Raw genomic sequence first — 144,179 nt, 5'->3', positions numbered from 1 at the left:
GAGACCTTTGTTTTCCCACTTCTACATGCACCTCATTCTCAGCAGGCAGGGATGCCAGAGTCCACTTGTAGGCAGGCCTGCAAAACCCTGGAAGAGGACCCTCCAGACTCTCCCAGCCTTGCCCTTCCCTCGCCCCCACCTATGACCACCACAGAACTGCACTGACAGGCTCTGTAGGCAAGAGCTAGAGAATCAGGTGCTGAGAAGGTGAGATAACAGGAAAAATGGCAATTCTAAGAGCCACCATTCACACAAGGGACACTAACCAATAGGCACTATGCAATTTGCTTCACAAATCTCCCTGATGTAGAAACTTCTGCTCTTTCCATTTTGTAACTGGAAAAAAAAATGATAATAATAATAAAAGGTGGAAGCTTAGAGAAACTAAGAAACTTGCTTGAATGCAAATAGCTACCAGGTATCCAAGCAGAGAATTCAACCTAAAATATATTGGTTATTTTTTTACTGTCTTACCTGGCCCTAGAAAGCACTTAAGTGCAATACTCAAGAGAACCATTAGCAGTTAGAGAAAAAGGAACCCATGACTTAGCTGTACCTCAATAAATTACTTTTATTTTATTTTTAGTTAGTTCATTTATTGCAGTGCTAAGGATCAAGTACTGAGCCTAGCATACACTAGTTAAGTTCTCTACCACTGAGCTATGCCCCTGTCAATAAATTACCCTTAAGGCTCTGGAAATTATGTTAACTTAGCAATAATAAGAACTCATCAAACTGTCACAAACTGTCTTTCAGGATAATCCTATAAATAACTCTGCCAGTCTCTCCTTATTATCCCCATTGTATGAATATGGAAACTAAGGCACAGAGATATCAAGCAACTTGCTCAATCAAGATCTCACACAGAACAAAAGTATCATAACTGGATGACACCAAATTCAGAGCCTCTTCAAGGAGAAAGGCTTGGCAGATCTTTCAAAGTGGCAGGAAGTGAGCAAGACCCCAGTGTTGGAGATTCTTCCTGGAACATGGCTCCAGGCTGAGCTTCACAGCCACTGTCACTTAGCAGCTCAGGACTACTTTTTAGTTCATCCTGGTTTTGTGTAAATCATTTATTCTACAAAAAGGCACATCTGTGTTACTTATTGCTTGAGAAGGAGGAACAGCAAGACTGGGAAACTTTGAGGGGTTGACACAATATTTTGATGAAGTGCATCCCTGGGAAACAGATAAACAAAATACAATGGCTCCGATGCAAGAGGCTTCCACTAGGTACCAAAGACAGCTCAAGACCAGAGTTAGAGGGACATCAGAGCAGGGACCATATCATAGAACCACATGATGCCTCCATTCCATTCTCTGGAAAGTGGGAATACCTCCAATCTCCAGAGACTCGGGGGCATTAAATGAGTAAATGGCATCACATGCCAATCCCTGAAGTCATTCGCATCTTTATTCACCTGTGTGCACAAGATGTTCTACTGAAGTTAACACTGAAACCTCACTGCCATGAGATGTGCAATGGATTCTGTTGCTTTCCCTATTGATAGATGAGGTCATGGAAGCCCAGAAAGACTACTCAAAATGCCAAGGCAAGGAAGTGATGTCTCAGGGTCTGAACCTGATGTTCTTCTCAACACCCTATGCTGTTTGACCAGAATCAATCTCAGACACCCGCAGAAAATTAATTTAAATGGCCAAAAAGAGGAACTAAGATTGGATATTAGGAAGAACCCCTGACCTTGAAGACAAATATAGAATGAATAAGCCAGTAATTCCTAGAAGATAAATTAGGAACAGCTAGGAGTCTTTTTTACATTATAATGAAAGAAGCACAGACATCAATGGGGTATATTGTTCAATTAAAAAAAAACTAAAGCCAATACAAAATAAAGTTCAAAACTTTAAGAAAAAAGTCAATCTTTCAAAGAGTGATTATTACTTTACAGGTAAAATCAAGTATATTCTATTACTTAACAGGTTACTACTCTTAATATTTATCTATTTCTTTTTAGCATTGCTTCAACAAATATTTACATTATTTTTTTGTTTTAATCACAAAATTAAATACATTTTATTGTAACATTTTTCCAAGTTGCAAATCATATTTTCAAAAACAATACTTAATCTTTGTATAATACCCCACAGTCTGACTTTTCTGTACCATATTTATCCAATCAAATTGCTTATCTTTCTTCCCCCCTCTAATAATAAATAACACTGCAATGAACACTTTTATTCTTAAAACTTTTCTGCCCATCTCTGATTATTTTCTTTGGCTAGATTCCTGGAATTGGAATACTGGACTAAAGAGAATGAATGTTTCTAAGACTACTAACAGTTACTGCCAAATTGCCTTCCTAAAAGGGTATATTATTACATTTCCACCTGATACAAAGGAGAGCACCTGTCTCCAAGAACCTTCTCCAGGATCCAACATTGTCTTAAAAATAATTTTGGCTAATAAGAGAAGTGACAAATAGTAGCATAAATTTGCAAAGAAGCACAGAGTGTTTAAATAATCTACCTCTAGTCATGCACTGCATTTGTGACACGCCTAGAATACGAGTTTGTCCTTCATCTCCCAAAGCTAGGTCTTTAACCACTGCCCCAAAGTATTTGCCACAACTTGGGTTACTTAGTGGCTGCCCTGTGGCAGCCATTGTTTTAGGAAATTTTACAAGGGCAAGAATGTTATGTTATGCTTTGATTATCCCAAACATCAAGACCAATCTTGCCCCATGAGAACTTTCTGCAACAATAAAAATGTTTTATAACTGCAAAGTCCAATATAGCAGCCACCAAGCACTTGTGTCTCTTGAGCACTTGAAGTCTGGCTAGTGCAACTGAGGAAATGAATTATTAATTTTATTTATTTTTAATCAAATTTTATTTAAAATGTGACCGACTACCATATTGCATAGCACAGCCCTACACTATCTAGTGCATTGCAATAAATATTTATTAAGTGAAGAATATGTATAGTCTTCTAATTCTACCTACCTCTTATACTCATGTCAAGTCAAGAGTTGATCTCTTCCTCCCTCGGTGTGTCTGTTTGTACTCTCAAATGGAGGGTTAATGCTCTTTATCAGTCTTGTGAGGTGATATGAAGATCAGCTAATTAATGTTTGCAAAGAGCTGCATTACTGACTGATTCTCAGAATAATTGCACCTTAATAAAACATTTAAACAACCAGTTCTCATCCAGGGGCCAAAGAAGGGCTGGGTTTATTTAGTAAAATGTTCGTTTCTCTGACTCATTCTGAACTGGATCCTTTCACTGTAGACCTCATCAAAATAAATAAATAAATAAATAAATAAACTTTCATCTGAAAGCTTCGACCAATCAGAAGATACAGAAATCTACCTTCACAATGGTTTTTGATGTCACAGTTTGATGAGTAAATTAATAATACAAACAAGATTGGGGAGGGTGGGCATTTAACCAACTTGAACAAATTGCTTTTAAGCTCTTAAGCACTTTAATTGCTTGCATGATAATGATGCAAATTTTTAAATGTCTTGATCCGCTCCCAAAGTAGGCCCAGGAAAAAGGAGAAACACTTTTCTTCTAAAGAGAAACACTTTGCTAAGCACTCTGTTTTAATTACATGACATTCTACAAAATTACAAAGTTGCCATTCCAGGAAGAAGAAGGGTTTGGTTATCAGAGCCTTATGATCAGAGCCCTAGGCATGTGACTTTGGGCAAATGGCTTTGCCTTGCTGAGCTTGTTTCTCATCTTAGAACACAGGACAATAGTAGCTGCCTGACAGAAGGCATTCACACTCATTTATGACTTCCTTTTGCTCTAGCCCCATTCTTCCACCTCCTCCACAACTACTGGACAAGGGGACTCCCTATATCCTCCCAGCTCTGACAATGGAAATGAAGATGCTAATTCTCAAAATCCAAAAAAGATAAATGGATAGATGCCTTCATAGTGCCATTCTAAAAATATGGACAACTCCTGGATGTCAGAGAGTCATTACTGTTACTTTGCGAGATAACCTCAAGACCACAAGCAACTTGAAACTTTTTTAACCCAAGTGTAACAGACAGTGGACCAGAAGCCTGGCATCACCAGGAGCTAGTTAGAAATGCAGATTCTTTGGTACCCACAGACCCACTAAATCAGAATTTGCCTCTTAACAAGATCCTCCAGCAAGGTATATATATGTTAAAATTTGAGAATTACCAATTTATAAAATGTCAAATCCACCCTCCTCACCCAACCCAATTTTATAGAGAGGAAGGCTGACTCTAGGACTTGGAATGGTTTACCCAAAGTCATAAATATACCAGCAGCAACGCTTTGGCTTGACTTTCAAAGGATTCAAGACTAAAATTTCAGAAGTCAACAGTTATTCCACATCCAGCAAATGGACTTTTTCAGAGAAAAAATTCTTAAAGCCTAATTTATCAAGGACTTTAATGATTAAACCCCATTGGCTGTAGGGACAGTACTCCCATCTCACACAGTCAATGTAGAACACAAAGCAGGGGAGGGGGGTATGGAATGCGGGTGCTGGCCACTGCTCCTGAGATCCTGCTTCATTTATGGCCTGTTTTCACCTGCTTTCCACATGAAAGAAAAGCCTGATTTGATGTTCAGAACTCGACAAAAGACAGAAACATTCCCTTGCCTGCCCTAGTGAAACTGGAGTGGTTTAAGTATCAAAGGAAGCATCTAAACCTCATCTGAAGTCAAAGTCGGCAACCAGCAGAGCAGGCTCCCTCTATGGTGACATGCTATCCAACAACCCTGAGGTGACCTCTTTACCTGATCTAAAGGAACTCCTGATGTCTCTTGCTGAGCATGGGGACACCTTGGAAATGAGAGGACCAGACTTCCCCCATTAGCTCCATGGAATTCTTTGTCAGACGACAAGTCATCTAATCACAGGGCACCAATCTTTTCTGGGTCACAGAAATCCAACATATGAAGGAGGAAGACTGAAAAATGTACCCTCTGATTGAAGTGGATCAATGCAAGGAGGGTACCCAACTACTTAAGCTTTTGAAACACCAAGTAGGCATGTTGACTGATTTATTTACTGTGCCCTGGGACATGAAGAGACTGAGTTGGGTTGACTTTTCCAGGGCAATGCTGTGTTGCGCATGGGGATAAACTTGCTGGGAGACTATCTCCTTTGTAAGATCTCCAGGGCCAGCCTGAGGCCCCTGAGCCAAAAGAAAGGGAAAAGGGTGGGGAAGGGGAATCCACCCCCTCAGCAAAAGCTGGAAGACACACACACACTTCTCTAAGAACTGTTTGTCATTTAACATGGAGCCAGCCCCACCTACAAGGCTGAGGAACATATTTACATATTTCAACTCCACTCCTGGCTGAAGATCTACAGAAAGCAATGATTCCAAGACAACCAAGGAAGAAAAATGTTCTTGGAAAAAGGATTTGCCTCTCTGGTCAGCAGAACAGCTCAAAGTTATGCAAATCCTATGCTGAAGACATACTTGTCACCCCTACTTTCCTCTACTACCTCAGCTCCCAAGCCTATAAAGGGATTGCAAAGTAAACCATCAGATTCTGGTTTAAAAGATGAAGAAGACACAGTTTACCCTAATGCTTTTCATGTGTGACAAAAGCCATGGTAGGGTATAAGCCTTTGACTCTGTGACCCTACTCTCTAGGAATTTGACTTAAAGAAATACTAACATTGCACAGAGCATACAAGGGTAATTGCTACAGTTTTGTTAAAAATTAAAAATAAACAAGCCAAACAATTTGAACTGCTTAAACAAAGTATGTTACATTAAAACATGGAGACTCTAGTTAGCCATTAAAAATGTTGTTATAGCTGGGTGTGGTGGCACATGCCTGTAATCCTAGTGGTTTTGGAGGCTGAGGCAGGAGGATTGCAAGTTCAAAGCCAGCCATAGCAACTTAGCAACTCAGTGAGACCCTGTCTCTAAATAAAACACATAAAAGGGCTGGGGATGTGGCTCAGTAGTTAAGCACCCCTGGGTTCAACCCCAGTACAATAAATAAATAAATAAATAAATGAATAATGCTGCCACAGCCAGGAAAGTTATAACATGGATAGATTTGTATGCTTTATCATTAAATCAAAATTAGCGTTCAAACTATTTTAACTATGACCTCAATTTCTCTACATTCATAAATAAAAGTCCAAAGATACAATCTAAAATGTAATGAAAATTATTTTGTTTTTGCTTTTCTTTATATTTCCTGAATTGCTGTAATGAACACATATTATTTAGGCAATCAGAATAAATATAAAAGTTAAGGGAAAAGCTGAGACAAAGTACCAAACACATAAACCATACAGGACTAACACATATATATTTACATTGTTTCTTTAGACAAGATGCTTATGGAGAATTGTTATTTTGGCTCCCTGGGATCTGGGGCATATTACTTTTCATGTTGGCTCCCACAGCTGTCTGTGAGCACAAAGCAAAGATGGGGTGATTCAGTTTTCAGTTACAGTAAGTAAGGCTGATGGACATGTAAGAAAGCAGGCAAAAATTGACCCTTTAGATCTAAAATCAACATTGATTTACCCTGGTAGACTCTTGGAATCAAATCCACAAGGAGGTGATTTAAATCCCATTGTTCTTTTATTTCACATGTTAGAGTTAGGGATATAAGAGAACTTGGAGGGACTGGAGCAACCAAAAGCTTATTAGGACCCAGGCAGAGAAGCTGTTAGAACAGGATAGATGACTGAGCACTCCAGCGAGGATCTGTACCATTGTGAACTTATCTAATCTCATTTGTTTTCAACCTCCATCACAGTTAAAAAGTGAATTGTCATCCTAAATTGAGTTTCTTGTTTGTGTTGTCCAATAATCTCTATCTTAAATTCCTAATCCCCTCTTTCCCATAATTTTAACTTTTGATTTGGAAATATGGGTTATGTAACATGCCAGTCTGCACAAGGGTATAATTTCATCAGAAAAAGGGACCCAATGAAACATAAATTCTAACAAAACTGGAAATGACTTTTCTAAGAAAAGAGAAGATATTTTTGTTTTAAGCATTTGAAGCTAGTTTTAAATAGACTTTGCATGCAATGTTGCTGGTTCTTCTGGGGCTGTTGATTTCCTGTTGAATCTTACCCAACAAATGCACAATGATGGAAAAGGAATGACCATCTTCAAAGAGCCCAGAGAATGCCAGAGGTTTTATGGATATTAATGCTTGCAGTGTTATAAACTTAGATAATATTGTCCCATTTTATAGGGCAGAGAACTGAGGCTCCAAAAATAACTTGACTATGGCCAAATATATTATACCAAAAATACTAAACAGAATCATATATGAAAGCCAATCAGATTCTGTTGAAGGAGAGTCCTTGGAAACCAAAACTGTTCACTACCACAACATCCACCCTACTACTGGAACATCTGCTGGACAGAGAGCTCACTACCCCACATTCAAGATCATTACAGCCGGGCACGGTGGCGCAAGCCTGTAATTCCAGTGCTCAGGAGGTTGAGGCAGGAGAATCCGAGTTCAAAGCCCACCTCAGCAAAAGCGAGGTGATAAGCAACTCAGTGAGACCCTGTCTCTAAATAAAATACAAAGTTGGACTGGGGATGTAGCTCAGTGGTAGACTGCCCTTGAGTTCAATTCCTGGTACCAAAAAAAAAAATCATTCTATTCACTGTAGAACTGTCCTCCTGCAGTTCCTGTTGCTACTGAGCACTAGTTCTGACCCTAGGGCAAACGCTGACCCTTCCTCTCTTCCCCTGCCCCCACATAGGAGGCTTATAGGCTTACTGCCTTATTCTATTCTACCACCACACCCAAAAAGAAGCTTTGGTAAGAACAGGATATTGGCAGCAGAACCTGAGAACTCTCCCTTTTAAATAGAACCTCTCCATCCATCCCTGACACTTTGCTAACCCAGGAAAATGTGAGACTGGGCCGTGGTTTGGCTGGGAAGGAGAACCGGGCGCGGCAGACAAACCTAGGGCGCGCCGCCTCCTTTCCACCAGCGTCCAAAGTCCCAGGCCCGCGCCCACATCTCTGCTGTTTCCCAACCCTTCCTCTCAGGCTCCAGTCCGCGGCAGGCTCCGAGGGCTGCGGCGGCTGCGGCGGCGGCGGCTCCGGGCTCCAGACTGTCTTGCCCGCAACCCGCGTCCCAGCCTCCCTCCCTCCTCCCACCCTCGGTGAGGGCCAGGATAGCGAGCAAGCGTCTCCAGGAGCCCTCGGCAGCCACGGAGCTACCCGGTCCTGTGAGCGCAGAGGGGCCACAGAGCTGGCGAGGCGCCGCCGCGGTCCCTAAGGCGCTTTTCCGTAGAGCGGATCACGCCGCCTTACCGTGGCTGCAGGCTGCCACCGCCGGGGAAGCGGGGAGGAGGGCGGCAGGGAGGCAAGGCGCCGCACTGGTGGCTCCTCTACCTCTCGGCGGCGCGGCTCCTCAGCTCCGCGAGCCGGAGCGGGGCGCCCAGGAAGGACAGGTTCCGGCTCTGCGCTCAGCTCCAGCGAGACCAACAATAGCTCCCGCGGGGAGCGAAGCCCCAGCGAGCCTCCAGCCGCGCGCACACGCCTGGCTCCCGCTCCCGGCCGCTCCCGGCCGGCGTCCCTGCCAGCACTGCTGCCCCACATGAAACAGCTGCAATCCCGAGGCTTCTGGGGGGTTGGGGCGGGTGTGTGCGTGTGTGTGTGCGTGTGTGTGTGTGTGAGTGAGTGTGTGTGTTTAATAGCTTCCCTCCTCTTCTTCCCCTCCCTGCCTGCTCGCCTGCCTGCCTCCGTTCCCCACCCTCGCTCTCTTACACACAGAGAGGGCGAGCGACACACACACACACACACACACACACGCACACGCACATGCAGGTTACATGAATGGGAGGCGGGAGCCAATCCTAGGAGGCCCGGCGAGCCACCGCGCACAGGCATTTGGAGCAGGGCTGCACCACAGCGCCGGGGGGCGCCACGCAGGCTATGAGCATCTTTCACCAGTCCACTCGTCTGCCTCTCCACTCACCCCAGTCTCTCTGTTGTCTCCAATATATTTCCCTCTCCTTTCCGTGCTCTCCACTTTCTCCATTTCTCTTCACTCCTTTTAATCTCATTTTCTTTCTCGAATTCTCCGAGCTCTCTCAGCTCGGTATCTTTCTTTGTGTCCTCTTTTACCTTCCTTTCTTTCTTCCTAGCCCCCCTTCTAAAACTTTCTCCTCCCTTGTCCAGCCCTTTCTCTGTTTCTTCTCCTCTTGACTTTGGTTCTTTTCCCTCTCTTTTACTTCCTTCTCTTTTTCCTTGTCTCTTGGTAGTGTTGTCTGGTCTCCTCGGTTCCCCAAGTCTGTTTGGGGCCCTTAGCCTCTTCCTTGCCTACCCTCTGGATGTTAATCCACACCCCCAACACTTTTCCAGGGATGGATTCTCAGTTGCTACTGCAGCATTGTCAGTTGTTATTAAGAGCTGAGAACTTGAGTTCCTTCTTCAGGCATGTAAGATGCCCAAGAAAGGCCCTTTTTCCTGGGACAACTTCCCCCCAAGCCACGGTAATAACTACAGAAGTGTGATAACAATCATTGAAAAAAATAGCAGTGAATGTGGTCCAAGTGATTTCTTGGTCCAAATGCATGTCTGTATGATGATCACCAGCACATCACCAAGGGAAGGACATTTTTATATGATGAAATAGGCAACTTGGTGTAGTGGCAACTTAAAAAGGTTTTAGAGGGAGTCCAGAAGAATTCCCAGCCCAAGCTTACTGTATGCTCACTGTAGGACTCAGTGCAAGCCATTTTACATCACCCAGCCTTAATTTTCTGAACTGTAAATCAGATTATACTTATCCCACTAGTATGCTGAGGATTAAAAGATAAAATTATAAAAAGAAAACACTGGACATATAGGAGATGTTCAATTAATAAGCACCTACATCTAGCTGGTCACAGATTACAAACTTGAGGTATTGGATAACCCTTTATTATCTCCTAATTGAAATAGAAAGGCGGAGATGGGGATAGGAATGTGTAAGAGGTTTCCTCAAACCCTGTTAAATCTTTACAATAAGTTAACACCAGTAACAAAGCCTCTGAAACTAAAATGTCAAGTCTCTGCCTTTGGACAGTATTTACCAACTCCGTGTCCTTACTATATACATCAAAGCTGGGGACCATCTCTGATTAGCAGTCAGATTCAGTTCTTCAACAAATATTTGTTGACTACCTACTCCGTGGTAGGTATGTGATGAGTTCTGGACATTTTAGGAGTGAGGAAAACGAATCCTGCCTTCTGCATTCACAGTGTGCTGGACTTGTCTCATGAATATATCAAGAGAAAAAGAGACACAGAGAAGTGCCATTTGTTCAGTGGGCAAAATCTTAAAAAATGTGAGGTCCCTGGCAGGGAATATAATAAAGAAATCCTTAAGAGAAAATTTTGGAAACAACTTTTAGGCTATGCACTTCCTTTGACTTATGAGAAAACTAACACCCACAGGCTAATGTAGTGGGTGAGAGCATGATGAGAAACAAAATATTTACACAGTATTGAACTACCTCCTCACAAGATACTGTCCAATTCAAAGGGGAAAATAGTAGCTTCAGAGCAGAGAAATCTGGCAGATTCCACCCTAATGAAGAGATTAAAATCAGGACCATCAGGAATGTGACAAATAGATATTATGATGCACTGAGAAGGACATAATGTCACTTCTGTGGCATCTAATCATCAAGACATATCAGGCCTGAAGAGGACTATTCCACAAAATAATTAATGAATGCTACTTAAGAATATGCAAATTTTGAAAGACCATTCCAGAGCAGTTCAAGGGTTAACAGTTTAATTGTGTGACAATAAATGAAACTCATGATCCTACATTGGATCATTAATGGGAAAATTGGCAAAATTTAAATAAGGTCTGTAGATGAGACAATAGTATATATCTATGATAACTTCCAGGCTTTGATGGCCATGTAGGGGGACTATCCTTGTTTTTAGGAAATGTGGAACTAAAGTTTTAAGACGTACAGGTGGGAAAAGCTACAACAGCAATCCTTGCCTTCAAAGACAGACATGAGTATGCTGGGTTCCTGCCTAAGGAATAGGTAGAGTGTAAGCACAGCAGTGTGCTTAGCCTAACCTTTGGTGGTAAGGAAAGACTTCCTATAGGAGGCGGCATTCAAACTGAGATTCAAAGGCAAGGAAGTTAGCTAGACCATGAAAGGAGAGAGATTGCTTTCTCAGTAGAGGTAAGAAAGAGTATGCAAATAATATGGACAAAAGCATAAGACTGGCATAGCAGCAGAGTCAGGCATGTAAGGAAGTGTGTGGGTAGAGTTAAAAGTAGTAGGTAGGGTTGACTATTGAAGAGCCTGGAGGAGGCCAAGGATCCAAACACTTTGAAAGCTCAGTTACTGGGGTTGGAGTGGGGTAGAGAGCTGTTGAAGACTTTATGTCAAGAAGAGATGTGATCTTGAGCATATTTGAAAAAGATGAGAAATAGATGATTTGGCAGCAGTGTGGAGAAATGGATTAATGATGGTAGCTTGGGAAGACCAGAGACAGGAACCAGTTAAGTCAGTTAGGTAAACCAAGGTAGTTGCCATGAAAATGGATAAGAGAGGTGATAGTGGGCAGATTTTGGTAGCTGATTAGATAGGAGTAGGCAAGGAAAGTCCAAAGTAACATGCATTTCTCAAGCTTTGGTGTCTTGGTGGAGGGTGGCACTCACTACTTATTACATTATCAAGAGAATTCAGGAGGAAGTCAAAGTTTTAGAAGAGAGACTAAAGTTGATTGTTACTATGTTGTAATTTCACCCTATAGCTGACTTGAGAATCTTCTGTATGGCTACTCTGTCCCACAGGAAATAATTGTAAAATTCAGCCTGAGACCTGCCAAACAGCCAGCTAGATCTATGTATTACCCAAAAAAGTAAGAGATTAGATCTATTAGTATATAATTTATGAGAATGATAACAGAATTGAAATAGCCTAAGATTAAGTAAATTGGGGAACAGCCTTTGTTGGAATGTTATACAGCCACTACAAAGTATGTCTTTGCCTAGTTTTTCATGCCATATAAAATACCAATGTTATCATGTAAAATTTAAAATATAGAATCCAAAATTTTTAATTACATAAAAATCCTCTTGTAGAAAGATCTGAAAAAGCAAAATCCAAAATGGCAAATATTAATAATGGTTGCCTCTAGGCGATGGGATTGTAATATGAATTTTCTTCTCTCTCTCTCTCTCTCTCTCTCTCTCTCTCTCTCTCTCTCCTATTTTTAACTTTTTCATGATTCACATTCATGACTTTTGTAATAAAAATGAAGAACTGTCATTAAAAATAAAGACAGAGCTCTGACCTTCACCTTCCACTTGATCCCCTTTCAGTGTACCATTCCCACTCCCCCTGGAGAGTAACTGCCTTTGAAGGTTTTTTTGAGTTAAATACAAAGGTATTTAACAAATCATGGGAAATGATCATCTGGGCTAGAGAGGGGGAAAGGGCGTTTTGAAGGCAGAAATGTTATTAGAGCTATTGAAACTGTATATATTAAAGATGTTTGTGTTGCCCTTATTGATTCTGTAATATGTTACAAAGAAAAGAAAACATAGAGTGGGGCCAAGAAAATGTGAGCCTTTAAAGGGCAAATTTTAATTAGGAAACATATTTATTTGCAAAAAAAAAAAAAAAAAAACACCACTTCTCTTCGGAGTCCAGCAGTTACAACAAAATTGTTTCAGGAAGGAAGTATTTCAAGCAAGGAGACACAGAGGGGCAAGGGGCAATGCTTCCTGCCTGCTGTCTGATACTACATCAAATACACAAGCTTGTTACAGAGGATTTAGACACCCACTGATAAGCGCCATCAAACTTTCACAATGAGAGGGTGAGAAAAGTACCCCCAGAGGATGTACTTAGTCTTTGGAAAGGTTGCTGTAAATAGCTCCCTGGTAAGGTTTCCTCTGCATCGTGATTTTTCATCTCATCGAATGGTTTGCCATGTGGATAGGCTCCCCAACCCAAGTAATCATAGCAATGTATACAAGCAGAGCCCATTCACCTTCCCACAGGGCTTCTGCATCTCTTGACTCCCTCAGTCCTTCACTCACCCTGACAGGGATCCTGTGAATTCTAGTTTGCAAGGGAGTAGGGGGACCCAGGACGATCCAAGGGGCTGAATAGGGGCTACAACTAAGCAAAGAACAGGAGACAATTCTAGGAGAGACTTTCGTGTGGCCCTGGATCCTCCACAGCATGTCTGTTACTCATGAACTCCAGTGATAAATGGGGAGAGAGGTGAGCAAACTGAGGCCTGTGGCTCTGGCTCAGCAGGATGGGAATTGAAACTCAGCTCTCTAGAACTCCCAGGCCACTAGCCTTTCCCAGAGCAACACCATTTTTAAAAACCAGGAGGAAAAGTGGTGATTTTTTCCTTGGGCAGGCTGATTCAGTCTAACCTGTAAGCTGTCTCTCTGTGAGGTTTGTCTAACCTCTGAGCTATCTTTCTGTCTTCTGGGAACTCCACTGATTAGATTCACCATAAAAATTCTCTGTTAGAGAAATAGTTGCATCTTCTCCTTCACCCTACCCCTCACTCCTAATGTGCAGCAAAGTGTCTGTTTTATAGGTTTTTAGTAAATATTCTTTTACTGAAAGAAGAAACAAATACTAATAACAATAACTATCATATATTGAGCACTGCATGGAAGACCAAACAAAGGGCATTATGTCATTTAAATCACAGCATACAATTAAAGGTGGTAGCTAATTATTGTACCTATTCCATGAGTGAAGAAACTGAGACTTAGAGAAGTTCAGCAAATTATTGAAGGTTACATATTTAGTAGGTGCCAAAGCTAGTTCCATCATGGATTGCTCCTTGTGTTGGATGGACAGATGAATTAATGATGAGCTGAGTGAGGTGAGCTTTTCATGAATGGTCTGTTTAGTCTTGTCTGGAGTAGGCCATTACATTATTGAGCGCTATTTCCTTCATTGCATGTTTCATAGGCTGCAATTACTTGTTTATGCATTTATTTGTTTTTTATCTTCTTCAAAACTGCCATATAAGATGTAAATTCCATGAATGGAGGTACCAAGTATATCTTGGTCACTGTTGTGACCCCCAGAACCCAGAACAGTGCCTGACATAAAGTAGGTGTTCAATAAATATTTGTGAAACGAAAAACGAATGCAGCTCCCATTGTTCCTATGCAGTGGAGAGCCTGTGAACCCACATGCATAGGTACTTGTGAAGCTGGGTGTTTTCTCTGAACTCACTCCATCTCCATGCCAACCATATATTATCTGCCCTGCAGGGATGTGGTCCAGGCAGTAGCGCTGAGATTCCAATGAGCACGTAATGGCTCTGATGTCAGATTTGTCCCTCCACTGACATTTGCTCCCAGATAGCATGGGCAAACACTGATCAGAAAATAGCAGCATCTGTTCTGGTCAAAGGTGATGAGCTGGCAAAATTCTGTGGTGAAGCATCCTCTCTGAGTAGGTTAGCCCCTGCTTTCACAATGCAGAAGTACCACATGATATTGCTTGAATTCTGTTTTCCTTCTGTGGGCTGCTGGTAATGAATGGTCTCCTCAGAAGTTCTCCTAACACTTTTCTCTGGCATGGGCCATGTCGTGTGAAACTCTTCAAAGAGGATGCATCTCAACTGAGGCCTCCATTCCCACCAATTTCCATCCTTGCTCTTATCATTATTTGCCTAACAGGCTTCCTTGCCATACCTGTGGATGCACCTTTTTCAGACATGGCAGATTAGGTAGCAGGTGTTGGTCTTTTGCAAAGCTAAATAAATTCCTTTCCTAGGCTTGGGAGTGTGCAGCATTTATTAGAACCGCATATCGGTACAGAGGACCAGGGCTGAGATGATCAAGAATGAAACAAGAGCAAACTAAAAGCTACAACAAGGGCCTCTGCTAAACTTTCAAACCCTCTGTGGGGTGATTCTAACGAAGTTATATGAAGCATGTGTCAGACAAATGCTTTACAAATATTCATGCATTTAATCCTTACAGTAGTCCTGTTCAATTAATTCTACTACCCCCAAATCAAATTGTAATACAACATTTTCATGTCTTATCAGTTTATAAGACTACAGAAGTACACACTGTTCAGTTAGGCACAGTACTTTTATCATGTACAATGTATGTTGGAAATGGATATATATATATATATATGTATATACATACATATACATATATATATATATATATATATATATATATATATATAAAAAACCATTTTTGTGGATATACATACATATATTCACACTCTTTGTTTATAGTTACATACTATATCATTATTTGGATGTGCTATAAGATAACTGTGAATTTAATCATAGGGTTTACAGTGATTATGATAAGATTTATATTATCAAAAAATCTCAGGTAAACAACTTAAGACAAAACACATAGTAGCTGCTTAAAAATGTTAAGTATGCAAATTAGATTATCACTCTCATGTCTGTTGATTGTTTTTATTTTTGATTTTCTTTTGGGGCTAAGGATTGAATAGAGGGATAGTTTACCACAGGCTACATCTCCAGTTATTTACCACAGGCTATATCTCCAGTCAAATATATATATATGTTTGTTGTTGTTGTTGTTAATTGTTTGTTTTGTTTTGTTTTGAGACAGAGTCTCACTAAGTTGCTGAGGCTGTCCTGAAACTTGTAACCTTCTGGCCTTAGCCTCATGAGTCACTGGGATTATAGGTGTGTACCACTGCACCTGGCAAGTCTGTTGATTCTTAAACAAAACAATGCATGGGAAGTTTCAAATCAGTTGGCAAAAGGTGTACATTTCAATTCTGTACTGAAGCAATTGACAAACCATGCATGTGGCAGGAAGGGAAAATTAGATCCCTGTCCTTTCATAGTATCTCTTTAAAAATTTTTTTTACACTTAATTAAAAAAAACCCAAATATGAAAATTCTATGAGTCATAGGTGACAATTTTTATGATTTTGGAGGTGAAGAAACCCTTTTAGTGTGTGACATAGAAAGGAAGCAATCATAAAGAAAAACATCAATAGATTTGACTATGTCAAAATTTTAAATGTTTGTAAATTTAAAAATCTAAAACAAAAATCAAAAGAACAACAAAATGTCTATGAAGTATTTGATGCGTAAATGAAAAAGTTGCTATCATCCTTAATATATAATGAGGTTACAGTATAAGAAAAACATATCTCAAAAGAAAAGTGGGCGAAGGACAAAAACCTAATTTACCAAAAAAGTACAAATCTCAATGTAAGTATTTCATATGCTAATAACTCCAAGAAATGCAAGATACAATACTGAGTTTTTGTTTCTTTTTTGCTTATCAAATGAGAAAACAAGAGAGAATACAACACACCCAGAAAACAGTTATTTTTCTTATATTCCTCATATGTGTATATATTAATACAACCTTTCTTGAAGAGAATTTAGCAGTTTTTATCAAATACTTCCATTGTGTGTATCTTTCTACATTTAATTGAGTTAACCAAAGAAAATAATCATGGATCTCAAAGAATTATATAAAGGGGTTTCATCTGTGTTTGTAGCAATAGAAGCAAATTGGAAACAATCTAAATATCAACCAATTAGCATATGATCAAATGTATTATGGCACACAATAGAATGATGGATCTTTATACAGTCATCATAGATCAAGGTGCACAAAAATACTTCATGAATCGGGAAAGTAGCCACCTTATCTATATTAGTAGGAACTTATCATAGATATATAGCAAAGGTATGTGAGGTAAGGTTAGCAATAAAAATATCTTAATAATGAAATTAAAGATAATTTTTAGTTTTCATTTCTTTCTTGTTTTTAGTATTTGCCAAATATCCATAATGAGTCAATTTTATTTTAGGTTTAAGAAAAAAATTGCTAAAATAAAAAATAAACCAGATGGTATAAATTACAATATAGTAAACTATCTACCATTCTTATGCGTGGGTAGAATAATGATAACATTATTTACATCTGTTGAGTGCTTTACAATTGACAAAGCATTTACTATCTTCCATGATCATCACAACAGCTCTGTGAGATAGACAGGATAGGACTATTGCTTTACAGATAAGAAAATCGAGGGTTGAAGGATCACAGATGATGGAACCAAGAATAGAAGTCAGGGTTCTTATATTTCTGGTCAGTGTTCCCTCCTGGTCTTAATACCAATCTCTAGGTGATTGTCACTTCCTTATGATTTTACAGGAGGATATGACCTAAGGTAGAGTGCCTGTTTGTTCTCAGGCCCCTTTCTTTAGCACAGGACTTGGAAGCCCATATAAATGCCTCATTTCATTTTCAACTTAATTTTTATTTTTACCAAAGTGGTTCATGAACATAATTTTGAAAGTCAAATATTCTACAAGGATTTTAATGCCAAACAGTCCTCTGCCCTATAATTTCGCCAGTCAACTCCACCTAATATTCCCTCTCCCCAAATTCCAACTAGTTGAGTCATTTCTCCTGATTTTTATTTCCATGTTTCTTAATAATATACTTCTATGGTAGTTTCTCTATTTTTAATTTTTAGGGATTATACTAATATATTTCCTATAATTGTAGATAATAATTTAATTGCATTCCTCTATGTAGCCATTTCCCTTTTCTCTGTCCTTTCAATGTACTTACATCATAATTATGGTTAAATTTTAATATTTCCATTGTCATGATTGCATAAAATGTTTTTTTCAACTGAGCCATGTAGTATACTATGATGTAATTTCTTGTACTAAATTTTGTTTTCTCTCCAGTTAATAACTGGCGATTTTGTGTTGTTTTGTTTTATGGTTGTTTGGCAGTTTACATACTGATTGTTCTTTTATCCCTAAACTCTACCAAGTTATAAATTTCTCAATACATTTCAATCCATCCAATAATCTGTCAGTTTCCTTTCTTTCCTTTCCTTGCTTATTTTCCTTTCCTGTCTCACAGGAATTTCATTTCCCTTTGTCTACACCATTCAAATATGGACAAGTTGCATTCTAAGCCTGTGGCAGAACTCCTGGGGGACTACCTTTCAACATCTTCCTAAGAATTCCATTGTCTCTCTCTCTTGTGTTTATGTCTTTTGTTTGTAGGATTCTACCCACTCCTCTCTTTCTTTGTTTACTCTTCAGAGAACAAGTGTCTTTTTTTTTCTTTTTTTTAAATTAATTTTTATTGTAGGTTGTTCAAAACATTACATAGTTCTTGATATATCATATTTCACACTTCGATTCAAGTGGGATATGAACTCCCATTTTTACCCCGTATACAGATTGCAGAATCACATCAGTTGCACATCCATTGATTTACATATTGCCATACTAGTGTCTGTTGTATTCTGCTGCCTTTCCTATCCTCTACTATCCCCCCTCCCCCCCTCCCCTCCCCTCTTCTCTCTCTACCCCCTCTACTGTAATTCATTTCTCCCCCTTATATTTTTCCCCTTTCCCCTCACTTCCTCTTGTATGTAATTTTGTATACTCCTGAGGGTCTCCTTCCATTTCCATGCAATTTCCCTCTCTCTCCCTTTCCCTCCCACCTCTCATCCCTGTTTAATGTTAATCTTCTTCTCATGCTCTTCGTCCCTACTCTGTTCTTAGTTACTCTCCTTATATGAAAGAAGACATTTGGCATTTGTTTTTAAGGGATTGGCTAGCTTCACTTAGCATAATCTGCTCTAATGCCATCCATTTCCCTCCAAATTATATGATTTTGTCATTTTTTAATGCAGAGTAATACTCCATTGTGTATAAATGCCACATTTGAGTAAGTGTTAGAGAAGAAGCAGGAGCCAGAGTGCATCTAGCCCCTGGGTATAACAGAAATTCACGATCATCTTCAAGGCTAGCACTGTAAGAGTTACTCAGCCACTGCCACGGTACTGAGCTGGTACTGGTCCAGGGACCACACTTGAATAGCAAGGCCTCAGACCATGGTCTCTCTCAGGGGCCATGTTTTTATTGGTCTAGTTTTCCAAGTGTACAAATGAAACCATCTGATATACTTATCTTGCTGTCTTTCTTTCTATGTGCATGACTAGAACATCAGACACTCCCCACCCGCTGCCTTTATTTTCTTTTTTAATTTGGTACCTGGGATTGAACCCAGGGGTACTCAATCACTGAGCTGCATCCTCAGCCATTTTTAATTTTAATTTTAATTTTTTTGAGATAGGGTCTTGTTTATTTAGGGCCTTGCTAAACTGCTAAGGCTGGCTTTGAACTTGTGCCTTCCAGAATCTGGGATTACGGAGGCATATCATCATTTCCGGCTCAGATTCTTCTTCTTTCACCACCTGCTGTTTTCAGGAGCCCTTGCATGTCTCACAGGTTTACAAGCAGTTTCCTCTACTGCTTTGAGGGCAAGACTCTCACCAATTGTAGCCACTTTGAAGTCAGTCAAGGTAAACCCTCGCTAGTACCACTGCTTCTAGTACCTTCTCTGGACCTGTTGCTCCTAGGGTTCTAACTCTACGTGTTCTGTAGCATGCAAGACCCTCCAAGTGTAGAAAGACACTGAATTCTCTCCCTCTAGCCTTTGTGGGAGCTGTGCTGTGTTTCTTGCCAGCATAAGCAGAAGCCTCTTTCCCATTCAGGGTTACCTGGACCCAGGCAGCCCCGCTTGTGCCCTGGCTCTTGGAGGTTTCAATGTGAAAGCAACCCTGTTAGCTGCTGTCTGTAGCCTTACTGACCTGTGAAAATATAACTTCTATCCTCATGTATACATTTCTCCCTCATTGCCCTCTGAACCAGCTCTCTCAGAATTCACCACCTAGAAAGCAAGTTAACTCAAGCCAACTTTCAACTTGAGTGAAGGGGTGACCGTCTATTAACTCACCAGACATGTGGCTATATGTGACTCTCAGCTTAGCTCAGCTAAGCATAGTAAAAGAGCTCTTGAAGATGTACTTGAAATATTCAGAGTTCATCATGAGCAAGGGAAAATATTAGAATAAGACTGGGGTCTGAAGCTGAAGACCAACCTCTCCCCCCTACATAGCTGCGTGACTTTGGACATTATAGCAACATTCTCGGACTGTTTTCAAAGCCATAAAAATAGGGGGAGGTGAAAGTCCCCAGATCATCTTAAAGTGTATCTCCCAGTCTGTCTGACCTTCTGTCATCTTCTAGCAGTACTTAGTGGTCTAGAAAAGTACATACGATATTTTCCCCTATGTATCAACATTCATTTTACCAATTAAACATCAGAGAAGTACTCAGTAGACAGAGTTCAAATATAAGTTTGAAAGACTTGGATTTTCCTCTTACTAAGCTCTGGGATCCTCGACAAGCCGCTCTTCTTTTCTCATCCTCAATTTTCTCACTGTGAAGGTAAGGAGTTGGGCCAAGTGAACTCATAATAATAGGCAGCATTTCCAAACTATGGCTCTTAGGTTACATTCAGCCTGCCAGATTGTTTTGGCTTAATTCAGAGTACTTAAAAAACTTTCAATTCATTGCCAACATTCAAAAATTAGGAGGTCTTACATAAAAATCTGATTTTTTGGCTTTTCTATTGCAGGGCTACCATAGGCCTGAACTGCACGGATGCTGCTCCCATTTCTTCACTGACACAAAACAGTATGTATTTATGGGATATGGTGTGATATTTCAACACAGATACACAATGCATACTGATCGGATCTGGGTCACTGGCTTATCTATCACCTCAACCATTTACAATTTCTTGCACATGCAAAGAAAAGGAAATCAGTATGTCAAAGAGACATCTACACTCCCATGTTGATTGCTGCACTATTTATACAGAAACACAGGTGTCCTTTTCAAGGGACATGTGCCCTCTCCATTGTCACAGTCCCTCCTAAGTCTACATTACTGATTTACATTGCTTAAGTCCTCTAAGTATTTGAGTTGGAGATCCCTGGGGAGTAGTCACACTAATGAGCTGTATAATAACAGGTGAGTGCTTATACCATCCAAATAATAGAATGGGGGTAATAAATGCTCACATTATTACACAGGACAATACTATTAGCTCGAATTAATATTAATGAGTGAGGGCAGGGGTCCACAGACTTCTGTAAAACAAGGGAAAGTAATGGTGTCAGGCTTTTGCAAGTCTCAGAAGATCACATATTCTTCTTGTATTTATTGTCCTTCTTAAAATCTTGTTCTTAATCTTTCAAAAATATGGAGATTGTTGGTTCTCAGGCTGCACAAAAATGGGCCCCAGGTGGATTTGGCCCATGGGCTGGAGTTTGCCAATCCCCTGAAATAGAATATGTGAAGCACTTACGATAATGCCTGGCATGCAGGGAGTATCGACAAATGCTCGTTCTCGTTATTGCAATTTCAGGCCTCTCACTCTTGTACTCTGGGACATGGATAGACTCACAGTGCCCATCAGAGCTCCCCACTGCCAATTCGATTCTCCTCTGACGATGCAGAGGGGGACAGCATTTTGCCTGTTGAGACACGTCCATCTAAATGGAAAGTCCTGCATGGTATGTAAAGAGCTCCAAAACAGCACGACAAATACAGTGCAACTGTGTCATCACCATGAAATCAAAGCCATTGTTTAAGCCGTTTGCTAAACCACATCCCCATTCCAGTTATTCTGTCTGAAACGTCACCAAACAATCACAGCTGGACAAGGAGTTGGAGGTCCTCTGAAATCTGATTATAGGTTCTCTGTTCTCAGAGCTTTCCTCCTTTGTTTTGGGCCCTTTAATTTCCCTTCCCCCTTCTAAACACCTTGGGTTGTATTATTTATTATTTAACTTGAATGCCAGGGATGCAGCTTGAGATGAAAGGCACTTGATGAAATAAAATTGCATTGTTGTATGAGTCTCAAACACTCGGCTTGGCATAATTAAAAAAAGAGAGAGACGATATTGTTTTCTCATTCAAAGAATGTGATGGCTGAATCTAAAGAAATGTCAGTTATTTTCCCTGGCGTCCAAGGAACCTGAAGAGAACATTCATTTAAATAAAAGAACCAAGGAGCACATCAAATGATGGTTGCAATGATACACACACTTTTTTTTTCTTTTTTAACTTGTTATTCGCCAGCAAATAGAACAAAATCATATAGGGGACGTGAACCAAGTTTCTAAAATACTTTGACCTAGTTTTCTTGATCTGGGCTCACAGTATGTATATCATATTTATGATATACATATAATTTTTTAGTTGGGGGAGTTACCAGGGATTGAACTCAGGGGCTCTCTACCACTGAGCCACATCCCCGGCCCTATTTTATATATTATTTAGAGATAGGATCTCACTGAGTTGCTTAGTGCCTCACTTTTGCTGAGGCTGGCTTTGAAGTTGTAATCCTCCTGCCTCAGCCTCCCAAGCTGCTGGGATTATAGGCATGCACCACTGTGAGCAGCCAAGGATTCACCACTCTTGCATGTATTTATCAAACAATGTTTGAGCACCTACTGTATGGCAAGCCGTATGCCAAGTGCTAGAACTGGAGGAATGGATAAATCAAGAGTTTGAAGTCTAGTAATTTATGACCTAGTGAAGAAGACAGATGTATTAAGCATGTAATTCCAGCAAAGAACTATTTAGTGCTACTGTCGCAAGAACCAATCTTTATTAAGAATTTGTTGCATACTAGGAATAACGGTTTTAAATGGGTTTTTATATGATGAATCCATTTAATCAGCTTAATAGTCCTAAGAGTTGTCTGCTATTATAAATCTCCATTTTATAGATGGGGAAACTGAGGCCAGAAGGTAATTTAATTCCTTATGGCCAGTTAGTAAGCAGAAGAGCCCTGATCCAGTCTTAAGGAATCTGACCTCAGGAACAGAGTCCTGGAATGGCACTCAACAGTCTCTTAACAAAGGGCTTGAGCTACATCTTGGGATCACAGTGCAGAAAAGCCCCTCATTTTACTTCTGGGTTCAGGGAATATGTGAGATGATATGTTTGTTTCAAAGATTCCCTGCTCAGAGAAGTTGGGCAGGATATTTCATGCAGAGAAGGAGCACATGCCCAGAAGATGATATTTGTAACAGACCTAAAAAAGAGCATTTTCAACCTGTTAAACTTGCCTCTTTTCTTTTTAAATAACACTCAGCATTACCATTAGTTGCATATTCAATATTTGTCTTTCCTGTGGTTCTGGAAACTTCAGGAGGGCAGGTGTCTGTCTTGCTGACCACTGTATGCCTAATGCCCAGCTCATTCTTAAGATATAAATTTGAGGCAAATGAACAAATCCAGTCAAGGCAGAACAGTAAGATAAGGATTAAGCTAATATTGGCCATCACAGACAGGGGTTAATGTTCAACTTCATTTTATACCCATATTAGCATTTTAAAATTCTCACTTCACACTGCTCTTTTGTAGACAGGCCCATGGTATTCTTAAAAGACTTTAAAAGCACAGTATTGTCAAAACTCCCATTACTACATGTTTCAGTAACATTGTGTACATATATCTGGAGCAATTACTCTGTGCACAGAATTCTAAGCATAATGCTGTACTTTACCCATGATAGCCATTAATTAGATGAAATGAAATGATATTACTATTGCATGCAGCACATTTTAAAGTGCAAATTCATGTGGGACAAGAAATGAATTCTCTTCTTTTCTCTTATTTAAAAAAAAATGCCAAAGGCCAGTGCAGACAGCTCTCAAATAGTCAGGCTTTCTTAGGAAAGCTGGCAGGACAATCTTAAGAGAAGAAATGTTTTGGCTTTGCTCGTCATCTCAGCAGAGATGTCTGAGGCTGAGGGTAAGAGGGAAAAGACAGGGTCCATTTGCCAAACACTTTAGTGTCAAACTAGAGGAGGTGTGGTGATCTGATTATTCCCTTTTAAAATGTCTTTGCAAATATCAAAGGAGAAATGCATCTGCCTGGAAGGGTTCTTCAGTCCTTATCAATATTGAAGATGCAGAGACAGGACTTGGTCATTTTTTTTCACCAATGACATCTTTGATTAGGAAATTATTGTAAGTACAATCCAGATGTTTAAGACAGGCATTTGAATTTTCCTTGAAATCATTTCCCAAAGTTTGGCCCAAAGATGTGTTCTTACCTATAGCCTGGCAGAATAATGCATGATTATAATTCTTCCCCATCTGGAGTAAGTAGGGGAGCTTGGAAACTCAGGAGCAGCATCCCTTCTGCCTCCCAAGGGCACTCCCCTCACAAGAAAAGGCAGTAGGCTCTGAGCCTAGTCTAAAAGTGGCCTTTTTCAAGATAACAGCTGAACTTCAGGTTAAATACATTCATGTAGGGGAAAAAGAAGAGAGCTTTGTGTCAGCCTGACATGAATTCCATTCTTGACCCTCCTACTTAGTGGCCATGTGTATTTAGGCAAATCATGAAGCTGGTGTGGAAAAATATTCCCTCTCATCTTTGATTATATTTCCAAATCAGAGTGGAAGAGGAATGTCAGAAACAGCCAGATGTTCCTTCAGAGATATGACAAAACAAGTAATGACTTGTCTAACTCTAAACTGGACAAAAATTTGAAACAACATATTACCTGGCCCTGTTCTGGCTCTAAGAAAATGTAAAACTTGAGAATTGTTCTTCTTTTCTCATTTTTTTTTCATTACACAAAATTTGTGGCATATTTCCAATGTGCCAACCAGTAAGCTAATACAAAGGATACTTGGGAAAGCAAATATAGAGGTGGTTCCTTTGGAGTGGTTTGCAGGTTACCAGATTCTCCCATGTAAACTGTCTGTGATGTGAAAATAGACGTCATGGATGATCCTTACTACAGATGACAAAACGGAAGCCAAGGGCCAGAAAAATCTGAGTTTGTCACAAGGAAATGGAGTCAGAAGCCAGTCTCAAACAGTTTGCTCCAAAGTCATTGCTCTTTGCATCGTACCTGTGGTATTTCCATTTTTGTACCAATAGCATCGCCGACAGTCTGTTTGGTGTTAAACAGGTGACAACATCCTTTTTGTTTTTTGTACTGGGGATTGAACTCAGGGACACTCAACCACTGAGCCACATCCCCAGCACTATTTTGTATTCTATTTAGAGACAGGGTCTCACTGAGTTGCTTAGCACTTCGATTTTGCTGAGGCTGGCTTTGAACTTGCAATCCTCCTGCCTTAGCAACCCGCTCCCAGATGCTGGGATGACAGGCATATGCCACTGTGCCCAGCAACAATGTAATTTTGCTTACGCTATCCCACGTAATTCTGTGATGTAGATATTTTTATTTTCTCAGTATCTCATTAATAATATTGAGGCCCAGACAGATGTAGTGGCCCATCTAAATTCACCGAACTAGTTAAAAACAGAGCAGAAACTGGATTCTAAGATAACAGATTCTGTCTACCATACATGCACTCCCTCTTTAAGTATTTCCAAATTCAGAATGTTTGGGTCCTATTTTGATGATCTTAGATTATTTCCATAACCTATGTAAATTATAATTAAATTTCTGCTAATAGGCCATGTTGTGGCAAAACCTCAACAAACAGTGAGCTGAGACCCGCAGGCTTGGAAAGTTATTTATGGCAAGCTCTGAGGGCTGCTGTTACTCAATATATGTTGCTGCAGCAAAGCATTTACTTGTCTACGCAAGCTGGCTACTCAACTACATTTTTCTTTATTCCCCCTCAGCAAAAATGGGGAAACCAGTTTCCTGCATATGGAAGCATTTCTATACTGCTAGATTTCCTGATGAGGATTAGGTGGGATGGAGGAAGCAGAATTTGCAACTCTTCATCAGAAGAAATAGATATTTCTGAGTGAGGCTGATTGGACCAGGTCTGCATTGCCAAAGATATCTCAAAAAAATTTTTTTTTTTTTGTTTTTATCCCCTTTCTACTGTTTGTAAAAGTAAGTGCTCTCTCAATCTGCTTATTACCTTCAAGGACAGAAAATCTATACTTCTTCTTTTCCTCTCTTTTTCTTATTGTGCTGATCTCTGTGGTGGGTTCACTTTCTACTCTCAGCTCCTAAATGGGCACATACAAGGAGGTGAATGAAGGCTTCCTTAGGTGCTGTGGCCACACAAAGTCTTTCCAGTTATAATCCCAAATGTGTAAGTGCTGTCTGAATAGATGGCACCTTTAAATTTGGCATGCCCAGCATAATGTCATGAGTAAATCTATATATAACACATTATTCTCTTCTCAAAACAAAGGGCTTCTCAAGCTGTCAAGGGCGTGACAGACAATACGGCACATGATTTTAGTGTTCTAAAAAATACCATATTTCTCCTTCAACATTTTCCCCTTGATGTGGTTGGATCATTATATGACTCTGGTCTGCTTCATCAGGTAGAGACCTGTCCAGGGTACAGGAACTCATCTCCTTTGCTGCTTAGAAACACAGGTGAACAGGAAGAAACCTGAAGCATCTGAGTGACTTGGTGGGAGGTAGGGACACTTCTAAACTAGAGGGTTCAATGCACCCCAGGTACTCTGTTGCCTCAAGGTTGTCTGAGAGGGTGTGAATGTGTGGCTCTCCTCTTGGTTCTCAGGGGCCCTCAGAGGCCTCTCCTTTGTTACTCTTAACACCATGGGCCATCAGGGAAATTATCGCTCCTTTTTACAGATGAGAAAACTGAGGCTCAGAGAGATACTCAGAAGCTTCTCTTAGGTTACACATGAAGTAAGTGATTTGAATTCAGTTTTAACTCTTCATCAGACTTTTCACCTGCTTGAAGGAGGTGTGGGGGCCTTGAAGGTGCTCTTCCCAGGATTTGGAGGGAGGAGAACTGGTCCCTAAGCTCTCCTCCCTCTCTGACACCCTGCAGGATCCTGGACTTTCATAGCTCTAAAGCCCTAGGCAGTGACTCAAAAGGTCTTTCACTTCTGATTTTTAAATTGTATTTACTGCCTTTAGTGTATGTCATATAAATCAAATTCATAAATAGTTAGGATTATAACACTATTCTTTAAAGCACTTAACAGGAGGTCGGGTGGATTGAATTTTTATTTAAATCTGACATCACTATCTTTTTCCCCAGTTCAGCTGAACTCCTAATAGCAAAGCTGATGTGTTTGGCTCCATTCTCCTCCCTCCCTGCTCCATCCCCACACCCTTTGTTTTCTTCCTCCAGGACTGGAACTGGCACAGTGCTAGTGCCTAATAGCTGCTCAATAAAGAACTGCAGTATTGCTTTGCAGTATTGCTTTTTTTAAAAAAATTCATATTTAATTCTCTCTCATACAGAAAGCCACAAAGGTTTTTAAACATTAGTTTAAAAAGCATTAATAATTCATGCCTGCCACAATAAAGTAACTCTTTATAGTGACATATTGAATCAGTATTATCACATGTGCATACTATACTTAGACAATATGCAGATCAATGAAAAACAGGGCCACCTTCTAGGAAGGTTTGAAGAGTTTACAATGTAAAGTCCATTTAATACTGTATCTGAAGCCATGCCTAATTTTCTAGAACACTTCTGGTTCCCATAATTTCAGTTTTTTTTCCTAACAAAGGCAAATGATTACATGTCTAGTGAAATAAAGTTCTACCTTCATACCACAGTTAGTGCTTTTTATAAGTTCATCAATTGAAAGAAAGCAAATCAGGAGCTTTGATTTAGAGAAATTAAGTCTCTGTTGTTTGATGGCACAAGAAATCCTATTGAGTGGACCAGCAAATATACAACCCTCTGCTTTTAGAATCTAGGACCCAAAAGACACTGCAGATCTGTATGGAGGGTATGATAGGTGTGATGCATGATACTATTTACAAGAAGTATGCAAGTTGACTGTTATTAGCCCCATTTTATAGACAAAAAAACCAAGGCTCAGCATCACATGGCTAGGCATTGACAGAACAAAGAGTTAGACTCTGGTCCGTGGAATTCCTCAGCCGATGTTCTTTCTACCACTGCCACGCTGCTGCTTGGGGACCTTGATCTCTTCCTCTGTGCAGAATTCACTGGTGTACAGCACTCCAAGCTAAGAACCATTGCCTCAAAATGACAGAGGAAAATGGAGTTGGTCAGATGTGACCCAAAGCAAAGATCTAATTCAGAATCATTTAGTTTCCTGTCTGCCACCTGAGACCACACTCATATTTCTCCAGTGCAGGGGCCTTGTTGGAGGAAGACCCACAGACCTACTCTCTCAGACTGCCTTTTTATGGCAGCCCTGCTGCCAAACGACTTCCCAGTTACTAACATTTAAAATCACACTTGCTACATGACAGTCGAAACACCCATGCCTATACTCAAAATCTCTCTTGCTGGCTTTTTAGCAGATCTTGGCTTGCTCTTTCCTCCTGTGCTTGCATCTCTGGGACCTTAGGGCACTCTGGAAAGGCAATGCTCCATGTGTCCTAATGATGCAAGAGGTGGAAAGCACCTCCTGATAAAATTCACAGGCCTCATCACTTGATGCAGCTCACCCTGTATTTTTATGTTAATAATAATAAAAAACCCCTCAAAAATGCTAGCTATGAGTATCTGATGTCTGAATGAGGAAGTACTTCTAAGGATCACAATGGGAAGACATGGTGATGAGAGATATCAGCAATCAACTACATAAAATAAATTTCTGCATACCAAAAATTCATTAAAAAATAAAAGGCAAATAGAAGTGACAAAGGTCTGCTATCTTTAATAGAGATGGATCTTTCATGAATTGAAAAAAAAACTTAGAAAAAAATAGATAAAGGTCATGAACAGAAAATTCACACAAACAGCTAATAAACATGAAAAAGAATTTTGTCTCTCTAGTAATCAAAGGAATATAAATTAAAACAATATTAAAGGACTAGTTTTTGTATATCAATATGTCAAAGGTGAAAAAGAAAGATAATTTCCAATGTTTATAAGCATGTGGGAAGTGGTTTTCCTTTTTGCAGTTTGATGGATATTGAATGAGAAGTTTGCTTCTCATTATTGTCCAACTTTGCATTTCTTTGACTATAAAAAGTTTTTTAAATGTTGATATTCTGTGACCCATTAATTCCAATTCTAGCACTTTGTGCTAAGAAAATAATCAAAGATGGGAACATGAATATGATTATTATAGCATTGCTTGCATTTTAAAAATTGGGTTGAGAGGAACCTAAATACTCAGAAAAAAGAAGTAGTTGAATAAGTTACGGTTTGTGCATTACTATACAAGCACAAAAATTTATAAATAATTGTAATGGCATTAAGAATGCTCATGACATACAGACATACATGTGCATGCATACACACATATACTATATAATCTCAGTTGCTTAAAATGTATCCAGTTCACATATATATACAAAAACAGGAAACTCACATGCATTCAACAGGGATTACTTCTAGGTGGAGGAAATATAGTATTATGTTTATCAATTTTCTTCTCTGCAACATTTTCTATAATGAACATGCATTGCCTTTATAATAAAAATTTCCAATGGTGTTATTAAAAAATCAGAAAAGAAAACATGTAGGTGGCCTGTGTTGGAAACACCACCAACAAAGTCTAACACACTGCAGTCGTAAAGTTAGACAATCCAACGGGAGCCTGCCTGATTACTGTCAATACACCATTGAGGCAGAAAACTTAAAATAAAGCTTTTTTTGTTTTGTTTTGTATTGCTTTTTTCTTTTTGGCAGTGCTGTGAATTGATCCCAGGGCCTTGTACATGCTAGGCAAGTGCTCTACCACTAAGGTGGGCATACCCCAAGACCTTATTAAATGTGCATTAATACCTGCTTAAAAATCAGGTACAATGAACGGGAGATATTTGCTACTACAAAGGTAAAGTGCAGTCAGTTACTATTTGACTTGATATAAAAGAACTGGCTGTTCTAAAAAAAGCACCATTACTTAATATAACAATTCTTCTAAAAATATAAAAAACTATTTTTTTTACTTAAAAGTAATATATGTACATCAGTAAATATTGAAAAAGTAGGGGAAATTGATAGAAGAAAGAGAATTATATTTCCACTATGCAAAGACAACTATAATTCAAATTTCATTGCTGTCTACCCTTAAGATTGGTATTTTATTTTTATTGGTTTATATATGCTCTTCTTTTGTCTGCTCATAACTAAGATTATTAAGATCACAGTATATTTTGTTCTCTAATTAGATAATATTTAAATTGACCTGTCACTTCTTCCTTTTTTTTTGGCATTGGAGGAAAAATCATCATCATTTAAAGGAATTGCAATTCAAAGGACCAAACTAACAAGCAAATTCTATTGCTAAGGTTCTAATATAAGGCTGAGGATCCAGGAGTTGGAGGCTCTGAAGGCATTTTATTGTATTCATATCTACACCAATAGAAATGAAAATGAGACCAATCATGTTTTGTATTTTTAAAGGATTTGTGGTTCTCTGTTCAAAGTATCAAATATTTGGCCAGATGACTTTGGGTCTGTAATTACCATTCATCACAATCACAGCCAGCTGAGTCACATCAGCCAAAGAGGGCTCACCCCCAAATGTCAGAGCTCTCTGAAAAGATTGTTACTAGAGCAAGCAGTAAGAGCCGGGGTGTGTTTGCAACACAGTTGAAAGCCTCTAGAAACTTCTAATACTTGAGGAAAATCTAGATGATATTTTTAATTATCTCCACCCATCACTTGAGAAAACAATGAGTAAATGAAAGAAGACAGGCAGAGAAAATCTTTCTTGTGGAAAAAGTGGTACCCAAGTATGGAGCAATGTGAAAATCAAATTGAGGTTTTGCTGTTTCCTTGATCTTTATTTTTTAAAATTATGAATTTCAAATAATAAATGTTAACATCATAACGGATACTGTTTACCCAGTGCGTCAAGTACTGTGTCCCTTGTACATATTACAAACATCAAATTCTTCCCCAGTCCTTGGTCTTTATTCAACCTCACAAGCTGATGAAACTGACTCACAATGGGAAAGACAGAATTCAAATTCAGTGCTTTATTTTGCTTTGTCATGGATATCTATTTAAAGCAGAGACTGAATTATATCTATCATGCCATTACAAAAGGATCATTTTGGTCTGTAAGAAGAAGACGTTGGAATTTATTATTACGTTTCACAACTGTTCCCATAAGTACCAGCAGTAGGACACTTTGTTAAAAGGTGTTTTTTTCTTCACCCCCTTTTGTATGGTAAATAGCTAGCATGGATCCACAGCCCCTGCAGTGAGGGAGAGCTCTGGGTTCCAGTTTGGCACACATGATTGCATTAACGTCACCATAATTCTGTTGAGGGGGGAAAGAACCTACCAATCAAACAAACAAACAGAACCCACTTTCCCACTTTCAAAAGGAAGCACAACAAAGTTATGTGGCCTGCCTAAGCCCCGCAGCCAGCAAGGGAAAAAACTGGTATCCCCTTCAGTCAAGAGCCATCCTCTTCCACTGAACTATTGTCTCCATGAATCAGAGGGATCTCTTCTCACACAACCACAGAATTTAGAGGAGGAGGGCATCTTAAGAAGCTCCTTATAACAACTATCTGGGGCGAAGAACAATGAGCTGAGAGGACAGTGATTTTGCATGGGTCACACAGGGAAGGAATGGCAGAGTAGAATGTCTGCTCCCAATCTGGCATCTTAAAAATATTATCTGGTAAAGAACTGATGGTCACAGGTGGGAGTTTTACTGGTAGCTTCTCAACTATCAGTCTTTGACTTCCTAGGATCAGTCTAGTTTGCGTGTTATCTTCCTCTTCTCTCATTCTTTCACATCAAAGGCCCTCAGCCACAGTGCAATGTCAATCCTCTGGAAGAGGGAGGAGCCCAGCTGTTTCTATGCCTCCTTTCATAACCTTGTCCTAGGCTCAGAGCTAGACAGACCCACAGATAACATTTAGGAACACAGAGCACCCCACTTCTACTGACAGTAAATGGCTCATGAACCCCTGAGCCTCCCATTCTTGCTCACGTTCTAGACAACTCTTGTCTTCTAGCCTGAAAAATGCTTTTATGAACTCTCAATTTCCCCACAGTCTCCCCATCTGCTCAGGGCCTCTGTGCTCAGTCCTTAAGTTGGAACACAAGAAAAGAAAAACCAGGAATTAGTCTAAACTTCAGAACATTCTGTGTAGCATGGTTCTGAGGGTCACTGCTGACGACAGAGGGCTGACAGCCACATGTACAACTTTCTACAGCCACTTGGGCCTTTCCCCAAGTGCAGGAGTGCAGCAATAAACCACAGCTTGACCTTTCTGCTCAGTCCCTTGGCTGTGTTTTGGGATGTCTCGTCTCCCTTAGAGTTTGCTAGAATTGGCTGGAGAACAGTCTTGACTCAAACAACTGAAAAATATACTTAACACTGCATTGATTTTCCATATAATTTTATAAGCACAAACATTCTCTTTCATTTCCTGACAAACAACTATATTCCCCAAAGTGTCCAATAAAAATCAGTAATTTGCACATCACTGTCTTCTCCAGTGGCTATTGTTTGAGGTTAGTCACCAAGGCCAAGGTCTTTCTCCTGCTGCCTCTACCCCTCTTTCCCTACCCCCAAACAAACCAGAAAGTGGAATGGGAAGTTGTTCGGGTGGTGGCTACATAGGCCTTCCTAACACTGTGTTCAATGTCCTTTTTGGAAAAAAGATAATTTTCAAGCAATGCATAATTTCTCAAGCATGGAAAAAAGGAAGCTAGGGGCAAAGAAGAAAACTGCTACAGCAGCCTCGGCACTGCCTCCAACTCTGAGATGCACAGCCTGCACCCGCTACCACCCCTCTGCCTCCCCTCAGGCTCACCCAACCCCTGAGCAACCACAACTCCGCCCCATTCTTTCCTGCAAAGCTAAGATGATTAATTCAATGACTGACAAGTGTCTGAATCCAAGTGGGCACCGGGTCCTCCATGGCAGGTGTTACGGACAGTTGCATCATAAGACAAGCAAAGGCAGGAGTGGAAACTGAAAGTGGGAGGTCCTCCTTGCTAAGATTCTTTTTGCTGTGCCCTCTCCTCCCAGCACTAGGGACATTTCTTGAATCTCCTCCTCACATCCAGGACAGCCTTTCCTCCCAACCAAACTGTCTGAAACATGACCCAGGTAGCAGCACAGAAAGAAAGAGAAAGGTGTAGATTCTCACTCAGAAGCCAGTTCTCCTCCGTCCTGGAGACACACAATCCTCAGGAGATAGGATACTGTGGTTGCCAGGGGGACCCGAAATACCGGTTTGTCACAATCCTGAAGGAATTGGCTCCCAATGCAGAGACGGAAGATGTCAGTCATTCAAAACCTGATGTGGCTCAGCCTGAAGTGGAAAAAGAAGAAGCCAAAAAATAAAAATAAAAAAAAGCATTCCTCAGGAACGGGTAAGCAGAGAAGCATAGTAGTTATGGCCACGCACTCCCCGGCAAGAAACGCTAAAGCCCCATCAGTCCAGACTGAGCCAGGACCTTGTGTGTGGGTCGTGTCAGGAAGTGTGCATTCTTGCTTGGTGTTTAGGTGTTGTTGTGTTTTTTTTTCCTCCCCTTTTCCCTGAGCCCTGGCACTGGGGAGTGTGGAATGGCTCAACCTGTTGTAATCGAACATGTGGGTTGCTGCTTGTTGCAAAGATATTGCAGCAGCCTCTTTATTACAGGAGGCTGTTCTTGGATGCTCAGAATTAATTTCCTTGTCTGTGGCTGCCTGCTTGTGCTCTTGGCTGGGGGTGGGGTGGGGTGCTGGGTAGGAGTACGGACTGTAGGAAAAAGGGGACAGTGGGCAGAAAGGGACTGACAGTGACTTGATGCTCCCCAGAGTTCCCATGTGCTGGGAAGCATGGGCCTGAGGACCACCTTGGGTCTGGCACATGTCAGACAGGAGGACAAACCAAGACATTCTCTATGTATAGTTGGGCTCTAATATCCCTAGCCCTTAATCCTACCCCCAGAACTTTGCCTCCAACATAAATGATGACTCCTGGCATCTTAGGCTTCCCGGTCACAGCATACTCAGAAGGTAGCACAATCCAGCAGAAACAGCAAAGGCACTCACTCACCCACTTTTGGCTCATTCGCTCACTTATGCATTTGCTCCTGCATGCATGCACTTTCAGTCCATTCCCGTACTCATTCATTCGTCCTTATGTTCATTTGTTCATGTATTAATTCTTTCATCCATTCTCATACTCATTTGCCTATTCAATATTCACTCATTTGTATATATACTCATTAACAAATATTAATTTACATTATCACTCATCCACATGTTCATGCATTCTCTTATTAATCCATTCATGCAATCCATGCCCTAGCCTGTATGCATTCATTTTTGCGTATGTGCAACATTTGCTTTGCTTGCAAGTGCTAGTTCTTATATCTGTTCCATTCTTTCATTCAATCATTCATTTACTAACATTTAGATTTTTTCAATCATCTTTATGTGTACTTCTGTATGCACTCATTCACTTAACCTCTCATCTGTTTAAGACACATTCTAGGTTCTACTGTGTGTTTGGTGAAAAGAAGAATGAGGCACTCTTCCTGATGGAATTGAGGACAGAAGACTTGGCCAGACTAACATGAAGAGGAAGGCAATAGGTGCATAACATAGAAGTGGGCAGAGAGTGGCCAGAAGAGGTTGGTTGTAAGGAGGGCTGAGGGACCCAGTGGGGGGTGGGAGCATCTGACTTAGATTCAGATTAATTAATTAATTAATTAATTAATTAATTTGGTTAGTGAACCAGATGAGAGGCCTTGAACTTCACTCTCCATTCATGATAGCTTTGCAGTTGCTTAATTATTCTCTCTGAAGCTCAGTCTCCTCATCTGTAAAATGGTGAGGAATACTGTGGATGGCTCTGGGTGGTTGGGAGGAATAGCTGGAGGTGACATATGTCGAGAGCCTCACAGATTAAAAAGGTGCTCTGTAAATGTTTATTTTCTTTCTGCTTCCCCTCTAAATTCCCTTTCCAAATCTCTATCAGCAAGTTCACCTTTACCTTCTCTGGGGAAAGTGCTGGAGAGCAGCCCTGCATCCAGGCTGCTGGTCAGGCTGGGAGAGCCAGAAGTTAATCTCCCAGAGGGTTTTAGATCTTAGAGGACCCTGGAGAAGGGCTGAGGGAAACTGTCACAGTCTTTCAGATGTAAAACCTGCCAAGTGAATTGGCCAAAGGAATCTATTAGCACAGGATTTGTACAAACCCTCTTCACTGGGTGAAAGGGGATGAAGGATTTTACTAAGCACTGAGTGAGATCAGAGTTTGGGAGCCACTTTAGAGGGGATGATGGGAAAGGGAGGGGAGGGGTCTGGTTGGCTCAGGGGGTGGGGTGGGGGTTCTTCTTCTGCAGATCTGAGGGGGAGGGGAAGCAGAGAAATTTGCCCTCTGTCCACACCATGTGTGGACACTACCGATATATCCTCTCACTTATTTCTCCCAGCAGCCTCATGAGCCAGAAATTATTACAAATGAGGAAACTAAGAGACTCAGCAATTTGTTCAAGGTCACACAACTAATAAGTGGTAGAAGCAGAATTGAAATGTAGGTCTGATGGACTCCAAAGCCTCTGCTTTCATCCACTGTCTCATGTTCTCATGAAGGGTTTCTACCCTCTGTGGGTAATTTTTTAAAGGTTCATTTAATTAGAATATGAAGGGTCATTATCTAAAGATTTCTTACTATTTTTTATAAGTGAAACTTGGAAGTGTGAATGGCAGTAGGCCAAAGTCTGCAAGGGAATATACAGGGATTTTAATATCAGAGTCATGTACAATACATGTGTATGGTATATATCATTTTCATTTTTATTGTGAAATACTCTGAGTAGTGGGAAACATAAACATGATATCAAACACAAATGGCTCCATGGTTTACCATCTTGCTCCAAAGCTAGGGTTCTGGGGCTGGGGCTATCTTGGAAGGACTGGTTTTGTAGCCTAGGCTTTCAGTAAAAAATTGTTTGGTGCTGGTGTTCCAGATATGCAGCCACAGACATGGCAAGAACAGGAGTAATCAGAGGGCTATTGCTTGGAAGGAGGGTCTGTGTTATGAATAAATTGTGCCTAGCAGCTCCTATACCTTAGGATGTGACTGTATTTAGAGACAGGGCCTTCAAGTAGGTAGAAACAGAGACCCTGTCTCAAAATTTAAAAAAAGGGCTGGGGATGTGGCTCAGTAGCTAAGCACCCCTGAGTTCAATATCCCCGGTACAAAAAAAAAAAAAATAAGTTACATTAAAATGTGGGCCTTCGAAGCTGGGCGTGGTGGTGCATGCCTCCTCAGGGGTGGGAGGCTGAGGCAGGTGGATCTCAAGTTCAAAGCTAGCCTCAGCAACTTAGTGAGGCCTTAAGCAACTCAGTGAGATCCTGTCTCTAAATAAAACTCAAAAAAGGGCTGGGGACATGGCTCAGTGGTTAAGGGCTCTTGGGTTCAATCCCTGGGACCAAAAAATAAAATAAATTAAGAATGAAGGCCTTCAGATGGGTCCTAGTCTAATCTGACTTGGGCCCTTCTAAGAACAGAAGACCAGGACATAAAAGTGACACCAGGGGCTCCTTTGCAGTGGGTGACCTGTGAAGAGGCAACAACAGGGCAGCCATCTGCAAGCCAACCAGAGAGAGATCTCAGAGGAAACCTCCCTGCTGGCACCTTGACTTGGACTCCAGCCTCTAGAACAGAGAAGGAAATGTCTGCTGTTGGTGCCACCCAGGCTGTGGCGTTTGTTTTGGCAACCCTAGCCAGCAGGTTCTCCCCTGGTTCAGTCAGGGAAGAATCTGTGGGGGTCCAGGACAGGGAGGGTGACTTGGGGACATGGGGAACAGTGGCCATGCACAATCAGTAGGGAGGAACTTCAGCATCTTAACAACTACAAAAACCCACCTGGGGCACACTGCTGAATCAGCCCTGAGCACATGTGACATAAACAAAGGGGAAGGAAAGGGGAGAACTTTCCTAGTGAGACAGTCTTAAGTAACCAGAGACAGCGTACCGCACAGGGGCAGGAGGGGTAAACACCCACACCCTCCCCCACCCAGGGAGATCTCAGGTGGGGACAGCATGAAGACCTCAGGGGGGCTGAGCACACTGGCTGGTTTTATTTCCTGAACCCTCCACTAAAACTATAGGAGTTTTGATTGTTTCTAAGACATAATCTGATGAAGACAGGGAGACTGGGAGTGAAGAGATCCACAGTAGCTAACAGCAGGTGACAAGGGACTAGAAAGCCCATTCTGAGTCAGTGGAGGGGGAAGCTGACAGTTGTCCTAATTTCCACTGTCAGACCTGCAAATAGCTCAGGAATTGGCAGCTCCAGGTACTTTTGGAACGCAGAGTGGGAAGAAGTTTGATCCCTGGAACCTCTGCCTCACTTTACCTTTCTGGGAGATTTCATTGCCCACCCAAGGGGGAGCATGCAACAGTGGCTCAGCCCTGCAGGGTGCCAGGTAGAGCTGAGGCAGAACACCACAGTGAACAGCAGGAGGCGACGTGCATATCTGCTCACAGAAAGCAAGATCTGCCCCGCTGCCAGTGCCCGGCCACAGGCCAGACCAGGTTATTACTGCTGCCATAATTGCCACCAATTAGTGAATTAAAACAACAATTAGTGAATTAAACAAATTAAAAGGCTGTGTCCCTTCTGGAGGCCTAAGGCGAATCTTGTGCCTTGCTTTTCTCAACTTGTCAAGCTGCCCACATTCCTTGGCTCAAGCCCTCCTCACTCCAACCTCTGCTTTGTGATTGCATCTCCTCCTTGGAGTCTGAGCCTCTTGCTTCTTTCTTATCACAATTTCTAATTACGGTAAACCCACTGGAGGATCCAAGATACTCTCAAGAACTCTCAAGAACCTTAATTTGAAGACATCTTCAAAGTGTCCTTTGACATCTAAGTAACATATTCATAGGTTTTAAGGATCAGTGCATGGACCTTTTTATTTTGTTGACCACATAGGGCATCAAAAGATTTACTCTGGGGGTCTAGTTAATCTGACCCAAGAAGAAGGGACTAAAGGGACTGATGATAGGGTTTCCCAGCACTTGACTATGCCAGCTCTCCTATGGCAACACTTACATAGACAAACTCCACCTGCGTGCTCAAGTAACTTTCCAGCCTTAAACATTAGCAGACATCTGGGAAAACCATTAGCATGGAAGATGGAGACCAAAATGGAGAAAGGAGACCCAGGGAGATGAAGTCCATGTAGGGAATTGATAATGTGTAAAGAAAATGGTACACATTAGAAGGGTTGGAAGAGAAAGCTGAGATCTTTTAGGAAATAATGCAATAACTAAATACAAAACCAAGGAAGTGAAAAATATGGAAGAAAAGTATGCCGGCATACTAACGTAAGAGATTCCACATTTAAATGATAGGAGTTCCAGAAAGGAAAGCATAGAAAATGGGTAAGGAAATCATCAGTAAAATTATTTAAGGATGTTTTCCAGAATCTAAGGGCATGTGCTTTGAGATCTAAGGGTTCATTGATTGCCTAGATAAAACTATACCTACTCAAGGTACATCATTGTAAGATTTCACAACTTTGGGGACAAGAAGAGTTCTCAAAAGCTTCCAGAGAAGAAAGGGCACCAGGTACAGCTGAGGCAGAACACCACTCTGCCCTGAGAGGAGGAATCTGAAAATCTTTGGTCAGTTCAGTATCACTGTTGGAAACTGGAAGGCAAATGAGTGATACCTTCAAGATCCCAAAGGAATCACTTCCAACTCAATTCTGTGTGTGTGTGGGGGGGCGGGGGATGCAATAGGAAGCCAGGAGAAGGAGGTAGAGTTGAAGACAGCGGTATCCCCAACTAGAGGACATCAGTCTGGGAAGAGAAGGCCAGAGGACTCAGGAGAATGACCACATCCTAGTCCCAGCCCCTCCCAGCCAGTAGCTAGAAGGAGACATCTTGTCATCTCTTAATAAGCCTGAAGTTGCCTTTGTTGCCAAAGATTCAAGAGAAAAGTTTTGTATGGTGAGCCAGCACCTACATAGATGGACTCAATCTCTGAGTCTTTCTCTGTTATTTGGTTCCCTTTTTACAGATCTGCCTCAGTTTTCCCTCTGGTATTCTAGGTCCCCAATGACCCACATCCCACCCATTGCTTGGGGCACTGCCTCCCTGACCACCTCTGCCTGTGACAATCTTTCCCCAGGTGGGGCTGGAGACTGCTTGCTGGGCTCCAGCCATGCGTGAGTAGCTCACTCTGTGATGTTGCTGTGGAGGTTTCCACAGGCCCATACACCCACTTGCAGGGACCATCTATCTGATGTTCTGAGGTGTCTCCTTTGGTCAATGCACTCTAGGCTGGGAACTCTCCACGCCTCAGGATTATCCTCTGCACCAGAATCTTTGCCCAATCCCTACTCCAGGTCTCTTCCTTCATTCCCCTGACTGGGGGGGGGGGGCGTATAGCCCAGGACATATCGTGCCAGAGCACCTTGGCATAGAACACCACTGCCTTTTTGTACCAATACCCTCTTGCTTTCAGATCCTAAAATAGAAACCCAAACCTGAAAATGAGGCTAAGTGGGAAAATGAAGACCCACTCAGCCTATATTTGCCTGGCCAAGTCCTCACCCTTTGCTGTCTACCCGGAGATCACATTTGAACATTGAAGAGTGAGAGGGACATTTATTATGGCAGTCATCTTGAATCTACCCTAATTTTAAAAAGAAAATTATTAGCAAACACCAATTAGATAGTGTTATGAGCTATGAGTGGTACAAATTACTTATACATACTTCACTGCCAACCATGACATATCAGTTTCAATATGATTTATTGGGAGGCCAAACACCCTTTCTGTTCTATTTCATGATGTTCCCAGAAAGATGCCTATTGATTGAAGAGAGGGTTAGGTGATAGAGTAAAATCCAAAACTACTAGTGGATACCAGTTTCAAGGAAATTCATAGTATACCTGCTATGTACCAGATGCTGAGTTATAGGATTTTAAATGCCCCGTCTGATTAAATTATGAAGGTGAGAAAAATTGAAATTATTATTATGAATTATAGCCACTGGTAAACTTTGTACCATGTGTCTCTCAGTCACCCCTCCTGTTTTGCACCTCTGAAGTAGGGGCAACATTTTTCAACCCAGCCAAGTCACCAAAGGTAAAGGAATTCATAGTCAACCCTGAATGAATTCTAGTCTCTTATAACTATAGCTGCTGAAATTCTTCTTCTTGGAACGGCACTTTCTAGGTTTTAAAGAATTTCAAATACATTATATAATTTTATCCTCCCAGCATTTCAGGAGGTAGTCAGGAATTAAAACTCTCCTGGCATTTTTGGCAGTGCCATTGGCAAAAGGAAAGTATGATGTCAACTGGAGGTGTTTGGCATTTTGAATCTACTAGGAATGTGTCAATTTTCCTGGTAGGTAGGAAACTGAAATCACTGAGATCTTGGACCAGTATGTTCAAATGTGTCAATGAGTACACATGAATTTTCTCCTTGAAAAGTTCTATATTTGGATACTAAAAGAGGAGTAGGGTTGGTTTGTTCTCTTCCATGGATCATGAGCTCCCTATCAAGGGCTGTGCCTTCCTTAGGTCAGTGTCCCCAGAGACTAATGCAGTTCCTGGAAAAGAGGAGGGGGCTCACGAAGGGTCCAGTGACTGACCGACAGACTGACTAATTGACCCAATGACTGACAGAATGATGGAGTAGATAATTACAGGAAAGATACAGGAGACTGGCCTGGTACATAGGAAATTGAGATCACCAAGATTTGGGGCCAGGATGCTCAAAATGTGATAAATACAAACTGAGAAGTCCCCAGCATAAAAAATTAGAATTTTTAAACTGGGAAAAGAAGAGATTAAAATGCATATGTAATTTGAAAATATGAACATGTATTTATTTATGAGCAAATAAAGCATTTTTTTCAGTTCTAACCACAAAATTTGATTAACATGTTTCCTTATTATGACTCTTGACACAAAAAAGTTTTTTGTTTGCTTGTTTGTCTTTTGCTTTTTTTTTAAAACAGGAAAGAAATCCTGAGAATTACCCTTGCAAGTTAAATACAATTTTTTATTTTACTAAATTTATGTGATATCCTTCTTTCACAGCCAAATAGAGAAATCAGCCATCATTAATTACATTTTTAAACGTGGAACATATAGCCAATAGCAGGAACAACAACAGATTCACCTTCTACAAAGGTAAGTAACACCCTTTCTACTGGTTGATATTAGCAACCATACAGAAAACAACAATAATATATTCCACAGGTGCGGAAACTAAATGTGATTAGGCTCTGAATTGTTGGTAGAGGATATAAATAGAAAAATACAGACACACACATACACATAGTTTTCACATGTAAAGTATTTTATGAACTATAGATGCTTTTTGTCTATTAGATGGCAGCCAATCTAATTCAACTCTATAGACAGCATTAAGTCACTCATTTAACAAAAGGTTAAGGGAGCTGAGAATTACCAGGCAATGTGCTTGATCCTGGAGGCATGTGGGCAAATGCTGAACTCAAGGTGTGCACAATCTAATAGCGAGAACACACCTGGAAATCAAAGTGTCTTAATGGTGAAATGACACTACAGATGATCCATGGCCTCTTCTTGCATAATCCTTCTCTTCATTTCCTCTCTGTCAATTTCATACTTAACCACAATTATGACAGTTCCCACACTGATAATATCCATCCAAGGGAGGGTGGACAGACAAAGCACAGGATTCCCAGTTAAACTGAATTCCATAAAAATGATGAATGACTTGTAGTATAAGTATGTATTGTTTTAATTCTGGCAACTCTTTTCCTAGGCAAAAATCTACCATACAATCTTTTTCTCTTTCCAGATAAATAAAACATTGTTCTAGAAAGTTGTGGAACAATGCTAACTGCTTAAAATATAAATCATTAGACGAATGGCTTCTAGGAGCTAAGGTTATGTTGACTGCAAAGGGGTATGAAGAGATTATGATGATGATGATGATGATGATGAATTTTTTTGGTACCAGGGATTGAACTCAAGGGAACTCAAGCACTGAGCCATATCCCCAGCCCTATTTTGTATTTTATTTAGAGACAAGGTTTCCCTGAGTTGCTTAGAGAATCACTGTTGCTGAGACTGGCTTTGAACTCACAATCCTCCTGCTTTAGCCTCCCAAGCCACTGGGATTACAGGTGTGCACCATCATGCCTGGCTAAAGAGATTTTATCTTAATTGTGGTGGTATTTTATGATTGCATGCATCTGCTGTAACTTATAGGACTCTATAATTAAAAAAGGGTAGATTTAATTATAAGTCATTACCACCTAAATAAATACAACTTCTAAAATTAGTCAATGAATATATATATATTTTTTTGCAAAGTTCTTTAATAGACATTAAAGAACAGTACCAGAAGATGACCAGATTCTGATGTCTGTTTCTGTGTTCAATCTCCCACAACATCACACCTTGCATAGCCCCCAGGGGCAGACTGAACACTGTAGGAGGAGGAAGAGGAAGGCAGGGTGGGGGGGAGGAGAAGAGAGAGGAAGAGGAGGAGAAGGAGCAAGAGTAGCTCCAGACAGAGGAAACAGAGAAGCAGTCCCTCTTTCCCATGGCCACTGACCAGTCCAAAGTAAGTCTGAGTCAGAGACTCATATTATCTATGTCTATGACACAAGTGTTTTTTATGAAGATTCCCATTTGTCAAGGACACAGTATTGCTCAAGCAGCATCCTCTCTATTCAGAAAAAGGATGTCTTCTATTCTATTCAGAAAGATTCCAAGTGAAGTTTAGCAACCTCCACAATTCCCTGGCCCAACCCATGATCTTTCTCTAAGGTATATACTCTGTAGAGTTTCTCTTGCAGAGACATGAAAATAGTAAAGAATGGTGGGGGATAGTTTGCTGTGGCAGGGCTCATTCAATACTCCTTCCTCTGGGTCAAACTAGGGAAGAGGAACCAAGAAAGGTATGGGAGATAACATTAATTTTATGTTTGTATAGCACTGAGTACTGTGAGTTTTGTTTACATTATTTCAGTTAATCCTCATAATATCCTTGTAAAATAGATATACTAGCAATTAAATTTTACAAATAATTTTTTTTCATTATCACATGGATAAGAAGTAACAGATATGGGATTCAAACCAAGATTTGAGTCACTAACACTTGACTACAACTGTTATAGGTGGGGAAAAAGGAATAAATGAAGAAAATATAATACTGAAGCACTTTAAAATCAAAAAATACCTCTCCTTCAAATTCCATCAATTGGACATTTGTACCTAAAACAGAAGCAGACACAGCACAGCTGCTTGATAAATACTTGTGAATGAATATTTTATAAAAGCTCTAAAAGAAAGGGTATGTGTGTGGGTGAAACAGATTCAGAGATCATAATGGCTTGACCTTTCTCAATTTTAGAAGTTGCAAGACAAGAGATCAATGTCACAAAAATGTAGGGGGAAATAATTTTCAGCCTCCCTGAATTCTTTATCCAGCCAAATTTAATCAAGTACAAGGGTAAATTAAAGATACTTTAAGATTTGTAAGATTTCAAAAATAAGCTATAGGATGATATATCGAAATAAAATGAGTAAGGAAAATTTTTTAAAAATAGGGAAGCATAAGTTCCCCAAAACAAAAATAACACAAACAAAATAACCAAGAGAGTCAGCACATGGGGAAGACAAAGAGAAAATGTATAATGATAATTAGGGAAAAATTTAGCCTGTCATCATGCCGAAGTTTTGGAGTACAATTAGTTCAGACAGGGGCGTCTTCTCAAGTCTCCTATCAACATGGCTGAAGCTTGCAGTGGGCATCGGGGGAGGGGACCCCAAGGTTTCCAGGCACTTTCCAAACACAGAGCCATCCCCAGGCTACTTTTGGCTAAGAGCCTGAGATCCTCCTCTCTCTTCCACTTGTACATATGGGTCTAGGGACCATCGGAGTCTATATTGCTGCTATGAAGATCCTCTTGTCTTCTGACTTCCTCCCACTGTGGCCCACCACAACTGACCACTGATTCCTCCTCAGATGCTCCTGTGCTCAACTCCAGTCCTCTTCACCCTTGGACTCTATCTCACTGGTTTCCAGGTCCTCCCACTGGGCCTCAAGAAAGGGGCCTGCATTTTCCCAGTGGGGGACTAAAAGTCCTCTTGTCCTTTTCTGTGTCCTAGACCTTGATCCTATCTAAAGTTCATGTCATTAGATAGATGTACCACCTCCTTATTGTAGATCTCAACCCCTCATTTATTGAAGATTTTAGGCCTGCCTCAATGACTCTCTTTACTGCACTTCCTATCATAATTCTCATGATTTCAGTATTGTAGCAACCCTTCCGGTACCCTGACTTCTCAGTTACTTGATCTTGTATCTTCCATTGATCTTGTCCTTTGTTCCCTCTCAGCCATCCATTACTGTTACATTGCTGACTTTGTCATTACTAACACTTGCACTTGTTCCTTGATAATCTCAATTAAAAGTATTCCACTCTCCAATATATCTTCTTATTTTTTCAGCTGATTTCCTTGGCGACTCCAATTCTCAATCATTCTTTTCATCACAATATTTAATACATTAACCACCATATCTTCATGCGTCTTATCATGTTCTTAATTCCTTAATTATTATACAGCTTAGATTTATGGCCTGTCATTATAATAACTTCTTACATATACCCTAACTCCTTCAATCCTACCTCTCTCCCTCCCTAATCTTAAATAAAATTTATGTTAGCATTTGAACCTGGCTTAATACAGAATACTCAATTATGCTACCCAGTCTTACATTAAATTTGCTACATTTACATAGCTAATTATCTTGTCTTTGTTAACTCAATCCATATCTTATCTTCCCTTACTTCCAATACTATTTACAAGATCCTCACTCTTAGATAATAATTTTTATTCTTAAATGCTTATAAAGTAGATACAACTCTAATAATAAAATTTTGGCATTCTCCCTCTGCCATATCAATCAACAAACTTGCATAGTACTCATATTGTACAAGTTCCTTTCCTATAACAGTGATCACCTCACTCCAATTTATGGTAAATCCTTCCATTGGTTCCCTTTTCCTCTTTCTGCTCTAGGGTATTGTTTCAGTAATTATCCTTTTTCACCTGCAATTGACTCTTAAATGAATCATTACCATTAGCATATAAAAATGACATATCTCCTATCTTAAATAACAAAACAAAAAAACCTCTATTGACTCTATGCCATCTAACTATCCCACAATTTCTGTAGTTTTTTTTTTGCAACAAAACCCCCTCATATTCATGGTCTCCAGCTTCTCTACTCTGTTGAACTCACTTGAAGAAGGTTTTTTTTTTTTTTTTAAATACTGAAGATTGAATTCAGAGGCACTTAACCACTGAGCAACATGCTCAGCCCTTTTTGTTTTTTATTTAGGGACAGGGTCTCCCTGAGTTGCTTAGAGCCTTGCTAAGTTGTTGAGGCTGGTTTTAAACTCACAATCCTCCTGCCTCAGCTGCTGGAGCTGTTGGGATTACAGCCATGTGGCCATCATGCCTGACTTGAAGCAGGTTTGACCTTCACCACTCTACCAACCTGTTCTTGTCAAGGTCAATTGTGCCCAACATTTAGCCAAACCTAATGTTAAACATTGGTTCTTTCTTATTTTCCTCATTTATTTATGTCTCAGGGTCTAAGATCAATAATCAGACATTTTCTCCATCTCCACTCACTACCTTGGTTATCTCATTTAGTGTCATTGCTTAAAATACCACTTATATGCTTCCTATTTGTATCTCCAGCTTGGGTCTTCTTCCCCTTGAACTCCATATTCATTTCTAATCACTTACTAAACAACTCTATTTGAATGAATAATATACATAAATGTAAAGTTTTCTCTAAAACCAAACTTTTGTTTTATTCCCCCAATCCTGTTCTTCCTATTCCAGTGAGTGGTGGCCCTGCTTTAGGAGTTCCTCAGCAGTAATCTTGGAGTTATCCTTGTCTTTTCTCTTTCTTTCATAACACTTATTCAGTCCAATAATAAACTGTGTTCAAATATATCCTGTAATCCAAGCCACTGTCTCTTACCTTGATTTTTACTAAGGTTTTAAATAATAGTCATCCTTTTACCCTGTTGCTCACTTAATAGTATATTCTTTTTTTTTTTTTGAGTTACAGTATAATCCATTTAATTGGAAACTACATACACTTACATCATTTTCTCTCATTTCAATCTTTTCCTCCAACAAAACAGAAGTTAGTATCAAGTTCATTTGATAGCACTTCCGTAATTTCCAAACACTTTAAATTAATGAGTAAGTTAACAGAGGCAAAATACCTGCTGCAGTTTGGATTTTAAATGTTCTCCAAAAGTGCATCTGTTGGAGGCTTGGACTTCAGCTCATGACATTACTGGGTCATGGTGGAACTTTGCATGGGACCTAGTGTGAGGTCTTCAGGTCTTTGGGGGCATGCCCTTGAAGGGCATCTTCCTCTTCCTAGCTTTCTGGCCAGAGATAAGCAGCTTTGTTCTACCACATGTTCTTTTGATATGGCACCATGGGCCCAAAACAACTGGGCCAACTGATCATGGATTGAAACCACCAAAACAAAACTTCTCATCAGTTGAACATCTCAGATGTTTCTATAGTAACACAAAGCTAACACATTGCCCTTCAGTTAAACTTCCCCAAATCTCTTTCTTCATCAGTACCAGTACAATGCAAGTTGAGTACAAAAGTTAACATCAAGTTTATGGACATTCTCTTTATACAAACAGAAAAAGTAGCAGTGAAAAGGGAGTAATATTGACATTTAGAATTTCCCTTCCTCTCATGTATGTAGCAGATGCAGGGTGAGCACATTTCAGAATTAACTCCCTAATACGTTAGAGATACCCTTGAAGAATCTAACATGATGGTTTCACTATCCAGGAGATTATTACAGCCAGATGGATGTGAAGAAAGGCAGTTACTAACCAGGTCTCAGCAAGCAGAACAGCTGTCAGTTTATGACTCTGCTGCCACTAAAAGAACACAAAGATAACATGCACCCAAATACATATAGGAACCCAATACCAGTGGTAGAAATTGTAACAGAAATATATTTCTCATGCAAAATAGGCCAAATGACAAATACCTGCACAATACAAATAAAGATCTGAAAATTAAACTTTCTCTTTTGGGGGGTACTGCCATGATTCTGTGGTTTTAATGGGTGTCATTCCCATGTTAAACTTGCAATTCTATAAAACCATGATTAAGAGTATAGAAAGCATATTTTGGAAGAAACCTGGGTGTGTAAAAGATTGCTATGAAAAAAATGAAAACAGGAATGATAGAAGTATACTTTCTTTTATATACAAAAATGAAGGCCCAAAATATGGTTTGTTGAAGTAGCTATCAACAAGATGTTAAATTATTTTTCCTTTGCTTTGGTTAAAACAGCCTTGGAACAGCAGTCAGTTCCCCTTCTACTAACAGCATATAAACACAGTGACAGGACTACTTTTAGTACAGAATAAACAACTTTCAAGAAAAAAATTAAATTAATTTTAAACTAAATTAAACATTTTTACCAATAAATAATTTCTTTTAAAGTAGCATCTTCATCCTACAATCTCGGGCAGAACATATACACCAATTTAAAAAATAAAGTTTCTCCCACAATAGTCATTACAGGTGTTAATGTAACAAGCTATTAAATGAAATTACTTTAATGTACTTAAAAAAAATTCTAGCAACCAAACATGAATTTTAACAGTTGTCATTTTCTACAATTGTACATATTCTAAAATAATTGACTAATACTTTCTTACAGAACATAATTCAAACTATTGTTGGCATTTCAATATATTCCTAACGAAATGGTTAAAAGAACATTTAGTACACCAACTCTGAAACAGAATTTATAATTCTGATTTACAGCTAATAAAAGGCAATCAATTCCTATTTAAACTGTAACCAGTGATGAAATATACTTCAATAACAAACATTTGGTCTCACAATCTTTAATATTGGTTAAAAACAGTCTGATGTTTGTTGCTCATGGAAGTTACTTTAATCCAATGTGCAAAAAAGGTGCAGCCATCTGCTTTTACTTGAAATACATAAGACCAACACTACTATTTACACTTAGAAGATTTTTAAATTTATTAATTTAAGCAAGCATATTGCATCTCTTTTATGAATAAATCATGTGCCACAGAGAGCCTAAAAGCTGGATGACATTCCATTAAGCCACACAAATGTTTCTTGTCCTAATTTTGAACCTAAATATAAATCCAATTTCAAAATCAATTAAGAATTATTTTCATCTAATTAGTCTTGGAATTGTTGCACATATGAAAACCTTGTCTCTGAGAGCTTTTACTCCTCTCACCACTGGTCTACTCCACAAACTCCTTTTGTTGCAGAAGGACAATGCCCCCAAAAGAGGAACCTGTGAAGCCAGCCCTAAGCACCAGCATCCTGTGCATTCACAGGATGATGTAGTACGTACGACTACAGCTTTGGGGGTAGACATGGGGCAATGGAAATGGATGAAGAAACACTTCAGCAAAGCAATTATTACCTGTGCACAAAAACAAGGTAAAACAGTGACAGAAAAAGTGAACAAACCAAATATAAATCTAATACCATTCTGCATTTCCAGAACTTGGTTTCACACTTGCGCAGTGTTCTTGGTCATCACCCACCAGCATTTTCTGGGTCTGTATGAAGAACGTTTATTAAGTTATTCAAACTGCTGTTTTGACCATAAGTCACATGTGACTATGACAATTAAGAAATCAATTTACTCGATTATTACTCTGTGCAGTGCACTCACAACGCGAGTGTAGAGGATTAAAAATAGAACAGAAGTCTCTCACCTCTAAAATGGACACAGGAGTTCTCAAATTAAAATCATAAAAAAGAAGGGGAGGGGAGCTTATTGGCAACAATAGACACTAGAGAGGACACTGAAATGGTTTGGTCAGAACTTAGGAATGTAATTTCCTTGACAAAGTTTTAAAAATACCTAACCAATACACTGCCTTATGTCTAGCAAGTACACTGCTCCATTCATTTCCATGAAAACATAATAACTGGTGTTCGCTGATCACGATCCATGTAGTCCCAGTCTCGGCTTCCCAGGCGTAGCACTCGGGTCCTGCCACCTCTAGCTACAGGCTATTGTCTCCAACTGCTGCTCGGCTTCTGCAGCCATGGCCGCAGCCTGCAACTGTTCAGTCTCGCTCTGGATGGCACTGGGGGTAACCTGCTTTCTCTCGCTGTGCATATTGTTCTCATGTCTCTTCAGATCCGAAGCTTTGGCAAAGGCCTTGGTGCAGGAGCCACACACAAAGGGCTTTTCACCTCTGTGCCTCCTTTCATGGTCCTTAAGGTGAGACTTGTGTTTGAAGGCTTTGTCACACATGTGACATGCGAATGGTCTTTCATTACTGTGAACTCTCTCATGCTTCTTTAAGTCTGGGGCACAAATGAATGATTTTCCACACACCTCACAACTGTAAGGCTTATACCCTGTGTGGATTTTTAGGTGTTCCTTCAGGTGGGCCTGGGTGGTGAACCCTTTTGTACACATTTCACATACAAATGGCCAGTCTGCGGTGTGAAGTTTCTCATGCTTCCTCAATCTGCCTTCATCAGAAAATGTCTTACCACATGCTTGACAGGCAATCTGCTCCCGATGGTGACCATAAAGTAAGTACTCAAACTTCATGTCACTGGTAGCAGTCCAGCCTGGTGTCTCTTCATCTTTTACCTCACTCATTCCATCATTAAATGTTAAGGCTTGAGGGGTCTGGGACCCCAAATCTTTGGACTCTGGGGTCTCCATGGATTCTACTTCCTGACCATAGCAATTTACTTTTCGAACTTCCTTGCTCCCCAACTCTTTCAAAATTGCTTCCTGAACCCTGAGTGTAGTCATAGGTGACTTGCCGTCCTCTTGACTTGGGGGGGGGTGTCTTCTACTGTGTCGTCTGAAGGACTGTCATCCTGATCCCCTATTTCTTCCACATCATCATCCTGAGCGTCAGCAGTATCTCCAATGGGGCGATTTATTTTGAGGCAATATTTACTCTTTGATTGGCCATTATTTTCATCAGGACTAGATACATCTTGCTTCTGAGAACAGAGTTTATCCAAAAATCTTATACCAAGAATCTGACCGGATGACATCATTAGGTTAACATCTTCCTTTTTCATGGAGATCTTTGCTGTGTACATGTAGTTCAGGACCTCTTCAAATATATCAGAACAAAGAAAATCTATCTCTATTACTGAAGAGCTATCTACCTCAAGCTTCTTGAAAAGCTTTTTAAAGTAGGTGCTGCAGGCGGCAAGAACACATCTGTGTGCTCTGAATTTCACATCTTCAACCACAATAGCAATATCACAAAATTCTCCTTCCAGGCGTTGTTCATTTAGTGTTTTCAGAAACAGAGTTTTATGATCATCGTCATTGTATTTAATGGTTTCAGACATACTGATGAAAACTCCATGAACAACTCAGGCAATTATCTTAATGCCTTAAACGCCAAAATCTTCAGATCAGAATAACTCTGATCAGGGTCACACCAGACCTGTGTGATATCGAGCACACTTGTCTTTAAGATTGAACTTGTGAAATTCTGGTATTTTATCTCTATCCCCACAGTCTCAAAGAAATTTAGCTTTTTAACTCTTAGCCGAAGAACTTTTTCCTGCACTCTAATCTTAAAAACCAAAACACTTTCTCTACTAAACCATGACCAAATAAACTGGTATAGTAGGAGCAAAGGACTTGAGCTGTAATACAGTCCCACAAAAACAAAACAAAACAAAACAAAAAACAAACAAAAAAAAACTGATGCAAACCTCTAACCTAAAGACCAAAATTCCCTCTATAGAAAACACTAAGCCAACTAGAATACTAGGGGGGTTTCTCATCTGCAGTGTGAAGGCTGGGCAAAATTATTTCTAAGGATGCTTCTTACTTGACCATTTTGCTCCCTGTTCTTTAGGGTCCCCAGGGACTACAGTCACCCCCCCAGAGAGAGGGCAGTCCAGGGAGAAGTTTCCTACCCTGTCACTTCCTACTGATGTAACTTCTGGGGCTTAGAAAATAAAAGTGCACCGGTCATACAGTGTCCATGTGTGTCCTGTGTGTGCGCATGTGTTTTCCTTTTGTGGCTAGTGTGTATTTGGCTGTCCCCCTCCTCAAGATCTCTTGAGGACCTGAAAGGAGAGACCATGTGTTCACTGGCTCATTTTTTTCTATAGAGATGTTCCAATTGCTAAGTTCAGATGAGTCAAACCGGAAGACAGCCATTGCCAGTATTTATGTGGGTAAGTGCAAGAAAAGATGTAGCCCCCAACTACACCTCCACAATAAAGCTTCCCCTATGCAACTGCTCCCCAAATCGCGAGCGCACAGAGCCGCTGTGGGGGTGGGGATGGCCCTAGCCTGGCGCCAAGTGCAGCCCGCCCGGTGCCGCCCCTCGGAGCCCCGGGCCCCACCGCGCCGCCCCCAGCCGCCTGCAGAGGAGGGGGCTGAGACCCCCGCTCACGCACTCCCGGGTGCGCCCTCAGAGCTCGGGAAGCTGGCCGCGTGCCTCCCGGGCTTTACACGTCCTAGGAAAAGGGACAGGAGGGAGGGGAGGAAACCCAGACCCTGCAGTACCTCCCTCCGACAGCGCACTCGGCTGCCGCAAACTCGTTCCCCAGGCCTCCTCCCACCCTTTCCCAGCCACCGCCTCCCACCTCTGGCCCTGCGGTCCCCGGCTCTCCTACCTTCGCTTTACCAGCTTCTATCTTTCTCCTTCTTTCTTCGTCCTCCATGGCTTCTGCGGGGTAGGCAGGGAAAGAACACGGAGGGGGTCGGGGGTAGAAAGGAAAAATCGGTTCAGACCGAGGTGGGACGGCTAGCTCCGCGACCCAGGCCACAGGGCCCAGCTGGGAGCTGCCTCCCCACCCGAACAAAACCAGTCAGACACTGCAATCACTGGCGAATCCTCCTCGTCCACACGAGTACAGCGGTCGCCACCGCCATCTTTGTCTCCACGTAAACACAGAGTGAGGCGGGAGTCAAGACACGTCACAGAGCGCAGGCGCCTCGAACTCCGCGTTGCCTGGCAGGTGCCAGGCTGAGAGGGACATGGTAAATAGAGTGAAAACAACATTATCAGAAATAGTTTAGATGTTGCAGTGGTATACACCTGTAATCCCAGCTACTCAGGAGGCTGAGGCAAGATCCTGTCTGAGGGGAAAAAAAAGGGGGGAGCTTACATTATAGCTCAAAGGTAGAGCACTACTGTTCTTTATCTCCACTACTGCAAGAACAAAATTAAACAAAGTATGTACATTATTTCATTTGTATAAACATGTGCTTTTCGAATGGGATTGAAAAACTATTATAAATATAGTTATTCTTGGGCTAGGATATAGCTCAATGGTAGAGCACAAGTTCCTAGGTTTAGTCCCCAACACCAAACAAAATTTATAAAGCAGTTCTACTAAACATAGTTAACTTTGAACAGACACATAATCAGCAAACTTAGATCAAGAGGTGGAAATAGAGAAATGGCAACAGTCTCTGCTTTACAAAGTAGGAGAGACAGATGCTCCTGGGTAATAAGTACAGTGAAAGGTTGGATTTTGGATCTTACCCCCCCACACACAACATTTTGTTAAAATATTTAAAATGCTACTGACTCATTTTCTAGAATATTTTATAAGGAAAACTCTCAATATCAATTAAATGCAACCTAGCATAGTGCTTTTCAAATAGCAGGTATTCAATAAGTGTTTGCTTCTCTCCAGCTGTGCATGCTGGCAAGATGAGCTGGTCAAAAGAGCTGGCTGCAACGTTAAAGTAAGGAAACAGCTAAGAATCATGCAACCCATGGACACCAGTTTCTCAGGTGGAGAATGGGCCTGCTCTGCCACCTCAAGGGTCCTCTTCCACGCTGGAAGGCAAGAGGGCAAGAGAGCGAGTGCACTTGGAACCCATCTGTTTATTAGGGAAAAGACATTTGATAGAATGTTCCACCCCAATAAGGCAGGGGATAGTGTTTCAGCAGGGGTTGCCCAATCCTGTTGGGTACTGCTCAAGCCCAGAGCTGAGTCTTTTCCTTGATGAGTGGGGGTAAAGGCCACTTGCTTGGTATAACACATGGTGTGGCATATGTTGCCAGTCCAATATCCCCTTTACTCAAGGCTTTTGGAGGGGCTTAGCTCATGCACAGGGCAGTCCCTGACATTTGCTTCTTGAATGAATGAGCAGAATGACAGAATAAGTTCTTAATGAGTGTAGTGTTACCAGCTAGGTTGGAATTTAATAAGAGTAATCCAGAATTTTCTTAATTAGAAGTCTCTTATTGCTGGTATCAGAAACCACCTAAAATGATCATTTCCCAAAATTTATTCAGAGACTTGGTTCTCCAAGTATCTCATTTATTCATAAGACTTAAGTGTTAACATTTGATAATAGTTTTACGACATAAAACTTTTTAATCTTTTTCTTGGTAATTGGTCTTCTGTTTCTTTCTCTCTAGATTTCTCTAAATTTCCTTTTTCAAGACCTTTTAATAAATGATCATTTTAAAATTCTCATGTATACAGTATAGTATAATTTAAAATTTTTTTAGTTGTAAATGGACACAGTACCTTTATTTTATTTATTTATTTTTATATGGTGCTGAGGATTGAAACCAGAGCCGGACATCTTGCTAGACAAGTGCTCCACCATTGAGCCACAACCCCAACCCCTACAGTACATTCTGTACATTGTCACTGTCTTGATCTTAAAATGTTCCTTTCATTTTGTTACTCAGGTATTTTCAGTCTTATTAATCTATTTAATGTTTATTTGACCTCCATGCAAGTCGGTGTAGATTCAGAGATAAAAAAACCCACAGGCCTGCGCCTAATATTTTCACATTCTAATAGAGTAGAAAGTCAACCACAATACAGTAAGTGAAGTGCAGATAATCACTTATTTACTCATTTGATAAATACATTTGTGCACTTATTGCTTGTTATATCTTGTGCTAGACTGTAGAATGTGAAAGACATGGAATCTGCTAAATACAAGCTTCATTTAGTTAGTAGTAGGCAGAAACAAAAACAGATATTTATAAATTTAGGAGTGTAATATTATTCTGGCTCTATAAAAAACACAAGGGAGGAATATCTGATTCCATTTGGCAGTTAGAGAAGGCTTCTTGCTTGGATAAACTCTGAATGAAGCCTTGAAGTTTTGAGAAAAACTTGGTGAAAAAGTAGAGAGGTGTGGGTAGAAACTTCAGGAAAATGAGACAGGAAGAGTAAAGCACTGAGGTGTGGAACAGTTTGACTTCCTTGGGGGAAGTTGTACAAGAGCTTGGTATTATTGGAGTATAAAGGTATAAGCAAGATAGGGCAAGAGATGAAGCTGAAGAAGGTAGGTCTGGGCTCTATCCTGAGGGTCTTGAATTTCATGTTAAGGAGATTTTTATCCTGAAGGTTGTGGGATATGTTGATGGGTTTTAGGACAATGAGTAATATGGTTACATATACATTCATTCATTTAAATTTTTGCATTTAAAAATTATTTTTAACTGATACTTAAAAAGATTGAGTTTCAGATTGATCCATTTTGCAGCTGTATCGAGGATAGACTTGACGGTAAAACTATTTAGAGGCTGTTGAACTACAATTGAGACAGTGAAATAGGAGTGAAAGTGTGGGGATAATCAAGAAATATAGAGAGGATAAAATCAGAATGTGATTGGTTGGTAAAGGAGAGAACATGGATAGAAGGTTGGTGTTATCACTAAGAGAAAAAGAAGAACAGTTTCAGTTGTTGACTTCAGGCAAGATTGGGAAATCAGTTTGGGATATTTTGTATTAGAAGTTCCTTATGAGACACATCTGAGTGGAATTTTTCAAAAATTTTGTGGAGAAAAGTATAACCTATAGTGGCTAACCCAGATTGTTTGGGATCAAGTGTGACTTTGTCATTTAGTGGCTATATGTCTTTATAAAGTTATACTTAACCTCTCTGTAACTCAGTAACTCATCTGTAAATGTTGGTACTGGGGTTGATGTGAAGATTTAGCCTTTTAGTATAAAATACTTTAGAATTTTGTCAGGCTGTAAAAAGTCTTAAAGAATTATTAGCCATTCTTAAAATCATTGTCATGTTGGAATTTAGAAGATTAAAGCTATACAGCAGAAAACTAGAGTAGAGAAATATGCTGGGATCAGATAATGAGGGGCTGTATGTATCACTTAAAAGTAGTATGAATTTTAACCTAAATATAGCAGAAAACTTTTTTTTTTTAAGTGTGATATATCTTAACCTCTGAAAGGGTTCTTTCCAAATAATTTATTATTTTTAGGTAGGTATGCTGCCACCAGGTGGTAGGTATGTGTTACTGTTGTACAAATGAAGCAATAAAACTATTATTTCTTTTAAATGAAGTATTGATTTGATTAAGATTGCTGAATATAAACAGTCTAATTCTGGTAGGACTTCTTTGTTTCAAAACAAAAACTAAGATTAGTTAAGATGAGGTAAGAGAGGGTTGTTGTAAAAATGCAGAGATTTCAGAGGAAGGACGGAGAAGTGTAGTAGGGCCTCAGAGAATCTGAAAAGCCATGGGAAATTGATGCCATTCTTGCCACCATTTCTTATCTCATTTCCATATTTTTGTATATTAACTTCCTTTATTTACACATCAGTTTGTGTATGAACAAAAATTATAGGGTGAATTTTCAAACCTATGCTATATAGTGGAATGGTTTCCCATTAAATACATTTTTAAAAATTTTTTTAAAAGGCAAAAAAAAACCCCAATATATAAACAGTGGAAGCAAATCTCATAAAATAAACCACTATCCGGTGGTTCCCAAATTTTGCTGTACACTTGAAGCTCCTGGTAAGCTTTTTAAAAGTTCTTTTTACTGTTTAGAACACACCCCATGCCAAAATCAGAAAGTCTCACTATTTTAAAAAGATTTTCAAAGAGCAGAAAAGTTTTAAACCCATTGATAGAGCCACTTTGCATGATTTTGCAATACTTGAGTGATTATATATTATGATTTCTTATAAGCCAGGTACTTTACTTGGTGTGCTTCTGTAAGGATTATTTAATGCCAGAAGGAAAACTGGCTGTATTGGATATAGAGAAAAGTGTCTTGGGCTGCAATTTATCTTGTAGGATGATCATGTGTACTGTAATTTAGAGGTCATTTTAGTGGTGTGGCTGTAATTACATGAGGATCAAATTATGCACTAATTTTAGAATCTTTCATACAAGATATCTCTTCTCTATAACCTTTCTGGACAGCTCTGCTACTTCCTTGTTCCCTACTTTCAAGAGAAGAATCTAATTGATTCACTCCTCTTATCAAAAGAGGGTGAAAACAGATGTCATGGATGGTAGAACTTGTAAGTACTGGCCAGTTCCCTCAGAAGGAAGTTCTACATACTTTAAAAGTACTTCAGTATTTCACCTACAGAAGAATGCATGGTAAATATATATATATATATATATTATTAAAACTAGTGAAAAAAAGACCTCTACACCTATCACTTAGATTAAAAACATTCATGTATCAATGCATTAAAATCTTTATCTAATTCCACCCCTAGCACCTGAGCTAACTATAGTTCTGAATTTATCATCACCTTGCTTTTTATGCCACATATGTGTACATAAACTATACTTAGTTTTCTGTTTTTGAACTTAGTGGTGTCATTATGTGAAGTCTTCAGTGATTTTCCTTTTGTTCAATATCATTAGAGCATTTTCACTCCTGCGATAGTATTCCCTTATAGAAATTTATCTCAGTGTCCATTCTCATCAGTGAGCATTTAGGTCATTTCCAGTTTTGTTACTGTTACAAATACTTCTACTGTGTTAGGTTTTGTCTGCAAGTGCCAAGGGTTTAGAGTTGGATAGAAATCATGAATCCTGTGTTCCCTTAGTCCTTGAGTACTAGAGAGTGTCTTTGAAAATGAGGTAGAAAGAGGGAGTGAAATCAAAAGCAACCTGGTGAGGCTGGGGTTGTAGCTCATTAGTACAGCAATTGGCTAGCAGGTATGAGGCACTGGGTTTATAAAAATAACTTAATAAAATGGGAATTGTGTTTATCTACAACTAAAAAATAAAAAAAAGAAAAAAAGAAAAACTTGTATTTGTTAATATTATCTACATGGTTTCATTATATAAATCATCAAACAGACATCCCTGGGAACTATTGATGAACACTGGATACCCATTGACCATTAACATGGATCACTGAACTGAACAGAGGTAGCAGTTCCTTTATTTTTTTCTATTTTTTTTAGTTGTAGATGAACATAATATCTTTATTTATTTCCTGTGGTGCTGAGGATTAAACCCAGTGCCTCACACGTGCAAGGCAAGTGCTCTACCACTGAGCCAACCCCAGCCCAGTTCTTGTATTTTTGAGTTGATATTTCCTGCCAAAACTATATGCTTACCAGAAGGAATCACTTATAACCTAGACTTAAAAATTAATAAATAATAAAATAACCTGCATGACAGTGACAGTAGGTGGTATCTGATACCACCTACCTCTGCTTCATTTCACTGTCATGCAGGTTATTTTATTATTCATTTGGATGTGATTTTTAGTAGGTATATAGTTTTATTATTCTTTAAGAAAATACTTATTATTGTTGGTGGAATGGCAGTGGCAGGAGAAGACAGCCTGAGACATAAGCATACAAAGACTGAGTACACTATCCCAAGCAGCAATTGTAAATGATATTCTTGCTAGACATTTTCTATCAAGCATCTGAAATGAAACTCTCACATTGATTTGGATTGCTCTAGAGCCAGGAGTACAGGATTCAGTTGACTTCAGGCTAAAAAGAAAACACTCTTGGTTTTCATCATAAACATAGGAACCAATGTGATAGTAAAATGAAATGAGACTCCAATATGAAACTGTAGCCACTGCTTTAGCATTTATCACTTTGTTCCTCACTCTGTCTTGGTATTCTAGTGCTAATATCATTGTATTGATTCATGGAAGAAACAAAAAAGATTGTTTCATGACCTAAGTTTTTTGTTGTATATGTTTATATGTGCATATTAGATACAGAGATCTCTCTGTGCATGCATATATACTTACATGCATCTATATGTATAAAATAAACAGATGTAAATGGAAAACATAGGCACCATAAAAAATAGTTATAGTAACATATGGAGCCATGATAATATTATCAGTGAATATTCCTTAAAGATATGTAGGGGTAGAAGGCAGTAAAGATCTTTCAAAGAAGAAAAAAATTACCTGTAGTCTCATAATCTACAAGTAATTATTTTTAATAATTTGCTTTAATTTTTAATAGTTTGTTAATATGTACATATATATTTAAAAACTCCACTTGATTCATTTTATGCAGTTTTGTGCTCTTATTTTACCCAGCTTTATACTGAGAACATTTTCCCACATTAGAATTTTTTGAAAATATTTTTTGACATCTGCATAACATTACATTGCATTAAGTAATTATACCCATGTGTAGCCATGGACCTGAATATATCATCTTAGGGTTTTTTTTTTTTTGTTTGTTTGTTTTTGGTTAAAGAAACTATGTAGGAGTTCTGAAGTTCTGAGAAATAATGCCTATAATTAATGCCTAGAGGTGCCTCTTTCACAAAAAATTAGTTTTTAAAAATTTAGCAATTATTCAGAGCTTATATGCAGTCACTGTTCTAGACCTGGAGTGTATAATGATTGATTTTTATTAAAAATCCCCTCCTTTATGGAACTTTCTAGTAATTTGTTCTGAATGATACTTAATAACATGAGAATAAAATAATGTTTTGGTAATTTTATGTACTTAGATGTTATTCGTTCTGAACACTGAATCATTCCACTTTCTCTGTATCCTATACCATTTTTCAGTTGGAATTATTTAGTAATAGCTATATACTTTTTGTTGACTTGTATTTTCAAGCAACAGTTTACAAATTTTCATAAGTAAAATGCTGGTTTCCTTAGAATTGCAGGTAAAGAAAGGAGAAAGGAAAGGAAATAATTGAAAAATTTTCTCAAAAAACCTCAAGACCTGGAGGAAATTTTAAATGATTCTTCTAATGCATCTCTTCATTATACAGTTGAAGAAACTGAATTCTCCTGATGTAAAGTGGCTTGTCCACTGTCACATAGCTAGTACTATATGACAGCTCAGCACTATATTATATGTAGTCCATATTGTTTTGAAATTCAAGAAATATTTGGGTTGTCTGTATACCCAGGCCATGAAGTACACAAAATTAAGATGATTCCTTAAGCTAAAGAATCTGTTTTCTTTTTAAACATGAAGGTGATCGAATTGAATGAGATTATAGGCTATAAATAGGTTTGGTTGCTCAATGATTTAAAGTCTTATGGTCTTTTCCATTCTTGATTTCCTTAGTTTTATTTAGCACTATTTTTTTCTTACAGGTTTTTGTTTTGTTTTGTTTTTTTGAACGGGGGGTGTGTCTTGCTAATTCTGAGGCTGACCACAAACTCTTACATTCAAGAGGTCCTTCTGCCTCATCCTCTCAAATAGCTGGGACTACAGGCATTCTCCTAGGCCTGGTTTGTACCTTTTTGTTATTTTGGAAAATATGATTCAGAGCATCCTAATATGTTGCTTTTATCTTTGCTCTCATTTGCCCTTCTTCAGCTGGTTTTTAGGTTATTCGTTATAATCTTTTTGTTTCCATGGTTAGGCCACCAAAGTTTTTCTGTGATAGTTTATATAGCTTCTTGTTTATCATCCATAAAGAAATATTAAAAAGGCTTAATGACAGCCCTGCAAAGAACAAATAATCACCATAATTAGAATTATTTGGGATTTCTTCCATTTTCTACAGGAAAAACATAAAAATCACTTTTTATAGTTATTTTTAAATACTATAGAGATTACCAGATTACATATTTTTGTAACATTCTCTTTGAGGTATGTGCATTTTCACGTTTGTTTTTCCTCTCATCAAAAAACACTTGTCAGTTTGGCAATTTCATTTGTTCATGCTTTAAAATTAATGTTCTAGGATTGTGAAATACAATGAAAAAGGACGTAAAAATACATAGAAAGCAAATTAGTATAATGAAAGGTTGAATTTGGAGTCAGATACTCTAGTTCTGTTTTGTTTTGCCACTGATTATAATATTGATCAGGTAACAATGATTTTTTAAAATATTTTTTTTATTTCTACACAATACATTTATTTTGTTTATTTACTTTTATCGGTGCTGAGGGCCTCGCATGTGCTAGGCGAGCGCTCTACCGCTGAACCACAACCCCAGCCCCTAACAAATTGATTTTTATATATCAGCTTCTACATTTTTGTCTCAGTAAGATATTTTCTGACCTCTCCCCAAAGTCCCACAAATTGAATTTCCATTGTATGCTGTCTTTAATGCATATACTTTCTCTTCAAAGCACTTTTTATAACTTGAATGTACATATTTCTTTTTTGTTTAATATTATCTTTCTTACTAGATTGCAATTCATGAGAGTTCATATGTGTTATTTATCACTACATGCCCTGTCATAGCTCATGATAGGCAGTCAATAAGTATTTGTTAAATAACTGAACTATATACTTACAACCGGACATAAATCTAATTTTTATGCTTTCCAGGCATAAAACTACAACACATCTCTTTCGGAAGTCCTTTTTAAAGAAAATCAGGACAATACAGTTTCCTATAACACAATACACCTCTTCTCTCTCTTCTTGCTGTCCATATATGTATATATGAATGATTGCCAGGCTTAAGAAATTGCTGTAATCCTTATTTCTCACTCCATTTAATAATAGAGTTTGGCATTATACTGTGAAGTTCTACTTTTGGGGCCATGTGTTTCACTGATGTCTAGCACAGTGCCTGGCATGTAGTAAATAGTCAATGTACACACAAAAACCTAAACAGACTTCAATTAGTCATTTATTTTTGAAGGAACATTATAAAAACTTGGCATGTTTTTATATGTAACATTTTGAAAATGTATTGTTTTATTGAGAATGATCATTTATAAAATTATAAATATTGAATTTAAGGAGCTCAATATATTTATATTCAGTTGTTTATTCATATTCTGGTCAAGATAAGACATTTTACTTGTGATCTGGTCTACTTTTGAAAGATAAATATGTGAACATAATATCTTTCCAGTACATCTTGCAACTATTTCTGTGACTACACATGTTAACACTTTTATAATTGGCTTCCAAATGACAAACACAGATGGCTGTAGTCTGAATTTTCAGCATGTTTTAGAATAAATGTTTTCTCAGTAATTTAAAGTGCATGATTTCAGTATCAGATGGTTATCTAATTGATTCAGATTTTTTTGCTTATCTGCTAGCTTGCCATTTTTCAAATTTAAAATAAAACTAAATAGCTATAAATAATTGAATACATGATACAATCTTATCCCTTTCACATTTTTATAAAACAGTAGTTTTACCAGAAAGCTATTATGGATATTATTTTTTATGAGAAACTTTTTGTTCTGTTTTGGTTTTCTTGGTGGAGGAGGGAGGTTATAGTGAGAAGGATTGTTTTTATGTTCTTATTTATTTATTACCTATTTTTGTAGTTGGTCTATTTAATAGTTACAGTAATTCCAATCATATATTTCCTTTTTTTAAGGAACAAAGAAATTCACTTAGTCTCATTCTTTTATCTTTCACTTCTTAAGAGTGATTCAAGTAATTTGAAAATTATTCATTTTAATTTTGAAACCATGGAACATTTTAATAAAGTAGAATTAGGTATGCCTTTTATATGATCTTGCTTAGTGTGGTGACTTTTCAATAAAAGATAAATTATCCTTTTAAAAAATTCAACATAGGGGCTGGGGATGTGGCTCAAGTGGTAGCACACTCGCCTGGCATGCACGCGGCCCGGGTTCAATCCTCAACACCACATACAAACAAAGATGTTGTGTCTGCTGATAACTAAAAATAAATATTAAAATTCTCTGTCTCTCTCTCTCTCTTTCTCTCTCTCTCTCTTTCTTTTTGCCGCAGTCTGGCTACAGCAAACTAGCTGGGGGATGACAAACAACTTGTGTACGTTGATACAGCAGGAATGGGAGCCGTTTATTGTAGGACAGGAGCGGTATTTATACATTCCACACAGCTTATCTAATTAACATAAACTAGATACGGCAGTCAACCAATCAGGAATCTCCACACTTAATGGCTCACTGGCGTTATTTCACAAACCACTTCCTCTGGCAAAATGCCAGGCACCCATCCAGACTTGTTTACAGACTCTAACATCTTTTTAAAAAATAGATAAAAAATTCAACATATATTTATTTAATATTGCTCTAGGCTTTTAATATATAGAAGTAGGGAGGAAAAAAGTCCTTGCCCTCATGGGGTTTACCTTCTGGTTAATTTTTCTGAAAAAATAATATGACTCACATAATGAGTAGTATAGGCCTAGAACAGTATCTTTAATTATGTTTGTAGAAGTGATTCATTCTAAATACTATAATGGAACTATTTCTACTTTTTATTCCATATCTGTGTGCTTCTTTTTGCATTTAGTAACAGATATTCGTATTTTGGAGTTTTTTTTTTGTTGTTGTTGTTATTTTGTTGTTGTTTAAATCAAACTTTCCATTCTTTATTTATCTATCTTTCATTTTGTGCTGATGGTTGAACCTGGGCCCTGTGTGCTTGCTAGGCAAGCACTCTACCACTGAGCCACATCCCCAGATCTAAGTCATTCTTTCTATAATGCAAAGATAATATTTTTTTCCTTTGTTATATATTTGGCATTTGAATAAATATTAGATATAAATTATTGATATAATCTAACACTTGGAATTTTAAGCAAAATCTTCATCTTTGCCTTGATAAATTTTGCTGACTAAATATATTCTGATGCAGAAACGTGATTTTTCAAGAAGTTTCTGAAATTGAGTATAAATATTATAAATGTCATTATTAGTATTTATTTTTTGGCATTGCATTCTCTCTAAGGGATGCTTTTAAATAATGCTCCTGGATTTCTGATTCTATTTATAGATAAAGTATTTGCCAATATTCTAGTTAGTTTATTTTTAAGAATGATCTGCTATGCTCTAAGTAGTTCAAGTACATTCCAGCAGCTTAATAATGTGAAAATAGAGGCAACTGGTCGTGCACCTGTTCCTCAACACACTGCGTAGTTACTAAATAACTGGGAAAAATGTTAAATGTGATATATTTTTATACTCTGTAAGTATAATCATGAGCTATTTCTGACTTATGAATTAAATATCTTTATTAAGGGAATAAAACTTGTTTATATGCTTTTCTTCATCTACAGCAGATAATTTAAGTATAAAATGTTATTTATAAATAATGTATTTGCCACATATTTGATAGTAACATTAGCAAGATTGCTTTAGTACTTTAGATAATAAAAAATTTATTTGCTGTCTTTGTAAGTGGTCTGGTTAATAGTTTGGGTAATTCTAGGCATATATTTCCTCTTTTTAAGGCAGAAAGGAACTTACATGTGGTCTTCTTTTTTCTCCTCTTAAGAGTGATTCAGGAGCTCAAATTAACTTTAAGTCTTTGTCAGTAGTTGCTTTATATAAAAATCAAAAAATTTACTGTATTTAAAAAAAATACAGTAATAGCTCAGCAATATATCCTTTGCCTAGCATATACAAGGCTGTGGGTTTGATCCTCAGTACTACATAAAAATAAATAAAATAAAGGTATTGTGTCCATCAAAAAAATTCTTAAGAATAAATAAACAAAATGTAAGTGAGCAATAGGAAAAATACCTGTAATCTGAACTCCAAATGTAAACAAAAGTTGTTAAGGTTGTAGTTTTCCAGAATTTACCTATGTCTATGAATATAATGATGTTTAAATTCATACTGGATATAATCATTGAAAGCTATGAGCCTGAGACTTGCCTTATCTTTTAAAAAATGAAGTGTAATTTTCCTTTCATGAAAAGAAATAGATATGCTACAATACTACTTTATACCTGCTATTATATCACAAAGTCTTTAATAGCAATGGCTTGCATTGGCATTTTTAATATAAGTTCACCATAATTAGTTCTAGTGTTACCTGGTATATAATGTGTACTTCTGATTTTAGGTGGTAAGAAAATATTTTAGGGCTTAAAAAACTTTGGATAGTATAGTAAGAAAGTTTTTACCTTTTTCAGTTTTCTTTCTACTTATGATAATGAAAATCTGTTTGATGCTTCTCTCTCTTTAACAGTCTTTTATTTTGTCCATTTTTTTCATAGCCTTCAGCAACCTCTTACTAAAATTTCAGTAATAGATTTATCATTTCTTTTATTTTCAACTTATCTCTTAAAAGAAATAACAAGTGATATTAACTTTCAAATAATGCCAGAGATTACATCTCCTTTTAAAATAAATTTAAAGAAAATACACTGTTTAAAATATGTTAAGTAAATGATAACGTATCATGGACTAGGGTTTGGTACAAATTCTGATGATGACAGACAAATGATAAAAGGTAGAAAACACTGCTGTTTAAAATTTTAAGTTACTTGTAAGTTTTTCCCACTATAAATATGGTTGCAGTGAGCATTTGTATAGCTAATAGGCTAATTATCTTTTTTGTATAAAAGATAATTATAGACAATATCTTTTGTATAAAGTAGTAGAACAGAACAAGTGTGTTTGGAGCTCCTTGTTTTTGTGTGTATTTTCATATAATCTTAAATCTAGAGATTATACTGTGAATCCTCTATTCCCCTATTCTAGTTATAGAAGAGTTATTCCCCTAACTCAGCTAATTTCCTCTTCTTTAGACTTGACATGTTCATTTCTTACCCCTCAATATTTAATAAGTTCATTCACAAGTACCTAGTTTTACAACCTTTACAACCCGAATATTCAATCCAATAGTTATTCTGAAACTGTGAAGTCATCTATATTATTATCATCGTTTTACTTTGGTGATAGTTTAATTTTTTAAAGAAAGTGATCCCAAAGAAAAATTATCATTGATGTTAATGATATTTTTTTCCTGTAGCTTGCCCAGTTTCGACAAAGAAGAGCTCGATTGGATGGACAAAACCCTCATAAGAAGCCAAAAAAGAAGAAAACCTCAAGCAGTAAAAATGATGTTCATGGCTTGAATATTGATCAATCAAAGAGTGAGGAGATGTTCATAAATAGTTCTCAGGGTGTTGGATCAGCCGTGATGCCTGAATCCACAATAATGAGAACTCTAAACAATGAAGAAATGCTTAAGCATGAGCAGGTCTTTTGTGTTGATGTAAGTATTCATCCAGATTTTAAAACATTCTACCTCTAACTAGAAAGTAGTGGCAGTAAAAAGTCATTAACATCCACCTGAGGGAAGCTTGACAAAGTCATTGACTTTTTAGCATCAAGAACTGATGATTCTTTTAAAGAACTTGAACTTTTCTGATGGCATGTTAAGGATTTACTTTTATTTAAAATAGTTACATGAATTAGAGGAATGGTGTCTTTGATGCTTTTGGCTTACAGATGACATCTACTATATATGTAAAAGTTCTTGCTACTTTTGTATTTATAACAATGCCTTGTGATAAATTTTATATGGATTATTATAAGTCATTATAATTCATAATGAAATGAAATTTTTAAAGATTTGGATAATTTTTACTAGTTTTTTAATAGTATTTTTGTGAATTTTCTATCATTGTTACTAACTGCAATGTCTTAGTAAAGCAGAATTTTTTTTTTTTGTAAAGTATGATATTTAGCAGGGGAAAAATGTCATAATTGTAATCATGTTTTACTTTTGTTGTAGCCAGAAAGTGAGATTTCAACCACAGAAGATGATTGCACTTCGGAGGTAAGACTAACATATCCCAATTAAAAATGTCATAAATAGAATTGATATTTTTTTGAAATTATTGATTGTTTGTACTTTATTTCTTATAAATTTATATGCTTCTGTATATATTTAATATAATTTAAGGTAACAAAATATAATATAAATAGATTGAAAAACTGAAAATTATATTTTACTGCTGTATCTTTTTTCAGTGGTTAGCTAAAGTCTTAACTGTTTGAATTGCTTAATCCTTAATTATATAGCAGCCCTAATTTGGTTTTTAGGAAAGTGAGTCTGCATTTCTAGGATCCATGACCATTTTAAGATAGCCATTTAGCACAGTAAAAATTTTATAATTTGTATGATTTTTATAGTAATGCTTTTTACAAATGTTTGAATACTAGTGTGTGTGTGTGTGTGTATATATATATATGTACACACACACATACATTTATATATATAAATGTTTATTGGAATTAATGTTGCTGTAGTGTTGTGCGTGTGTGTGTGTGTGTGCATGTGTGTTACTGGGCATTGAACTCAGGGCCTTGTACATGCTAGGAAAGCACTTTGTCACCAAGCTACATTCCCAGCCATTTTTAAGTTTTATTTTAAGATAGATTCTCACTAAGTTGCCCAGGCTGTCTTTGTACTTGTGATCCTCCTGTCTCAGCTTCCTGAGAAGATGGGATTAACGCTGTGCATCACCATGCCTGACAATGATGATTTTTATTTTAGGTGATAAACCATAAAATAGGCATTGGTCTCTTAAGAAATACCTGCCTTCTTTATATGTTTGCAATAAGTATCACTTTGTTATCTTATTCTTTTTAGATATGATTGTCATTTCTTTGCTCCCAGATTTAGAGTACATGGAAAATTATTCTTTACTCTGAATGTTTAAGCAACTTAGTATATTTCATAAGTCTGAATTTATTGTAGGCTTCTAATAGAAAAACTATGTCCTTTTTTTGAGAGAGAGAGAGAGAATGAATATGAATTTTTTTTGTAGATGGACACAACATGATGCCTTTATTTTATTATTATTTTTTAATGTGGTGCTGAAAATCAAACCCAGGTCCTACCCATGCTAGGCAAGCACTCTACCGCTGAGCCACAATCCCAGCTCGAAAAACTATGTTCTTAAATTAACATATTACAGTTTTTATTTTTGTTGTTTGAGTGTGGGTGTGTGTTTGTTACTGGGGATTGAACCCAGGGGCACTCTACCACTGAGCTACATTTCCAGCTGTTTTTATTTGAAACTGACTTGCTAAGTTGCTCAGGCTAACCTTGTACTTGCAAACCAGAATTTTCTCAACTTTATCCATGCTGTGGTTCTCTGAGGACCTGCCTCTGAACATCTGCCAAGAAAATGCTCCAGCAGAGCAAAATCTTGAAAGTCATTCACAAAGACATTTTTAAAATTTGCCTTGAGTTTTTTTCTGAGCTGGCACAAAATAAAGAAAACTACAGGGGAAAAAAGTCAGAGGCATTCTCTTAAATAAATCTCTAAAACCTGGAAGCTCTGAGGACTCCCAATAACTACTGATGCCTTTCTGAGCTGCTTGACTATCATACCTCCCAGTCTGGAGGTGAGATCACTTTTCTGTCAAAAATGTCTGTTGCCTGAAGGAGACTCAGGTCTCATCACTGATGAGAGCAAAGATCAGATAGCAACTCTGCTTTTGTGGAGTGGAGAAACAGGGCTTTCAGGTTGTATATTGATGAGTATTGTATGCTGTAGCTTGGGGAATTTGGTGGGAAGGCCTGCAACTAACTAAAGATGAGGATGAGAAGAATGAAATGGAGGAGAGTGAGGTGAAGTTTGAGAACTCTTCTGCAAACTTATGAAAAAAATCTTAGATAAGAAGTTGAGAATCTTAGTTATGAAGGTTTTGACAATCCTCCAGTAGGCTGTCTTCAACCTGCTGCATTGTGACTAGCACTCAGGGCTGAACAGCGAACTCAGAGCAGATCATAACAGTCCAGGCACTGCAAGACAACTCTACAATCGGCAACATGATGGCCAGAAAGTACTTAGAGATAGATCCTAACCAACTCATTGTGGGGCATTATAAATATGTTTAAACTGAGTTAGAGGAGAACAAACTGAATATTTGCTATAGAGGTATTAGATATAACTATTATACTGGATAAATAATTTATGTAATACTGATAACATGATATTTGACATGATCTTTGATGATATTTACAAATATTCATTTTATTACACTGTTACTTCAAAATAGAAATTTTAGTGTGTACTACAATCAGAATGTGTCATTTCTGAGTCATGAAAAAGTAATTGAAATTTAGAAGTATTATAATTTGAAAATTATCACAAGTGACTTTATATCTAGAATTAGCATTCCTACATTCTTGTGGTTTTTCACCAATTACAATAATGTGTTAACAAAAGTTGTTTTTTTGCCTTCCATTTAGCTTTATTTCTCAGAGATTATTCTTAGAAATAAAGTAGAGCAATCAAACTGATTTTTTAAAAGTCTCTTAGTTAGGACCCTCTCCCCCGACCCTTTTTTTTTTTAATTTGGCAGTTGTGGGTATTGGGCCTTGCACATGCTAGGCAGATGCTCTACAACTGGGCTACATCTTCAGTCCTAGGATTTTTACTTTTTAATGTGTCATGCCTCATACAGACTTAATCCTAACATTCTGACTAGACATTCTGACTTGTCTGTCCTACATATTTCAATGTTAACAATTTCATTCTCCTGGGTTCTATTAACATAGAATTGTGAAGGCTTAAGATATAGGCAGGAATGTGGGCAGGAATGAAGTTGGGTTTTGTACTCTTAGTGGTAAAAAGGCAATTAAATGATTAATTGATAAGAAATTAATTTCCCACTCCTTAAACCCTATGTACATATTCTATCATCCTCCTTTCTCTTACTACAAAATATCTGTTCTACAGACAAGTGGTGATATGTTAAAGAAAGCCCCCACATCAGTCTGGATTGGCATGACTAGCAGTAGTACTATCCCCAGAGGAAAGTTCTTAGGGGAGTGTTCTTTACCTCTTTATTTCCCTTTGCTTGCTTACTAGCCTTTAATTAAATTTATACCAGTAAATGGTTTTATTTGAAAATAAATAAGGCTTAATTTTAAAAATATTTTTAGCTAATTTTAAGGAAGCATTTTGTAAAAGAAGATCTAGTAACTTGAAGCTTTTAGTTATCTTTCTGAAGACTAAATAGGAACTGCACTTAGAACTTCAGTTAACTTAAATGAAAGTGTCTTTTGCATTGTAAGAACTTAGATGTTTGAGGAATGATTGACATTTGATATGCCTCTTAGATACTTCAGTTAAATATAATTACCATATTTGTTTTGCTATTAAGGCATTTTCCCTAGATGTAAAAGATACACAGTTAGTAGAAATATTATTGTTAGGTAAATAAAATTTGGTCTCTCATAATATATCAGGAAATTATTTTTATACAGGTAAATGATTGCTGTAATGTGGTGAAAACAGGAAAGCCTACCAATTTATTAATGGTACAGTATATAAAACTACTCATGATACTAATATTTTTTATTATTTAAAATCATTTGACTTACTAACCAAGCTTTCTCCTGTATGTAATTCTTTCTGTATGTGATTTCTAAAAGTTACTAGATCTTCTTTACTGCTTAACAAAACAAAGTTACCTCATTTTCATTATAGCATGGAATTGGAACAAAATTTGCAGATATGCTGTTTAGGGGTAATATCACATTAATAGCAAACCAGATTCCCATAGAAGTGAACTTCAAAGTGAAGAGTGATGATTTAAAGTGGATTTTGTTATGGAATTCAATATTCGAATTCCTCTCTCAGGAATGTTGCTAGTACTGAATTATTAAAAATATTGGATTGATTTACGAAGAAGAATTTGGTGTCGTTGATTCTTATTCTGAACAAGGCACACACTATAGTGAGACTCACCTAGAGTTGATAGAAAATGAATTAGTTGGGAAACCTGAACATGAGCCCGAAGAACTGAACAGAGAACTGGAAGAAATGAGGACCACCTGTGGGAATGAAGGATTGCATCAGGTACATTTACCTTCTGTGGCCTTTGTTTGCTACTCACAAAAACAAAAACAGGAAATTTTTTTTAAAATATTTTTTTTAGGTGGACACAATATCTTTATTTTATATTTATGTGGTGCTGAGAATCGAACCCAGTGCCTCACGCATGCTAGGCAAGTGCACTACCACTTGAGCCACATCCCCAGCCCTCCAGGAAATTTTAATGATAGTTTATTTATTTAATGAGAATTACAGGTGTTAACTTAAGATTATCTCATTCACGAGAAAAATGGGGTTCTTGCACATAGTATTAAGAATCCCATTTTACACCTAGAATTCAACTATTTGGGGTAACATGTATGTTACTTTGTTTATTTAACTTAATAAGATAGAGTAAAATAACTTTGGTGATTTCAGGACAGATGTTTTTCTTATGAGCCTGAAAGAAAATTGTGGTATAAATCATATTTTTTTAAAAATGATGACTTAAACCCATTAAGAATGTCAGCATGTCCCTGTAAATATTATCTGCAGTTAGAGTGACATCTCTTGTATTAAGTAATCAGTTATGAATCAAGATGAAAATGGAATATTAATGAGGATGACAGAATAGATTTCAGTTTCATCCTCTCCAAAAACAAGTTTATGCTGTTGCCTGGTAACAGATTGGGGGAGCTCCCCAATATAAAGGCATTCGCTTCTAGAATTAGATATATAGAAAAGCCAGAACAAGTGAAAATTTTTTGCATGTGCACATTAATTTCTTTCAGATTGATTTGGAAGTAAAACAAATTTCTTAAAGCTCATAGCTTTCAAATGTGGGAGATAGCATACAAATTGTAAGAATTCCACTAATGTGTTTTGAATCTCATATTTTTTAAAAAGTTGCTTGTAACAATGATAATCAATTTTATGTAAAATATAAGCCTAGAATGTAATTATTTTCACTGATTTCCTTTAGTTACAAGAATTTGAAGCAGCAGTTAAACAAAGAGATAGTATTATCACACAGCTCACCGCCAATTTACAACAGGCAAGAAGGGAAAGGGACAAAACGGTGAGAGAATTTTTAGAGTTGACAGAGCAAAGTCAAAAATTGCAGATTCAATTCCAACAAGTATTACAAGTAGAACAAGACTTACTCTATTTTTATAACGAATTTTTAAATTTTTTCGCTTTCTAGAACAAATCTGTTATAAAGCCATTTGTTTATTCATACTGGAAAAACTAGTGAATAAGTGTTATGTTAATCAAGAATTTAATTTATACTTCTTGGGTAGTTTCTTGCTATTGTTTTCTTTGTACTTCTTCCCTGTCTCTATTTAAAAATTCTACAAAGTCTTATCATGTGTATTTTTGCAGAAATTTAACCTGCAGTTACACCCTACTTTTTTTAACCCTGGTATGGCTTTATGTTAATTAGGTTCTCAATTATAACTAGACTGACAACTGGATACATTCCATTTATCTTTAGTTGGAACTATAATCTAATTGCGTTAAACAAAAGGGAGGAATTTAAGGTAAGAATACAGGCTTGTTTATAGAACTTAAGGGCAGAAATAGAATCAGAACTCTGAGAGAAATTGGAACTAGAGTTTGAAAAGTCATCAAGAATCCAGGAAGAACTTTCAGTCCACATTTTTCTCTGCCTGTCTGCCTGTCTTATTTCTCCTATTTTCTTAGCTTTATAATGTGAAAGGTAAATTCTTTGGCTCATTACCCAAAGTGCACATGACCTATCAGCATGTTGACAGCATGGAAACATGTTGGCTGAGATCGTAAGCCTATGAAGTGAGCATAGTTTCCAGAGAACCCCTGTGGGCTGAGGGTACAATAAAGTGAAACTTCAAAATTTAATATTTTAAATATTTTCTTTCTATTTTCAAGTTACAGGCTAGTGAAACTCTACGAAACCGCACTCACAGTAACACAGCTGCAGATTTACTGCAAGCCAAACAACAGATTCTCACTCATCAACAACAGGTTGAAGAACAAGACCATCTATTAGAAGATTATCAAAAAAAGAAAGAAGACTTCAAAATGCAAATTAATTTCTTACAGGAGAAAATTAAAGTATATGAAATGGTATGTGTATCTTAAGGAAGTCAACCTACTTGTAGCAGCTTTGTAATTAACTTTAAAGTTTTTAATGAAGGTGTTTATCTTTTTTTTATGCATATGCACCCAAAATTTCATAATTGAGACAAACTCTTTGAGTATATAAAATAATATATTTCAAAAACATTGAGAATTTCATAGTAATAGTTTTAAAGATGATACTACTCATTACTCTGCTCCTTAAAAGTGATCTGCCTATGCTAAACTAAAGTCTCAGGAGAATCTATTTTTATAACTAGGATCTTTATCCTTTTTCCTCCAACTAAATGTATTTCTTCTTATTTTAGCCATGATTATAAAATTCTGAAAAAGAAATTTTGTAAATTTAAATTAGAAAAAAATATGGTTGATTCTTTTTATTCACTTGAGTTATATTCCAGTTTGGGGGAATTATTTAGTCAATAAGTGCTCCTGGTAGGAAATGTATCACATGGATTGTAATCTTTAATCTTAAAAGCAATTCATGCTAGCAGATTCCATTTTTTTTTTTTTGTTGTTGTTTTTTTTTTTTTGAGAAGTTAAAGTTTAGATGTGATTATCCTGAAGCTGCCCCATTAACAGGTGCCAGAGTTGAAATTCTGAGCTCCTTGCACTACACTGCACTCTGATCCTTGCCATCTCTGTCCTCTTTTTTGCTCTGTGAGAGCTGAAACAAGGCAGTGTGATCACCGTGTTTGAATGTAGCTGAACATCATTTTACAGTAACTCAAATTTCTTGCCATCACTCTGTGTGTGTCTACAAATGTCTATGAAAGCACCATTGGTATGGATTTGTGGGTTTCAAATAAATTTGAGCAAGTAGGCAAATACAGAATCTGGGAATAATGAAGATGGAGAATACATATAATACAGCATATTTTATAAACTTAGCAGATTCTACAGGAAGTTGAGAAATTACCAAGACAAGAATATTGTTTGGATAACAAAAGCATTAACTAGCACTTATTAAGTACTTACTCTATAACAGGCAGTATTCAAAGCCTCTTACACATATTAATGCATTGAATCATCACTACAACCCCATGAGATAAGGGTACCTTTATCATTTACAATTGATGGTACCAAGACAGTGCAAGATGAAGGAAATAATCCAGGTGCAGAAGTGATGTATTTATAGAGCCAGATTTCAAAGCTCAGTTATCTGACTCCAGAGACTCCTCTTTGAAAAATAGGAAATGTACAAATTAAAATTTTGAGAAGGGCATGCTTTTCAACTAAGGTAATTTAAAGATTATGCAAGTGTTTACAGAATACCTATTCTGTAGTAACCCTTGCAATAGATATATGACGGACCTTAAGATGTCCCCTTTCTTCACTGAACCCATGGAGAGGTGTGGCATGTACACAAGTTACCACAAAATAAAAAGTAAGTGCAGGTAACAAGTGTTATGAATGTTTTGACGAGGTCTGATTTATGAGGAAAAGATTCAGGGTAGACATCAGCAGGGAGGTAATATTTGAGATAGATCTATAAATTGGAATAATGTGTTATTTATATTTTGTTTACCCATAAATTGGTATAATATATGGAACATAATATATGGAACAGCTATTCAATACCTATTTGGTAATCAAGAGAATTGTTTATGAATTCATGACAAATAGAGATAGGCAGGATATTCTTTGCGGGGTGTGGAGTGGGCATAAAGACCCAGGCTGAAATGTTGAAAATGTATAGGGAGCAAAAAGTAATTTACTTAGAAAGCAATAGGCTTTGGAAGTGTCTTTCTGGAGGGTAAGAGTAGAAAGACAATCGAGGCCTAAGTTGAAAGTGCCCGGATCTAGGATTTTATTATTTCTTATTGTCACTAGGCAGTATAATTTCAGATAATCTAAAATTTATGTAATTCATTTTAGTAATGAAAATAAACTGTTTATTTGAATGTTAGCAATAATACTTTTATTGTTCTTCTTATTATATTTTAATTTCTCAGTTTTCAAAAAATTTAATCCCTTTGAGAAGTAGTTCTGTCAGAGCAGCTGAAGTAACTATATTGATAGTCAAAGGCTCATTATCCTAATCCTCTAAACCTCCTGTGTTATAGTGGTCACAAACAGGAAGTATATTATTCCCCACTCTTTCAGGTGTAGTTCTAAAAATAGAGGTTTCCTTGACTGAAGGGCTCTCAGTTTTGTAACATAGAACAAGTGATTTAAAACCATGTAATTTGAAAAAAGCTAAACAAAGAAAACTGTGAATTTGTGGTGTTTAATAGTTGAATGAAGAATTATGGTTATCATATTAGGTGTTGGACAGTATTGAATTAAGTTATTTTCTTTTATGAGGAGTGTTCCTTTCATCTTATAGAAAATCAGGAAATAAAATTATAACAGATTTTTATATCAATGTTAACATTTTTCAAAACTAGTTATTATTTAACAGTTTAGCTAAAATTGACCATCATGAACTGATTTTACTTTTTTAAAAATTTTTTTAGTTGTAGATGGAAAAGATATCTTTATGTATTCATTTATTTTTATGTGGTGCTGAGAATTGAACCCAGTGCCTCTTGTGTGTGAGGCAAACACTCTACCTCTGAGACCCAGCCTCAGTCCTGATTTTACATTTTATATAGGTTCCAAATGATTTATAAATTTCTTTCTAGTATATGAATATATTTGTATAAAGCTCAGTAAAAATAAAATACCTTAATTATTTTATTTTAACCTCAAACACATTCTGGGAGATAGAGGAAATTTATCTTTATTGTACAGATAGAAATACCAGGATTAATAGATTACACTAATTTACTAATGTTGCATTCTAGTGTAGAAATTAAGAAGGCTCAGCACTTGGTAATAACATATGATGTAATTGTAAAAGGAATATGTGACACTAAGACAACAGCTCATAGTCTCACTCAAGAGGCTGCACAAGATAACCTTGTTTTATGTAGTGCAAAATTTGGCCTTTATTTGTTAGGCTCAGAAGTCATATTATTTTTTTCTTGAGCTATATCAGAGGTGAATTAGTTCAAGAGGTTAATGTTTAAGTCTAAATATAAGACTGTGAATTTAAAATGAGAAATAATTATCACAAACTTCAGATTTTAAGCTCATTGGATTTTATATTCTTTCTATGGACAGATGAATTTTAAAAGCCAGGTAATAATCTAAAAAGTTGTTTATTAAGTATTAGATGAAAGGGTGTTGGAGGAATCAGATGTTCAGTGGCATGAGGTTGAAATAACCTGTTACATCCATCTCAGAATAGTAATGTTCATGTCTGTAGACTAAACTTCTTAAATGCTCCTTGCTGTAACTCCCAACATTGTTTTCTGCATTCAGTATGGTTTTTCGAGAGGGATCAGACTTCTCAAAGGTTGACGGTGCGTTGGTCTTCTTCCAAGAACTATACTCAATTGATCAATGCCTACATTTTCTTAGTACATTCATTCAAGGCGCCTAGAAGTCCTGTTTGGCAAGGACTCATGTCTCCTTAAGATAACTTTACTTCCTTACCTATATTTTCATCAGTTATATGTATTTCACTTATTTCCTTGGCTTTGGGACTACAGCTCTTAACTGTTTAATGAATATGCATTAATATGTCTTGTCTTAGCCTAATCTTCAGTTCCAAAATTGAGTCCCGAGATAGGAACTGGGGAAAATTATCTGATGGTCTTTTATCTTTCTGTTTGAACTGTGGGTCTAAGCCCAAGTTGGTATGCTGTAAATATACAGTAGTGGTCTTAGATGTCACTTGATGTTCAGTCACTTAAGCATTGCATATCCCTAAATTTCTGATTCACTTAAAACCCCAGGAATGAAGTTAAGGAAGACTTAAAGGAATCCACTTTAGTTCTTGTTGTTGTTCTCATTTTATAGCACTTGTCCATGAAATACCTTCAAATCACTAGAATCCAGGGGAGGACCGGTATTTATTTATTTTTTGTTTCTTCTGAGAATCCAGGGGAGGACCGATTTTTATATTTTTGTGTCTTCTGAGAGTGTCTAGATAGTATGTAGTTCTATAACTAGCCATCAGAAATACTTATATTTAGAATATTGACCAGTTAATAAGAAAAATAAAAATGTGATAGTTTATATAGATATTTTAGTCAGACTGGTTTTTGTTTTGTTTTGCTTTTTTTGGTAGTGCTAGAGATCAAACCCAAGGCCTCACACATGCTAGGCAAATTAGATTGCATTTTTAAATTTAAATATTTAATCACAGCACAATGTAAGAGAAATTTCTTCCCAAGAAGGGTAAAACTGTTATATTTTTTGCTCATATGTACTGTCAGGTAGATAAGTCCTAGGTCTCCTTGTACTGGGAAAAACGGGGGTGGGGGGGCAGGCCCAACAGTTGCTTTTTATAGAATTTTATAAAAAGGAGACACCCATAAGAAGTTGCCAGAACCTAAAAATGTCATTCTTATATTTTCATTTTCTTTTCTTTCTAAAGGAACAAGATGAAGTAGAAAAGTCAAATAAAAAAGAATTACAAGAAAAGGAGGCAATCATCCAGGCATTAAATATAAGAATAATAGAAGAAGAAAAAAAGAATCTTGAGCTAAAGGATCAAGTCACAGCCACTGAAAAATTAATGAGAGAATTACAAGAACAAATTGCAAGTATGAAATTAGAGCTGGCTAATTCTAAGCAAAAACAAAGACAATATTCTGAAGAAATAAAACAATTAATGGGTACAGTTGAAGACCTTCAGAAAAGACATCATTACACAGATAGCCAGTTTGAATCTGATGTGGTACAGAGAATGGTGGAACAAGAAATGCAGAAAAGATTAGAACAACTCCGAGCAGAGATGGATGAAATGTATGGGCAACAGATAGTACAGATGAAACAAGAGTTAATAAAGCAACACATGTCACAGATAGAGGAACTTAAAGCACAACATAAGGAAGAAATTGAGAGTGTTTTAAAATCACATTTAAATATTACAATTAATGAAGATCAAATAAAGTTAATGAACGTGGCAATAAATGAACTGAATGTGAAATTACAAGATACTAATGCGCAAAAGGAAAAACTCCAAGAGGAACTAGGAATAGTTTCAGGAGAAAAATCTACTCTGCAGAGACAACTTGATGACCTTTTTGAAGAATTGAACTTTTTTAGGGACCAAATTCAGAGAGCTAGAATGATAATAGCTGAACAAGAAAGTCAACTGAATGAAGCACGTAAGTCCCTTAGTACAGTGGAAGCTTTAAAAGCTGAGATTGTTCTGGCATCTGAATCTAGGAAAGAACTAGAATTAAAACACGAAGCAAAAGTTACAAATTACAAGATAAAACTTGAAATGTTGGAAAAAGAAAAAAATGCTGTATTAGACAGAATGGCTGAATCACAAGAAGCTGAATTAGAGAGGCTGAGAACACAGCTCCTATTTAGTCATGAAGAAGAACTTTCGAAACTTAAAGATGATTTAGAAGTTGAACATCAAATAAATATTGAAAAACTTGAAGATAGCTTAGGCATTCACTATAAACAGCAGATAGATGGCTTACAAAATTTAATGAGTCAAAAGATGGAAACAATGCAATTTGAAAAAGACAATTTGATTACTAAGCAGAATCAGTTGGTTTTGGAAATTTCAAAACTACAAGATTTACAGAAGTCCATCATGGATTCAAAATCAGAAGAAATGACCCTTCAGATGCATGAACTCCAAGAGGAAATCGAAATATTAAGACAAGAAAAAAAAGAAAAAGGTACGCTTGAACTAGAAGTTCAGGAATTACAACTTAAAATTGAATTATTGGAGAAACAAATAAAGGAAAAAGAGGATGACCTTAAAGAAAAGTTTTCACAACTTGAAGCAGAAAATAACATTCTTAAAAATGAGAAAAAAGCTTTTGAGGACATGTTGAAAATTTATGTTCCTGCTGAACAAGAAGAAAAATTGATTTTCATTGACTCCAGCAAGTCCATATCCAAAGATTGCAGCTGGCAAAAAGAAATGGAAATGCTTACAAAAGAGAATGAGGCCCTCAAGCAACAGTGTATTCAGCTAAATGAAGAAATTGAAAAGCAAAGAAGTACATTTTCATTTGCTGAAAAAAATTTTGAAGTTAACTATCAAAAGTTACAGGAGGAGTATACTTGCCTTCTCAAGGTAAAAGATGATTTAGAAGACAGTAAAAACAAACAAGAATTAGAGTATAAAAGTAAACTTAAAGCACTTAATGAAGAGCTTCATTTACAAAGAATAAATCCAATTACAATCAAAGTGAAAAGTGTCATGCTTGATACTGACAAAGCTTTTGTCACAGAGGCATTAGAAATCTTTGAAGTTGTTGAGAAAGATACAACAGAACTTATGGAAAATCTTGAGGTAACCAATCGAGAAAAGCTAGAATTGTCAGAGAAACTGTCTGATCTCTCTGAACAATTAAAACAGAAACATGGTGAGGTTAATTTTCTCAGTGAAGAAGTCAAATCTTTAAAGCAAGAAAAAGAGAAAATTCTATTGAAATGTCAAGAGCCAGAACTCCTAATTAACCATCATAGAGCAGAAAATATAAACATGTGTGATGTTCATTTAAGTTCTTTACAAGATGGAATAGTAACTACTATAAACAAGGATTCTCAAGGATCATTATCTAATGTAGGTGAAGATTTTGGAGAAGAATCAAAAACAGTAGTGGAAGAGAAAATTTCTTTTGAAAATGTGGCTATTAGAAGAGAAAGCAAGCAAGAACAGTTATTTTCACCATCAGTAACAAATGAGTCCCCACCTGGGACAGATCAATCAAGTGAAAATGATAAACTCCATCAGGAACTTTATGTACTTAAATCAGAACAGGTATGTTTACTTATTTACATATGGTATAGCACAGTGAAAATGTACATTTCATGCTAAAAAGAGTTTTCACCTTATTAAAACAAAATTTATAAAAGAAAATGAAAGTGAATCATGTAATTCTCATTTGGATCTATCATTTATCATTTAATTTTCTTATTTTTTTCTTAAACTGTTTTTCTTTTAGCTAATCTATTATGTATTCTGCTCAGAAAATAAAGCAATATTTTCTTTATAAAGACAATAGTTTAAATAATATTGTTTAGAATCTCAACTTTACAAAAGTTATTGATTTTATAACTTAGTATTTTGTTGCAATTTCAAAGACTTTTAGAGTTTTTATTTCATACTGGTCTTTTTCAAGGTTCCACAATTGTAAACAAACTCTTGAATTTTTTAGTACCTTATGCAGTTGTTCAATAGTTATAAATTCTTTTTCCTTTGTGCAAGAAAAACACTTAAGCCCTAGAGTTTTTTGAGTCTTATACCTGAGGAGGAAAAAAATAGTATTAATTCTCTGGACAGCTAAAGAAGTAAAACACATAAAATAATAGGTTATTTCCTTTTATGTCAGCTATTCATATTAGAAATAATAGAAAAGTCTGATGTGTATCTTCAGTATGATAATGCTAAATAAACTTTTTATAATTAAAAACATCTTTTAGCTGTAGATGGACATTTTACCTTTATTTTATTTATTTATAATATGGTGCTGAGGAGTTAACCCAGTGCTTCACACATGCTAGTCAAGCTCTCTACCACTGAGCCACAACTGTAGCCTGCTAAATAAACTTATGTGTTTCTAAAACTTAGGTAACAAATATCTTTTGCAGATATAAGAGTTTAGTGTTGAAAGAGAGAAGAAGTTAAGGAGTATATATTTCAGTGAGGAAGACAGGTAATAAATGAGAAAATAAGACAGAAATATTGTTAACAGTCTATGAAGAAATAAAACATGGTATTGTGATAAAATAAAACAGGGAAGCTCACAAAAGAAATTGAGAATGATGGGTGGAGGTGGGTGGTGGTCTGGAGCTTGGAGGAATTAACACTTGAACTGAGATTCGAATGAGAGGGAAGAGGCTGCATTATGGAAATTAGAGCAGTTGTACCATGAGTAAATTTGAGGAACCGAATTAAAGGCCTATGTAGTTGAGTTTGAGAAGAGTTTGAAGAAGGAAGAAACTCAATCATAGGGAGCCTTATAGACTTTGTAAGTTTAGATTTTTATCCCTAAGTACAATAGGAAGTAATCGGAAAGTTTTCAGTTTTTATTTCTAATGACATGTTCATGTTGATGATCTTTTCAAATGTGGTCATACTTTACGTTTTTAATAACTTGAATAGACCCAAGAAATTCAAATTGCTTAACTACTATTGCTATGTTAAATATTGCAAATTGTTTTTAAAACTATAAATGGTGGTAATTACTCCTAAAAAATGTCAGACATAATTTAAATTTTATTAAAAAGCATTATTCGAAGAAGACCTGAATTTGAAGCACATTTGTCAAATTGGTGAAATTTTCTTAATAGGAATTTTGTTTCTGTATTGAAGATACTTGCAATGGTATTTAGATACTCTCTCCTTTAAATTAACTAAACAAAGTGAAGAAAAGCAAGTCTGTAAATTGCTCCCATTTATCATTACTAAAATAAACCCCATCATTGATACAGAGGGGGGAGTAAGGTATGTATGCAGGTGGAGGGACGCTCACAGAAGAAATTGAGCGGTGACTTACATAGTGATACTGTTTACTTGTCTGAAATACTGCAGAGGCAACAAAATACTCCTACTTTCAGTATTAAACTTAGTAATTAGAGCAGATATATCTCACTGAAACCAAAATAAATGTGGCTGTTAAGAATTTTTAACTGGCCAGCTGCAGTGGAAAATGCCTATAATCCCAGCTGAGGGAGGCTGAGGCAGGATGCTAGTGAGTTCAAAGCCATCCTCAGCAACAGTGTGGGAGTAAGCAACTCAGTGAGACCCTCTCTCTAAATAAAATACAAAATAAGGATGAGATGTGGTTCAGTGGTCGAGTGCCCTGAGTTCAATCCCCAGTACCAAAAAAGAAAAAAGAAAAAGAAAAAAATAATTTTTAAACTGAAAAGAAAGAAATGAATAGTTTTGGAGTATAATTCCAGATTATCAAAGAGTCTTTTCAACATTGGGGTGCAAGGAATAAAGAGTGGCAGGAACATCATAGATATTGGCTAGTTATTGATGCTGAGAGAAGCCATAAATTCAAGTGTGTGTGTTTAAAATTGGAGGTAATTATTGGTATTGGAAGAGATACTGAACTTAGAAACATCTACTGGAGCTTAGAAACCTCAAGAGAAACCATAATATCAGTTCTGTGAGTGAAGAGACACTACTATATAGGCTATATAGACAGCTACTATATCCCTAGTACCTAGAATAATGTTTTGCACATGATCAGCAGTTAATAATGTTTTACGAATGGATGAATGAGGGGTGAATAGGGGAAATAAACAAAGCCGCTTTATCAAGAATCAGCTGTGAATCAGGATAGGCCTTCATGTTAGAATGAAAATCAGAATAGCTTTTGTCACTTGCTATTTAGTATTGTTCTATAAGCCCTAACCATTCCAAAGATAAAAAGATACATGGCATAAATAGAAGTAGATAATTCACAGGTGTAATTAAGAAATTGAGAAAAATAATCTAAGCAAATAAACCAAAAAACCTAATGTAAAATAAATGTCAAAATTAGCCAAAAATATGTAAGACCAATATAAATAAAATTAGAATACTTTAATGAAAAATATTTGAATAAAGGAAAAGTCTCATTTCTGAGTGGGCAATTTTTTATATTATAGAATGTCAGTTATCTCTAGATTTATCCAACTTAAAAAGTTACAGAAATTTGACTTAATTGGTTTATAGTTCATCTGGAAGAGTAAATGCACAAGGAGAGACATGAATATTTTTTTTTTTAAAAAGTAGAACGTATGTAACATGATATGTAAAAAATAATTTTTAGGTTTAAATATTATCAATTTAATAAATGAGATATTGAACTGAGTTAAGTATTCAACAGCATAGAAAAGTGTCAAGAATATCTACATTCAAAGGAAGTAGAAGGAAGGAAATAAAGAGCAAAAATAAGAGAACTTGTAATAAACAAGTGGGAAAATTTTTCAAGAACTTTGGAGGTTTATTATTTGAAAAGATTATTTACAGGTATTAGATCTCCGAAAATATGACCAAGGGGGGAAAAACACATAAGCAAAATCAAGAATGAAATAAGGACATAAGTACAGGTACCACAAGAAATTTTAAAAGTCATAAATAATGCTACAAATAATCTCTGCCAATAGATTTGAAAATATAAGCAAACTCTAGATGGTGTTCTGGAAGAATATAAACTACCAGAACTAATGCAAATAGAAATGAATAAGTTCAAATAACCATTAAATAGAAATGAATAAGTCAGTAATCATTAAAGAGTTGAAGTAGTGGTCAGAAGTTTTCCCTTTTGCCTCATCTCAAACCAAAATGCTAGACTTAAGACCGTTTTACAAGTAATTCTTATTAACTCTCCAAGAACAAAAGTGTAATTGTTCACTAAAGTAGGATTAAAGAGAGAATGGAAAAAGAAAGGAAAGAAGAAAAACTGAAGAAAGAAAAACCACCCAGTTCACCTTAGAAGGCCAATATTAATATGAAGTCCTGATAGGAATTGTAAAGAAAATAAAATTGTAGAGTAATCTAACTTGTAAGTGTAGTTGCAGAAATTCCAAATAAAATATTAGCAAGTTATACCAAGAGTGGACAAATAGTTAAACATTTGAAAAAAAAATCTGTGACTGTAATCTCTACATTTTTATGTAGCAATACAAAATCCATGATTATTTTAGTGCATATCAGAAAAAAATACATAAAAAATTTGACAACCCATTTATAAGTTAAAAAAAAAAGCTTTAGGAAATCAGGATTAGCAGGGAAATTTTCTAGTCATGATGCTGATTTTCATCAAAATGTTGACAGATTATATTTCTGATGGTGAAATTTAGAAGCATTTCCATTAGAATCAAGTATAGGACTAGGATACATACCCATTGTCAACATTACTATTGCAACATGGTTTTGTAGTTCTTAGTGAATGCTTCTCCAGTTCTTGTAATATGACAAGAATAGGAAATGAGAAAAAATATGAACAGATCAGGCAAAACTTTAAACCCAAGATAATAAGATGTTTTGAGTTTTTGTTAAGAAAATTATAAAATATTGAAGGACACAAAGACCTGACTGTGTGCTAATACATATCATATCCATAATGGAAAGATACAAAGAAAAATATCAGTTCTCTCCTAATTAATAATTCTAGTCAAAATTACAATAAGGTTTCTTAATGAATGTGGAATACTGATTCTAAAATTGACATAGAAGAGTAAATAGCCAAGAATACTCAAGACAATCTTAAAAAGTATGTATTTGTTATCAAAACTTATTACAAAATCATTATAAACAATATGGTTTAATGCCAGGATGGTTAAGTAGATCAGTAGAATATAATGAAAAGCCCAGAACAGATCTGTATCTTGTAAAAATTTAGCAAGAAGGCCCTACAAATCAATGAATCACTTAGTGAATCTCTACTACATTCCAGGCACTGTTCAAGTCATTCATAATTTAACAGTGAATAAAAATGGTCAAGGAAGAATAAAGTTTACTTTTTAGGGTTTAAATGAACATTAGAAAATACAGACAAATATTTCTGGTGGTCTTAAGTGCTATAAATAAAATTACAGTATGATAAGAAGAATAAGATCTCCCTAAGTGTAGGGCTTTTTTTGCATAGGGTAGGTCAAGGAAGACTACTTTGGTGAGATGATATTTGAGCAGAGACAGAGGAAATCAAAAAATAAACCAAAATAGCAGAAGAAGCTTAGAGTATTCAAAATTGTTTGGGAGGATAAAAAACAAAATTTTTTTGAGCACAATTGATTTTTGATACTAGAGGTTAGAAGTTAGGGAACTAGATCATTGTCGCTTTAGGGAAAAAAAATCAGGTTGGTTAAAAATGTACACATAAGAAGAAAATAGAATCTTAAGATAGGGAAAACTTTTAATAAAGACAAAGCATGGGAAAAGATTTAAAATTTTTATTCTATCTTTTAAAAACAATAATGTAAAACAGATTTGAGGACTGGGACTAGATATTTGCCATGAATGTAAGTTGCAAACAAAAGCTATCAAGAATATAGAAAGAAAAATTAATGTAACAAGAGGTCCAAAAACAAAATAATAATGGGCAAAAGATGTGAAAGACATGTGCCTGAATAGGAGATCAAAGTATCTAATAAACATGAAAATATTCTTTCAACCTTACTATTCAGTGTAAAAATAAAATAATATTTTATACCCATTTAGGTTGGTGAAGTTAGTCTGATATAAAGAATGGTGAGGATGTGAGTATATAAGTACTCAACCTTCTGGTAGCATTGTAAATTAGTACTGTTATATAAAAATAATTTGATCAAATCTAGCACAGTTAAAAATGCACTATCTGTGACCTAGCAGTTATATTTCTAAGTAGTTCTCAAAGTGGGGTTCCTGACCAGAAGCACAGCATTACTTGGTAACGGGTTAGAATTCAAAGCTCTTTGACCTCTCCTGAATCAGAAACTGTGGGGATGGGGTTAGGTTCCTAAAGTAACCTGTTTTAATAAGCATTCCAAGTGATTCTGATGCATGTTACATTTGAGAACCACTAGTTAGAAAGAAATTAGCACATTTATCCAAAAATTAGGAATAAACCAATTTATCTCCTGAAAGGAAATGGACAAATTTTGGTATAGTCATAATACCACAGTTAAAATGAATTAACCTGTTGCCTACATGCTGTTTATTTTTTGTTTGTTTGTGGTACTGGACATTAAACCCCCGTTACCTACATAAAATAATACCAGAGAATGAGAAAATAAATTTGTAAAATTAATATCATTTGTGTAAGTCCATAAAAAAACAAAATATACAGTGCATTGAGAATGCAAAATGTATTGTAATGAGAAGTGATAATGTAAGAATTGGACTGGATTTGTACCAAACTATGATTATTGTTGCCTGTGAGAAAGGAGTGATGAGAACATAGAAGTTTATGGGGAGTACAGGGAATGAAAAAAATAGAGAAAATGTTATAGTACTTGTTAATTTGGGTTTTGAGTTTATTGCTTGCATTTTTCCATATTTAAAATAGTATTTTAAATCCAGGCATGGTGGTGCATGCCTGTAATTCCAGCTATTTGGGAGGCTAAGGCAGAGGAGGGTTCTAAGACCAACCTTGGCAACTTGTTGAGACCTTGCCTCAAAGAGGGCTGGGGTTGGGATTGTGGGTCAGTGGCAGAGCGTTTGTCTCACATATGTGAAGCACTGGGTTCAATCCTCAGTACCACATAAAAATGAAAATATTGAAAAAAAGGGGCTGGAAATGTAGCTCACAGGTAGAGAGCACCCCTGGGTTCAATTCCCAGTGCCATGAAAATAAAATATTATTCGAAAATAAAAAGAAAGATAAGGAAGAGCCAAAGCAACATGAGAGAAATTGGTATGAAAATTTGTTCTCCTGGTCTCCTTGGCTAACTACTCTTACACAGCTGTAGCCGATCCATTGCTGTTAGTCCTCTTAGGGTTTTTAATTGGACCCTGCATCTTTAACTGTTTATTTAATAAGATATATAAAACAAAAAATACATTCTGTAAAACTGATGGTCCTCCATACTCACTACAGTAGCTGTAAACCAATGATGATTAATTAATGATTTGATTAGTTCTATAAAACCAGTGGGGAAAGTTATAGGCCAGGCTATATAAGCAATGACCAAACAGACTTCATTTTACCCTGAGACTCCATATTACGTAAGAAGAGCTTCTCCCATAGGAAAGTCCCATCACTGTACCACATTACTAATTGCCTAGCATAGCCTACTTCCAATACAGAATAGCAATTCTTACACAATGTAAAATTGTTCTCTTTGGTTCCCACTTTCCTTGGGCAGTGTACCTTTCTGGGGAATAACTGATTAGATGTTAGTGGCCATTCTTTAATTTGTATTCAACTAGGGTCACTTTGATCCATTTCTCTTTTGATTATGATTATGAAAAAATCCCAGGAGAAATGAATGAGATGAAAATTTGATTAAGACATTGCATTGTTTCGCTAATGGCTTTATTCAGCTTCTACTACTTCTTGCTTGCTTGCTTGCTGGTTGCCAAGTGAATCTGGATGTGGTTTTCACCTTTAAATATCCTAAAATGTTGAGGCTCTAGGCTGTTTCCTGCAGAGACAACTTGTTCCTGTAGGGAGCATTCCCGGACAGTCAGAATAAAGACTCTCCAATATGGACAAATCATAAGCTATACCAAATATCAGAATTTGCTCTAAAATTGAGGTAATGATACTACTCTCCTTGAAAAAAGAAGTATCTAAGTATAATTGAATGAAGAATGAAGAAAAAATGTCATTGGTTCTCTTATGAAGTTTTAAACTATAATTTATTTCTCCTCTTGTTTTAGTATATGCAAAAAGCAAATTATTTTATAGTAAATTATTTTAAATTTTTCTAATTTATATTCACTTTCAGTATGATTTAAGGCTACAGATGGAAGCTCAGTGCATATGCCTTTCACTGGTTTATTCAGCTCACGTGGATCAGGTTTGTGAATATATGGAAAATGAAAAAGATAAAGCTCTTTGCAATCTTAAAGAGGAGCTTATTTCTACTCAAGAGGAAAAGATCAAGGAACTTCAGAAAATATACCAGTTAGAACTACAGAATGTAAAAACACAAACAGGTAAATAGTTTCTGACTTATAATTACCATGAAGCATCACTTAGAGTCCACCATTTCATAATTCTGTCCTTAGAACTCACAGGGGAAGGTGACTTGTGTATCTAAGCCCTAGTCTTATTTGTTCATATAATCATTGGATATTCATTCAAGTGCTAGAGAAAACTAAAATTACCGAGGCATTTTTCCATAGGGAATTATAATCCATTGGGAAAGCATATATAAAATACACTGAAATTTTCTGAAATGTAAAGAATGGAGGGAGAAAAAAAGAGTTTTGTCTTTCCTGGGGAGATGAGTAGGATGAGGGTATGGATAGGAGTAACTGGGTTGGAAATTTGGGGAAGGCTATGGAGTCTTAAGCATTGAGCTCTATCTAAGATTGCATCCATTTGGGAGAACTGGGAGTTCAAGTTGTGTTAGCTAGATAAAACTGGAGAGATTGGAAGGAGCTTGATCAGGAAAGGTTTTATGTACTCTGATGAAACATGTTTATGTTTTATGCTATTGGTGATAAGACCTACAGCAGGATTTTAAATAGTGGGAGCAATAATAAGATTTTTATTTTAAGTTGATACCATTAGGATCAGTTGGAAGGGATGAAATTATTGATGGGAAGACCAGCCAGATTGAATTGAGTATGATAGAAAGTTAAATTCAACACTTAGAGTTAGGTTCTAGTTTGTCGTTAATGTTAGCAGAAATTAAGAATGATACCCAAGTTTCTAGCTTAAGAAACTAGAGTATGGTTCTAGTCATAGAAAGGAACCAATTTGTGAAAAAAAATAATAATTCAGTTTTAAATATATTGAGTTAAGAATAGAATACTTATTGACTTTGAAAAAATATATAGGAGTTAGTTGAAAATAGAAGTCTGAAACCTGGGAGAAAAATTTAATTATGAGGTAAAGATTTATAATCAGCATGAATGTCAAGGACAAGAATGAGTTATCAGGGGAAACTAGAGAGTGAGTTAAAAGACCAAGATGGCATAATAGGAAGTAACAATGTTAAGGGATCATACAATGAACCATAAACAATTAGTCACAGTTAATGTTTTTCTTTCATGATTATTTGGCCAGTTAACTAGACTTCTTGTGTTCAAGGTATCTCTAGGCCTTCACTTTTGCTTTTAGGAATGGAGTTTTATTATTGGAATTGCTTTGGTGAACAGAATAGAATTTCAAGCATATCAGATAATACCATGCTTTTTCACTTCAGGGGTTCTTTGAATATAGTAATATTTTAAGATTGTATTTTTTTTTAATTGATATCTTCTTGAGGTAGTCTGTCCACTATTTCCCAAATTGCATGTTAACTAATGGCTCATTTAATTGGCAAAAAAGTTAGTTTAGTGATTAATTATCAGCATTTTTAAGAAATAAAAATAAAAGAGGAAAGTAAAAGGTGTTAACTACTCTCCTGTGGTCCCTTTTCAAAACTTCTTTTGTTTCATGTTTCTGAATTGTTTTAGAGATATAAAATTGTTGAATTTAGAAATACTATACCATAAGGATAGGAGAAATGATCTTGAATCACACTGTTTTCTTGTTTTCATCAGTCAGAATGAGTCAAATTAAAACCTGAGTTTCACTCAAAACATTTTTCAAAGAATAAATATTTTTATACATTGAAATAAAATGATTATTTCACTGAGAAGTTTGTATTGAAATGTGTATTGTCTTCTCTTCCTGTTATCTTCTCTGAAAGATACCAAAAAAATTAAACAACTTGAAGAACAAATTCAAGAATTAGAAAAACTTCATATGCTTTTTGCGCAAACAATTGAAAGAAACTGAAGAAAATCATACGGCAGAAATTTATTCTCTACAGGAGAAGCTTCAAGCCATTAGTGAGACCACGGTGGACCCAAGGTATCTATTTACTTAAAACTTCATTCAGCAGTATTTGTAGCTTAGTAACAATGATAGTATCATCTAGAATGATTATTTTAAGAATAAAATATAACTTTAACAAAGAGATAGGATGTAACATTTTTAAGAAATAAGAGCAGGAGATAATTTTGTATCTTTGAAATGTGTGAAATAAATGTTGGTATAAACCAAAGACATTTTATTATAGGAATTTTACTTATACTTTTATAAAGATGTTATTATTAATCTATTTTCTGAATTAAAATAGGTCAGGTAGTAGACATTTACTTGTTTATTCTATGCCTCGGCTTTGATATGTTGATGTGGTGAATACTTAAATAGTCTAAGTATGATCATTCCACTATGACTTGAATATATTCCATTTGATTGTCTAATGCTCAAATTCATCATGTCCCAAATAGAACCCTGATCTATGAGGAGAGAAGAAATGATCTTCAATTACCACTATGTATGTTTTCTTGGATCAGGATCTTCTAAAATTTGCTCCTTCTGTAGCCATCTTCATCCATCATGACTCCTTTCTGTCATAACTCTCTGCCATTCTATGAAAAAATCTTGGTTTTTTTTTTAACCTTCAAAGTACATCAAAACTGTGCCACTCCTTACCGCTCCACTGGTCCCTGCCATTGTTTTGTGTTTCACCTGGATTACTCAACTTCTGTTTACAGTCTATTCTCTATATAGTCAACAGAAGTGCCAGAACCTTTGCTTTTATAATTTCAGTTACATCATGTTACTCTAATCCTCTTCTGCTCTTTACAGTCTCACTAGTCCTGAGGACCATGACATCTTTGACTTTCATTTCCTACTGACTTTCTTATCACTTACTGTTCTCAAACCATATAATCCCATGGGGTTGGGGTTGGAGCTCAGCGGTAAAGCGCTTGCCTGGCTTGTGTGAGGTCCTGGGTTTGATTCTCAGCACCACATATAAATAAATAAAGTAAAGGTCCATTGACAACTAAAAACAATTTTAAAAGATTAAAAAAAAAACCTCATACATCCCCACTGTGATCCTCAAATATATCACATATCAGTACGCTTCTGCTTTAGGGATTCATTGGCTTTTTCTTCTACCTAGAATGATTATTCTCAAGGTATTTGTATGCCCACACCCTCATCTCCTTTGGATCTTTACATAGATGTCATGTTCTTACATAAATTAAAATCGTCCCCAAAGAGTCTGTGTCTTACTTTTCTACTTCATTTTTTCTTAAAATTATTTGTTTTATATGTACGCATACATTATAATCATTGTGTGTGTGCATGTATATGTGTATATAAATAATGTATGTATGTAATTTATGTATCCAAATATATATAAATTTAGAGGAAGTATTGTTCCATTTTGTTTGGTTTCAATTAAGGAATTTAAGCCTTTTTAAAAAACATTTTTATTAGTTGTTATTTTATTTATTTATTTATTTATTTATTTATTTACATGCAGTGCTAAGAATTGAACCCAGTGCCTCATACACACTAGGCAAGTACTTTACCACTGAGCCACAACCCCAGCCTAGGAATTTAAGCTTATCTTTGTCTATTTAAGTGACTGATGTATTCTAAATCCACGTGATTTCTAAATACTAATCTTACCTTATTGTTATAAGATTAGACATTTTAAGAAAACATTGTTACAAAGTAGTGAATGCTTATATAACGATACAGAATTCAGACATACATACCAAAAGATATGTGGGTAGATAAAATTAAAATTAAACTGATTGTAAGTTAAAATTAAACTAACTGTAAGTTAAGAACCTTCCCTTTCCTGTTGCCACACATCATTTCCAATATAAGCAATCATTGTTACTTTTGATATGTATTCTTTCAGACATTTTCCTATTTATATAGACATATATGTTAAAACAGGCTTTTAATGCAAGTGAGAATTTACAAGCTTTTTTAACTCAGTAATACATCTTAGATATATCTTTATATATATATATATACATACATACATACATGCACACACATGTATTTTTATTTATATATATATATATTTGTTTATATACATTTATGTATATATATATATATAATTTTTTTTGTATCAGGGATTGAATACAGGGGCTCTTTTCCACCAAGCCACATCCTCACCCCTCTTCTTTTTTTTCAGAACTACTGTTTTTATTTAAAATAACTCATGTTCAGATCTACCACATACCAGTTGGGTAATGTTAGACAAATCAAATTTAATGAACTATTATTTCTATATATATATAGTTTCAATAACTAATTATTTTTTTTTAGTTCTAACGATTTTTTTCTTCTAACTAGTTATCTAAGACAGTAGGATGCAGTTTGACATATCATACATAAATGAAGTATAACTTCTCATTCTTTCTTGTGCATGATGTAGAATATGTGATGTAATCATATATGTACCTGGGATAATAATATCTGATTCATTCTACTATCCTTTCTTCCCTCATAACCCTCCCCTCCCCTCATTGTGCTTTGTCTAATCCAAAATATGTTTATTCTTCCCTACCCCCCCAACCCATTGTGAATTAGTATCTGCATATCAGACAAAATATTCAGTCTTTGGTTCTTTGGGATTGGCTTATTTAGCTTAGCATGATATTCTCCAGGTCCATCCATTTGCCACCAAATGCCATAATTTCATTCTTCTTTAAGGCTGAGTAAAACTCCATTGGGAAGATATATATCACACTTTCTTTATCCATTCATCTGTTGAAGGACACCTGGGTTGGTTCCGTATTTTAGCTATTGTGAATTTAGCTGCTATAAACATGATGTGGCTGCATCACTGTATTATGCTGATTTAAAGCCCTTTGAGTATAAACCTAGGAGTGGGATAACTGGGTCAAATGGTGGTTCCATTCCACGTTTTCTTAGGAATCTCCATGCTGCTTTCTATAGTAGTCGCATCAATTTGCAGTCCCACCAGCAATGTATGAGTGTACCTTTACCCCCACATGCTTGCCAACATTTATTGTTGCATATTTTTTCTTTTTCTTTTTTTGTGGTGCTTAGTATTGAACTAGGGCCTTGGTCATGTGAGGCAAGCAGTCTACCAAGTGAGCTATGTCCCTAGGCCTGTTGCTCATATTCTTGATAGTTGCCATTCTAACTGGAGTGAGATAGAATCTCATTGGAGTTTTGATTTGCATTTCTCTAATTGCTAGAGATGTTGAATGTATTTTCACATATTTGTTGATCGATTGTATGTCTTCTGTGAAGTGTCTGTTCAGTTCCTTAGCCCATTTATTGATTGGTTTGTTTTTCTGGTGTTTTTATTGTTTTTTAATTTTTTTTTTAGTTGTTGATGAATCTTTATTTTTTAAATTTATTTATATGTGGTGCTGAGAATCAAACCCTATGTCCCTCACACATGCCATCAAGCACTCTACCACTGAGCCACAACCCCAGCCCCTGGTGTTAAGTTTCTTGAGTTTTTTATATATCCTGGGGATTAATGCTTTGAGGTGTATATGTGGTAAACGTTTTCTCCCATTCGGTAGGCACTCTTCATGTTATTGATTGTTTGATGTGAAGAACCATTTTAGTTTGAATCTTTTTATTGATTCTTGCTTATAGTTCTTGTGCTCTAGAAATCTTGTTAAGGAGGTCAGTTCCTAAGCTGAGATGGTAGATTTTGGACCTACTTTTTCTTCTGTTAAATGCATGGTCTCTGTTCTAGTGCCTAAATCCTTGGTCCACTTTGAATTGAGTTTTGTGCAAGATTAGAGATAGAGGTTTAATTTCATTTTGCTTCATGTGGATTTTCCGTTTTCCCAGCACCATTTGTTGAATAGGCTATCTTTTCTCCAGTGAGTATTTTTGTCACCTTTGTCTAGTATGAGATAACTGTATTTATATGGGTTTGTCTCTATGTCTTCTATTCTGTATCATTGGTCTATGTGTCTGTTTTGGTGCCAGTGTCTTCCCATTGTTTTTTGTTGTTGCTGTTATGGCTCTGTAGTATAATTTAATTTCTGGTATTATGATACCTCTTGCTTCACTTTTCTTCCTAAGGATTGCTTTGCCTATTCTGGGTCTCTTTTTTCCAAATGAATTTCATGATTGCTTTTTCTAGTTTTACAAAGAATGTCATTGGAATTTTAATAGGAATTGCATTAAATCTATATAATGCTTTTGGTAGTATGGCCATTTTGACAATGTTAATTTTGCCTATCCAAGAACATGGGAGATATTTCCATCTTCTAAGGTCTTCAATTTTTTTCTTTAGTTTTCTGTAGTTTTCACTGTAGAGGTCTTTCACCTCTTTTGTTAGATTGATTCCAAATATTCTATTTTATTTTTTGATGCTGTTGTGAATGGGGTAGTTTTCTTAATTTCTTTTTCAGTGGCTTTATCACTGATATATAGGAATGCATTTGATGTATGGTTGTTAATTTTATATCCTGCTACTTTGCTGAATTTCATTCATTAATTCTAGAAGTTTTCTGGTGGATTTTTTAGGTCTTCTAAATATAGAATCATATTGTCGGCAAATAGTAATAATTTGAGTTCTTTTTCTATTCGTATCCCTTTAATTTCTTTCTTCTGTCTACTTGCTCTGGCTAGTTTCCAGGATTATAACGAATAAAAGTGGTAAAAAAAAAGGGTATTCTTGTCTTACTACAGTTCATAGATGGAATGCCTTCAGTTTTTCTCCATTTAGAATGATTTTGGTCTTGGGTTTAGCATGTATAGCTTTTTCAGTGTTGAGATTTGTTTCTACTATCCCTAGTTTTTCTAGTGTTTTAAACATTAAAGGGTGCTTTATTTTGTCAAATGCTTTTTGTGCTCCAATTGAAATGATCATATGATTCTTCTTGAAGTCTATTGATGTGATGAATTACATTTATTTATTTCTGTATGTTGAACCAACCTTGAATCCCACTTGAATATGATGCACTATTGTTTTAGTCAGCTTTTTTATTTCTGTTACTAAAAGATCTGACCAGAACAATTTTAAGAGAGGAAAAGGACTCATGGTGTTATTTGAGGACTCATGGTGTTTAGACGTCTTAGTCCATAGAAGGCCAGCTCCATCCCTTGGGCTTTGAGGTAAGGCAGAACATCTGGAAGAAGAGTGTGACAGAGGAAAGGAGTTCACATAGTGATCAGGAAACAGACAGTGACTTCACTCTCCAGATACAAAATATATACCCCATATAGAGACTCCACTCTCCAGATAAAAAAATGTGTACTCCATAGCCATCCCCCAAATTCCCATCTCCTCCAGCCATACCCTGCCACTTCATTTAATTCCTATCGGGGATTAATTCACTGATTAGGTTAGTCATTTCTCTTCTGAATCTTCTTGCATTGTCTTATGTGAACTTTTGGGGGATACTTCACAACCAAACCATAACAACTATATTTTTAATGTTTTTATATGTGAGTTGCCAGAATTGTATACAGAAGTTTTGCATCTATGTTCATTAGGGATATTGGTCTGAAGTTATCTTTCCTTGATGTGTAATTTGTCTGATTTTGATATCAGGTGATACTAGCTTCATAGAATGAGTTTGGAAGAGTTCCCTCCTTTTCTGTTTCATGAAATAGTTTGAGGCTTATTGGTATTAATTCATCAAAGGTCTTGTAGTACTGGGTAAGAATCTGTTTCATCCTGGGCGTTACTTAAATGGTTGGCTTTTGATGACTTCTTCTATTTTATTGCTTGAAATTGATCTGTTTAAATTGTGTATGTCCTCCTAATTCCATTTGGGTAGCTCATTTGTCTCTAGAAATTTGTTGATGTCTTTAAATTTTTCATTTTTATTGGAGTATAAATTTTCAAAATAGCTTCTGATTCTCTACTGTATTTCAACAGTATCTGTTGTAATATTTTTTGTGATTATGAATTTTAGTGATTTGAGTTTTCTGTCTTCATTAGCACGATTGAGTTTATCAATTTTATTTATTTTTTCAAAGACACAACTTTTTGTTTTGTTAATTTTTTAATTGTTCCGATTATTTCAATTTCATTTATTTCAGCTCTGATTTTAATTATTCTGTCTTCTACTGCTTTTGGTGTTGATTTGTTTTTATTTTTCTAGGGCTTTGAGATCTTATGTTAGGTCATTTACTCATTGACTTTCCATTCTTTTAATGAATTTAGCTTAATAGTGTCCCAGAGATTTTGACAAGTTGTATCAGTTCTCATTTATCTCTGGTAAGTATTTTAAAAATTTCATCCCTGACTTCTTTTCATATCCATTGGTTAGTCAATAGCATATTATTTAGTTTCTAGGTGTTGGAGTTTTTATTTTTTATTGTATCAATGATTTCTAATTTCATTCCATTATGATCTGATAGAATGCAGGGTATAATCTCTTTTGTTATTTCATAATTGTTGCTTTGTGGCATATTTTAGAGAAGAGTCTGTGTGCTGCTGAGAAGAACATGTATTCGTTGATGGATATAATACTCTTTATATGTCTGTTAAGTATAAATTATTGACTATATTATTAAGTTCTATAGTTTTTTTTGTTTAGTTTTTGTTTGATGATCTATCCAGTAGTGCGAAAGGTTTGTTAAAGTCACTCAGTATTATTGTATTATGGTCTATTTAATTCTTGAAATTGAATTATGTTTGATATATGTAGATGCTCCATTGTTTGGGGCATAAATATTTAACGTATTATGTCTTGTTGATGTATAATTCCCTTAAGCAGTATGAAATGTCTTCTTTGTCCCTTCTGATTAACTTTTGGCTTGAAGTACACTTTATGTGACATGGGGATAGAAACCCCTGTTTGTTTACTCAGTCCATGTGAATGATATGTTTTTTCCCGTCCTTTCATTTTCACTCTGTGGATGTCTTTGCTTATGAGGTGAGTCTCTTGGAGACAACAGATTTTTGGGTTTTGTTTTTTTAATCCAATCTGCCAATCTATGTCTTTTGGGTTTATTAGTTTAGACCATTAACATTATTTTTGAGATATGATTTGTGTTCCCAGTCATTTTAGGTTATATCTACTTTTTACTTTGAATTAATTTCTCCTTTGATTGATTATTCCTTTTGTATGGCTCCTCCCTTTGTTGATTTTGACTTTTTTTTCCATCTTCATGGAATATTTTGTTGATAATGTTTTATAGCACAGATTTTCTAGTTATGAATTCTTTTAACTTTTCTTTATTATGGAAGGTTTTTATTTCATCTTTAAATCTGAAGTTTTATTTTGTTAGATATAAAATTCTTGGTTGGCATCCATCTTCTTCAGAACTAGGTATATATTATTCCAGGACCTCCTGGCTTTGAGGGTCTGAGTTGAAAAATCACGTGAGATCCTAATTAGTTTCCCTCTATATATAATCTGATATTTTTTCTCTCATAGCCTTTAAAATTCAATCCTTATTTTCTATATTTGACCTTTTTTTATGATGTGTCTTGATGTGAGTCTGTTGTGATCTTGTACATTTGAGGTCCTCTTGTATTTGATTTTCCATTTCATTCTTCAGATTTTGGAAATTTTTTCATATTATTTCATTGAAAAACTGGGCATTCCTTTGGTTTATATCTCTATGCCTTCACCTATTCTGATAAATCTTAATTTGGTCTTTTCTTGTTATTTCATCATTCTTGGAAGTTCTGTTCATGGTTTCTTACAATCTTCCCTGTGTAGTCAACTTTATTTTCAAAATTATATATTTTGTCTTCATTGCCTGAGGTTCTATCTTCCAAATGGTCTAGTCTATTGATAATAATTTCCATTGAATTTTTAATTGGTTTATTGATTGTTTTATTTTGAGGATTTCTGGGGTTGTTGTTGTTGTTGTTGTCATTTTCTGAGAATCTCTGCCTCTGCAATGATATTTCACCTCCTCAAATTTATCTCTGATTTTATTCCCTATATCATTCTTTATGTACCAGGTCAGTCTAATATGTACTTTCTAAATTCCTTTTCTACATTTCTTTTACTGTGTTGTCTATGGGTTTAATTATTGGATCATCTTGGTTTGTTTGGGCCACTTTGTTCCATTGTTTTCTCATGTTGTTCTTATGTCTGTCCTTCTAGCAGTGTGGATTTCAAGCAGTACAGTGTCTACCCTGTAGATTCATAGTGTCCCTGAAGATTTCTAGTACCTCGCCTTTAAAGAAGACACAAATAATAACTGCACCCAATACAAACAATATACAGCCTTAAACCAAATAGCTCCTATTAAGGCATCCACAGTTTTGTTCCATTAAACTGAAATGATGTGTTCAATTATTGTCTACAATATAAACAGTAAGTTTGCAAAAAAGTTTACAGTTTCCATTGGTGGACAAAGAGAGAACAAAAGTCATGTAGGGTGTGATGTTTATGAGGAAGGATCAGAAAAGATAGAAGTTAAAAAATTATAGGAAGAATGAAGGGAGGACTTAATAGAGGTTGGGTGTTAGCAAGAGAAAAGTGAGAAAGAGAATACAAGGAAACAGATAAATGAGAGGGGAATATATGTATATATATATATATAATTTTTTCAAAGAAAATAGTAAACAACAAAACTGTAATAATGTACTATTCAGATATCCCAGTCCTCAATAAAATGATCCATGAAAAATACTTGGTTTTAAAAATGGTAGACATGTGAGAGAAGAAAAAAAGGAATCTGGATGAAAAATTGAACACTTTTTTCCATTGCAGTTCAAGTTTCTCAGCTTCTCTTCTGAGCAGTTAGGTATGTTGTCTGGAATTTGATGCTAGCTCTACCCTCAGGGTAGTTAGGGTTGCTAGGGTGAGAGTGTTAGTCCTGGAAGCGGAACTACTAGAGCCAAGGTGTAGGCTTAGCTACGTTCCAATCTCTTCACTGTGTGCCTATTGGTCTGAAGATTTTAAGTCATCACACCTCCAAGGCTCAGCAATTGTCTGTCCACATTGGAAGACCATACCTCGGGAATCTCCTTTAGGTTCTACACATGTGATGTAGGAATCTGTTCTTAGCCCACTACTTTGCCTGCAGACCCCATGAACCCTGGTGGTCATTTGGTCTCCAAACTTGATCTCTTCCTTTGCCTGTCCTTTCAAATTCACAGTCAGGCACTTCTCTTCCAGCCAGTACTGCAAGCAGCTGATTGGATGGGGAGGGGAAAGCCAGGTGGGTTTCCTTGATCAGTATTCTCCTGTGTAAATGTCCCTCCATGCTTGATTTTCTCCTGGTCACTTTGGAACACTTTCTATCACACAGCATGGGTTTGCCTTGCACATTTTTGGGGCCAGACTTCGATCTGCCAATAATTGACTCACCTAGCTGCAGGCCCCCCCAGCCACTGCTTCACAAGGGTTCTTTCTGCTTTCCTCCATGCATGCCGCCAAGAAAGCTGGTGGCTTCCCTCCTGTACACAGATGCTGTGCAGCACAGCTTACTGGGTTTTTTTTGTTGTTGTTGTTGTTGTTGTTTGTTTGTTGTTTTCTGAGCAGTATCTCTGAGCTCTTAAGCCCTCCATACCGCAAAACACCTCTATTTTCCTAGGAATAGGGGTTCCTTTATTGCTTTACTACATTCACATAGGGATTATTCTGGTTTGTACTTCCAGCTATTTTACAGCTCTGGAGCTGGGGATCTTTCCCCCTTATTTTATTATACAAGATCTCTTGAGTCCATGATCTGTTTTGAGTATCCAGTATTAAATTCCAGTTAAGTCCTTCCTAGTTCTGGACCATTCACCCATCTTGTTGAATAAAGTGACCTTTTTGCTTTTCTTGGTTCACTCCACAGATCTGTCAGGGACGCAAATACTTTATTCAGCCATCTTCCTGCATTTCCAACCCCCTTTTTTTTGAAAGAGAGTCTCATAAATTGCTAAGGCTCATCCTGAATTTTTGATCCTCCTGCCTCAACCTCCCAAATTTCTGTAGTTGCAAGCACACACCACTGTACCTGGCTCTTTTAATATATTTAATCCAATATAATCTATTCTATATTATTATATGTTTTGTGTCTGTGTAATTTAGATATCCATGTAATATGAATAATATGTATTATATATCTTAGGTATATAAGTAGGGTGTAGTATCAGTGTATATAGTATGTTATATTATGTACACTGTTTCTATATAAGCATATCTAAGATGTTACTTTTAAAAAACTTATTAAAAATGTTTTTTTACATAATAAACTTTTTATCATACATTTATACTGAAATTCATTAAATGACATAATATTCATTGTTACTTTTAAATGGAAAACTTAGTCAAAAATGTTTTAAGTTACAATACTTGTAACCCTGGGGAACTATCATTTTTGTCTCCCCACTGCCTCAGTACACGTTATGCATGGTAAAAACTTTTGATAAAACACACAACACTAATTTTTTTATACTTTTTTATTTATATTTAGCTTCTCTGTTGATTCAGTGGTAATTAAAGAATCTGATGTACAGAAATCAGTAGTACATCCTGGAAGTTGTCTAAAAAAGAATATTGATCATGCAATAGAGGTATGTTATTTTTAATCTTCATTTTTAAACAGTTATGTACACTGATACTTTTTCTTACTATCAATTTTACGCCTTCAGTTTTGTAATTATGTAGTAAATATTTGGCTAAGATTAAGCATAAATCATGAGGATAATACCTTATGTAAAAGATCCAGAATGTCTATAGAAATATTTTTCATAGCATAGGAAAAACACAGATAAAGTTAAATTTGAGAATTTTTCTCCCCTGTTACAGTTTAAATTTTTTCTTTGTAACATTTCTTTATGAACTGTGTAACAAATCAGCTTCAGTACAATGGCCAACATAGTCTTTTCTTCCCCTTATGGATGCAGAGGGTATCTTCAGAATGGTGTATAGAATTCCCTAAAATCCAAGGTGCTAGCGCTGGAGTAATGGATCAGGCCATCTTCCAACAGAAGTAATGATAGAAAAATGCTTTTTTTACCGTGCTTGCCACTGAACCACTCTCTGCCTGTCCTCAACATTGTATTATTCAAAACTTTTTTCAAACCCCCAACTGCATCTTCATCTTCACTAAATAATTCTAAATTCTAGTAAAAATTAAAATCACTGACTATTGCCCATTCTCATTCTGGATATTAAGAAGAGATATGAGCCACACTCATCCCTTATTAATTGTCTGTTGGATGAAATTCAAATAATTGGTAAATAAACAAATACTTTCTTGTTGACAGTATATCTACATTTCTAAAAGAAGATTTATTTTTTTAATTGATAAAAATAATTTGTATGTGGAAAATTGTGTTCTTTTAATAAATACCAAGAAGAAAATTTACTCATGATTTCATTATCAAACATAGCCACTTGTTAACATTTTACTTAAAATAAATATACATTTATACATAAGTCTTATTAATTATATTTAAGTATCCTTAACCCACCCTAGAATTTATGCTAATAATTACAGATATGTAAATATATTTCTCTCTTTGCATCTTTAAGTTTATAGTAAGTGTAATTATTTCGTAGAATTATTAGATTAAATGTTTTTAGTTAAAAGATAACTGAAATTTATTTTTATTTGAAAGTGTCCAAAAATAGTGATATTTTTGGAATATTGACTACATCCTTAAAATTAATGGTATAAAATCAGTGTAAATTGTCATATTTTACCCTTCAATTTAGTTTTCTAAGGAATGTGGAATGAAACAAGAAACAAATATGGTTAAATTTTTGGAAAAACAATACCAAGAAAGATTAGAAGAAGAAATAGCTAAGGTAAGTTTATAGTTTATCTGCAAGGTTTTCTTGGTTTATAGATTTTCTTGATCTTTGAACTGTCAAAAAAAGCATGGATTTTATTGATGGTATGTACTTTGTTTTTATTTGTAAGTTTCATATATAGTTCATCAAACAGTTGTGTAACAGCATCAACTATAATTGCTGCTTCATAGAATGTTTTGCGATGCTTTTCATTGAAAAGAACATTTTTTCTTGATATAGAATAGTAATTACAATTTTTCAGAATGCCACAAGTTTTTATATATGTGTTACATTGTAAATAGTTACCTTGTGAAGGAGTTTGGAATTCTAAAAATGAGGCAAAAGTTATGAAGAGAAAAAGTAGTTGTATTACCCTGATAAATTATTGTAATGTTAGATAATAACTATAGATACTGATGGAGGATTGTCACAGAACATTATCACTCATGGCCAAGTGAATTTTCTTGGAAGGAAGAAATATAAAGACTTTTATTTTTTTTTTATTTTTGTACTGAGCATTTATTGATGTTATAGTTAGAAAAGTTTTGCTTGTTTTATTTTAAAAGGCAGGCAGTAAAACACTTTGATGTTAAATTTATTGAAAAATAGCCTATCTCTGTATCACTTTATCAGAGGATTTATTTTTGTTTTTAAAACTATGAGGCCAGGCTTTTTTCTAATTCATATAATTTTGAGTAATTACCCACTTTTTAAATCCAGCTGGTATTTATAAATCTAATCCTTTTTTGTTTGTTTGATTGATTTCTTTAGGTCATTGTGTCAATGAGCGTTGCATTTGCTCAACAAACTGAACTATCTAGACTATCAAAGGGAAAAGAAAATACTATGTCATCAAAACAAGCACTTACTTTCTGTCAGCAAAATGAAAAACATTATTTTAATGAAATGAAATTATCTCAGGATCAAATTGATCTTCAGACCTCTGATGCATTGGACATGAAATTTAAAGAAGAATTTAAGCCACTTAGTAAAGAGTTAGGAGAAGATGGAGAAGTTCTATTACCAAACAGTGATCATCTTGATGATATAATAGAATCAGAGGTCCACCAACTAACTATTTCAGAAGAAATGTTCTCCAAAGACAAAACATTTATAGTTAGCGAATCTGTAAGTATGCTTCTTTGAATATAAAAAAGAAAAACTTATAATAATATCTTCAGTTTAAAACAGTAGCAATAATGCTGATTAATAGAGAATGAAAGTATGAAGTCCAGTCTTGACTTTAATTTATTTTATTAATTATAAGGTGTTTGATTAAGTGAAACAATATTGGTGTGAAGTATAAAATAAGTCAGGTCATAGTATTCTTGGTTGTCTTATGGACATAATACATGTTAAGTTCTCATTGTAAATTATACCTGTGTTAATTTTATTTAAACTAATTGAAGATTAATTATATCATAACTAGGTAATACCTGTGGCCAAATGATTTGCTCAATTAAAATGTAAGAACATAAAAGGAAATTGCTACGAATTCAAGAAGACAATTCAAAGTATCTTATTATCTATATACTAATTCTTTTTTCTTGTTAGTTGAGGATCTGTTACCCCAACGAATTGCAGCCTTTATTAGAAAACAATAAATTCTACTTCTTTTAAAATTATCTGAATTTCAAATTTATTTTATGTGTTCACGATAGATGTATCTTGTTCAGAGGAGTATTCAAATAAAACTGTCAGCTTTTTATGTAATGCAAAACTTGTGAAATGTTTATGAAAACTAATTTAGCTGTAGCTGTTCAAGGCAGAATGATTTTAATTAGTATCTTAAGGGATTGAAGTATTCATAGAACCTATTGACTTGTCATGAGTGTGAGAAACTCATAAATGTAAAGCATTTATTTCCAAATAAAATTTATTATACTTTTTCTTTGAATAAGCAGTTTTCTATAATACGGTGATGACCAATGAATAAAAATTAAATAGACAAAATTCCTTATATTTTGTGAACTTAATTTTTAAAAATATTTTTCTAGTTGTATATGGACATAATACCTTTATTTTATTTGTTTATTTTTATGTGGTTCCCAGGATTGAACCCAGTGCCTCATGCATGCTAGGCAAGCGCTCTACTACTGAAGCACAACCCTGGCCCTATAAATTTTGCGTGTGTGTGTGTATATTTGTTGTTGTTGTTTATATTATTTCCCCATTATAAAATATCAAGAGATATAAAGGAGTTATAACTTCATTAAGAGAAGGGGCTGGAGATGTAGCTTGGTGGTAGAGCACTTGCCCAGCATGTGTGAGGCCCTGGGATCAATCTCTAGTATGGGCGGAAAAAAAAGTGGATGGGGTGGGGGTTGGAGGGGGTGGATAAAGAATCTTGAGTATTTTGTTTTTCTCTGTTAGAATTAGATTTTAGCTAAACTATCTTGTAAGTAGCTGTTTCCTTTTGGAAAATAACATATATGATGGTAATAAATTAACTTCATGTTGTTTTGGAATTATAAATAAGAAAAATACTTTTTTAAAAAAAGTGATTTATGGGCTGGGGTTGTAGCTCAGTGGTAGAGTGCTTGCCTTGCATGGGTGAGGCACTAGGTTCGATCCTCAGCACCACATAAAATAAATGAAAAAAGGTATTATGTTCATCTACAACTAAAAAGTAATTTTTTTAAAAAGTGATTTATGCTTTTGTTTAATAATAAAACTAAAACTCAGATGCTTTATGTTGTTAATAGAATTGTTTTCATATTCAGTTAAAGTATCAATGCTGACTAATTGCCACAAAATATGTTATGATTGAGTTTTTTGCTTGTGTTTTTTCCTATCAAAGATTCATGGTAAGATGTTGACATCAAGCATGGATGCTTCCAGACAAATGATGTCAAACGAAGAACAGTTAGAAGATATGAGGCAAGAACTTGTACGACAGTATGAAGAACATCAACAGGCCACAGAACTGTTGAGGCAGGCACGCATGAGACACATGGAGCAGCTACAAGAAGAGATTAAGAGACTTAATAGACAGTTAGCCCAGGTATGGAACTTTAGAGTCTCTTTTCTCCTCAATTGAAATAATGGTATTTTTTATGTGGCTTTTTTTTTAAGTCAAAATTATTTTTCCTAGATACAAATAAATTACAAATACTTAACATCAGGAAGTTCCTGGGATCAACTTTAGACCTTGTTAGGCACACCTAACTCAACTGATATAATGTGCATTTTCATTTTATTTAACTGCCTTTCAGGCACTGGAAATGTGACTACAATATAAATTTAAAAATTCTATTGACCATACATAGCTAAAGCACTTTGAGAGTTTTGGAAAATATTATACTGAGGTACTTGAGTATACAGTTGCTGTCATTCACTTTTTCAATGTTCATTTATAGTTCTGTGAGTCTACCAATTACCATCTCCAAGGTTTATCTTTATCTATCTTTAATCCATCTTTTTAATCATGAATGGAAATCTTCTGAAGTAATCTGTTTCTAGAACTCTCTCCAAGGACACATCTCTTGTTGATTAGAGAAATTCAAATTTATATTACATTCTTTTCTAAATTTAAATATCTCATGGTATTTGGGAGCTATATTCTTATCAACTGCTATATAAAATATACTCACAAAATTATTGCAGAAAAGCAAGAAATATTTACATGAAAGTTCTTATGAAAACAAATTTTTTGAATTTAATTTTGAAAACTAAAACGTGTAATTTTTAAATATAAAATAATAGGGAAATTGATATTTGAGAATAAAATATATCATTTGAAAAATCAGTTTTGCTTTTCTTCATTGCATTTTGTGAATTTATTCTTCTAAAATTTCAATGCAAAAATTGACAGAGAAAATATTACTCAAACTATACAAATTCCTGAACATTTAAGTTTAAATAACTTTTTTTCTAAAGTTGCAAATTTTGCATTGAACTTCATATGTGCCTTTTAATCCCTAATAATGAAATATGAATCATAAGGTAGAACCAAGGTCTCTTGGTCCCAAGGGGTTAAAAGAAATCTGCTTGATGTTTCTGCTTTTTACCTCTATCACAATCAATATTCTTCCATGACCTCTTTTTTTATTTAGAGATCCTCATTAAATAACGAAAACCTGGTTTCAGAAAGAGAAAGGGTGATTTTAGAGGAGTTGGAAGCACTAAAGAAGCTATCTTTAGCTGGAAGAGAGAAGCTGTGTTGTGAGCTGCGCAGCAGCAGTACGCAAACACAGGTAGTATTGACTTTGGTGCATTTAGGAACAGTAGATCAACAATGCAGTAGGATTTGTTTGTCTTTATTGTTGGTAGGTGACGTATTTTTATAGTTACTGAGCTTAACATATTGGTGATCACTTAGATGTAAGGTAGGTGGAGTCAAAATGTCTTGCTTTCTGTTTAAGATAATTTGAATCTGGTATTGCTGTAGGAGAAACTGTTGTTCTACCAAGGAGCAACCTTTATTGACAACCCTTATTGCCACACTATATAGAGTATATTAGTTTGAAGCCATTAAAACATTTTTCATCTCTACACTTGAATGTTTTATCCTTTTCTTGATACTGCGGATCTCTTGATAAATTGTAGTTAAAAAATATTATTTCAAGCACTTTCTGGTTCACATCATACCAGTACAGAAGAATGATATGCTGTTTTTAAGACGACAGGTTTTCTTTCTGTCTTGTCCTCTCTGCTGTTGCACAAACTTAAACAGAATGAAAATGAAAACCAAAGGGAAATTGAGGAACAGACATTGAAAGAAAAGGAAATGGACAGAAAACCTGAAGATGTACCTCCTGATAGTCTGTCCAGTGAAAGGTATACAAAATGTGTATTTTTTCAGTGCAAAGTCAATTAAAATGGTTGTTCAAATGTAGTAAACTTTATTCATCCTGATTTTTATCTTGTGCATGTGTATTTTCTTAAAATGTCAATCAGTTATTAACTTGCATAGCCTCAAAGAAACTTTTTAAACCAGAAAATTAAGTATTTTATGATCCCCTTTTGAGTAGTTACTGATTCACCGGCCAAGGGCAGATTACATGATAAGGAGTCTAAATTTAGGAGAGAGTCATATGTGCCCAGCCATTCCTGCTGGAGGTAAATTATTTGAATTGGCAGCAATTTTCTGGGGAATGCAATAAACAGGGTCAACTTCCTGAGAGCTCTGATGTTCTTACTGCAGCTGTGAGAGTTGGGGCCACTCTGCCCTCTTCCTTAACCAAGGTCTCAACCCCTCGATTGAGGCAGGCCACGGAGGAGTATGGTTCTCTATTTATTTGTCTAAGTCTTGTAGTCCTGATGTATCCAGTGCAGAAACCCCTCCCTTACCCATAGGAATTCATGTGTTTTGACTTTTTAGTTGCAGCAGGAAGTCAAAGACTGGAGTGCATCACACGCTGAGCTCAGTGAACAAATCAAATCATTTGAGAAGTTCCAGAAAGATTTACTTGTAGCTCTTAATCACAAAGATGATACTATTAATGAAAGTTTATACTACAAATACATGTTTCATCTCATGAATTCTCCTGAAATCTTCTGAATTAAAATCGAGAGTCTTCCAACCTTTTGCTTCTTTTCTAGGCTTTGACTAATTATATCACACAGTTGAATCGGTTACAGTGTGAATCTGAATCTGAGGATCAAAATAGAGAAAATGAGTCAGTTGAATTAACCAACGGAGAGGTAGCAGGTAAGATCAGTCTCAGGGAGGTTGAATCCTTTTTTTTGCTTTCCTGTCTTTAATTAAGTATTTATACAGATCCCACTTTTCAACTCGCTGATTTTCTTCTTAAGCTTCAGGGTTGTAGACACATATCACTGGATCTATAGATATGTCTATTGCATTGGCAGAGGTGGGTTGCTGGGGTATAATGTAGCAATAGGCATGTGAAGAACACTGACTTTTTCTATCCCATTGAAAACTAGTAAGTACACTGCAGCTACAATAGTCATATCCTATACAATACTTAGAGTATTGAACATTGTACAGTAAGAGAAATTTATTTCTTAACTTATGCAGATGATAGTTGATTTTGATACTCATCATCTCTATGGCTCTGTGGTCTTAAGGTCCACAGTCAGTCTTAAGAGTCCAGAGGTAGTTGGAACCATAAACTAAGGCTGTGAGAACAGAGGCTAGAGACTATCAGAAAGCTAGAGAGAGGGAGTGTAACAGTGTTTACTGATGAGGAAAATATTTCCAGATGTTTTTTCCCAAGTTGGATATTGCTTACATAGCAAGTATTTCAAACCACACCTGGTAGTAGATTCAGGGAGAAAATAGAGGATTGAATCTTTCTAAATAAGACACTTACTTGCCCAAGTGAAGATAGATCTGAGAGAGAAGAAAAGCTTTTATCTTACAAGAATAGCATAGATAACATTTTAGTTGTGCAAACTAGAAATTCACCTTTTTTTTTGTTTTGTTTTTAAGACAGACACAGTACTTTTATTTATTTTGATGCTGAGGATCAAACTCAGTGCCTCACACATGCTAGATGAGCACTCTACCACTGAGCCACAATCCCAGCCTGAAATTCACCTCTCTCTCTCTTTTTTTTTTTTAAATCTAAGCTTGCAATTCTCTTAAAAGTCATTAGTCTAATCAGTTTAGTTATTTAATTGATTTTTTTTCTTCTGGTGTTTGAACACAATCATTATTTAGTTTGGGGGAAGTTAGGAGAATATAGAGTTAAAAGTAAGGAAAGAAAAAGCTAAAGTCTTTTGTTTTTTAGGTGATCGGAATGAGAAGATCAAAGATCAAATTAAGCAGATGATGGATATCTCTCGGGTATAGTTCTTTGTAAGAGTCCCATAGTGCCTGTCAATTCTTCCTGTGCCTCACTTTTAAGAATACCTCTCTTTTCTGCAATTTTTAGACACAAACTACAATATCAGTAGTTGAAGAGGATCTAAAACTCTTACAACTTAAGCTAAGAGCCTCGATGTCCACAAAATGTAATCTAGAAGGTGGGTTCTTCTTGAGAAGAAATTGCCATGTTGGAAAGACTTAAAATTTTATTGGAAAGATAAAGAATGGCTTCTTGCTTTCATGCTTCTTACTTTTCTTGGCACTACTCCCTCAAACAAGTTCTTAAGTCCTTGTACACATATAGAGATAAGCTGTTTTATCCTTTACAGACCAAATAAAGAAATTAGAAGGTGACTGCAATTCACTACAGTCTTCTAAAGTTTGACTGGAAGAGGAATGCAAAACTCTAAGGCAGAAAGTGGAGATTTTAAATGAACTCTACCAGAAAAATGAGATGGCACTACAAAAGTAAGATTTTCATTGTTTGTTATTATTATCACTGTGTGAACTAATAGATAATTTTATCTTTTCTTAAGATTATTTACAATTTCTTCTAGTTGTAATAAGTAGAAATTTGTCTTTTTTCCTTTGTGTTTTGTTTTATATAAGTTGCATTTTTCTTTCCATCGTCAGTCTTAAGAGTCCTGAGGTAGTTGGAACATAAACTAAGGCTGTGAGGACACCGTAATCAACTGTCAAATTCATATGAAGGCAGGAAGTGGTAAAATGGTATTAACAGTCACTGATGTGGAAATACCTCTCAAAGTTCTAGACCCTTTCTATGATCCCTCTATTTATTTTAATTACCTTTCATTGTGATCAGTTATGTAATTCTAATGTTTTGAACTTGTATCTCTAACTCTGGACCTTTAAAACTACTGAGTGATTTGGAATGACATGTTTTAGTAGAATAAAAACTTCAAAAAGGAATAATATTTACTTATTGATGGTACAAGTTTTGGACTTGAATATCTCAGATGTTCACACAAAATGGAACTGTGGCAAGGACCTTAGGAGTTATGATTACAGAAGTACTTGTTTGGAGTATATATTTATGTATTAATCTTCTTAGTGTGGAGCTAGTTATTTTTTGAAAGTTCATTTGAAGTTTTTAATCCACAAAAATACTTGAATTCTCTAAAAATAGGTTGTGTCAGATTTTATTTGTTTGCACCTGATTTTACTCTTCGATATATATATATATATATATCTTGTAAAGCAAAGACAGTCCTTTTTACAGACCTAACTATTTTTAGGTATTTTGACTTCTGTTGCCTAATTAATGCATTAAATATTGAAACCTTTCCATTAACTTTTCTAAAATTCTGTGATCTCCAAGCGACCTTTTTAGAATCTCAAATTTTTGTTCAGGCCAGTTCTAAATTCCTGGCCTGTTTCAAAGAAACATTTCTTATTTTATCACTTTTTTTTAAAAGAACACTTGTTTTCTCTGTCCCTATTAGTAATCTGAATGACCTAAATGGCAATTAATTTTCTTTGTAATGCAATTAAATTGTAGCACTATTTTTCTCAACTCCTCCAAAATTTATTCAGTCATCATCTGTGGTTTGTACTCTTTTTACTCATCCCCAGGTACTATGTTAGTTCATGCCTCTGTCATCTTTTCTGTTTCTAACCTAGATCATCTGTCTTCATTCTCCATTTTTTATATTTGTATATAACTTATTTCAAATTCTTAGTAGTTTTCTCTATAGCCGCTTAAGTGGACTTTCTAAAATATAAGTCTGTCCATGTGAATATGTGCCTGTGGTTTATGAAGAATTTGCTTTCTATTTGATGACCTGTTCTTTTTTTCTTCCTTGTATCTTTTTAATAGTTTAAATATTTTTAATTATTTTCCTCATTCCCTGTATAAGCTTGATGTAATCATAAATTATAATGGAATTATAATGATATAATAATAATTTTATTCATCTTCTCATAATTTAAAGGCCATGGTATATATTCTGGATTTAATAAAAACCTGACATAGATTAATAGGTTTATTATTTTTTTATGGGCTTTAAGTAGCTCCTGAATCAGATAACTGTTGTGGCATTGTATGTTAGTACTTCATATACTGTGAACTCCACAAGACATTCATTCAATTTATACACATATTTAAAGTTTCTGTAGTTCTGCATTCTACACTGTTGGTTTCTTATTTGAAATTATTTTCATTCTATTTGAACATTGTCCTTTAATGATAGATTTGATTAGTGTATCAAAGGTAGTACAAGGATAAACAGAGAATAGTATTTTATCCACTAAATATTGCTACCTTTATAATCTGTATTAGGTTGACATGAACTTCATGATTAGCATTAAAACCAGTTTCCATTTTTAAAGGATCTTTCTTTTGGCTACTGAATTTTGACTGTTACTTAGTTTTAGCAATTTTAAAATATCCAATTAATTACCATCTGTTTTAAATTTTTTTCTTTAAGGAGTCCATTATCATTGTTGTTTGGTCTTATCCCTCCCCTAGTTTCTGTAGTCCTTTCTCTGTTTTTTTTAACAGTTGTATTGGGAAGTGCCTAGGTGTAGTTTTCCCCACCCCACCCACTTTTCCTCTTGCAGTTATGTTGCTTGGGACCATTAAACACTTCTTGAATTTTCGAGTCTTTTTCTAAATGTTGATTTTACCTCATTCTCTCTTCTGATTATAATAATGCATATTAGAATTTGATTTCCCCTGCCTCCTACATTCTGGATTTACTTCTTCTGGATATTTTCTTCTGACCTGTCTTAAAAGCGCTAGGATTTATTGTACTTCCCAAATCTGCTACTAAAATCTTTCATTGAGTTTAGGATTTTAAAAAATTCAGGGTTTAAAATATTATTTTAGTTGTAGATGGACACAATATTTTATTTTTTATAGGCTTTTTTTTAAGAGAGAGAGAAAGAGAATTTTAATATTTATTTTTTAGTTTTTGGCAGACACAACATCTTTGTTTGTATGGGGTGCTGAGGATTGAACCCGGGCCGCACATATGCCAGGCGAGCACGCTACCACTTGAGCCACATCCCCAGCCCAACACAATATTTTATTTATTTTATGTGGTGTTGAGGACTGATCCCAGTGCCCCACACATGTGGGGCCCATGCTTCACCACTGAGCCACAACTCCAGTCCTATTTCAGTACTACATCTCAAACCCAGGACCTTGAGCCATGTGCTCCACTATTGAGCTACCTCCCCAGACTCCTTGCTCTTTCTCATAAGGGACTAGGGTCTTACTGCTTTCAAAGCTATCTTTAATCTCATAATTCTGCCTCTGCCTCCTGAGTATCTTCGACTGTAGGTAGGTCACCACACCCAACTATTTCTTGGTTTTATAGTTTCTAATCCTTTGACAAAATTCGTAATTTTTTTTTCCTCTTTTGTGGTGCTGGTGTTTGAACCCAGAGCCTTGTGCATGCAAGGCAGCACTCTACCAACTAAACTATATTCCCAGCCCTGAAATTCATAATCTTGATTTTACTTTTTTGACTATATAAAGCACAGTGATTTTAAAACATGTGCAGTTAACCCCATTAGGTGGTTTCCTTTTCTGTGGGATTTTTTCTCACAGAATTTTGTCTTATGGAGTGCCTCGTCAGTTTTGATTGGCCAACATTGTTGTGATAATTATAGATGAAATTTGAGGACTAAGAGGAAGTTATCTTCTTATAGAAAAGTGTTGAGGTTACTTGAGTAAGATTGTCACTTTAAACTTAGCAATTAAGATAATTCAAAAATGAGTTGTCTTTTCAATGTTTCAGTATTGTTCCTTTTGGATTTTTTGCCTGTTCATCACTTAAGTGTGCAGTACTTTCTAATCTAAACTCAAAGGCTAGGGCTTTTATTAAGGGTCCCTTTATTGGTAGCCTCTCTTTTCCTCTAAGCCCAGGAATTTAATGAAGGCTTGGTTCAGACTCATATCTTTGTGTTATCTTCAATAGGAGAAAAGTACCTTAAAGTGCCAGCCTTACTTGTAATTCTGAGATTCCTTTTTCTAATGGATCTTGGCCACATACATATATCTTCACTGACTTTTTAGCTTGGATCCCTTCAAACACAATTTTATATTCTTATAAAGATGTTTTGATTGTTCTTAGTGCTCTCAGACTAACTCTTTGATAATTGGAAACAAAATTCTCTCTTTTCTTCAAGATTCAGTTTTCTCCATATTCCTTCTTAAGCCAGTGGGGAAAATTATTATATTCCTTTAGGCATCATTTATACCTGAAACAGTGAGCTCTTTTATTCTTTAGCATCTTACAAGGTAACTAGTATATTATAGCCACTCATAAGATACTTGCTGAAGAATTAAATGAGAAGCTATATAAGAATATATAATCCCCCTTTTCTATTTTGTATCAGTAATCCTTTTTTACTGTAGTTCTTCTGATTTATGGAAAATTAAGTTTCAAGTTAATTATCTTTTGAATTGAACTATGCCTAAAGTAGTACAAGGATAGCAGAAAATAGTATTTTTTAAATCATTAAATGTGGCTACCTTTGTGTCAGTAGATGAACATCTTGAGTTTCATGATCAGAGTTAAAACTTGTCAGTAGATAATACTCTGATAGTGGGTCAGTTTGGCTTCTTTTTCTGGTTGATAGACATTATCAAAACTCAGATTTGTCTTTTTGCTTAATTTACAATTCTTTTGAAATAGATATCTAAAGTGTGAAAAATGTTCTGTGGTTAATTGCATAGCTAAAAGACATATTCTAGAAGATTTTTTCTTTGACTGACTATATCTTTATTATGGTACCAGTCTTGGATTGAGAAAAGAGTTCCTCCATGACAAAGATATACTTAGTGTCCTACCCATGGCAGAAATGAGAAAAGAATTATCCCCTGCTTTATCCTAATATGTTTAATTATGTTAGGTTGATCAGTTCTGATCTTCCACATTGAAGTAAAGTGAGTTTTTATTATCTTACACACAGGAGACTTGCCCTTGGGGCACATGTTGTTTTCACATTTATTTTATTTACTGGTAAGTAGAGAATTAAGAGGAGAAGTTAGAAAATGTAAGTGATTTGCCAGAGTTTGATTTATGAAATTGCAGGTTTGAATTCCTATTTTATGTGCCTAAGCATTTTATAGAATTGTGGGAAGTGATATTCACAAAGAGAAACTTTTGATTTGATAACTGGCTTTATTTTAGGAAACGGAGTCAAGAAGAATGTGAGAGACTAGAAAAAGAGCAGCAGCTGTCAGCTGCAGATGAAAAGGTGGTTTCCGCTGTACAGGAAGTTAAAAATTACAAGTGAGTTCAGTTTCTAAAGGAGGGTGTCAATGTCTAATGAATTAGTGTTAGCTTTCTTTTTAATCTTTTTTTTTTACATTATGTAGATAGAAGAAAATAGCATGGAAGTATAAATAACGAGAGGATATGAACACATTCAATTCACACAGGAGAAAAAATAAATTTCAACTTAACAAATGAAAAATGTTAACAAAAATTTACTTGTACCCAATGGGCAAGACCATAGGGAACTTGGTCAATGCAAACAGTTCTGGGGGTTTTGTATGTTGTAGTAATTCTTTAAGAAATCAGTTTGCTGTGTGTTATATCAAGACCCACAGAAGTGTGGCATTTGATAGACCTTGGAAATCTTCTATGGATATAATTTGAAAAAAAGAAAAAAAGTTTTAAGGAGGAAGATATTTCTAGCAGAATTACTTGAGAACACACTGATGAACAGTTATGGAAATTATAATTTATCAATTCAGAATCTCTAGCAATTAAATGATAAAGAAGTCATTAGTATTAGGTTTTTATTTATTTATTTATTTATTTATTTATTTATTTATTTATTTATTTATTTATTTTTGGTGCTTTACTACTAAGCTACATCCTTAGACCTTTTTTTTTACTTTGAGACAGGGTCTCAGTTGCACAGGTTCCCACTTAATTGCTGAGACTGACCTCGAACTTGAGATCCTCCTGCCTCAGCTTCCCAATCATTGGGATTACTGGCATGTGGCATTGCACGTGGTCTGTAGTATTAGTTTTGATCACACTGGATTCATATAACTATAGAAATGTTTTTCTTATGTATGATAAAAGTCTTTAAAAGTATAGCTGATGGAATAAAGGGAAAATGGTCAGAATGTTTCAAATTTTATTCAATTGTTGTAATTCTTAGGCGGAGAATTGAAGAGATGGAAGAAGAATTACAGAAAACCGAGCGCTCATTTAAAAACCAGGTAGTAATTAATACTGTCCTGTAGTTGAAGGATTCTTTGATATCTAATACAGACAATTATAGGCTATTATAATGAGTCCCTAAAAACATTTTTTTAATGTGTTGTCTTTTTCAGATTGCTATGCATGAGAAGAAAGCTCATGATAATTGGGTAAGATTTTTTCCCCCTTTTCTTTATTTTTTGCATAGGCTACCGCAACTGAATTTGAATATTTTCTCTTTAATAGCTCAAAGCTTGTTCTGCAGAAAGAGCTATAGCTGAAGAGAAAAGGGAATCTGCTAATTTGAGACAGAAGTATGTGATTTTTGTGTCTTACTGTATGTTTTATAGTGTTTTAAGGTTATGCTAGATATTATCTATGATTGCTGTTTCATAATTCAGCCCATTCTTTCTCAATATTCAAGGCTACTGGAAATGACCCAAAAGATGGCAATGCGGCAAGATGAACCTGTGATTGTAAAACCAATGCCGGGGAGACCAAATTTACAAAATCCTCCTCGGAGAGGTAGGGGGCACTTTGTAAAAGGAGCTATTTTATTTCTTGGTGCAGAATGTATGTAAATTACTTTTTATTTCTGTGTGTAATGGTTATGAAATAATCTGAATGATTTGTTAAAGCGGGAGGTGTGGGGGTTGGTATCAGGGAGAAGGCTGCCTTAAAGTAGTAACATGGCATTGTTGTCTTTAGGTCCACTGAGCCATAATGGCTCTTTTGGTCCATCCCCCGTGAGTGGTGGAGAATGTTCCCCTCCACTGACAGCAGAGCCAGCTGGAAGACCTCCTTCTGCTACTCTTAATCAAAGAGATATGCCTAGAAATGGATTTGGTGAGCATTCACATGTTGCTTTATAGTAAACTGCTTCAAGGTTTTGGTTTTTTTTTTCCCTTTTGAATATTCTAATGAAAACATAGAATTTGGGCCTGTAAAATATATAGAAGATAATTTCTTACTTTATCTTAGTGAATGTTTTCTGTAAAATCTGTTCTAGAATAGGAAACATTTTTTTTTTCCTGGAGGTCCCTGTATTGTTTTTTCCTTTTAAATTTTACACTGTGAAGTGTAAACCTTTATCTTTAAATTAAATCTCTATGGTGTTTGTTTCCCAAATATTATAAAAGTAGCCTTAAACTTTATGTAGCATACATATTTCCAATATGAAATACTGAGTCTTATTTCCAATTCTAAATAGGACTGTAGTCTTGGTAAGATTGGAAGTCAGGTTATACAGACTAAAGAAAAGCCAACCTACACATACTTCAAGTCTATAGCTTAAAGTTTAGGACCAGTACATATTAATTTGCTGTTCTATCAACCCAAGGCAGTTCTTTATTTTACTTAAGTCTCTTTATAAATTGTGATTTTCGTATTGGGCAACCTATTTTTTTAAAAAATATTTTTAATTGTAGATGGTGTGGTGCTGAGAATCAAACCCAGTGCCTCACACATGCTAGGCAAACACTCTACAACTGAGCTACGACCCCAACCCCTGGACAACCCATTTTTAATGTTGCTTTCTAGTTATTGTTGAACCCTAACCTGTCCACCAGTGGTTTATTTCTTCTGAAAAATACATACAAGGGCTCTGATCTTTCTTTCCCAAGGGTCAATGGATGGACCTTTACCTCGTACTCAATGGTCTTCTGAGGCATCTGGGAAACCCGTTGCCTCTGGTAAAGAGACCAAGTAATTTCAAAGAATCTGTAATTGTGGATGCAGGATTTTTATTCTTTTCATGTTAGAATAAGTCTGAATCCATTCTTTGATCTCTAACAGACCCAGGATGTGGTCCAGCTCACATGAAGAGCAGCTCCAGAAGTTCTTCTCCAGCTAAGGTGACGGATGAGGGCAAGGTAAGTTCTGTAGTTACTGTGAATCATGTGGTCGTGCAGGAACATGTAACTTTCCTACAGTACTTGCTCTTTGCTTTATCCTTCTTTGTGTTCTATTTGTACTATCCCATTTGTTTTTTAAAAAGCAAACTGTTCCCCAAGAACCTGAGACCCCCTCAGTTTCTACCATTACTTCTTTGACTGAGCATCCAGTTGGAGTAAGTACTTAGAGGTTGAGAACTGAATTGGGTTTTATTCTGTGCATTTCTGGGAAGGATATTCAGAGCATGACACTGATCTTGTTTGCTTTAAACTGCATGCAATATTGAGCTTACTTTTCTCCTTAACTTGGAAATGTGGCTTAAGTGTGTACAACTATAATGAACTACAGAATGTGAAAAGTTATCACTCTAACTTTATATGGTGTTTTGTGTTGAATGTTCTAAGGCAAAGTAAATTCATTATAAATTATATAATTCATCATTTTTATTTTTGTTTGGAAGAATGCTATTTAAGAATTCCTCCATTTGAGCAAACCCTATTTTGAGTTATTTGAATTAGATTGGTATCAGATTTTATGAAAGTGAAATACTGTTTCAGTGCAACAATGATAATCTGAAATGACCTCTTGAGCCAGTTCCAAGCAATGGTCTCATTTGTTCACATAAGTGCATTCTCTTGTAACTGTGTTGCTATTATATCTGGTAGGTCTTCTGCAGCTCTATAATAAAATAAATTTTAAATTGTTTAGTTTCAAACCCACTACTCATAGGAAATGATAAATCAATATCTCAAATGGTGTACAGTAAATGAAAGTAAATATTAAAGCCTTGTCTTCCTAATTTGTGTATATAGCATTGTGTTGGAAAATACTTCTCAAGTTTCAGTGTATACATATTCCAGGAATATACATCTCTGGAGCAATCTAAGGGCAGCTTAGATAAGACCCCCAAACCCCTTTGTAGTAGAAGATTTAAAAGAGAGCAAAGATCTGTTGTTAGAGAGGAGTAGAGGTGGAAAAAGCATGGCTTAGAGGCAAACCTTTGATTGAGATCCTTTAATATGCAGTGTGGCCTTCAACAAATGATGATAATCCATTTGCTTTTATTCCCTCTTATTTAAAACAAGACAGTCTACTTAAAGATCTCAGAGGTTGAATAATATATGAAAGACTTACTGAAGATACTCTGAATAGTAGCTATTATTACATGGGTAGAGAATGGATTTTTCATTTTATTCTGTTCATTCTTAATATGGAAGTAATGAGCTATTGTGATGAAAGGGAAGTGATGGGGAGGAGGGGACTCCCTTTGAAATAGGTTGTAGTGAATACAGCATGACATACTGGTCAGAAATCACCTCTGTTAATAACCTCTGCCAGTCCTCTTACCTTTCCCTTTCCTGTGCAGATATAATCAGTAACAAACTGCTCCCTCTTGTGGAATCCTTCTAACTTCTGTAAGCTGTCAGTGGAAATACACAGGAGGGGTGGGTAGAGTTTTGTTGCACTGATGGTGTTCTCTGGACAGGTGCCTGTTTTGGGTTTTAGCTTTTATCGGTGTTGGTACTTTGTCTTAATACATAGGAATTTTAAAACTTTTAACTGCTTTCAAATCTTAAATTGCAGGTTAATATGGCTATGAAAGGGTCCCCTCCTTTCTCAGGGGCACCCTTCATGGGCCCCCCTATGGGATCACCGATGGGACGGCCTCCACCACCTCCCTTTTGGTATGGACCACCATTTCAGCTCGGTGGGCCTTTTGGGCCTCGGCCAATTCCTCCACAATTTGGTATGATGATCTGAACAGTAGTGATTGACTTATAAATCACATTCATCTTTCATTTCTATTGCTTGCTAAAACAGTTTGTTGCTATCTCAGGTCTTAACAATGAAAGGATACAGCTGAGTACATTTTAACTTTTCCTCCAGTTTTCTGGGACATATTGGACACTACATAATCTTATACTGAGATAGGCAATAGCTATCTCATAGAGAAGGATTAGGGGCTATATAGAGAAAAGCCAGAAATATTACTTCTGCAGATGTTTGTTGAAAATGTTTGTTGAAAATATGTTGATATGATATGCATTGCAATAGATGGAAAGGTGGATGAGACACATGCATAACTTAAAATTTTGTCACAGATATGAAAATCCTATAGCATAAAGTTTGTAATCACCCATAATGGAAGCATAAGCAGTAGGTTATAGAATATAGAAAAGGAAAAGTCAAACCCTCCTTACCTTGAGAAAAGTCAGAGGGAAGTGTTAAAGAGGAGGATTTAACAGTGACCTAATAAATGTTGCTGATTTAATTAGGTGGCTGTGGAAGGCCTTTTCCAGGAGGGCATGCACCTTGATTCTGATGGCATGTGTAAAGTCCATGCTGAAATATTTCATGAATTTTTAATGGATACAGTAATAAATAGTGGTATTTCCTTTTATCAAAATTTCTTTGATGTAGTAAAGTTCTTATTTCATAATCTATCATCTTGTCATGGTAATATAGTACTTCTAAATATAAATGGAGCTCTTGTGAGATAGAAATAATTCTGCAATTATATAATAGGAAAAGAAAAAAGATAAGCCTGGAGCTAGGTAGAGCCATGTTTAAATCCTTAATATGTTGCTTCATGGCTGGTTGGCCAGGCTATAACCTAAACTTGTTCCATTTCAGTTTGCCTCATCTGGCAAGTCAGGATGTTCACCAGTTGATGTTCTAGGCTTGGGAGAAATTAAAGATTATATTAACATACTTGAAATCACCCAAGTTCAGAAATTTCTGGGTATTTACATAACTTCCTTTTTATTTTCCAGGTCCTGGTATGCATCCACCAATAGGCTTCAGAGAATATGCACCAGGTGTTCCACCTGGACAACGGGATTTGCCTTTTGACCCTCGTGATTTTTTTCCAGGACCTGCACCATTTAGACCTTTAGGCTCATTTGACCCAAGAGAGTACTTCATTCCTGGTGCCCCATTACCACCTCCAACTCATGGTCCCCAAGACTATGGGCCACCACCTTCTGCAAAAGACTTAATGTCTTCAGGCTTTAAAGATAAACCTCCACCTACACCCGATTCTCAGAGTAGTGAGGGCTGTTCATAGGCCTTAAAACAGGGCCCATAAAATTAACCTCTGACACTTAGTCAGAAAGTGGACTATGAACTATTCATTGTGTTGAAGGATTATTGGCTTCAAAATATAAAAGTTTATTTTAAATGGTTTATGTTTTTAGAATAAAGCTGCCTTGGCGCAGTATACATTTGGAGCCAAAATATTTTCCTCCTAAATATCCCCCACTTAAACTAGAGTATCCTTCCAACTTTAAAATGTGCAATAAGGAATACCTTTGTTTTAGTTAATGTAGCATATACAATTGCTAAATGATTTAGAATGTCATAATTATGGACATTTCCTGTGGAAATGCTTTAAGAACATGTATTTCCAGTACCCTATTTTTAGTGTATTCCAGTTGATAACAGAGAAATGGTGTTTTATAAGCTTGAGTTTTCTCTTTAAATATCTGGTCGCAGAGACTGTTACGCTAAAAATGTTTACTCAAAAATCATAAACTTCATTTTCCTTCTTGCTGAAGTTCTTTGTTGTAATAGTTCATAAAAAATTGTTTATTAATATTTCCCAAGTGTCTGTTGATTCATTGGATCGTCATGAGACTTTGTGCCATTGGGGAAGCATGTAAACTCACTCTCAGAACTGAATATGGTGACTTGGCAGCATATTTCCTGTTGCTCACTGTTAAGGAGGCTGGACCCTGGTCAACTGTGGACTTATACAGAGGAATTTCTTTTACTTGTGAGAAGTCTTGTGGCTCTATTTTTGTAGCACATTCATGTACTTTTTTCTAACCACTGTCCATGTGAGAATGGTTTTCTGAGAATGAGTTTACATTAGTAGCAAGAGTTGTTTGACCTGAAGTTCTACTGCTTTTGCCATTATTGCATTATAACAGTAAAATATACGGTGGTATGTTGTGTCTATAAAAAATAAGGAAATTTCTTTTAAAAAATGTACACACACACTCTTCTCTTTCCCATACCTTGCCACTGATTTTCAAGAAATATGATAAAAAAAATTAGAAAAGTATAATCCTCTGAGAAAGAATGAATGAAACTCGCTAAGGCTTATAATGTCTTTAATCAGCAACTATGGGCTGAATTAAATTCTTTTTTTTTTACAGATACTCAAATATATTTTATTTAAAAATCAATTAAAGCAAGTCCTGAATCTGTAACTACTGTCTTTAAAACAATGTTTCTAAGAACTAGCTCTCCAGAGCTGTAATTTTAATTACAGCAATTTTAACAGTACATTTTAAGAGGTTTAATATTTAAATAAAATTATAAAAGCCTGGTACTTTTGTTTACTGCTAGACCATATTCTTCCATTCTTTAAAGTTCTAGAAAGTAATAGGATTGTTGAAACCTAGAACATATCATTGTTCTTTTTATGTCCCCTAAGTATTCTCAAAATAGTGGCAAAAGCTTCAGTTTGAAACAAAATCTCTGTGAAACAAAATCTCTAAACTACTGAAGATGACTCAGAATCAAAAGGAATTTGAGTCCGTTAGGAAGAATTCAATCTACATAGCCTCCATTTAATATCAGAAGCAGAAGCTGTGTGTAAGAGGAAAACCATATAATAGCTTATGCCATTTTTAACCATGTAAAATAAAATTTAAGTCACAAACACCAATTTTGAATGTATCTTTCAACCTCTACAGGACACAAGGCAATGCTGAAGTTACTCTAACTTCTAATTTTAAAATAGCATTTAAATAAAGGTGATGTCAGCTAGGAAGATAGATTTTCAAGGGAAGGCAGATTTATTTTTTTATTCAAAGCAACAGTAGTTTTCCCTCTAAAGCCTTTTTTGTATTTATTCTATTAGTAAGCTATAATGTGTTCTACGTAGTTTATCTGAGCAGTTTTGAACCCACCCATAGTTGCCTCTCCTTACATCCATCTGATTGTACCACTTCTGTAGCAAAGCCCAAGGTAGCTGCCCATATACCGGTTGTGAGAGAATACTTACCCTTGATTCAATTATACTTTTTTATCTGAAAAGTTTTAGAAGTCCTCTCCAGCAAATTGTGTTTGAGTTTAGTTACTAAAATCATTTCATTTGTGAAGCAGTAGTGTTTCAACCTGAAAGTACTACTGCTATAGTTGTAATTATTGTCCAGTGACTCATCCCCTCCCACACTAGAAAGTAAATTTAAACAACTAATTTGTGAGATACAGATTGTTTTGTGTTAATTGCTTCAAGATAAAACCACCTTTTTTGGCGAGGGAGGTTTGGTCATTCAGGTCTGAATTAAAGCTAAGCTGATGACAATGTTCAATTTAAGTTTGTTTAATGCTGATGAAAGACATTCATACAAAGCATCCTCTTTTTTTTCACATAACCCCATTCTTTGGTGGCAGCTGGGGTTGTGGCTCAGAGGTAGAGTACTTGCCTAGCGCAGGCAAGGCCCTGGGTTTAATCCTCAGCATCGCATAAATAAATAGAGGTTAAAAAAAGCATTCTTATGTGAAAAATGCTAAATGTTTCTTCATATAAATTATCACTTTGAGGGGCTGGGGTTGCGTGTAAGGCACTGGGTTTGATCCTCAGCACCACATATAAATATAAAGGTACTGTGTCCATCTACAACCAAAAAAAAAGGTTTGTTTTTTTTTTAAATTATCACTTTGATATACATGTTTTATAGTCTATGAAAAAACAGAAAGAACAATGTATCAATTTTGCTACATTTTAATAGTAGAGTTTAAGGGAGCAACTTCAAACATCAGTAACATCAAACAAAAAGGTACTGAGTACTCCACAGGGTACAGAGTGCTGCCAAGCACCTTGGAAAGTTTACATGACATGGAGAAGATGAGGCCCTTCTCTTGAGAAGTTTACAGTCTGGAAATTTTGACTACTCAGAGTTTCAGTTGAGTGAACATTTTATTAAGGCAAATTCTTCATTTCCTAGAACTACTGTAGACTGAACTATTTTTGCACTTGTGAAATTAACCCAATCCAGATGAAAGAAAAGACTAAATTTGGTTGAGAATTCTTTCAGGCTCATATAGTTTTATTAACATTCACCTAGTAAACAAAATTGACCTAACAGACAACTGAAAAATTAAAGACTAGATCTCTTGAAGTGCAAGGGCTAAAAAACTGTTATTCATTTTAAAAAGCAAACACATGGTATGATTAGGGTTTACATTAGTTTAAAAATAGGCCAAGTATTGCATTCCCTTCATACATTGTTCTTTTAAAATAGTGAATATTAAAATACATGGGTTCTACATGTAACCCACAAAAAAGCTCCTCACAAATCTTTATGTTCTGTGTATCAAATATCCACCTTGTGTACTATGAAAGTTTTATTTATGTCTCATTATTAAGTTAAAAGTAATGTAAATGGTGAAATTATAATAGGCTAATGACCTGCATATTTTCATATGAATGTCAATATATCTAAATAGGAAATAAATGGCAGTTTTATCTACCTATATTAAAAAAAAATAGAATATTGCCGCAGTCTCTGGCTGGGCACAAATCACGAGTCTCCACACAGCTTGTAGATTCAAACAGCAATTCTTTATTCCCGAACTCACACCAGCCGTCTACAAACACGTTCTGGGGGAATCCACGTTTTCTGCCCAAATCCACACCGCATGGGCTTCTGTCTCCCAAAATATACTGTCTGACCCTAAGCACTCAAGAGGAACTCAGCAGCAGGATATGCCCTATTCTAAAGGGGGAACACCCTACTCTCCTATTATGCTAAACTTCCCTATTCTAAAGGGGGAACACCCTAATCTCCTATTATGCTAAACCGCCCTATTCTAAAGGGGGAACACCCTAAACACAGATCCTGCCCTGGTCCTTGAGCAAGGTCACCTTTCAGAAGTCCTTCCACTAGACAGCATGGGAGTAAGCTGGCAAGTAATTTGTCATACCTACTTGGCTGATGGCTCCCAGCATCTCCCCCCTTCTGATTAATTAAACAACAAGTAATGTGGCTTAAGGACCGTGCCTGGTAGGTTGTCCAGTTCAACATATGGCTCTTACCCGTCATTGGAAAACTGACCTTTAGGCGTCAGCCTCCTGTCTTAGGTTGATACCACTGCAACTGGATCATACCCGTCACTGACTACCGGTCCAGCATACAGCCATACTTGTGGATAGGTCTATGCACCAGTGGGGGGGTGAGGTTCTTTGCCTCACCTCTGTTGGCCCCCAAATTTGGCCTTGGTGCCAGTGGGGGAGTGAGGTTAATGTGGCTTAAGGACCGTGCCTGGTAGGTTGTCCAATTCAACATATGGTTCTTACCCGTCATCGGAAAACTGACCTTTAGGCAACTGACCTTTAGGCGTCAGCCTCCTGTCTTAGGTTGATACCACTGCAATTGGATCATACCCGTCACTGACTACCGGTCCAGCATATAGCCATTGGCCCCCAAATTTTAGACCATCACTAGCAGAAGGGAGGAGGATACAGAAATGCCACGACACCAAGCCAATTGACAGTTCCTTTGGAAAAATTGCATCATTGGTGACACCATCAGCAAAGATCACTGGTGACACCATCAGCAAAGATATGCCAGCATTACCACAATTTGCTGCACTAAATGTAGTTACATAGTCCAGGCAAGTTCTGTAAGCAGTTCAAAGGGGAGGAATCTATCAATCTGTCCGTCTCTTCCCAAAGTCCGTTGCCTCCCAAAGTAAGTTGGCTCCTTGATTGAGCATACTTGTTGAGTTATATTCATTGGGATGAAGATAGGAATTCTGGCAATGATGCTAAAAAGACATTATCCTGAAAAGAATTATTAAATATAATGAAAAGGAAAGGTGAAAGTAAACAAACAGATCTGTTAACCTACTTAAAAAACAATCCTTAACAGCTGTTTACGTGATTTAAATTAGTAAACAAGCAGATCTGTTAACCACCTTTAAAAACAATCTTTAACAGCTGTTTACTTAATTTAAATTAAGCCATTTAAATCACTTGAATAAAAAAAAATAATAATTTGGATCCATTTTATGAGCGCTCCTCATATATGAAATATGGACATACGCACACACAGACATATAACCCAAAACACAAATGTGCAAACAAACGTACAACACATAAGATAATAATAAAGGCCTTGTAGCTTTACCTAGGTGAAATCTCCATTGCAATGTTTAAAAACTCCATAGTCAAAAAAATAAAACTGATCAGAAAAACATTAACCTAGGTTTGTATGAGCTCAAAAAATAAAAATAGAACCTTATGATGTGGAAAAATGCAATAATAAAATAGATATTGAAAAAAGCATCCTGGTTAATCACTGTTGCAGATGTAAGAATGGCCAAGCTGGAGTTCTGGATATCAGCTGTTATGGATTTGAGTCAAATCATCTTCTTTTCGATCTGTAGAAATCGTTTTGGTTAGTCTTTCTGGAATCCAAATCGGCTGCTGTTCTCCCTGTGGAAACACGCAAACAGAGCCCCGACTCCAGACAATCACTGGGTCTGGACCTTTCCATTGTCCTGTTAGAATATCTTTCCAAAGAACTTTAGGTTTATGCACATTTTTTGGATACATATGCCTTTCCGCAGCACTAAGTCCTGATGAATCCAAATTTAAAAAGTTTAGAGTAAAAAGCGTTATTTTAAGTTTATCTTTGGGGGATATATACCCCTTTCCAATTGCCTCTTTTTGCTTTAATAAGTACGTTTTAATAGTTTGATGAGCTCTTTCAACTATGCCTTGTCCCTGTGGATTGTATGGAATTCCTGTTATATGAGTAATACCAAATGATGAGCAAAATTGTTTAAAAGAGGTAGAGGTATAGCCAGGACCGTTATCAGTTTTTAACTGTTTAGGGACGCCCACAGTGGCAAAATTTTGTAAGCAATGAGCTATAACATCTTTAGTTTTTTCTCCGGCATGAAGGGAGCCCATCAAAAATCCGGAAGAAGTATCAACTGTAACATGTAAATATTTTAATTTTCCAAATTCTGGCAAGTGTGTGACGTCCATCTGCCAAATATGGTTAGGTATCAGTCCTCTAGGATTGACTCCAAGATTAATTTGTGGTAAAAAGGTCACACAATTTTGACATTGTTTTATTATATGTCTGGCTTGTTCCTTAGTTATTTTAAAACGCTTTTGTAAAGTATTAGCATTAACATGGAATTTTTTATGAAAATTCGTAGCTTCTTCTAGTGTAGAGAAAATATGTATGTCATGTGTAGTTTTATCTGCTAAATCATTGCACAAACTAAGGGCTCCAGGCAATCCTGTATGTGCTCTAATATGTCCTATAAAGAATGGATCTTTTCTGTCCCAGATTAGACTTTGTATAGTGGAAAACAAAGAGAAAACAGTAGAGGAAGGGGAAATTCTACCAGCATCTTCAAGAGATACTATAGCATTAACTACATACTGACTATCAGAAAATAAATTAAATACAGAATCTTTAAACATTAAAAAGGCTTGTAATACTGCATTAAGCTCTACCTTTTGAGCTGATTGTTTGGGTACTAAAAATGTAAAAGTTTGATCAGGGGTAACTACTGCTGCTGTACCATTATTTGACCCATCAGTGAATATATTTGGAGCATTCATGATAGGGGTTTTTCTTGTCATTTTTGGAAAAACTACAGGATGCTTAGACCAAAAAGACAACAAAGGATTAGATGGTAAGTGATTATCAAATGAAACATTAGATTTACACATGATTATTGCCCAAGTATTTAACTCATTAGCTAACTCATCAATTTGATCCATAGTATATGGAATAATAATTTTATTGGGAGAAATTCCAAACACTCCCTTCGCTGCTTTTATTCCTTTGAGTATTAATTGTCCTACAGCCTCAGGATACCTAGTAAGAATAGTGTTAGGAGAATAAGATAAATGTATCCACAATAATGGACCTTCTTGCCAAAATACTCCTGTAGGAATATTTTTTGTTGGTAGTACAATAAATAATAAAGGCAAACTTATATCAATTCTATCCAAATGTATATTTTCCATATATGTTTCAATAATTTTCAATGCCTTTCTTGCTTCAGGCGTTAACATGCGGGGTGAGTTAGGATCTGATGGACCTTTTAGAATATCAAATAAAGGTCCCAACTCTCCTGTTGGTACACCTAGATAAGGCCTTATCCAATTTATGTCTCCCAATAACTTTTGAAAGTCGTTAAGTGACTTGAGTTGATCTACTCGTATTTGAATTTTTGGTGGATGGACCATGGTTGAGGATAATAGAACTCCTAAATAATTAATTGGAAAATTTAATTGTACTTTATCTATTGCTATCTCTAGATTATAATTTTTTAATAAGTTTGAAAGTGTGGCATAACATTCCAGCAATATGTTTTTATCTTTATGTGCCAATAATACATCATCCATATAGTGAAATATTTGTAGTTCAGGATTTTGATTTCTAAGTGGCTGGATTGCTTTATTAACATATATTTGACACATAGTTGGACTGTTAGCCATCCCTTGAGGGAGTACTTTCCATTCATATCTCTGATCAGGACCTTCATGATTTAATGCAGAAATAGTAAATGCAAAACGTGGACTATCCTCGGGATGAATTGGAATTGAAAAAAAAACAATCTTTAATATCTATGGCTAAAACATGCCAGGTTTTTGGCAAAGCAGACAATTGAGGAATCCCTGATTGAGCAGGTCCCATAATAACCATTTCATTATTAATGGCTCTTAAATCTTGCAATAATCTCCATTTACCAGATTTCTTTTTAATGACAAAAATGGGAGTATTATGGGGAGATATGGAAGGTTGTATATGTCCTTCCGCTAATTGTTGTTTGACCAGATCATGGGCTACTTGTATCTTTTCTTTAGTCAGGGGCCACTGAGGAACCCACACTGGTCTTTCTGATTTCCAAGTAATTTTTATTGTCTCAGTGACCCTTTCTGAAAATCCAACCCATGTCTGTCTGTTCCTTGATCTATTTGAATTGGTGCTGCTATACCTTGTCCTTGTTTTCCTAATCTTTTTTCTTTCCTAAAACCTTGTCTAGCCCTAGTAGTGGGCGCATTAGGATTGATGTTATTTGTTAATGTCAAACCTAATTGATCTAGGACATCTCGTCCCCATAAATTTATAGGAAGATGATCCAATACATATGGCTGTATAGTTCCCTCACAACCTTCAGGATCCTTCCAATCTAATATCATTGCACTTCTATGGGGATTAGTAGCCACTCCTAGGCCTCGAAGCGTTTGAGTGGCTTGTTGTAATGGCCAATGTTTTGGCCATTCCTTACTAGATATGATGCTAAGGTCTGCACCTGTGTCCAGTAGCCCATTAAAGTCGTGTCCTTGAATATTTAGTTTTAACATTGGGCGAGAATCTAAATTTAAAGACAGCATAGCCCAATCTACACCTGTGGAGCCTAATCCTCTGGAACCTCTTTTTACACTATGACTAGGAAATTTATTATGTAGGCTGGGTATTATTAACAACTGTGCTATTCTATCTCCAGGTGAAATTACTGATATACCTCTTGGAGAACTAGCTATAATTTTTATTTCACCTACATAATCGGGATCAATTACCCCGGGACTTATCATAAGTCCTTTTAATGTAGATGAACTACGTCCCAATAATAAGCCTACTGTCCCTTGGGGAAGAGGTCCTTTTATTCCTGTGGGAATGATTTGAACTCCCATCTCTGGAGTTAGTACTGCTCTGGCAGAGGTGCAGATGTCCAACCCTGCGCTCCCTCGGGTTTGTCTGATGAGGGATTTAATGGACAATGTGTCCTGGGCACTACCTTGATGGTGTTGCTGGGTTCCTCCACTGCCCCGTATATTTGTGGTTGTGGGCCCCGGAGCATTGGGCCCGGCTGCCCGTTTTTTGGCAATGGAGCCTGATGCCTTTCTCCACGATATCGTGGGTAAATACCTGGTCCTTGTCCGTTTTTTGATAAGGGAGTACCCTCTATGGTGGTTTGAGAACGGCATTCATTAGCCCAATGTCTCCCTCTACGGCATCGTGGGCAAATACCCGGTATTCTATTTCTTTGATACCTAGTTTTGTTAAATCCTCCTCCTATGGGGCAACTCCTTTTAAAATGTCCTGTTTGTTCACAATCATAGCATGTTTTTGGCCTGGCATCTAAAGCCTGTTGTACTGCAGCTGCCAAGACTTGCCCTTGTTCATTAATATCTCTACATAATTTAATATATGTGTTTAAATCTTCATGTCTCCATGGTCTAATAACCTCTCTGCAGCAACGATTTGCTTGGTCATAAGCCAGTTGTTTTATTAATGGCATTGCTTGTTCCATATCCCCAAATATTTTGGCAGCCGTTTGAATTAGCCTATCTACAAAGTCAGCGTAAGGTTCATTAGCTCTCTGTATTACCTTAGATAGCTGACCTTGTAAATCTCCATGTCCTTGTAAAGTCTTCCATGCTCTAACTGCGTCTGCAGCAATTTGTGCATATATAGCAGGATCATATTCAATTTGTTGCCGCTGACCCTCATAAGGTCCTTTCCCTAGTAACATTTCTAGATTTCTTTGAGGGTAACCGGCTGCTGCATTTCGCCTAGCTGTCTCTGCGCAAAATTCCTCATTGGCAACCTTCCATAACAAATATTGTCCTCCATTTAGCACAGATTTATACATGCTAGCCCAATCTGCTGGCGTCATGTCCAAGTTAGTAATGGACTCGACCATGCTTACCGTGAAGGGAGCTTGGGGACCATAGGTTGTTACAGCCTCCTTTAACTGCTTCACTGTTTTAAAATCTAAAGCACGGTGAATTCGCTGCCCTCCTACCTGTTCAAGTACAGGGCATGCTAATCTTTGAGGTCCTGTCTCAGGATCCCATTTATCAACTACGGGGTTTGAGGGCCACTCAGCTGTCTCTATCGGTGGGGTGTTGGTTGAATTAAACCCTCTTGTGATAAAACGGATTTAGTAACAGCCTCCTGTTGTGGCCTTTTTCCTAGTAACCCCTTTTCCTTTAAATTTTCTTCCTCTGTCTGACTAGCTCGAGAGACCTTCTCTTTTGCTTGATCTAAAATGTCTTTCACCATGTTCTGAACCTCTAACAATTTACTTAACATCTTTTCAGTTTGTTTTAATCTACTATAAAGATAACGCAACCCAATAAGATAACACAAAACAAAACAGAAACTGAATGAAGCAAAAACGGAATAAAAAATCGTTGTATCAATTTTCTCTTCCTCAGGGCCGACAAACTTCAAACCTTTAGTCAACCATTTTTTCCAGTTTGCCTGAGAAATTTCTAGGGATAGGCAGCTTGAAACAAAAACAAAATAAATCAAAAGGAGAACACATTGTTTTTTGAAATGGTCACCCATTCTCTCACCTTCCCTCAGGGGCGAGCAATTTCACTTACCCCCAAGCTTCAGGCGTTCCCCGTACGGGCCACCAGATGCCGCAGTCTCTGGCTGGGCACAAATCACGAGTCTCCACACAGCTTGTAGATTCAAACAGCAATTCTTTATTCCCGAACTCACACCGGCCGTCTACAAACACGTTCTGGGGGAATCCACGTTTTCTGCCCAAATCCACACCACATGGGCTTCTGTCTCCCAAAATATACTGTCTGACCCTAAGCACTCAAGAGGAACTCAGCAGCAGGATACGCCCTATTCTAAAGGGGGAACACCCTACTCTCCTATTATGCTAAACTTCCCTATTCTAAAGGGGGAACACCCTACTCTCCTATTATGCTAAACCGCCCTATTCTAAAGGGGGAACACCCTAAACACGGATCCTGCCCTGGTCCTTGAGCAAGGTCACCTTTCAGAAGTCCTTCCACTAGACAGCATGGGAGTAAGCTGGCAAGGAATTTGTCATACCTACTTGGCTGATGGCTCCCAGCAGAATATCTTTCCAGATTTTGCATACTCATCACTTTATAAAGACAAGGTATGCAGGTTTTAAGGTTTCACAATCAGTTGTCAGAAAAACAGCAGTTGTTCCTGCAGTATCTCATTAGCATCTGACTCAATTATTTTTAGATGACATGATTTAAACCCACCCAAAAATTTGTAATTATTCTGAGAGAGATGGTTTTAATGTTAACCCTAGAATCATTAATGTTAACCCTAGAAACAATAGCAATGTGATGTAGAACAACTAATCAACATGACTAAAAATATGCTCACTTTCAGAAAAACAATCTGGTCATCTGGAAAAAAAATCACAGCTACAATCTGGGGGGTACTCCCATATAAGATATTGATCTGGTCAAGGCATACTATTTCTAAGTAGAACTATCAGATGAGGGTGAATTTAGGCCAGCTCTAAGGAACAGCCTATAAGACAGACCATAACTGATCCAATTTCCTTTCAAAGCAATCTGGTACTATCCTACCCACTTCAATTCAAAAGTTTGAACTTAATTCAAATCAAAAGACCATATTGGAGCAAAAGTGAGCAAATGTGTAAACTCTAGCACATTCTTATTGCTGTATTTTAAAGTTTGAAGATGAGCATACCTACCACAGCAGTATTGTTCCAGGAAGCAGGGTAGGAACAGTGGTAAATTAGGAAAAAGACTATTAATTGCACAATTAATAGAAAAGTAAAAACATGTTTCAAAATCTACAATAAACCTTGTATCCAAAGGAGTCATAACAATGAGGTGCTGGACTTTAGTTCTGTGGTACAGCTTTGCAAGGGACTCACTGGCCTATAGGTATGGCTCACTTCCTGCCTCCTGAAGGATGAATATGCTACCCAGAGCTATGATGGTTTCTACTGAGTGGTAAAATTCACAGAAATTCCACATTACTCATGTCAGAATCATTCCTTGTGCAAAGTTTGATGTAGATGAAGATAAAGTGGTTTCTTGGTCAATAACTGCAATTTCTTTCTTTTAAAGTCAGTTGGTTTCTTGTATCTGTAACCACAATAGAAAGATGATTGTTAAAAATACTTTGATGATTGATTTACTCCAATGTTACATTCTCCATAAGAGGGACTAAGAAGAAACATGAACCAGTAACCATTAGAACAGTATGAATCCTATATGTGTATCACTTACAGTTCTATTACAATTGTCCCAGGTTTAATCTCATCCATCTCCATGAAAGCAAAACACTTGGTGCTGGTAAACCTTTTTTTAGGCTTGTAGTGTTTGAATTCAAAGAAGATAGCTGCACCTAAGGAATTAAAACAAACCACATAAGCCAGAGACCACATATTTCTTATGTGTCACCAGAAGCCTATGATTTTACAAAGTAACATGTGTCAAACAGTCTGATGACACAACTGTTGATAACTCACTGTGGCTGTCACTCCAAGCTCTTCTACCATGTCTGAGTGACATTTCTCCATATCATTTAATTCTACAAAGTACAACAAAATTGTATAGCAAGAATGTAAGTTATGTACACAGGTAGAATCATAAACTACCAAAGAATATAAAATATTAAATACCACAAGAAAAACAGAAGTTACTTAAGTATCAGTAGTACCTATAGAAATGGTTTCAATAAGCACCTATATTAGATAGAATAGAAATTTAAAAGAGTTCCTTTGATATTTTATTTCTCTCCCTCCTGAAACCACCATGCCCAGATTGTCCTTTCCATATTCTTACAAACTAACTGCCAGTTATAGTACCTTTTTACCCAATGCATCTTATTGAAAGAAAAAATAATAATTCTTTAACTGCTAGAAAGTAATCATTAGGTTCCTAAAAGGACTTAAGGTAATTATTAGAGAACCTGCTTCCTTAACTCTGTATTATGAGAAAAACTTCCCTGTCAAATAATTTTAACCACATTATTACACAACTAGATAATGCAACTGCTAATTCTCATATTTTAAAAAAAATTGTTGATTTGACTTTCTTTAAGTCAATATTCATAACTATGTGACATAAGATCTTGTGTTAAGTACACTATCAACACAAACCCAGATAAGTACTGTCCTTAAGAGGTCCTTAAGAAGTCAGTAACTGATAATTACAAACCTTTGGTTAATTTTTCAATATGCTTCTGGAGCTCAATGTCCACATTAAAATGAACATATGTATCTTCTTTTCTTGAAGCCACAGGAGTATCTGGCACAGGAGTTAAATCTATGCCATTCAGATCTGGAGAAACAAATAAGTTTCTGCTTATGAGCATTCACATATAGAGACGGAAAATCTAGAAACTGCAAAGGTTACAGTTCCTAAAGAGGCATGGAAAGAGCTGAGAGGAGATTCTCAGGCTAAGAGATTCCTATTTGGTGTGACCAAGTATGTGAGAGTTGTTGAAGTTCATGGGGTATGTGAAGAGAAATGAAAATAGACTGGATAGGAGACTTCATGAAGGGGACAAGGAAGCCTTTACATGGCCAAGTGGACAAAACTTGATCTTCATAGTGAAGTGGTAAAAAGAACAAACATGTTTTCCTTAGGGAATAGCCCACTATATTTTTCTATGCAAAAAAAAAAAAAAAAATCTGGAGTATATAATTTGCCACAATGGAGCTCTGCCACCAATTTCTAACTTTGATCAAGTATATGGCTTATTTAGAAAAGTCTTTAAACCTAACCTTATCATAATTTCCCTGTTAAGAACCCAAAATGGATGAGAACAGCCAACAAAAACCCTTTTGTTAATGAATAATTTTTTATATATATTATCTAAATTCTGGTTATACTGTTTACAACATACCCTGAATTTACAACAACCAGATGGTACGTTATATATAGTTTTAATTTTCTGGGTTTTAAAATCTCAGTTTAATCAAATTCAACATGGACTCATTTAATAACTCCTCAGTGTTTATGTGTTATTCATTTATGTGTCTCAAAAAGCTCAAAAACAATTTAGTACATTTAATAATTAAAAAATATTTACATAAAAATATTTCAGTTTAACATATGCAAAGGTAACTTAACATTTACAACATCATTAAATATTTTTGTGTTTTAAGTATACTTTCTGAATGAGTATGCAGTTTTACAAATGGTCTATCAAACAATGTAAATATTTTCCAGTACACTATATATTTGATAACTGATAACATCGGAATTTAAAATTGTACCAGTATTAGTGCTGTGGATTATGTTCTTTAAATAAATCTTTTTCTTTGTGGTCATATTTTTCTTTTAATTAGCACTAATGAACCCATGGATCTGACTTTATTTCTGCAATTGATAAAAGTTCCTCCATTTAATTTCAGCACCAATCTGTTCCTTTGGTGCAAAACTACAGATTAAAATAAGCCATTTGTACTAATTATAGTTATTTCTTTAAAATGGTATAATTTATTCCTTAATCACGTCATCATCCCACGGGATTGCTTTCAGGGCATGGATGTTATGGATGCACCCTACTTCCCTGTCCCCTGATTTTCATCTGCCTCTGTAGGACTAACCTATGTAGATACCTCAGTAGCACAGGAAGAAGAGGGGCTGAAGCAGGAGAGATGGGAAAACAGGACATGGGGCTTTGTGTAGAAAACTACACACCCATGGAAGGTGAGGAGTGCTATTGTTAATCTACATCCTGAAGGCTGTAGCTGCTGTTAAGGAAAATGTGTATGTTTAGCCCGCACGTTAGCTGGAATCTGAAGAGCAAAAATCTATACAAACTCAAAAGCAAGTAGGAAATATATTTTGTAAGTCTTTCAGAACTATGTTCTGTTATGATCTCTTCTAGGATTTTGCCTCATTATAGAATGCATTAAAGTAAGTTGTCACATATACAAGACCATCCCCTGTCAAAAACTTTGTCCCATATGAGAAAAAACATAATGCAATTTGCCAGTTATTTACCCTTTACACTAACTGTAATATAGGGATCGATGCACTGTCCAGCGTCTTTCAGACCAATTTTCTCAATCCTGATAGTGAGTAATGTCATTCCCGGTTCTGATGGCAACCTTGGTAATAAAGTACCTAGCAACAGAGAAACCTCAATAAAAGTTAGCTCCACCAATAATTCAGAGTAAATACTTTGACAAACAGAAGATATAGCCTACCTCTTAAGAACTAGCTAGGCATTATGTATTTTTATTTCCAAAATTCATGAACATATGATTTATACTTTTTTAGAAAAATATTTAATTTTACACATAATATATCTGCATTTCCCAACCATACAATCACCTTTAAGCAGAAATAATAATTTCTATAATAATAGTGTATAGTATGTATAATAAAAGTTTGTTAAAAACATCACTTGAGGAAGCCCAATTATACATAATAGTATAATATGCTCACATAATATTTATATTCCATATGTACTTCTATATTATTCTCAGCATCTTAATATGAAGTGGTAGAACAAAGACAAGAAAAGCTTTTAAAATACTTGTTATTCTGTTCTAAAGTCTGAGACATTTAATATCAGAGTTGATCAATACATTCTTTCCTTTAGTTACTCCTAATAAAGAATAATTTACAATTTGATATTTATGTTTTAATTTAACTTTATAGTCTAACTTCTATTCTTCATTCTATTTTGTATGATTTATTCTCAGAAATTAGTACTATACAGACTGCCATATAAAAGGGCCATTTGTATAACTGAACATTTTCCCCAAAACCAACTAAAATTTTTAAAACTAAAAACCCACCCAGAACAACATGACAACATTCACCCACCAAGAACATATGAAGGAAGAAATCAACTGTTCAGTATGTTCCCTTTTTTGAAACTACCAATAGAGAACAGATGCAAATAAGCTGATTTTAATCAAGTATGTATACAGAACCTCAAAATACATTTAACAAAAGATTTTGGTTGATGTTTTTCAAGTTTCTATTCATCAATGTGTTATGCTACTTTTAATGATGAGTTATTTGAAATACATGAAGCAATTAACACACTATATTTGAAAATACACATTTGATTGATGGCAAATGTGGATTGAGGAAATTTTGGGAGGTGATGGGAATGTTCTGAACTTGTATAGTGATGACAGATGCAAAACTCTATAGAGGTGTCAAAAATCAATGAATTTTATTCTTACAGAGAGAAATGTTATGATATACAAATTATACCTCAACAATGCTGTTAAAAATGTATTACTTTCTAATTTAAACAAATATGAAGACAATACAGACAAATGCAAGAATGGGAAGGCCTGGAGGCTGCATTCCACTGTTGCATTAACAAACCTAAATGGGCTCAGGCTGATATCATTAAATATATACATAATACCTTTTATGCATCTTCTTTGATTGACAAATGAGGGTACTTTTAGAAGAGGGGCTTGTACCTGGACATCTGGGATGAACTTCAGAGAGCTAAGAAACACCTCTAAAATTTTATGAAAAATGTGAATATGTATACATTTATATTTATATACATACATATTCACATGTATGTATATCATATATAAATTTTTCTGCAGAAAAGTTCATTCTATTATGTAGTACATGGCTGTATAAATATGCTACAGTTTATGTACAAATTCTTGTGTTGATAGATATTTGAATTAATTTAAGTGTTTGGATATAGTTAACAAGGCTATTATAAATACTCTTCTGAACATTTTCTGGTGCCCATAAGCACCCATTTCTGAAACAGAGAAATCACTAAGTCACCTGGCATGTTACCTCCATACCTACTATGTAACGACAATCCATTTCCCAAGGTGGTTGTGCCAATTTTTATTCCTAGCCCAAGTGCAGTAGTGTTCCCATTGCTCCACATACTCACTAGGTACTGTTTTCTCAGATTCTTCATGTTAGCCAATTTTGGTATCAAGAGATCAATCATTTTAATTAGCATTCCTCTGAAGATTAATAAGGTTGAGCACCTTTTCGAATAAATCAAATAAATGATTTCCTCTTTTCTGAAGTGTGTTAAAATATTTTGCTCGATTTTTTATTGAGATGTCTATCTTATTGAGCTGTAGGAGGTCTCTATTATTTTGCTGGACAAATGTTTTACAAATAGCTTCTTAGTAGTTTTCTTTTATAAAGACTTTTTGTTGAAGTAGAGCATATACATTTTAAAATGTACAAATTGTTAGCACAGTTTGCTGAACTTTCACAAAGTGAATACACCTGTATAACTAGCATCAGATCTAAGAAAGATATGATCAACCTCCTGGGAGTGTCCTTCCCCACACCCTATTCAATTCACTCTTTCAAAAGATAGCAACCGTTGCTAACTTCTAACACCAAGTATTAGTTTTGAATGTTAAGAATGACTTTTGTCTGCCATGGTGTCTTCTGATTATGATAAATACTTATGACTAGTAATATCAAATTTCTTAATATCTTCCTTCACAATCAGTGCTTTCTATGTTATATTTAAGAAAACTTACCCCACTCCAAAATCATAAAGGTATTATCTTGAAAGCATTTTATTGTTTTGCCATTCACACTTAATTCTATATGTCACACAGAATTATTGTCTATGGTGCATAGTAGAATCTTTAATTTCATTCAATTTCACATAAATACTCAATTGTCTCAGCACTACTCATTAAAAAGACTGACATTTTCCACCACTGATCTGCAGTCCCACCTCAATCATAAATCATGTGGCAATCACTTTCTGAGTTTTCTGTCTTACCGGACTGTTTATCCTCTTATCACTAATACAGTATCTGAATTCTATAGCTGTATAAAAGGTCCAGGAACTGCAATAAAAATTCAGATGAGTTTCAGAAAGAGTCTATCTTTATAAATTGCTTCTTCTAATTTATGAACTAGTATATATCTTTACATTTTAAAAATCATAACATTTATTTAATAGAACTTTATTTGACCTAAAAGCCTTCAGAAATAAAGACCTACAGATCCAGGGAAAACTCCTGTTTCTATGTTTATGTTCCATGAAGAATGAATGGCCATGTAGAAATGACTGGAAAGGGGGTGTGAGCTAATGGTAAAAGCCTGCCAGGGTCCTAGCAAGCCCTGTCTGGTCAGATTCTTCTTGGCCTTTTTGTATAGCCTTCTTTCCTTCTGGACCTAAGGCAGGTCCTGTCTGGAATGAGGGTTTTTAAGGGAGGGGGGAAGGGAGGGTAAGGAGAAAGGAAGGGAATAGCAGGGAGGGTAGAGGAGAGAGAGGGAGAGGGAGAGAGAGAGAGAGAGAGAGAGAGAGAGAGAGAGAGAGAGCTTTCTAGGTTTTATGAGAGAAGGATTTGGGAGAGAAGGGTGAAGGACAGGAGGGCAGGAGGAGGGCAGAGGCTTTGCTGCTGAGGTTGCTTTTGGGATTCCAATCTCCTTCAGTTAGAAGTTCTCAGCAGGCCAAAACCCCACCCTTTGGGCTATCATATTCTGATCTGACCCTGCCCACCTTTCCCCTCTCCCTCCCTCCTCCTCCCTTTCTCCTTTTAAAAAGGGAATGTGTAGATCTTTCCATCTTCTAAGATCTTCTTTGATTTCTCTGTTTAGAGTTCTGTAGTTTTCATTGTATAGATCTTTGATTTCTTTCATTGATTCTCAAGTATCTTATTTTTTTTTTAGGTTACTGTAAATGGGGCAGTTTTCCTCATTTCCTTCTCAGAGGCTTTGTCACTGATATACAGAAATGCCTGTGATTTATGGGTGTTGATTTATATCCTGCTTCTTTGCTGAATTCATTTACTATTTCTGGAAAGATCTATCTTGCTCTTGGGATAGGCAGAATTAATATTATCAAAATGACCATACTACCAAAAGCACTATATAGATTTAATGCAATTCCAATCAAAATCTCAATGGCATTCCTCATAAAAATAGAAAAAGCAATCATGAAATTCATCTAAAAAAATAAGAGACCAAGAATTGCTAAAGAAATCCTTAGCAAGAAGAGTGAAGCAGGGAGTATCGCTATATGAGACCTTAAACTATACTACAGAGCAATAGTAACAAAAACAGCATGGTATTGGCACTAAAACAGACTGGTAGACCAATGGTACAGAATAGAGGACACAGAGACTAACCCACAAAATTACAATCATCTTATTTTAGACAAAGGTGCCAAAAACATGCACTGGAGAAAAGATAGCATATTCAACAAATGGTGCTGGGAAAACTGGAAATCCATATGCAACAAAATGAAATTAAACTCATAACTCTCACCATGCACAAAACTTAACTTAAAATGGATCAAGGACCTAGGAATTAAGCCAGAGACTCTGTGTCTAACAGAAGAAAAAGGTAGGCCCTAATCTTCATCATATGGGTTAGGCCCCAACTTCCTTAATAATACTCCTATGGCACAAGAATTAAAACCAGGAATCAATAAATGGGATGGATTCAAACTAAAAAGTTTTTTCTCAGCAAAGGAAACAATCTGTGAGGTGAACAGAGAGCCTACATCCTGGGAGAAAATCTTTACCCCTCACACATCAGATAGAGCACTAATCTCTAGGGTATATAAAGAACTCAGAAAGCTAAGCACTGAAAAAACAAGTAGCCCAATCAAAAAATGGGCCAAGGACTTGAACAAACACTTCTCAGAAGAGGATATACAATCAATCAACAAACATATGAAAAAATTTTCAACATCTCTAGCAATCAGAGAAATGCAAATCAAAACTAAGATACAACTCTAATCACAATGGCAGCTATTGTGTAGACAAACAACAATAAGTGTTGGCAAGGATGAGGGGAAAAAGGCATACTCATACATTGCTGGTGGGACTGCAAATTGGTGTAGCCAATCTGGAAAGCAGTATGGAGATTCTTTGGAAATCTGGGAATGGAACCACCATTTGACTGAGCTATTGCTCTCCTTGGACTATACTCAAAGGACTTAAAAACAACATACTACAGGGACACAGCCACATCAATGTTTATAGCAGCACAATTCACAATAGCTAAACTGTGGAGCCAACCTACATGCCCTTCAGTGGATGAATGGATTTTTAAAAATGTGGCATATATACACAATGAACTTTTTAAAAAGAGAATAAAATCATGGCATTTGCAGGTAAATGGATAGCATTGGAGAAGATAATGCTAAGTGAAGTTAGCCAATCCCCAAAAACAAATGCCAAATGTTTTCTCTGATATAAGAAGGCTGACTCATAATAGGGTAGGGAGGAGGAACATGGGATGAATAGATGGATTCTAGATAGGGAAGAGGGGAGTGAGGGAAAGGGAGGAGGCAGGGGATTAGCCTCCTAATGAATGTGGAATGAATGTGATGGACATCATTATCCAAAGTACATGTCTGAAGACACAAATTGGCTGTCAACCTACTTTATATAGAAACAGAGATATGAAAAATTGTGGTATAATGTGTAATAAGAATTGTAATGCAAAAAAAAAAAAACCAAGTACATGTATAACGTGAATTGGCGTGAATATGCTTTATACAAAGATATAAAAAATTGTGCTCTATATGTGTAATAAGAATTGTAATACACTCCATTGTCATGTATTTAAAAAAAATAAAATCAATAAAAGAAAAAGAAGAGAATGGGGAGTGGGTAGGGAAAAACTGTGGAATGAACCCAAACTAACTTTCCAATGCACATATGTGAATATACTATATTGAAACTCATCATTTTGAATATCTATAAGATGCTAATTTTAAAAAATGTAAATAAATAGATCAGTTAAGTGGATCAAAGGGAACAGTGGGAGGGAGGATGGGGAAGGTGAAGAAACTGAATTGGAGCAAATTATATTCCATGCATTTATAATTAGTCCAAATGAATCTAATGTCAAGAATAACTATTATGAACAAATGAAAAAAAGAATAATAACTTCACTGTTTTTATAAAATGCATTCTCATAAACAATTCAATCAAGAGAAATGAAAAAAGTAAAAGAGAACGTACAATTCAACATCTCACCAACCATAACAATTATTAAGTCACTCTTCCATCTTTTTCCCTAATTTCAAGATTACTCTAGTTTCCTTTTCCTTTTGATATTCTTTTCTTTCTTTCAACAAAGTTTTATTTTCTACATAAAATTCTTATATTTCTTTTGTTGAATTTATAATAAGGTCCTTGATATTATTTAATACTACTATAAATATTATAATAGTTCATTTTCTAAGCAACTATTACTTGTTTGAGATAGAATTGATTTGTCTGTAAAATTTTATATCCAGAAACCGCATTATCTTATTAATGAGTTATGAATAGGTTTTTTTGCATATTCTCTATATATTCATGAATATGCAAATAAACAGCATCCCCCCTTTTATATTTCATTTTTCTTATCTTAGTGCAGTAGCTAGGGCTTCCAAAACAATTCTGATGAAAAAAAGTAATAGACACTCTTGTTTTGTTCAAATTAATCATTAAATGATTTTGGGCTGTAAATGTCATGTAGCCGTGTTTTATCAAGTTAAGGATGTTTTTCTGTTCTTTGCCAAGAATTGTTTAAAATCAAGGCTGTATTTCAAACTTAACTGAGAACTTTTTCTGCATTGTTGACAACATTATGAAATCTTTCCCCTTAATCTGCTAATGTGAACTACCTTGATAAATTCTCCTAATAATATATTTTGAAAAATCACTCATTAGTTCATGGAGATTTTCTGAATTATTTTCTACAGCATCCTATGTATCATAGTTTATTCAGTCAATCTTCATATAGCAGTTACATTATTTCTAACTTTTTATCATTATAAAAAACACCTCAACAGAGAATCTGGTATATATGCAAGTGTTTCCCCCTCTTTTTCCTGTATTTTGCGGGTGCATCTTCAGAGTAAATTCTCAGGAATGGGATTGCTAAGAAAAAAATATGTACTAATATATTGTTAGAGAATGCTCAATCTCCGTCCAAAGGAACTGTACCATTTTTCTATTCCCCTATTCCCACCAGTGATTAATAAGTACCTATTTCCCCTAAGACTCACCAACAGTAGCTTTAATTTATGTTTTTCATTAAAAATAAAGTTGAGTATCTTTTTATATGTTTAACGGGTATTTTTAAATGTGTGTGTGTGTGTGTGTATGTGTGTGTGTGTGTGTGTGTGTGTGTGCGCGCACGTGCGCACACTCGCTCATGTTGTCTGTTCCTCTCATGTATTCTGCTTTGGTTATTACAATTAAAATTTTTCTTTATATATTAAGAATGTTGAGTTGGGATGTAGCTCAGTGGCAAAGTGTCTGCCTTGCATTTGCAAAATCCTGGATTCGACGCCTAGTTCCAAAAAAGACAAAAAAAGAACCCACCCTACCACACCCCCCAAAACCCCCAAGAATGTTACCTCTTTTATGTCTTACCTCTTTACTACCCTTTTTTTGACAGTCAAAAGACGATTGCTTTACAACTTTCAAAGTCTTTTTGATGTTAAGATTATTTTTTTCCAAGTTGATATTAAACTTGTTGTTACTTTGGGGTGAGTCAATTTTATAACCTGTCATCATCTAGATCTTTCAGTTGAAATGGCAGGGCTGATGCTACATTCCTTACCAACAATCTTTTTGCCTGAGACTACACAGTAAGGTTTAATGTAATCATTATGCTTTGAATAATTTAATATGGAGGCAGTGATTGCAAGTCTCAATTTCTTGTTTAATTCAAGGTAGAATGTCAAACATTGTGCTCCATGATGAAGGAAGCTGACTGTAATTAAGATCATAGATTACATAGAAAGGTGCCTATTTAAGGTGCTTCAGAATGATCTATGATGTTCTCTCTCTCTGCATGGTCAACTCCTACATACTCAGTGAGTCCTAAATCTGGCTAGATTTATTGAAATCCCTCAGCCCTTCTTTTTTCCAACCTATGACATTGGTGCACATCTCTAATCATAATCATGTGCTTTTGGCTCTGTCTTGCTGACTACACAATAAGCATCCTGAAAGGTGTGGGAACTGTTCATTTTGTAGTATGCACAAGGAATAAACAGATCTTTGTTGAAGAAATATTTTATTGAATTAATGACTGAATTTCCAGTTCTAGAGGTTATCATTCTCTAGTAAACAAATGGCTAGAGAATCTATATCAATGAGTGAAGAAATAATAAACATAAAAGAAGATCAAATACTAAAATAATACCATACCATCTATAGCTCCCAGGTTAGATGAAAAAGGGTGCATGTTTTTTAATCAAAGATAAAACCATGATAGTTGTAAATTGAGCGATTGCATTAAAAGGAAGATTTCTAAGTGAATAATTAACATATCCAATTTCATAGTGTAATATGAGAACACATCAAGTACATTCATAAAATCTGAAGACTAACAAGGATAAGAAAGAAATCACTACACACAATCCAGTGTAAACTGTGCTATTCCAGCTAGATCATCTGCTCTCAGATCTAGAGCAAAGATCAGAAGAAATGTTCTTCCACATGGAATTGCTATGTAAATAAGAAATAGCTAACACTTGTGAGTATTTGTGATGTGCCACGTACTGTCCTAATATCATTTTCAAAGCAAAACTCAAACACAGTTTGTTGTAATTAGTAACCCTAATATTACCACTAGATGTATGACTACTTGGATTGAATGTTTGTATGTGAATATCAGATTTCATGCATTTTTTAAAATCTCATTTCAATCCATTATTTAAAATAGTAAACTATTTTACTTTTTATTCACTGTATGGTCTATTCATGCATCATCTCTATATACGTAGACCCAGGATACACCTATTTTTATCCCCAAACTCTAAGTGATAGGGTTTCAAAACAGGCTCCCAGAAATGGTGGAAGAAATACGCATGTCACCTGCTCCATGTATTCTTTTCATCACATCATCTTCTGGACACAAAATGCAAAACTCACACTTATCTTATTCTTCTACCAAAGCCTCATTTTAAAGAGAGCATGGATTACTAAAATCATCTGTGTCTGCATTGCCTATTTTCAAATTTCAATCCTATGGTGAGTATACACTTGTTTCTTCCTAGAATAGTGTATTCAACCATCCCCCTGTTGAAAATATCCCTGACCCTATCACTCATTTTATACCTTGCCCGATCTCCTAACATCCCTATTGATATCTATTTCCCCAAGTGCCTTGTTGTGACTGACTCTTCTTGTGTGCTGACATTCCTATTTACACTCTAATAGAAATTCATTGGATTGCAAAAAGGGCCTTCGGTCCAAATCCTAAACTCACTCTTCTTTCTTACCCTAGTCTGGAATCCTGCCTACTCTCTCTATTTCACTGGAAGTTCTCTTTTACATTCAGTAGTGCCAGGTACAAGATCTCATGCCATTGTATATGGATTTAGAGGATTCATCTCTGCAGAACATAATTCAAAACTATGTATCCAAATCAAGGGCCCAACACCCTTGTGTGCTTCAGATCTTACCTAGTTTTCTATTTTCATACTTACATTTCACCTTACATTCTTATAAATATCCCAGTTGCCCAATACCCGTATTCATCCAGCAGAATGACTCCTAACCCAAATCGAACATGATATGACTCTTAACCATACTCTGTTCCCTCAATCTATTTTCACATAACAGCAGGTTCTGAGTTGATCTTGTCATACAGGTATGTAGGGAATCCTACAGCTGCTGAGAAGCTCAAAGGTAGATGCAGAAATGATCCCTAGAGCAAATGAAGGCAGCTAGGTAGGACCTGTGAGGTCTAAAGTCATCTTCCATGGCCAATAACCCAGTCAGGATGAAGGGATGTTGCTGAATCAGCCTCTCTCTTCTCAATGCAGGGAAGATGAACACAATCAGGCCTGTGTGGATTGCTGAACCCGGGCTCCTAGGGTATATAGACCTTTATGTCTTGTGAAAATGTCACAGGAAGGTGGGGCAGCCTCCATCTCATGGGACCCTTGGAAACAATTTTTAGGACAAAATGGTTGCCAAGGCAGTGACCTCATTCACTTCCCTGAAGGAAGTGACCTCACATCACTTCCTTGGTGATGGAATTCTCTGAACTTGGGATCCAGGAGGCAAGGCACCCAGAGGCAGTTCCAGTCTCAGTGGGCTCATTTGTTTGTCTGTACCAAGGCCAGAGTCATCCTTTCTTGGCACCTAGTGATGTGTGGAGAGCCAAATGCCTTAAATGGTCTGAACAGGGACCTTTCCTGAGAAAGAAGTGTTGGCTCATTGCTGGCTCCTGACAGCTACACAGAGATGGCCAAGGAGACAAGAGCTGAGACAGGGCAGGCCACAGCTGGGGAACATATTTTCACCCACCACTCAGAGGACAGAGTGGATAGATGCAGACCAAATACAGGGACGTTTTGTGGGTCTTAGTGGGTGTGTGTTGCAATTTGTCATTTTATGTCATGTTCTGAGAACATGAAGGAAAAAAGTTTTTCTGTTGTTGTTGTTGGTGGTTTGAAATGGACTGTAGACTAGTGAGTCTTTCTATGTCAGTGGATCCCACTGGGTTTGTGTTTACAGAGAGTAGAGAGAAGAATGCAGCCGTGAATGTGTCCTGTCTAGTGGAAATCTTTGCAGGACTTCGCATGGCCAATTTATGAATGGACTGCTGCTTGCTTTGCAGATGGGCAACACCTACCAAGATCCGAAGTTCCTGTATTCTTCCTGAATTTTGGCCACTCTCTGAAGGGGTTCGTGGTTTTGTGTCCAAGATATGTACCACCTTCAAGCTGTGTGATATGCCCATGGACTGGATTGCTGAATGGAATGCCAAGCATCTCAGAAAACTCAAAAATTAGCATGACTGGTAAGGATCTCTCTGGAGAATCCCTGCTTGAATAGATGGCAACCCAAGTTGCATGATTAGGAGCTGTCAGTGCCACAGTGTTCAATTAAAGCCAAGTTTTTCTCCAGGCTTCTTTCTTCCCTATTGTTCTGTTCCCCTGAATGTCAGGGAGGTGTTTGCCTTGGGGCACTCCTTTGGGAATCCTCAAGAAAACAGTTTCAAATGGAAATAAAGAGGCCTAATCTGTGCCTTTGAGGTAAAGTGCTTTGTAAAAGCTGTGTCTGAATCAGACTCTTGGCCCTGTGTGTGGCTGTGAATTACATTCTCAGCACCCCAGGAAACTCAAGAAAAATCCCATGTGTCCATCCTAATCTAAAAGGGTGAAAAAGAAGTGTACTATTGGATGAAGTCTCTTGCCTTCCTCTGGTCAGGCTCCTGACCCGTATGAAGTAAGAACAGGGATCCTCTGGGTCAAATGAATTGTTGCAAGCCATCCAGTAACTAGCACACAGGTATTTGGGTTTTTTCATGAGTCCAGTACACATAAAGAATCTACCCCTGGCAGGCATGAGGCCTCTAATTTGAGAAGCAGAGCAGTTTTAACTACAGGCCCATTTTATCTCTCCTATTTCTCATGAAGGGTGTCCAGGCCACTAAGACATTTGGCATATGATTGGCATGAGACCTTACTTTGCACACCATCTTAGACTGCTCCCCCTATGCAAACCCCCAGCCAGAATGTTATGATGAGTGTCTGTATGGAAGAAGATGAGGGCCATGTGGGAGTGTTTTTGTTAGAATAGCGGTCTTTTGTGTGGGGGTTGGAAAAGATGACTGGGTCCACATCAGCTTGAACTCTGGTGTGATGCCATTAGAGACTGAGTTCTGGAATGAATCTCAGAAAACTATTGCCATGAATTGAGTTGGGATTTTACAAGGCCAGGCATTAGAGGAGCCTTTGAAAACTGAGATCTAGGCTGTTAGACCAGGACGCAAGAAAAGACCACCGACTCCAATTAAAATCAAATTAAAGCAAGCTTATTATTTCGACCGGCCGGGCTGCTTCTCCCTC

At 36.2% G+C, this 144,179-nt stretch overlaps 2 protein-coding genes, 1 long non-coding RNA gene and 1 pseudogene across 3 annotated transcripts; 2 read left to right on the top strand and 2 right to left on the bottom strand.

Moving 5' to 3' along the window:
* Nucleotides 1–27,764: 27,764 nt before the first annotated feature.
* LOC143388808 (uncharacterized) lies at nucleotides 27,765–33,251 on the bottom strand. The gene is made up of 3 exons (XR_013090072.1): nucleotides 33,187–33,251; nucleotides 32,877–33,041; nucleotides 27,765–27,816 (listed from the first exon to the last, which is right to left on the bottom strand). It is a non-coding gene; the product is annotated as an uncharacterized LOC143388808 (long non-coding RNA).
* A 15,568-nt stretch (nucleotides 33,252–48,819) lies between these two features.
* Nucleotides 48,820–52,820, bottom strand: LOC143388798 (zinc finger and BTB domain-containing protein 14 pseudogene; annotated as a pseudogene).
* A 1,252-nt stretch (nucleotides 52,821–54,072) lies between these two features.
* Nucleotides 54,073–105,170, top strand: LOC143388799 (A-kinase anchor protein 9-like). The gene is given in 18 exon segments (XM_077108172.1): nucleotides 54,073–54,087; nucleotides 64,703–64,948; nucleotides 65,471–65,515; nucleotides 68,963–69,014; nucleotides 69,382–69,557; nucleotides 70,495–70,650; nucleotides 71,421–71,618; nucleotides 76,060–78,420; nucleotides 86,028–86,238; nucleotides 87,933–87,997; nucleotides 87,999–88,108; nucleotides 98,429–98,528; nucleotides 99,676–99,768; nucleotides 100,525–100,881; nucleotides 102,554–102,757; nucleotides 103,809–103,949; nucleotides 104,429–104,532; nucleotides 105,077–105,170. Coding segments are annotated over 18 exon segments (4,728 nt in total).
* Nucleotides 105,171–105,338: 168 nt separating this feature from the next.
* LOC143388801 (transport and Golgi organization protein 1 homolog) lies at nucleotides 105,339–118,204 on the top strand. Its single transcript, XM_076842320.2, has 13 exons — nucleotides 105,339–105,406; nucleotides 106,452–106,507; nucleotides 106,596–106,686; nucleotides 106,858–106,996; nucleotides 111,691–111,792; nucleotides 112,676–112,736; nucleotides 112,851–112,886; nucleotides 112,963–113,030; nucleotides 113,141–113,241; nucleotides 113,425–113,562; nucleotides 114,511–114,587; nucleotides 116,194–116,356; nucleotides 117,384–118,204. The coding sequence occupies exons 4-13, from the start codon at nucleotides 106,983–106,985 to the stop codon at nucleotides 117,674–117,676; spliced, it is 1,053 nt and encodes a 350-aa protein (XP_076698435.1). The 5' UTR covers nucleotides 105,339–105,406; nucleotides 106,452–106,507; nucleotides 106,596–106,686; nucleotides 106,858–106,982; the 3' UTR covers nucleotides 117,677–118,204.
* The last annotated feature ends 25,975 nt before the right edge of the window (nucleotides 118,205–144,179 follow it).

The sequence above is a fragment of the Callospermophilus lateralis genome, unplaced genomic scaffold (genome assembly GCF_048772815.1).
Source record: "Callospermophilus lateralis isolate mCalLat2 unplaced genomic scaffold, mCalLat2.hap1 Scaffold_182, whole genome shotgun sequence".
Classification (NCBI taxonomy): domain Eukaryota; kingdom Metazoa; phylum Chordata; class Mammalia; order Rodentia; family Sciuridae; genus Callospermophilus; species Callospermophilus lateralis.
This window is presented reverse-complemented; position numbering and strand designations above follow the sequence as displayed.

Excerpts from the sequence above, each read along its gene's own strand:
- LOC143388801 (XM_076842320.2), top strand. Across the intron at positions 113,031-113,140 it reads TCTGCTAATTTGAGACAGAA|GCTACTGGAAATGACCCAAA; the intron begins GTATGTGATTTT and ends TCAATATTCAAG. Across the intron at positions 113,242-113,424 it reads ACAAAATCCTCCTCGGAGAG|GTCCACTGAGCCATAATGGC; the intron begins GTAGGGGGCACT and ends TGTTGTCTTTAG.